At 35.3% G+C, this 144,179-nt stretch overlaps 2 protein-coding genes across 2 annotated transcripts; one reads left to right on the top strand and one right to left on the bottom strand.

The window, feature by feature from the left end:
• The first annotated feature begins 41,896 nt into the window (after positions 1 to 41,896).
• On the top strand, positions 41,897 to 42,806 carry LOC149568293 (uncharacterized). The gene is made up of 2 exons (XM_089816707.1): positions 41,897 to 42,172; positions 42,249 to 42,806. The coding sequence occupies exons 1-2, from the start codon at positions 41,897 to 41,899 to the stop codon at positions 42,804 to 42,806; spliced, it is 834 nt and encodes a 277-aa protein (XP_089672833.1).
• Positions 42,807 to 48,096: 5,290 nt separating this feature from the next.
• On the bottom strand, positions 48,097 to 115,792 carry LOC149568292 (uncharacterized). Its single transcript, XM_089821277.1, has 5 exons — positions 115,554 to 115,792; positions 75,862 to 76,169; positions 75,582 to 75,717; positions 48,528 to 48,613; positions 48,097 to 48,345 (listed from the first exon to the last, which is right to left on the bottom strand). The coding sequence occupies exons 2-5, from the start codon at positions 76,123 to 76,125 to the stop codon at positions 48,223 to 48,225; spliced, it is 609 nt and encodes a 202-aa protein (XP_089677403.1). The 5' UTR covers positions 76,126 to 76,169; positions 115,554 to 115,792; the 3' UTR covers positions 48,097 to 48,222.
• Between the last annotated feature and the right edge of the window lie 28,387 nt (positions 115,793 to 144,179).

Below are 144,179 nucleotides of genomic sequence, written 5' to 3'. Positions count from 1 at the left end.
GAAGTGACTCACTTCCTGGTAAATATTCGGGTATTCCCTTTTTCATTGAAAATGTTTTAAAGAGGATGGAGAGTTGGAAGGGGAAATTGCTAACATCAGCTAGCGAGATTTCAATTCTCAAATATGTCAGATCAGCTATCCTAATTTTTTCAATGATGTCTTTAAAAATTCCTAAAAAAATTCTTAAGCTTATATATAGGTCAAAAAATGAAAAGGTTTTTTTGTAATGCACCAAATGATGATGAAAAAATTCTACTTATAATATGGAAAACCATATGTCATTCCGCATATTTTTGTGGGATGGTCATAAGGGATTGGAATTTAATGAATGATGCTTGTGGAGAAAAATTAGCTTGGTGTGTCTACAAACATGGGTTAGAAATTTGAAAATAAAATATTTGGACTCTGCAGAAAAGGAAAGAATCTTTACAATTTGTAATCCCCTAAGGGGTTCAGCAATATGGAACTTCATTGTGTTGTGTAGACCTAAAATAGTTGATCACACAACATCCAAGGTGTGTAATGGAGAGAAGGCAAAGTTCTAGGAGGATTCATGGAATCGATACTCGATATTAATGGAAAATTGTGTTGTGGGGGAAATGAGTGATATTCTAAATGAAAGGTGGTGGAAAAGGGTGGTGGACTATGTTTAGTGAAAGAGGGTTGAGATAGGAGGACATGGGAGTGGAGAGATTGAAATATTGACTTCTTATCACCTCAACAAAGAGAAGTCTTAAAGAACATATTTAAAAGAAGGGAGGTTTGTTCACTAGAGGAGGATATTAAGGTGATTTGGTGTTTTTCCTCGTCAAGGAAATATTCAATTAGGGTATAGAATGGTGGAGAGAGTTGATAAAGATAGATTTGATCAGAGGATCTATATTGGCATGAGGATTTCCTTACAAAGGAAGGGGCATTTGCATGGTTAGTAGTAACGGGAAGGATTATTATTAGGAAGAGGAGGAAGCATTTGGGGTGTTTTGGTCCAACCAAATGTGTCATGTGCAAGAATGCAAAAAAAATTGCAAATCACCTTTAGTAAACTGCCAAATTGCTACAGACTGTTGGAATGATCTAATAGGGAAGTTCACTCTAAGCAAAAAAACCTTTCATCAATCCATAATTGACATCCCTAAGTATAATTGATCAAAATGATATATGATTAGAATAACTAATTCATTATTAGGAAAAATATTACTAATAGATAAATAAATCAATCAATATATATACCTAATTACCAAAATATAGTTAATAAACATTTATTAATAAACAAGATTAAGAACAATATAAGAATGAATATTTGACTCCTAAACAAATGAGCTAATCCCATAAGACATTTTTTTTGAGCTCTCCATTTATACCTAAAATATACTAAAAAAATATTTCTAAATAAACTATAACCAAAAATCAATGACCAATCACATCATTTATCAAAGAACGTGATTGATCTGACGGTCTCACATACTATAAATACAAGGCAATGCCAGGACAAAATATCATCGTATCAAAACAAAGGAAATATAATGCAGTTGTAATAAGAATGAATGCAATTTAACTTTCCCCTTGGTAGAAACTTGGAAAGTAAAGAATATAAAAAACAATAATTAAAAAGAAAAGTAGGCGGCCTTATTGGCTCAACCTAACCAAGACTCTCACATGGATTACACTATGTCCACGATGTGAATAGATATTCACTTTTCAAGTCCTTCACCAAAATAACATGGAAGTATGTTTATATAGAGGAGAGGATCCAGTACTTAATGTGTTCCAATAGTTGTGATAGGAGTTGTTGACTTGATACCTACACTTATTGACTTAATGCCCAATTTTTTTGACAACATTGTACTGATACTTATGACTTTAAAGTTGTTAGTACAATGTTGACTACCCAAAATTGAATAAAATGTATCCTTAGTTATAAAAATTAACCAATGATGCGATGCCACATTAGTTGTTCAACTATGGGTACCCTTTATGCACAACTATTGGTCTCACTTTTTATGTGGTTTGTTTTGGACAACTTGGAAAAAAGCATGTTGATGTGGCATCATAATGGATGATGTGGACTTGAAACCTTAGTTATAAGTAGGTGACTCACCAAGTAAGCATTTGTCAAAAAATGGGAGCAATTTGAAATTTTTATGTAGGATTTTGTTAAGCACAAAGTTAGGGTGTTCAAGTACTTGATCCTCTCCCCTAATGACGTGGACCTCTAAGGGTTTGAAGGGAGTTATGGATATATGTATATTTAAGAATATAATAAATATAACCAATTAATATTTTAAGTATTGATCTAAATAATCAATGACAAGTAATTTCTAATATTATTGTCCATATCTCATCTTAAAATAGAACTACTTTGTATATATTTCTAATAAAATATTATTACTTATCGACTTGATCTTTTAACATTATTAAAGTATTTCTATTATCATCATTATTTGATTTCTAACTAGAAGCATACAATTTTCCCAAGTAGGGGCTTGTGTAAATCCAATCTAATGGATCTTATCCCAATAGAGGGTGGGGTTCAATATCTTGTTCGTGAAATGGGCTTGGACCTATAAACTTTGAGGGAGTCCATAGATGGTGTCTAGGAAACTTGGATAACATCATCATTCTTCATTCTTAAATCCAAAAAATAACATCATTTGAGAACTGAAATGATTCTTATGAATATCACAATTCATTTGGAGATATAAATCATGATCGACCCAAAAAGGGTACTTTACAAGAAGTTAGGGTGGTGAGGTACTTGGGAGAATTTGATTAAAGATTTATTTGAAGGATGGCCAAGCATGATTAATAAATATACTTTACCAAGTGTGTGGAGGATTAGTCCATCCATTGTGGTGTGGGAGAATTGGAAAGGGAGGAATAGGAGGACCTTCATGGATAAACCTAAGTCTTTGAACTCCTTTTTTGGGTCATTCAATTGAGGAGGTGCTAAGTGATGTGGTTTCTAGAAATAGTTTGTGGGAATCAAAAGCAGTGAAAAGAGAAAGAGAGGTGGATTGCCCAAAAAAGGATTGGGTAAAGATAAATTTAATGGTGCAAAAAGAGGGAATCGGGGACCATCAAACGTGGGAGTAATTGTGAGAGATTATAATGGGGAGGTAATTGTAGTGAAGTTCAAAAAGCTTACTAAGGGAACAAACAAAATTGCAAAGGAAAAAGCGGCATTATTAGCAATCAACATGGCAAAAAAAATTGGGATAAAGAAGCTCTACTTGGAAGATGACTTCTTTATAATTATGGATGCCATAAAAAGGGAAAATAATTTAACTATTTGGCATTTGGGGAACTTCATTGTGCAGATTAGGAAGGAATTGGAAGGTATGGAAAATTTCATGGTAGCTCACATAAGGAGGTAAGGAAATATGGAAGCATATGTGTTGTCAAAATGGGTGTTAGGATTTGAAAATGAAGGTGAGGTAAGGATGAAGGTTTTTAATGATAGATTTATATCATTATTTTTTGTTGTTGTGTAGCCAATGGGTGGGTTTCGCTACTTCTTTGGCTACTTTTATGTTAGGAACATAAAAGATAAATGTGTTTAAAAAGGATATGCATTTTAAATTTTTGCTTTGTAATTTTTAATGGAGGTAGTTGTTAATAGTGCGTGGAGTCCCCAATTATTATGAAGAGTGATGAAGTTTAGGAGTATTAAATATTAATTCAAAAAAAAATGTTGTGACGAACAAATTAAATGTACTTAAGAGAATGTCAAATTCGATAGGGAGTAGCGATTGGAAGTTTTAAGTGGAAATGATGATTTAAGTGCGAGAAATGGCAACTTAAATATTTTTTAACTGCATTTGCGAGATGAAACTATGGATGTCCAGAAGTCTCTGTGGGGAGTCTATTTACATGGATCAAGGCTTTCCTTTAAAGCTCATCAAAGAAAAGTGTGAGTAGAGAAGTGTGGTGTAACAAGACTAAATTTTTGAAGAAAGGTTTAACAAATGCCTTCTTCACCTTTGAGACCGAGACATAGCAAAAAGCCCTATTTGACCTAGTGGAAAACAAGTGTCCAAATCTCCTTTTAAAATTCCCAACACAAGAGGCTATAAGGGCACATCAAAATACTTTGGAGCCTCTTTTTAAGGAAGCCAAACACAGATGCAAATTAATGTTGACATTGTTGCAATGTTTATGCCTTGGGGCCTGAGATAATGGAAAGCTCTCAAGAAGTCTACTTGGTAATGAAATCTTTGTTCCCAGTAGACTTGTTACTAAGGATGGAGTCTCAACTTGAATGAGCTTTCCCAAGGTTTGGGTTTTGACTGTAAAAAAGTTTATGAAGATGATGCTAAGGGTGTTGACCACAATGTCTATTTTAAAAAGGTGGCAACTAGTGTTGGCAAAATATTTTAACATCAAGGTGGAAAAAACAAAGATTTTATAATTATCGACATATGCATTGAATGTCGGAATAAGGAAAAATTTAATAAAGTCAGTTTCTTGTGTTTTGGCAGCACTTTTGTAACATGGCAAGTATAATGTGGCACTCATTGTCACTAATGGTACGTGGGCATTTAAGGAAACCTACATGACATGAAAGGCTTTCGCTAGATGTCCATTTTTTCTATGGTGGATTTCAAATAGAGGTTAAAATCACTTAAGGTTGTGGGTGTTGTTCTAAACTATGCAAACTAATTTTTGCTCCATTGTTCTCTGCCAGCTATAATCTTTTTCTCTGTGAAAATTTCATGTGGTGTGTATGGAATTTTTCGGTTGAGGAGGCGATTCACTTCTTTTTTTAAAAGATGGATTTATTTCAAATTTGGGAAAAGTTTCTCTTGAAGAGGAATAGGTATCTTCAAAAGAATGATGTTTTCAGAGGCAAACGAACAAGGGTTTGTAGGTAAATGTTGTGTTGATAGATTTTAGGTATGGCACAATAAAAATATAGTATTTTATAGGAAATAAGAAATGAATAACAAGATAGGTATTCCTATTTTCAATTTTTTCTTTTAGAAAATCTTGAGATTCAAAACGCAAGTAAGTTTGATCAAAGTCTATCTATTAAAAAGATTTTTCTTAAAAAGAACTGGGCCATAAAATCTTTGTGTTTGGCAAAAAGGATATTGAAATAAATAGAGGGATTCTTCTCTAAATCACAGTAAGTAGATTTGACTCCAAAAATACTTTCAAGGAAAATAGTCAAGCATTTTTGTTAAGAAATGATAAGGGTTTCAAAAGTTTTAAATGGAAGTTTTTCTTTCTTTCGTCAACAGATAATCTTTTTTTTCAAAATTCTAAACCGAAGCATAGTCATAAAATTATGAAGGCCTTCTAAAGGAATTTTTCTCATAAAAAGGTAGAGAGCAAAGAAGTTTTTTTGTCAGGTCACTGCTAAGATTTAAACAAAAATCAGTTAGTACATTTCTTAAAACCCTAAATGATTTTCATAATAAAAGGGGGACTGTAGATTGAAAAGAAAAAAAATGAAATGACAAATAAAGCAAAAATGAAAACCTTCTTCATCATAGCAGGTTCTAAAATAATTTTTAAGGGAAATATGCATGAACAATTTCTCATGAAGGTTGAATAATTTTTTTGTGGGTATTAAACCCAAAATATTATATGCACTACTATTGTTCAAAACAAAAGAAAAACTGGCAGGCAGTTTTAGTTATATAACATTGGATTGTAAAATGGCTTTCTTGAAGATCTCTATCATAAGAAACCCTTGCTCAGTTTGGAAGGTTTATGAGACAGGAACAAATCTGAAACTATAACTGTTTTGAAGTTAGTTTCTCAAACAGCATTTTTAAAAGGAAGTTTTTGATTAATCCTAACTAGTTCAATTAGGTTCATGTAACTTATCAGCTTCGAATTTTATCTCTATAAATATAGAGATCATTTGTAATTTAAAAGGCATGAGTTGAAAAGAGAAGAAAGAAGACTTATATTTCAGAATAGTTTGTAAAGACTAAAAGTCTTATTATAAACTTCTATGCATGTATAAATGTCATACATACACATTTATATGTGTGTATAAGGTTGTAATTACAGCACTGATAAAAGAGTTAAATACCCTGAGCAGTAGAAGCTACTTATTGTAAAAGAGTTGGAACTCAATAAAGAATACAAGTTCATGGAGTGGTTTTTCTCCCTATGACGAAACCGTGAGGATTTTTTAGGGTTTTCCACTTGGCATAAAATTGGTGTCTCTTCTTTCTGTGAGTTGATATTATTCAGTATGTTTACATTTCAATACAGTTTGATTTCTCCACTACTGTAAATTGTGAATTAAAATTTTTGAAATCAGATTTTGGGATAATTTAATAGTGTTCCGATTCACCTCCCCCCCCCCCCCCCCCTTTCAGAACTGTGATACTTCCAACAAAGGGAAGAGAGTTTGTTCACTGTCCTTGTGTCTGGTGGCCAAAATAGGTGAATAGAGTGGTTTACAAGAACCAACTAGCAAAGGATTGGGCAAAGCTCAAAATGGAAATTTGAAGTTTTTAGAAAAATAAAGGGAAGAAAAGGCAATTGGACTTCCTCTGGCATTTCTTGGATGACAAGGAGAAGGTAAACTATGGTGAGTGTAGTTTATCCAAATAATGTAGAAAAATTTAGCAATGTAAGGAAATTTTTTGGGAAGAAGGGACTTACACAATGTTGGGGCACAGCAGAGACGACTCCTAAATTTTGATGGCAACAAACGAGATACTTGAAGCATGTGGATCGAGTGTTTAATGATTCTGTGTGTCACAGAAATCTAAAAATATTACACCTTTTAACTTTGCATAATTAGTTTTTTCATGTCAGGATGGGCTTTAGGTGGCCGAATTATATTTATCTCATGTGTGTAAAGCCAAAGGGAAGGTTTGGGTTTTTCTTGGGAAGAATTGTGTAGTGATTTAACATAAGTGAATTTTATGTAATTAATGAACATTTTTATTAATAAAAAAATTATTTACTAATAAAAAAAAAAGGTTTGTTCATTTTGTTGATTTGTTATCGAGTTTTAGCCGAGTCACGATTTGCGTCAGCCTTGTTGAGTCATGAGTTGCTTTGGCCTTGCTGAGTCAAGTTTGGGAACTCTAGTTTGGTGCCTAGCCCATGATTGAATGTGTTGTGTACATTTTGTAATATGGTCAAGAAGTGAATGAGTGAGTTGGTTATCCAGTCATTTAAAATGAAAGTACCAATCAAACAAAAAGAATGTAATATCATGGTCTTCTTGAATAGGTGAAAATAACAACATAGATTTACATATTTATGCAAAATATGGGAAGGGTGAAACACTTTGTTAGAATTCTTTAGAATAACTGAGAGGGGGGGTGAATCAGTTATCCAAGGTCTAAATGCCCTAATAATAATTTTTCACAAATTCTAGTGATTCCATTAAACTATTTATTCACCCAAGCTTAAAACACCCATCTTAGCAAGTTACAGTAAATCAACATGCAGGAATAAAACATGCAAGATTAACACATGACACAATGATTTACGTGGAAACCCAATTTGGGAAAAACCACCAGTAACATGCTACTCAATTCTCACTCTTCTAAAGTGATGCCCTATTAAAGGCTTACAACACACTGTTAAATGTGACCTTGTTAGAGGATTTCACCATACTGTTAGGAATGGGCCTGGTCAAAGGACTTTGGAACATTCACTTGGAATGTCACCCAGTTAAAGGATTTATAGCATGGCTATTAAACCAACCTAAGTTCATAGGATTTATACTAACTATTACAATTGCTAGAGAGTAACAATAATGACTTTTGATCTGATACAACTCACAACATATCTTGCAGATTTCATATCACACTTCAGTTCAATCCTTTGCTTGGCTTTAATCACTACAGCTCTAATAGCTTGTCTTCCTCTCAAGCTTCATCTCCTTTAGTCTTCTTACTCATCATACCAATGCAATCATCCTTGTGGTCATCTATCAAAATAGATTTTATGTGCTTTCTTCCCCCTTAGCACCTTCTTCAGCACTTCATGTTTTCATGCTTGACCAACTACTTGTTTCGTGACCTTATGACTCAATCTGGAATACCTTTCCTGCTCAATTCTCCCTCTCCAACTTTAGGGTTTCAATAGATTAGATAGGATACAATGTATCTATCCCATGTCTCATCTTCATCTAGAAAACATTTTACATAGAGTTATGTGCCACCAGCTCATCATTCTTATCTTCTATCTGGTTCACAAAATTCTAGGTAACAACCTTTTCAGCTCAGATCTAGCGAATCTTCGACTTTCAAAATAATGTAGCAACTCGGTACTATTGATTTACTAATGTCCAGCTTCCTCTGTGTTACTCAGCTCCTGTATTCTGCTCGGCATCTGATCTTCACTCAGCACCTGATCTTTGCTCGACACCTTATCTTCACTCGGCACTTGATCTTTACTCAGCACTTGAAGATCACTGGGCACACTTTAAAGGTGAACTTGCTTGGCTTCAATTGATAATTTGTTGGGCACTAACTAGCTTGGTCAGAACTCTCTTATGAACTTAGTTAGGCTTTACAAATGACTTAGCTAAACCTTACATCTTTGATGTGTTTTAGTGTGTTCATTCTCTGTGTCTTAGAGTATGTCAGCAATACACTATTTCATCAATGGCTTAGCTGATTCTTGTACTTCATTACAACATCATAACTTCAACCTTTCTCTAGGTGTTCTAGTTACATCTTATTGATTACCACCTCCTTGTCAATCAACCAATTGATAGTATTTGGATTACTAAAGCAATTTTCATTCTCGCAAGTAGCAAGTTTGACATCAATGACAAAACAATGATTGAAAACATTCTTTACCAGTTCCATTACTTCATTCATGATCTTATTCAATCATTTCCAACACACTTTGCTTCTGAAATTTAATGAACAAAGAGGAAAATAATTAGTTTTGTTTAAGTAACAAGATAACTTTGTCCGAATTCAAAAAACAAAAAAATACAATTGCCAAGGGAAACAACCTGCTTCTATCATCAAATACATGCTCCCCGAAATAGTTGATACAAAACTAGGCCATGTGCATATTATTGATTTTTGGAAGATGATGAACAAAGAAGAAAAGACACATTTGGCTTAGAAAATATTGGATAGTAGTTTAACTTATGTCCCAAGGCACCCATTAGCATTTTAGTGTCCCAAATTGGTTCTTGAATGCACAAAAGCATATAATCCAGACACTAGGGAGATCAAAACACCTAAAGGTAATGTTATAGAAAAGCTTGATCCCATATCTATTGCCATCTCTTTGAAGTTACTAATCAAAGAGGAGTTTATGGATATTTCTAAAGATTGTTGAGGATTATTTTGATCAAAACTAGAAAAGTGTCTCAATACTATAGCTATGGGTTGATAGGATCCACCAAGGAAAGGTCAATCATGACTACCGAAGACACTTCACAAATCTCTCTTCATGGAAGAAATTTTAGACATAATTATTCTCATTAACCAATTGATTAGGAATGAAAATATTTAGAATTTCTAAAAGTGGATGTTTTTATGTTTCAACACAATAATTGCAAGTAGATAGTTCATAGATTGGGGAGGGATTGTCAACAATGTTATTCATAATCAACTAACACAATTTGAGATCAATCAGACGTTTCATATGCCTTCTTACCTTGTGTACGCTATTGCAAGCATGGAGACTTGGCTTGGTCTTAACCCCTCAGAATAGTACAATGAGACGACTCAAATTTATAATTATTACACCCATTTGCAGTTGAAGCAAAACAATATGCATTTTCGCAAGGTAAATGATGATTTTATAATGTTAACCATTAAGGAATTCCAAGGAAGCATTGGTCTTTCAATATTTCCTGAAGCAACTAACCTAGTCTGAGAGTATGGGAGTTACTTCATAAAATTCCCCTACTTTACTTATATATGCATTGGATGTTTCCAGAATGCTCAGTCATGCTACCCTTTCATAGATGATAAACTTGTGCTAACAGAGGTTTACAAGCATATTTGTCAAGTTAATAAGAAATGTCAGAATAAGCGAGTGGATCCCATCCTTTTCCCAATTTTTAGAGGAAATTATAGATATAGTTCTTCATCCAATGCAAAAAATAGAGAGATATCTATTGTCGAAACCATTCTCTACCACTAGGATGCAAGGTTCCCACTTGATAGTAAAGGATATGCCAATGCTAGATTAGAACTTGACTCGAGATACCTTTTCTTTCCAACAATGTCCAAGATTAAGAGGAAGATTGTGAAGATGATTTTGAGGTTAGGAAAAGAGATTGGATGAGGTTTACTATTCAAAAAATCATTGCTTTCAAGCTAGGATGGGATTTGACAGGTACACATGAAGATGGATCAGAATAAATTGATCCATTTTCCTTTGAAAAGATCCAATTATTGCAGTTGCCTTACATGAATTGGACCCTTCCACAAATTAGGACTTTAAGAGAAAGAACCCTCTATGTTATAGAAGGAACAAATAGGTTGCTTGGAGAGAAAGTCAAAGAAACCATGACTATAAAACTACCAAGAGTAACTCTTCCTGGGCTAATAATGCACAAAAAGGTACATCTAAGTTAGCAGTACCTCATATTGTATCTACGACTACTAAATTTCAGCCATGTGAACAAGGAAAAGGGGATGATAAAGATCCTAGCAGGAGAGTAGACCTTGCTTCACTATGGGGAACCACTTCTAAGGTCAAAAAAAAAGGTCCAAAACCAAAGGAATGACTTTAAATTTGATATTAGACATGGTAGAAAAGGCTCAAAGATGACTTCTTTTCCATCGTCATTTACGAATAAAATGATCCAATTTTAGATAATGAAGTTGTTCAAGTTATCTCATTTGTTGATTTAAATATTTCTACAACAATTCAACCATCTTTTCTCCCACTGGTTAGGCAAGTTGGTTTGAGGTTGTGGGTAGATCCCCATGGTCTCGGGTTCGATTCCTTGCCCATCATTACCCCACCATGAAAACTTGGGGGAGGTGTTGGTTATCCAGTGGCCGAAGGGATTTTTCTCACCCCAAGCTCATCCCGTAAAGGGAACTCGTTGGGCTTGGGTTGCAAGGATACCCTCCAAGAAAAAAGCAAAAACAAAAACAAAACAAAAAACAATTCAACCATCTTTTTCAGCACTCTCAACTGCATGGCTCAAGCAAAAAGGTTAGAGAGGAAAACAAAGAGAGTTATCCAATTGGAAACACTCAACATGGATGTAGATGCTAATTTGGTACATAAGGAGGCAAAGGTAAGAAAACTAAAGTGGATTCCAAACTAGTAGTAAATCAATCTATAGGAAGCCTATTAGTTGAAAGTGCACAACCTATTATAAAAAAAGATGCAAACAAAGCAGAAGAATCTGATTTTAACATATCACAAGTGAATTTGGATCGTGTTATCTGAGAGGGTGTTGTTGATAACTTTCAAATCTCTCACAATATTTTAGTGGAACAAAAAAATAAGGATAGAAAAACTAAAGATCAACTCAAGTATCAAGTTTGAGCTCTCTATTCATGTCTTCAATCTATTGTTGGTGATTTGTCTCTAAACCTTAAATCTAGCTTTGTTGAGGTAATTGTTGATTCGAAGAAGGTATTTGATAAAAAAAACATTATAGGAAACATATGGAAATGTCATACATATGGTAATATGGTGGATGATTGGATAACCCACATGAATGCACAAGCTTCAAATTTATTCAACTACATAAAAGTTATGTGTGAAAACAAATCAAATAGAACAAAAAATTTCTAAGGAGCTAGGGAACCACAAAGAGAAAAAAGTGTTCTTGAAGGAGATCAGAGGCAATCTAAAAGAGATAAAAGAGATGGACAACAATACAATGATAAAATTATTTCCAAATGGTGAGCATCACTAAACCAATGTGTGGCTGGAAAATATAGAGTGGAAATATGTAAGTGTGGATCCATAAACAGGTGAACAAGAAAATTTCTTGAATACCGAAGCATTGGGAACTTTACCAGCTATCATTGGAATAATCAATGCATGAAATTAAGATCCAAAAGTGCTAGCTATACTAAGAAGTTTGGAAGCCAAGATTAGTTCAAAATTTGATGATAAACAAAGTTCAGGAGCTAGTGTCACAATGGGTTTATGCACTATTTCAACGGTTCAAGATACATGTGTTTATTACCTCCCTGATTATAGCAAAGAGTTCAATGAGCTTCAATGAAATCATGACAGCTACAAGTTAAAAGTACAAAATGTAATTATTCTCTAAAACAAATCATCAACTCAAGCTATCAAGGTATTTAGAGGCTACAAGGAAAATTCTCCACTACAACAACCTCTACCTACAAGTCATAGAGCTATGATAAGGGATATTAATGTGCGCACTTAAAGATATTTTAATGTGCCTTCACTCTCATGAAAATTGAACAAAGTTGTTGTTTTAGCTTTTTACATATATTTTGTAAATGTTGTAACTTTTAGTCAAATTTTGGTTTTAGTCTGAAGTTTGTCTTTTCTTTGGCAAACGTTAGGATTTAAGCTTGTATTTTTTATAGTTGCAAAAATGTGTTTATAATTTCTCATCTCTAACTTTGTCAGTTTCTAACCCAAGTGTAGTTATCATTGTCTTTGAGGAGCATATAAATATTAACCCAAGTGTAGTCATCATTGTCATTGAGGGGCATATAAATACAATGAAGAGGTCATGTAAGAGGATTTTTTAGCACTTTGTGAATCTTAGAGAAGAAATATTGATGAAGTAATATAACAGCATGGATGAATATGAAGTAATTTTAAAAGTATCATAAACTTTGCAATATGTTCATGCTTTTCTTCCTATGTTCTTAGTATGAGAAGACAATGTTCTTTTTGTGAATTTTTCCTCGGTTCATGAAGACAAATTATCAAAATTTCTAATTTGTCATCACAATATATATTTATTTCGTATCTTAGGAATCTATCGGCGATATGAAATCATATTTTCATCATTTATTATCTTTGTGTGTAGTCTTTAGTTCTCGGTGGTAGAAGTAAACATGTTATGCAAATAAGTTCTTGAAAATCATTTGTATGTTCATTTTTGTCAAAAATTCTAGAGTAATATAATCTTTTATTAGCAAGTTATATTTCAAAAATTGAAAATATCAAACCAAGCAAGGGAGTTCGCCCTCTACACACAAAGGAACGTCATATTTCCAAAGTGATCTATCCAATTGTTGTCATGGATAGTGTGCACTATTTTCCATTGGGCTTTACTTCATAAATTATAAAGTGACAAATCTGTTTACCAACAAACCCTAATAGTAATATATTAAAATAGGAGTTTGAAGTTGTGTTTGCAAAGAAATCACAATAGTTTTAAATTGGTTTTTCACCTTTTTTGTTGTGTTTAAAAGGAAAGAAAGAAGTTGTAGTTTCACAACTCACATGAAAGGACTTGCACTTGTATAGAAGTAAGAAATTTCTCAGTATGCTTTCACTTTCATGATTCAATTGTCATTCTTAGAGGTAAGAAAATTAAAATATCCATCAATCAATAATTCAATGGTCTTGTTAACCAGTGATCACCAATTTGTTAGTGATAATAAATGGTTAACAAAACCATTGAACCACTAATCAATGGTTTTAAGATCATAGTTTACCGTTTTAAGCAATGTTAGTTTAAATCATATCTATGAATGTATGAAATTGAAATTTGAAGTATATCTATGAACATATGAAATTGAAATTTAAACTCTCATTTCATTCATTTCATGTCATCATATATTCCTATTCTATGATTATTTGATTTGATGCCATGGTTTCTAATGATTTGATGAAAGATAGTGATAATTAAGTTGCTACGATGAATGTAACAATCCTATGTAGTTATCCCGGCCCAATGGCTCTTGCCTGTGCATTTCAAACTTCTACTCCTACCCGTGCATTTCAAACTTTGGCTCTGGACTGCCTTGGTGTGGAGGATGCTCGTGGTGTGGTGGTTGCCTCTACTACAACTTGGCTCTCTGTTGCATTTGCTCATGCAGCTTCCTCCAGCCAAGTGAATCCTATGCCCCCTCCTGCTGGGGCTAAGACTGTTACCATAGGATTTGCTACTGTGGCTCTAGTTGTGGATGCCTTTCATGATGTATCTTGGGTTGCTATGGGTCGATTTCTTATCTCTTATGTAGATGTGGCTACTTTTGAAGTAGGTATTAATGCTCTGATTCTAAGGAAGGGTTCTCGTTCGACTATGGTTAGTCATGTGGTTGTGCATGTTCCTATAAGTAATCCATTGATGCTTACTCTTGAATCTAACATTTTTGATGAGAATAATGCACATGTGGATGATTTTTGTGCTACTGTTGCTATTTTTTACTTTTGGGTTTTTTGGCCCTCTCTCAGTTTTGCATGCTTGGATCTCCAAATTTTGGGAACCAATCATTTTGGATTTAGTTCAGATCTACCTTTTGGCAAGAGGTTTTTTATTGTGAAATTTGCTAATATTGATGACACGAATTCCATCTTGTGTCTTGGTTTCTCTTGGAAAGAAAGGTTTCTCCTGATGGAAAAACCTTGGTATTTGGCATTTAATCCGACTACTGAGTCCTTTGATAAGATTCCTCTCTGGGTTAGGTTGTCAAATCTCCCCCTTCACTTGTGGCAGGACTCAATCTTGGAGGTTGTGGGGGATACCCTTGGGGATTTCTTATTGGTTGATTTGGTTTCCTCCAATGTCTATAGGACAACATATGCTCGTATCCTTGTGGAGATGGATATCTCTAAGAGACTCCTTGTTATGTTGAAGCTGGCTTCTTCAAGTGGTTCTTGGATTCAACTTCTTGATTATGAAAGTATTCCCTTCAAATGTAGGGAATGTCATAAAACTGGCCATCCTGTTGCTTAATGCTCCTCTGATAAGGTTAGATCGAAGAAATCACCTTCTTGGTGGTTGGGGGTTTTAGGTGATCACTATACAGTCCAGAAAGTTGCTTTAGATGTGGATAGATTAGATAGCTCCTCTCATATTGATCTCACTTTGGATGAGGATTTTGTTGATGTCTCTGATGATTTGCATGTTGTCCTTATGACGGTTTTGACACAAAAGGTTGTTGCTGATCTATTTCCTGTTGTTGACTCTGATATCCGTTTGACAGCTTTCATTCAGAATTTTGTTGTTGTCCCTTTTGCTACTGACTTTTTCTAGAACACTGTGAGGGGATCAAATGAGCGGGAGCATCCAATGAGAAATGGTAAGGAGGGAGATGATCAATATCGATCCCAATCAAGCTAAGTAAGGCAATGGCTTGGGCATACTAGCCATGAGCTTTGGGTCTCAAATTAGAGCTGGCGATATCAATAGAGGAGCAGTAGGCAAGGTAGGAGTATCTATGGCAGTCGTCCATGAAGTCAGCAAAGCCCCTAAGGTGGTGGAGAAACCAGATCAAGTCAAAAATAGCACTAAGCCTGAAGGGATGGGCCCTCAATTTAGCCAAGATAATACTGTGTGAGGTGTACTGGTGACATATAATGATCCAACAAAGGAGAAGGGTCTAGACCGAATCAACTAATGCCCAGTCATAGTCTAGAAGCAAAGGTCCCCAAATCATTGAGCTGTAAAAAATTTTTGGTCTGACCAAAGAGTCCAAAAGCGATAACTTGGACTCGATGTCTTGAAAGTGATGTCGGAAGCACCGTCTCTCCAATAGGGTGAGTGATCCCATCCCTTTGGAAACCCTAGGCAAGAAAGTTGGCCTCATGCTGAACTAGGGGCCAAAGAACTTAACCCCAAGGTAAGTTTAATGATGAGACAATCTCAATCTCCTGATCCTAAAAGGTAAAGTGAAGATGAGAGGTCTTGAAGCAATTGAAGACCATGACTTGAGTCTTGCCCAGGTTTACAATGAGCTAGCAACAGACACAGAAAGAGACTAATCCATCAATGAGTCTCTGGAGCCTCTTAAGAGAAGAGGCAAGGAGAACCACATCATCAGAAAAGAGAAGAATGGAGATAAGAACCTGGTGTAAGTAGCAACCGTCTCTAGGGAGCAAGGTCTCCCTGGGAAAGGTCTCAAGCTCATCAATGTATATACCAAATAAAGTGGTGGATAGAGGGCATCTTTGTTTCATCCCAATGGAACTATGAATTGGATTAGAGAAACCCTTAAAAGTCTAAAATCTACCCGCCATTATCTCATATAATCTCATGATCATTGTCAAAAGAATGTCTGAAATACCAATGTCTCTGAACCTTTGGAAAAGGGATCCATGGGGAACAGAGTTGAAAGCCTTACCAAAGTCTACGAAACAGCAATATACTTTCATAGTACAATGTCAAACCTCCTCAATGACAACCTACAACGTCAAGATGTGATCCATAGTCTGATAATCGGTATGAAAGATGACTTGTCATCTAGCATGAGATTGCCTCCTGCCAAGGTATCCGGACAAGATAGTGTTCAAACCTATGGCATAGAGCTTGGTAAAGGTATGCCCAATCATGATGGGCATGTAGTTGCCAGGGTCTAAAACCAACTTGGACTTATAGATGGGATAAATCATGTGTATCGACCAGGAGTCAGGAAACCCAGTGCAAACCACTCTGTTGAAGAGTGTCAGAAGAAAAGAATAAAGGATCGAAGCACTGAGCTTGAAGAGCTCTACATGAAAACCTTCCTTATCACAATCATGCTCCATCTAATGATTCTAATAGCCTCACTAGCAATGGAGGAAGTGAAAAGATGGCAGTGTAGGGGATAGGAGGGTGAGTGGGTAGCTAGCCAGGGATATCATAAAGGGTGGAGGTATGGCATACTAATGAGTGCCAACCGAGGGTAGAAGGTGGGGGAGGGTGGTGGGGGAACAAGGTACACCATCAGGTTTTTGGGTCACGAGCGAGAGTGTCACAAAGAGATCTACACTACTAGGCCACAAAAACCCACTTCTTGAAGTGAAGAAGGCAATGGTAAGAGCATAACTGAGTGTAAGAGGGGAGTGTGTTGCAAAGGAAGCACATAGGGAGTAGTAGAAATATTTGCAATCCTCATCGAACCACTAATTCGTGGGGAAAGATTTCCAGCTAGTGAGTCTGCAGTGGGAGGAAGTGCGATGGGGGATGGAAAGGAAGGCGGACTCCCACAAAGACAAGGAAATGAGGTCGAAAAGAGGAGCACGAGAAATAACTGACAAGTGGTTGAAGGGGAGAAGTCATATAAGGTGGAGGGTGAAGAGGTAGTAGTCGCAATCCAAGAAATGAAAAGTGGTACTAGGGCCTAAGGATAAGGATTGGAGGTGAAGTGGGGGGTGGTTTTAGGGGGTGAAGCATACCAGAAGACTAAGGACAGAGCGGTTGGCCAAAGTGAGGTGAGTGACAGTGAAGTTATTCATCAAGGGGACCAGGGAAGTTGGTGTGAGAGCATAGTCAACCACACTCCCCCCCCCCCCCACACAATGAGGTCAATAGGTGAAGAGCTCAAAGTTTGAGAAGCATATTCAAGATTAGCAAATTGGTCGATTCACAAATCTAGAGGAGATGGCAACCACAACATGAGAGAGGCCCAAGCAAGTCCTAATAGTCCCTCTGAAGACCAATGGTGGTTGGATTAGTTTCTTGAGTACAAGACAAGTCCGAGGAACGGTCATGGAGAGGGGTCTGAAGATCTATAGTTCATGCATTGAAGTCTCCCGAGATGATGATGCAACCAAAGCCCAAAAACTTGGTAATATACTCATGCAAATCAGAGAAGGGGTCTCCATTAATTGGGTTGTATATGGCGTAAGGAGAGGTGGTATGAGGGAAATAGAAAATTGCAATAAACATGTCTCTAAGATGGTGACCAATATGACCAGTATGGATGATCTGGATCCACATAAACCTAGTTGTAGTGTTAGAATGGACCACTGTCGTGACATTGGCAAGGTCATCTCTAATATGACAAGCAACACCCTCGGAGCCCTAAACACCACATGACATCTGAACCTCCTCTCTACAAGTAGATAGCCACTAATAGCCCAAGAACCTGGGGAGAGGGTGGACCGAACTCTCATGAGTCTCCGTAACCACCAAAATATATCTTGAACCAACCACATCTAAGAGCAAGTCAGGTAATGACCAAAGAGTGCCACTACCATTCCAGCAGTTGACATGGAGAGAAGCGGGGGAAGGTTCTCTCCCATGTGATTGTTGGCGTGACCATCATTTGGATAGAGTAGCCTGTCTCTATTCCCATCCGCTGGGGGGGAGGGGGGGAATCTTGAATGATAGCCCTAAGTTTTTACATCACTACCCACTTCCCATCTCCTCTAGCCTCTACAACTAACCCCCTAGAATGTTTCAACTGTACCTTCTACACTCTAGTAAGATCCTCATCTAAAAAGATCTTCAAAGGGAAAGGAAAATGCTTCCTTCTCAATCAAAGAGCCTGTAATCTATCTGAGAGTGAGAGGATCTATAGACGAAGAGATCCATCTGGTCCCACCCAACAATTATTCAAGGTGATATCTACAATGCTTAACTACTCCAAGAGAAAATATTGCCTAATTGTCAATGGATTAGTGGTAAAACTAGGGAGATGGTGAACCCTAAGGTTAACTTTGCTGGACTACCTCCAACGCTCTTCGATGAGTTGCCCCCTAAAAATATTTTCCAGCCCCGCAAGAGGGCTAGAATTGGGGGTGGTGCACACTAATGCCCATGACTTGACCTTTTGCTCGGTCTCAAACAGAAGAGAAGTGTGTTTAGCCACTAGTTCCCTCTATTGTTCCCTGAAAGTGTCTAGGTCCCCAAGTTCTTCTATGACCATGTCGAACTGAGTCTTAATAATAGAAGTGTTTAAAATGAGAGTGGTCGAGAATGAGTCAACCTAGGTTTTCAATGCAGCAACGGTCTCAATGAGTATGAGCATTGTTTCATGGATTCAAGATTAAACACCCGATCGATTAATTTTTGAGAGAGATTGGATAGAGAGACAATTGTATCTTTTAGTGTTGTATTATCCTTCTCCACTTTTGTTAAATGGTCAAAAATCTACTAAAGTACGACTTGATCAAGTGGGGGATTCATTCCGTCAAACAGTTGATGAGAAAACCCCAACTACCCCTATGTAGATCTCGTACCTTGTATTTTCTCAAGATGGACGAAAACCCCTTTGCACAAAGCACCTACAATTATTATGACTCGAGAGCACTGCTGCAATCCTTTTGTTCACTATGGCTCCATTGCAGTGTGGGTCACAAAATTTCTTCGCCTCGTAGAGAAAACCTAATATTCCTGTTGGAAATTGTCTAATCTTGGAAGTGACGTGGCAATTGTTGTGGACTGTTGCACCGAGCCACCTCAACCCACAACACTCCTCATTAGTCTAATATTCATTTTTTACATGATATAGTATCATATAATGAATAAAAGCTTTTTTTTAACTAAGTAAACCCAACCAAAAAATCTTTTAAAACATCTAAGGCTCCCATACCAAGTGATTCTATGCTGCAAAGAATCTTCATTCCTAGTTACCATTGTTAAGCACAGCATGATAAAAACAAATGATACACATTGTCACTCTAGATATTCAAAGATAATAATTCCTAATAAATAACATCAAAATAAGCTTGATTGAAAACATGATCTTAGTATCTAGTTACCATTTTCAAGCACGATAAAGAAAAAGATTCACATCATCACTCTAGATATTCAAAAGTAGCAATTCCTAATAAATACCATCAAAATACGTTCAATGAAAGACATGGTCTTTGTATTTACACAATTTTTAGAGAGAAATTATTTAGAGATCTACATATATTCATGAAGGATTTTTACTTTGTTCATATAAAAAGTATAGCCTAAAATAACATTATCTTTTATTTGTATCTATCATAACTAAACACACAAAAAAAATTAAAAATCTAAATCAACTATATATCAATATATTAACATAAAATCTATATTTATATTTATTATTTACTCTCATACTACCTCAATGTATCACAAATCTAAATTCAAGAGATATGTACAATTCTAAGAGGTATTCATTTCATATTTATTCTCTTATCAATTTTTACTCTTCATATGATATATTTTAAGACATTTATGAAGTATGTAGCTCATAAATGACCTAAACAATATGTATGGTTTCACAGAACCTTAGGTTTATCATTCGTAAGTATCTATTGATTTATGTAGTATCACAAGGTCTAATATATTGTATAATTTCTAACAACCTTCTTATATATCTATATTTAATGTTTCTCTCTTGTCTGATATTACACAACCCTTTGAAACAAAGGATAATAATACATATATATACATATATATATGTATACATATATATACATATATATATGTATACATATATATATGTATACATATATATACATATATATATGTATACATATATATACATATATATATGTATACATATATATATGTATACATATATGTATATATATAAATATATGTATATATATATATATATGTATGTATGTATATATATATATATATATATATATATATATATATATATATATATGGTAGTATAATTCTACTTTTTGTCCTACTAGTATTTAGTAAACACCCCTCTATTATGTTCTAAAATTTCATGGCCTTGGAAATTTCTCAACAATGTGGCTCATACACATTTGCCACAAGGTAGTCCTTCTCTGTTGGAAGCATATGATTCCCTAAATTGGGAATAGTATAATAATTGCATTCTATGATACTAGCCTTCTAATGGGATAGAGTTCATAACTAAACTTGATTAGAAAAGATTATGGCCCTGTCTACAATCTTGCATCTTATTCTTTTTTAAAGTGCCTAGAGCACATCATTTAGTTTACATGAAACACATAAGATCCACATCAAACTAATAATACATGCACACCACTCAAAAGGTATAATTTTTTCTTCATGTAAATATAACTATACCTTAAATGATGATTTTGAGAGAAGAATTGTCTTCCAAACTTGATACATTCTCATAATTGAAGTCCTCATAATATAAGAAACACTTTATTTTAGAATTCATGTGAAGAAATCAATCAACCATGCAACCTCATGCGTAAATAATATAGAGTACAACAATAATGTCACTACCATCATAATTAGAGGCTCCTAATTCTTAATCAATGTCAAATCTTTTTTATCATTAAACTTTAGTTATAATACTTAACATCTTCCCTTACTCTTAGTACACTTTCCCTTCATCTTTCCAAATGCCTTATTCTTGAAACAACCTCTAACCATTGAATCGTACTAGATAGGTTCTAAAGTTTCTCATATCAACTCATTTGGGTGTAATGCATCTATCACCTCATCAAGAATAATTTATAAGGGAATGTTATTTATCACATTAATCATTTTTCTAAAAAACATTAGGCAAATAAAATAAGATGGTTATTCATTGGTCCTCTTCTTCCATGTACAAATTCATAAATTTTAGTCGTCTTAACTCAAAATCACCTAATCTTTTCATATAGAATATACAAGAATAACCTAAGCTCATCTTATAGGATACATAAGAAAAGACCAAGAGTGTTTCTTTTGTGTAATTTTGACACTAAGAAGATACAGTGCCTAAAGTATGCGTACTATATAGATTTTACTTCTTTGGCATTAAAACTAGAACATCTTAATTTTCATTTTCTAGTTTCTTATATAATTGATTATAATCTAGAGTATATACTATTTTGTCTATATGATCAAGATCTTTTCTTTCTCCAAAATTTTTCAAAATCTATACATATAGATATACTTCTAATAAAGGTGCTAACACTTTCCCATTACACTGAGACAAATGCAAAAACTAATATTTAAACAACAACATAAATTATAGAGAAAATTTTCACAAATCACAAATTTGTCATTAAAAAACACCAATGATATCTTTATATGCACCAAATCAAAGATCAATTTTAAGTATATAGAAAGACAAACTTAATAAATTCTAATCTTGAACAGAGAAATTCAACAAATATGAAGATCATTGATGAAGATTTTTCTACTTCAAAAAATAAGTCACACAAACTATATAAATTCAAAGATCTACACAAGAAATGTCAGAATTCAATGCACATAGGCAATGAATATTTCAGAATTTCCACAAAGTAATCTAATTGATCATCCAAATTTGATTGGGTCTCACTTCTATGCCAAAGCATAAGGGGGACATAAATGCCAACCTTTCCCCATTCAGTAAATTACATACTCATAGAGTTCAATTGGGTGTGTGCAAGAAGTTGAACCCGCTTATAGAAGCACTTTTACACTTAGTTGTCCTTTTTACCCCCTAAAAATCAGCTCTACAAAATAGGGTCACGAAAAATAGAACACATTCACGTTTAGGTTTGGACTCCCAAGCCATAAAATTAGATCAAGGTCTCGTTCTACAAAAATGAAATGTGACCCCATTCTTAAAAATGTAAAAAACATGAAAACATGAATGTTACCCCGCTCTACAAAATGTGGCCCTCGTTTATTAAATTTAAATTATTGCCCTAGGAATAGCTTCAAATTTTGATTTGATAAAAGACTTTGTTAACTAAACCATATCTGTGAATATAGTTTAACATGCACCATGGAGGTCATTTTAATGTTTAAACAAAATACAAATTTTGGACAAATATCTTAATACATTTTCTACATAATTTTGACGAAAAACACCCATTACAAATGAGACCATGTGGATTCAATATATGCAACTCGTTTTTAAATTTGAATGTATTCTATTTTTCAATTACTTCTACTAAAATAAGTGTAGAAACTTCAAATAACAGACTTTCTTATTTTAATAACATTTTTGTTTTGACAATTTTTGCAAAAAAATACTATGCAACTACAAACAATTTTATAGACATTTTAAAACCAAAAAAAATGGTAAGTTTAGGTCAAATTATACTTGTCATACATGAGGAGTTTTAAAAACAACAATTATGACCAGTTAAAAGTCAATAAAAAAATATTTGGAGATAAGTTACAAAAAATATATAGTCATCAATCTTGACTAAGTTACATACCATTTCCCAAAAGGATTCAGAGAAATAATTTCTTTTAGGCCAAATGGATCTCCTATTTGATGAGGTGGACCCTATTTAGTTTTATAATAGCTTAGAGCTTTGGCAATGATCAATATCTCCTATATCTACGCATGATGCTCATACTCCTTAACGTCAACCCCCACAAACCTCTATTAAGTCTAATGGAATCAATTTTTGCAACAACAAAAAATATGTGGAATGAATTGCACGCCATGTCAATGAGGAGTCAATTGGCTTCTTGATTTAAATTCTTAGGTTCAAATATAGTGTTAATAAGAATCTCAAACTCTCCTATTAGCTCCTCCATGGTAGCATTCTCCAATGATGTCACTTCTCTTAAAATGGCAACCAATATAAAAAAATTCTTGTACAAGGTATCCTACTATCTTGTTAACCTCTTATATAATTTATCAAGTTCCTTAACGTATTGTTGCAAGACATTGTGCCTCCATATGAGGCTTTCAATCCATATGACATATTTGTTGTCTTGGGCTTCTAAGAATATCTTTTTAGTCATGCTTGCAATCTCTTGGAGCTTACTGATGGTTCACTCATGAGTAATATCTTCTTTCTATATAGCTTCACTCTTAGACCTTGCACCATTTCAAGCCAAGATGAGCCCATAATATGCTTTGTGTGTACTATCAATTAAAGTACCTTTATCCTTGATCTTATGAATCCAACCCTTGGTCACCTAACAAAAGTGACTATCTTCTTGCATTTTCAAAATTGTTTCCATGTTGGCATCCCCTCTAGGATCAAGAATTGTGTTTGAGAAACTAGGTGCATGTGTTGTTAGTTTTTAGAGGTATGTTAAGCAATCAAATAGTACCTCAACCATCATTTTCAATTTAGCTTACATATTTATTCCTCACTATCATCTTCATCAATTTAGTGGCTATTACATTGAAATTATACAAATCTGCATATTTGTTGGTGGACCCATGTAATTACGAACCAAATTGAAGTACATTGCAATGGCTTGGCTTGGCTTGGACAGCAAGGGTGGTAACTTCTAAACAAGAGATTAGAATTTTCATCATCCATTATCCTAGTGGTAGTTTTAAGTTTTTTTATCTTTGATCTTTGGTACACCAATAGATTGCAGAAGTTGTTGAACAGCATTATCTAGAAGCACTTTGAAAAATTCTAACTACTACTTTTTAGATAGAGAATTTTCTAGCCTTGATGGTAAAGACAAGGTTTGCATTGCATTCTTTGCAAATTCAAATGCAAGAAATTGTTTGATTTTAATGACAAGACTTCCTCTGGCCTTATGTGAATTGACTTACAACTCTTGACTCTTTTATCTAGACTAGGGCTCAGTAATGCATGTGATCCTCTAGTCTCACTCACTATAGCCTTTTCTTTATCTTTATTCTCCTCCTTTTGGGGCTCATATTCTCCTCCTCTTGGCACAATTATTTGGATTGGGGCTCACTACTACACCTAATTCTATAGTCTTGCCAAATATAAAATTTCGTTTATTCTTCTCCCTTTAGGATCTCAATCAACTCTTCTCTCTGTTGTATTGTTGTTGGTGAATTTGAAGGTTATGAATGTTTTTTCCAACATAACAATGTTACATATGCTAAGGTTTGTCATATATGTCAGTATAGTCTATAAAAGGTGAAATATGTACCATTAAGATTGTTTATACTAGCAATCTTCCCGATCTCGCAGCAAAGACCCATATAGATTGCATTTGGGATCTCAAATCCATTAAACAATTCAAAGGGGACTCGTATTCTTCTCATTTACTTGTCTTTTCTCCTTTAGTGTTAGGTTTGGAGAATTCCCCATGTGTCTTCTTGAGATGCCCAATTTTGTCATGTGGTTTTATCGTCTAGTTTTTATTTGTTGAACTATAGTAGTAGTAGAAGCAATGACATGATGGAGTCCTATGGGACTAGGATTAATTTTGATCCCCTTTATTTTATTTTTGTTGAGTATGTGTTGTATTCTCTCCCCTTCTTTTTGGAAACTCAAATCTAGGTTATCTTCAATACTTTAACAACTTTGGTAGAAGAGTCATCATCTTCAAGCAAACTCCAATCAATGGAGGCTAAAGGTTGTATTTTAACGAGAGTTGCATACACAAGGTCAACCAAGTCAAGTCCATCATCAACAATCCATACTACATCACATCCCAACTTGAAATCAATTATCTATTTGAGGCTCAACATCATCCAGAGTCTTTGTGAACTGTGTAGTCATCTAAGAAAATGATTCCATACATAGTTATCAAAATGCAACCTAAGTTAATCATATGTGGAAAATCAATATGTGATCATGTCTTTAACAATGTTTAGCACTCCAGACTAACCTTTGCATTTATAAAACTCTAGTACTAGGAACTAGATGCAAAATTTCCTCTTCTTTGAATAGAACTTATAAACATTACTAGTTATCTGCACACTTCAATCCAAATGAATTTATCCTTCACATACTTGGGCATCTTCTCAAGGAAAACATTATAGTCTCCTATCCTAAAATAGGTGATTTTCGGGATAAGGAATGAAATAACTATCATATATATCTACCAACACTTATTTTTGGAGATAATCTTCCCCATAAATCCCCTAGTAACTATTGGGCTAGTTGCATGGTGAATGCATCAGTCACTCTTCTGCAGTTGGCATTTCTTTTTTGCAATCAAAGTTTTGGATAAAAATAAAATATCTAGACATCATTGTCAAAATCCTTCATGTAATGAAGTCCAGGCAAGTACCTTGTCTAGGCCAAGGCATATAACAAATATGAAGACAGGTATAAAGGGTTGTGGAAATATAAATGGGAGATCACCTTATGCAATCGGTTGCTAATCAATCCAACCCAGTCTAACTATTGCTCCTCAGAGAAAATGATTTGCATGAAGAAAAACATCCATTCATCCAAATTTAACGCATCGAATTCCCCATATAACATGTGGGCAATACAATAACATCTATAATCTCTACCTTCAATTGTGACTTGTGTGTAGTCTTGGGAAGTTAGGATTAGCTTCTTCTTGACACAGCTAACCATTCTTTTGATATGATATCCCTACATAATTCTTTGCTCATACTAAATTCACACTATGATAAAGTGGGTTGCCAATGTGAGGAACCCTCTCAATTAGGCAGACAAATGCAAGCATGGATCATTATACTTATGCATTCATTACATGATGTGCTTCATGTACTAAATTGCCACTAGAAAAGTATTCACTTCCAATAGTCCACTTTCTACTAGCTTTAATGCAATAGGGTGTTGATTAGGGTTTTTTATGCTTCTCCAAAATTCATCCAAACTTATATACCTTAGGCTTGGGTCACCTACTTCTATAATGTACTGTCTAGAATATTTAAATGTTTGCAACCCAAATATTTGAACTTAACTTTGTTGAAAGTTAATAACGAATTCATCTCCAACTAATCTTCAAGCGAAACAACCCTAACTCTCTTAAAGGTAACACATCAGAAATCAATGTTACTTACTCTGCAATGTAGTGATGGTAGTGATTGTCACTCAGAAATTTGAAGTAATTATTTTGTCTAGTGCTTTGCTTCAAACCACGCCTCATTCTTCTCAAGAAATCTTTCCATTGTGAACAATTAGGGAAATAAGTACCCTAATAATGCCTACATTTAGTTCTCATGCTTTTGCTCTTTCATAAAATGTGTTGTACCCAAGAGTCACGTCACTACTCTTCTTTGAATGAGTTTGAATTGGTTCATCAAAATCCACCTTTGATTTCAAAACCATATTACATTTGGGTTTGTCTCCACAAGCAACACTTCTTACTTTTCATCAAACTTTTGCATTTTTACACTAGTTCTTGAAAGGTAGTCAAACTCCAAAAAGGTTGAGTACTCTTTCATAATCCAAAAGCATCACAATAATTTTCCATCTTACACACTTGTTACAATACAAACATTTTGAAAGTCTATTGGAGTTTAGGTGTGTTGTGACAACCACTTCAAACTTTGGCACTACTTTGTACACTATAGAATGAAAGACCATTTGGAAGAGAATTAGGCATCATATAAAAAGTTCAAAAGTCTGTGTGTGGGGTTCCAAATGAAGACTAAGTACTAACTTGAAGATTTCACTTGGACAAAAAATAAAGTTTTGAAAGGGTTGTCCAAGTCTGACGAGACTTTTAAAGAAAAAGATAGACACCGACAATCTTTCAAAACTCGAGAAATGAATACCATAAGTTAGATGGGTGGTATGAATAGACGCATTGGAACCCAAAATAGTTTCCTAACTTAGGCTAAAATCCAACGACCTGAAGATAATTACCTAAGGGCCCATTTGGAAACGGGAATACCCTTGGAATAGGCATTTGTGTATCCCTATTCTTTGTTTGGGTGCAACAACTTTGAAATGGGAATAGGAATATGACCGGAATAAGTATTCCAATTTTACCCAAAAAATGGGCTTATACAAATCCACCAAAATAGATGGAATAAGAACTTATTCCTATTCCATATATTACTTTGTTAGGAAATATATAATTTTGGGTCTGTGCCCTCAACTTCCCCTTTCACTTATGTTTGTCGCTCATTCTTTAGCTCACATCAATTGTAGTTGATCCTCCATTTTTATCAGGTATGGAACACGGTTTCATTTTTCTTTTTTGTGCTTTGGTTTTGGGTAATGTTTTTGCTATGTTGAATATGGCATGTTCAAATGGTTGTGTTTAGGGTTTGGTCTCACGACATTGGCGCTAAGAAGCCTTTCAGAGGTAGTTTGGTCTCACGGCATTGGCGGCAAGAAGCTTCCACAAACTTTTCACAGCATTGTGTTTCACAAGCATGTAAACAATGAAGTTGTTTTATCCGTCATAACAGCTGAGTCTGGTGATTTTATCTTTTTTATACATGGGGTTTCCCCGCGAGAGCTTGATTCTCTCAGGCAATGATGATCAAATTTTAGAGTTTTTTGACACTTTTGTTAAACATCTGGGCTATCAATTGTAATTTTTCTACAAAATATTTTAATACAACATTGATCTATGTTTCAAATTTAATTTGATGATTTAGTTTTTTTAGATCACTTTCATTCTTATTAATGATTGAACTAGATAAAGTATAGGGGATAATTGTGTGCTACAACCCTTTTTCCCTCTCTGAATGTGTGTTGCAACCTTTCTTTGAAGTCTTCTCATAGGGGATAATTGTGTTGCCTCCCATTTCCACATTCCATACACCTTCCATGTCTCTATATCAACTTAAATATTATCTAAATTTCTTCTACTTGCACCACACATTAACTACTTCTTCACAGGATCATTTCTTCAGAATAAGGGCCATGAGAGTATTAATCATATACCTCTATTTATTGAAAAATAAATAGAAAACTACTTACCTCCAACTGTTTTGTCCAACTGATAATCAAGGCATGATCCTTGGTTCGATCGATGAAGCCCTCTAGTAAATCCACGGGTTCTCCTTCTGCCATGTCAGATCTCAGAACCCACAAGAAGGGGCAACCAAAAGCTTCCAGTCTAAGAGCCAATTCATGCAATTGCTTTTCAGATTTTATGGCAAAGGCAACATCTAATAGTTGAGTGACCTATTTACTCTACCAAAATCATGCTCAGACATTCCTTTGATGAACTCAATTCTTGAGACTCCCAATTCAGTTTCCTCTACATCATATTCAGTCTTGTAACTTATTTTAGGTAATAATCGTAAGGATAAATAGGTTACATATGGGAAAAATGTGTTTTTATGTTTATGTGCTTTTATGTTTTTATGTTTTTATGTTTATGTCAAACAATAACTCCTTTAAGTGATTATAGGTCATTCAATGGATCCTGCTAATGATTTAGAAGTTCAAGGAAGCATTGTTAGGAAGATCACACTCTTGTGTGTACTTGTTGTTTTGCTTGCCACCCAAGCAGTATTCATAGTAGCATCTTATGAAGATGCTAGAATACATAAGTGTAAGCGAAGAAGAGCTACTTTTCCTTTCTATAAACGTATTATATATTCCAATGACATGAATTGTCATGACCAAATATGAATGAGTAGAGGAGCTTTCTTCAAACTTTCCAATATTCTAAGGGAGAAAGGGAGCATTCAAGATATGATAAACATGAAATTGGAAGAACAATTGGTCATGTTCCTCCATACCCTTGGCCACAATCTAAAGAATTGTAAGATTGGCCATAACTTTGGTTACTCAGGAGAGACTATAAGTCACTACTTCCATTAGTCTTGAAGGCTATCATATCACTCCATAGCATTTAATTTTTGCCCCCTTCTCAAGCTACTCCTCTAGAAATTGTTGGGAAAGAGTGTTTTGATCCATACTTCAAGGTACATCTCCTACTAACATGTATTTTTTTGCTTGAGTCTTAAGTATATTCATATATATTTGACAATAATATTTCATACACTAGGATTATATTGGAGCAATCGATGGAACCCATATACCAATTACCATTTATGTGGACAAGCAGAAAAAATATCATGATAGAAAAGGAAACTTGTCATAGAATGTACTAGGTGTCTGTATGTTTGACTACAAGTTTAATTATGTTCTTGCTGGTTGGAAAGGGTCAGCTGCAGATACTCATGTTCTTGCTTCAGCTCTGTCAAGAGCAAATCCACTACTAGTTCCCCCAGGTATCTTAAATCCTATAATTAAGGATTATATTATCATTATTGTAATACATAGTTTTTATGTGATTTCTAATCTATAACTTTTCTATCCCTTTGTATAGGAAAATTCTCTTTAGTTGATGCTAGCTATCCAAATGTTCTAGGATTTCTCGCCCCTTATTGATGTATGTGGTATCACCTAAAAGAGTTTTCCAGGGAAAACCCAATCAACAATGCACATGAGTTGTTTAACCACCAACACTCCTCTCTTAGGAATTTGATTGAGTGCACATTTGGTATTTTGAAGCAACAATTCCCTATCCTAAGGCATGCAACGTCCTATAATATTGTGACTCAAAAAAAGATCATGTTAGAATGTTGCATACTACATAATTTTATTACGATAGAGGATGGGGTTCCACCCGATGTGGAAATTGAAGATGAAGATGATCGTGATGGGATAAATGTGCCAATCCTTGACACTTATGGGATGACTCCGTGAGATAGAGATGACTAGGGAAAGTTTTGACATGAAATAGCACGAAGGATGTGGGAGGACTATAGATCTCGACATTAGTTTTCTTTTTCTCATATTGACACTTTTAACTTCAATTTTGAAGAACTACAACACTTGCATCGACACTTTATATAGATTATTGATTCATTAACACTGATATATGATTAAATTATTTTGGATTGAGTGACATGAAATTGTCTCACCATTGATTCATCATGTACATTGCATGCTTTCTCACTCCTTACAAACTCTATTTTATGCACATTTTGCAATCATTTCATAGTGTTCCTTGACATAGAATTTCTTCTATTCATTCATAGGTATTGTTTTATATAATGTTATGATGTCTTATAATATTTTATACCTTTTACAGTGCATGACACTTTCTTTAGTAAGAGTTTCTGTTATGATGAGAAGTTGCTTCTTTAGTAAAAGTGTATTGAACATAGACAAACTTACAGTCTTCTTGCCTTTGCTTTACACATAAAACCATTTGTAGTCTTATGTAGGGGAGTTGTCATCCTAGTATATTTTAATTGGTCCCATATGTGATAAGTATTTCAACCATGACTCAGGGGAGCTGCCATCTCAGTATGATGAAATATTTCTAAAATTTCTTTAGCTTTAAAAGATTGCAGTATAAATGTGCATTTATTTTAATCTAATGGCAAATGTGTTTAAAGGTATGGAATCAATTTAAATATTTCTCATACGTACCTATGAATTTGGTGAATTGAGTGCTAGTTAGTTGAAGAGAATTGAATATTTCAAGGATGAAATGACTCTGATATGCATTATTGTCTTACTTTGTTTTATTTATGAACAATTGCAAAATCATCTTTCCAGTACATTGTTGGCATCTTCCTTTGCTAATAATGTTGTTGTAAATTTTCCTGAAAACAAAAGTGAGCATAGGCTTGTTTTGTGCCTTTTGTCAAAGAATAATGTATTTTAGACCATTCCACAGGTGAATAAGTGTAATATGATGGAATAGTGAAATATGTGCATCAGAATATGTGGAATAAGTGTCAAAGAATATGATGGAATAATGGAATATGTGCATCAAACCATCAAATTTGTCTTTCCTTGGTCCATAAAATTCATTCCAACCAACAATCTATGTATAAGTGTAAAACTGGACACACACGCAAGACAGTATTAGACCATTCACTATGTAAAACTGGACACACACACAAGACAATATAAGATAGTAGTGTAAAACTAGACCATTCACTCTGTCAACTGTAATCTTCCAAGACAAAAATATCAATTTAATTTGTGGGTCTCTCCATATATTTCATATGTTTTTTTAGGACTTTAGTCCTTGAATCTTAAAACATTTAATCTCTTATAATGTGGAAAGGAGACCATGGTTACCTCAAAGCTATTTCGATCATTTATAAACTCTTGCCCACACATCCTTACCTCAAATAATAAGCTTAGCTTTATCATGCCTCTTCAAAATTTTGTGAACAATATTAGCTGAACGAAATACAATTCGAGCATATAGTGGTTGAGCGCCAAATGTAAGTCTTGGCATTATAACTCTCTCCACTACCTCTCCTTTAAATTGGCTACACACATTAATATTGAATTTCAATTTGAGCTAATCCCACGACATTTTGTAATCCATATATATATATATATATATATGAGACAATATAAAGTTTACCTACACAAAAATGCTATAACAACTTCTAGAAACACATCTCACAATCAAAACAATGTTTATCATTAGCATCACAATGTGGAGAACTCTCTCCAATAAATGAAGTCATGAAATAATGCAAATGAAACAAATGTAAAAGGATGCCATCAGAATGCAGAGTAAAGACAATACCGATTGAAATAGTCTATGAGCTCTTTCTCCATTAGAGGAGATCCTTTTGAGAATGTTAAGAACATTGTTCTTTCATTGCCTGGAATGGTGGCCAACTTCAATAGGGTTTTATCATCTATGTCCATGTCACTATGACCCTGCAACGTATAATTACTAGTATTATAATTTAGGAGTTGAGTTTCATGCAACATTTGAGAAGAAATCAATTTTTTTGAGGCATCAAAATAATTGGTGATCCCAACACTTTTGGTTTGAGAAGGAATTAAATGTGGACTATTTGTACAACATGATTTATGCATTGATCTTGCTAATGGTGATATTCTTATACTTTTCTCCTGCTCAATAGTTGAACTATAAGTTTTAGGTTTTCTTGTGTTGTCATGTAAAATAGTAGAATCCTTAGTGATGCAGTGGCAAATATTGACAAGAATTCTCTTTATGTGAAACCATGCAAAAGTCGCATAGTCTGCAATACTGATAGGCTACTTTATTATACCATGAAATATTTAGAAAGTCTATAAGTATAAATATTAAGGAGCACAAAGGTTTCACTGGATTCTTCTAGAAAATGTTGTAGGAATGAAAATTTGATAAGGCCATGTGGACCACTGAGATATTTTTGTAGTTATTTTCCCAATTTTCATAAGATTCAGACCAAGTCCTACTTGTCCAGGAATTCGAAGTCAGTGGAGGAGAGTATAAATGGAGACATGTGGGTGGTAAAGAGAGAGGGAAACCAATATTTCTTTGAAAGGAGGGTGTCTTTTCCAAGATTGTGTGATATTAGCAGTAGGACCCCATTTCATACCCTCATCTTCTAATTTGTTTGAATTGATTAGTTGTGAAATATGGGTAGAGCACCATGTTGTGACAAAGCCACTGAAAAGAAAGGGCCATGGTCTGTTAAAGAAGATTATAAACTCAAGGCATATATATAAACAAATGAAACCCAACACTTGTTCCAATAGAAACCATGTTTTCAATCGAATTGATAAACTTATTATAGCTGATTCACATTTACTAGAACCAAGTAATAACCATATACATTATAAAATGCTTAATGTGTGTAAACTGACAGCTAGTTACGAGGAAACAAAGAATGAACAGAGCATCTGGATTAGTAGTTGTTGGCTAGAGTAAAGGCTGAGTAGGCATTGACATTTTACTTTTTAGTAATCTATAGGGAAGGTTTGACTATGGCTTGAATGGCTTCAAGTTCAAATTATTTGACCTAGCATTAGAAATATATGCATTCATTTTTGAAAGCTTCAATATGAGTGAATAATGTGTCAAATGAGTATGCCTCAGTCCATTTAAAGGATTTGAAGTTGCTTTCCTATGAAATTTTGATGGCTTTATCATCCATGTGAATGATCTGCTACTGTGCACTCTCTCTTTTGGCTTACAATTGTTATAATTCTTTAGAATAACTGAGAGGGGGGGGTGAATCAGTTATCCAAGGTCCAATGCCACTTCCTCCCAAATCCTTAATAGCACATAACTGAAACTATCATGCATGCAATTTGAACATTTAAGCAACTATGAAAAGTAAACATGCATCACACTATAACACTAAGAATTTGATAACCCAGAAACCCTCTAGGAATAAGAAGGTAAAACTGGAGTGGGGATGATACCCACAAAATAACTGCACAATTGATTTCAACCACTTCTGATGGTCTGCCCTGTTAAAGGCTACAACACATTGTTAAATGTGACCTTGTTAGAGGATTTCACCATACTGTTAGGAATGGGCCTGGTTAAAGGACTTTGGAACATTCACTTGGAATGTCACTCTGTTAAAGGATTTACAACATGGCTATTAAACCAACCTAATTCCATAAGATTTATCTTAACTGTTACAATTGCTAGAGAGTAACAACAATGGCTTTTGATCTGATACAACTTACAACATATCTTGCAGATTATAGATCACACTTTGGTTCAATCCTTTGCTTGGCTTTAATCACTGCAGCTCTGAAAGCTTGTCATCTCAAGCTTCGTCATCTTGAGTCTTCTTACTCATTATGCCAATGCACTCATATCTATGGTCACCTATCGAAGCAAAGTATCTGTGCTCTCTTCCACCTTTGCACCTTCTTTAGCACTTCATAATTTCATGTTTTACCTCTACATTTTGCTTCATGACCTTATGACTCCTTAAATAGAAATCTTGAATACCTTTCCCGCTTAATTCTCCCTCTCCAACTTTAGGGTTTCAATAGGTTAGGTAAGATACAATGTATCTATCCCACATCTTGCTTTTATCTAGAAACTTCGTCTACAATCCAATTGTATTTGTCAAAGACGGTTTACATAGTGTTCTGTGCCACCAGGTCATCATTCTTATCTTCTATCTGATTCACAGAATTCTAGATAACTACCATGTCGGCTCAGATCTTGTGAATCTTTGATTTTCAAAATAATGTAGCAACTCGGCATTATTGATTTACTGATGCTTGGCACCAGAAGAAATTTTGTGAAACTCGGCACTTCAATATCACTTGGCACTTCAATATCACTCGGCACTTATATCTTGCTTGGCACTTGAAGACTTACTCGGCACCTATTCTTTTCTACTACTCGGCACCTGATCTTTACTCGGCACCTAAAGACTGTTCGGCACCTAAAGATCACTTGGCACACACTAAGTTGAACTTACTCGGCTTCAACTGAGAATCTGTTTAGCACTAACTAGCTTGCTCGGCTCTTTCTAATGAACTTAGTTAGGCTTTACAAATGACTTAGCTAAACCTTACATCTTTGATATGTCTTGGTGTGTCCATCCTTTTTGTCTTAGAGAATGTCATCAATACACTATTTCATCAATGGCTTAGTTGATCCTTATACATCATTACAACATCATAACTTCAACCTTTGTCTAGGTACTCTAGTTACATCTTATTGATTGCCACCTCCTTGTCAATCAACCAACTTATAGTATTTAGATCACTAAAGAAATTGTCATTCCTGCAAGTAGCAAGTTTGACATCAATGAAAAAACAATGATTGAGAACATTCTTTACCAGTTCCATTACCCTACATTCATGAGCTTTTCAATCATTTCCAACAATCTCCCTCTTTGGCATTGATGGAAAAACAAACTGATCACTTGATCAACATAGTTACCACCAAAATTTTCTACTACATTTTGCTTCCTTCTTGACTGCTACATCCTGTATTACTGATCTCATATATCACCATATCTTTACCTTTCATCTCCCTCATATATATATATATATATATATATATATATATATATATATATATATATATATATATATATATATATATATATATATCTCCCTCTTACCTTATATAGATTATCAGTTTTCTACATATATCTACCTCTTTGACATAAATGCCAAAGATGTTACATCTTTAACATGCGAAATATAAGGTTTGCATCTCATATTGTCTCCCTTTGTCACCATGCTTGTGACTGATTTGGAGTTTATGCTCCTGTTGTCATCCTCTACATCATTTTTTTGATATTTCATTAATTTGGTCCTGTTGATGCAGGGCATCTTCTTTGTTGTTTTTAAACTGCTTGAGTTAGGGGCATTAACCCCCAACTTGCCTCTAAGATATTCATAAGCATCCTTGGGCAATGGTTTGGTGAAGATATCTGCAGTTTGTTCTTTTGTGTGAATGTACTCCATCTTCACTTGTTTGTCTTCTACCAATTCTCTGACATAGTGATACTTGATTGCAATATGCTTGATTTTTGCATGCATTACTGGATTCTTGGATATGTTTATAGTACTTGTATTATCACAATACAATATCACAGGTTTGGTTACCTCTTCTTTCATTCCTTTCAATAAATGTGTGAGCCACACAATATTTGTGCAATTGACTACTGCTGCCACATATTCTGATTCTGCAGTGGACTCAGATGTGCATGTTTGCTTCTTGCTAGTCCAAGTAACTAGTCTTTTACCTAAAAATAATGCTCCTCCACTTGTGTTATTTCTGTCATCAATGTTGCCTCCCTAATCTGCATCTGTGTATGCATTGAGTTCAAACTTTTCATTCTTTTTATAATATAGGCCAAAATCATCAGTTCCTTTGAGATACCTCATTATTCTTTTTACTGCTATGAGATGATTCTCTTTAGGATTTGCAGAGAATCTAGCCACTATTCCAACTGCTAATGCTATGTATGGTCTGCTATGTACAACATATTGTAGTTTTCCAATCATGGATCTATACATTTTTTGATTAACTTCAGCTGATACATCATTTTTGGATAGCTTATGTCCTGTTTCCATTGGTGTGCTGACTGATTTGGAGTCTTCTAATCCAAACGTTTTAAGTATCTCTTTGATGTACTTTGATTGTGTCATAAATATACCCTGTTTTAGTTGAAGTATTTGCAAACCAACAAAAAATTTGATTTCTCCAAACATAGACATCTCAAACTCATGTTTCATTTTGTCAACAAAACTTTTGCAAAGCACTTCCTTTCCTCCAAACACTACTTTAGATACAATGATAACCTTTCCTTTTTCTGATTTGATGTACATGTTATTTTTATCATCAATTCTTTCAAATCCTATTTGCACTAGATACTTGTGAAGTCTCTAATACCATGCTCTAGGTGCTTGTTTCAGACCATAGAATGCTTTATGTAGTTTACAAACCATATCCCTGTTGTTCTCATCAACAAATCCCTCTGGTTGTTCAATATAGACTTCCTCTTCCAATATACCATTCAGAAAAGCAGACTTTACATCCATCTGATAGACTTTAAAATCTTTATATTCAACATATGCAAGTAAAGTTCTTACTCCTTCCATTCTCGCAACAGGGGCAAATGTTTCCCCATAGTCCAATCCTTCTTCTTGAGCATAACCCTAACATACTAGTCTAGCCTTGTTTCTAGTTATCTCACCATTCTCATCTAGCTTGTTTCTGCATACCCACTTGGTACCAATCACATTCTTGTCAATTGGTCTGGGAACCAAACTCCAGGTTTTGTTCTTCTTTATTTGATCAATCTCTTCTTCCATAGCTTTATACCAGTCACCATCTTGTAATGCATCATACACTGTCTTAGGTTCAAATTTTCTTAACAGACATGATTCATTTCTCAGTCTATTTCTTTTCATTGGTCTTGCATCTTTGTCACCAATTATCTGTTCAGCAGGGTGATGCCTTTTCACATATTTGGACAATCTTGGTTCTGTCCTTGTTTCCATATTTGATCTTTTAGATTCAGGATCACTATGCACTTCGTTGTCAGGTAGTTCTATATTTCTGTCATGTGTACTGACTTCAGAGTCATAATGAGTATTTCCTTCATTCTGCAACTCGGCTTCTGAATGCAGCTCGGCATTCACTGGTTGTGATTCTGCTAAGACTAAAACTTGCTGTTGAATTCCAATTTGATTGATAGTACCTTCGTCAATAGGCATTCCTTCATAAGAATACACAAAGGTTCTATAGTCATCCATTTTCTTTGATTTCTCAACTTGAACATCTGCATGCTCATCAAAGTTTACATTTTCACTTTCCACAATTTTGTCAGTGTTAGTATTTAAACACTTATACGCTTTACTTCTAGTGGAGTAACCAAGAAATATGCCTTCATCACTTTTTGCATCAAATTTTTCATTTCTAGCATCTCTAAGGATAAAGCATTTGCAACCAAATACTTTGAAATGCTTTACATTGGGTGAGTGACCATACCATAATTCAAAAGGTGTTGCATTAGTACCTTTCTTGACTTGTAATTGGTTTAGTGTATGAATAGCCACACTTACAGCTTCTCTCCAATATTTTAGAGCAACAGTCTTTTCCATCATTAATGTTCTAGCACAGTCAATCACAGATCTATTTCTTCTCTCAGCAATTCCATTTTGTGGGAGAGTTCTAGGAGCTGATGTTTGTCTCTTGATTCCTTTGTTATTGCAGAATATCTCAAATTCATTTGATGTGAATTCACCACCTCTGTCTGATCTCAGGCATTTCAAACTCTTTCATGTTTCTTTTTCAACTCTAGCCACATACCACTTAAACATTTGAAAAGCATCAGATTTTTTCTTTAAGAACATAACAGTCATCATCTTGGAATAATCATCAACAAACAGCATTATATATTTATCTCCTTTGTAGCTCTATACTTCTATTGGACCACATAAGTCAGTATGAACTAACTCAAATACTTCTTTAGATGTATAGTTTTTGCTCTTGAAACTTGACTTGGTCATCTTTCCTAGCTGACATTATTTGCACATGATATTGTCATATTTCTTCAGTTTAGGTAAACCTATGACTTTCTTCATTTTACTAATATTGATCAGATTATCAAAGTTGACATGACATAGCCTTTTATGCCATAACCACCCATCATCAAATTTTGCAACAAGACAAGAAGTATTTTCTAGATCAAGATACAACAGATTACTTCTTGTTTGATCTCCTTTTCCTATCAATCTATCATCAGTATCATAGATTTTTGCAGTTTTATTTCCAAATTCTACTTTGCACCCTACATTGCCTAACTGTGAGACACTTAGCAAATTGTAGTTTAGTCCTTCAACATAGTATGCATTATCACATGAAATTTGCTCTGTAAGCTTAATGGAACCTTTTCCTTTGATTTGACATGGAGCATCACTACCAAATCTAACACTATTTCCATCATACTAAATAAAGTTGACAAACTTACTTTTGTCTCCTGTCATGTGATGTGAGCATCCGCTGTCTATGATCCATCTGTCATTCTTGTTCATACATGTTACCAGTTTTGTGGGCTCTTCTTCATCAGATTGGTCCTTCATGGCCACGTAGACAACTTAATCATCATTATCATCAGAATCTTCTTCAACAATATAGCACTTCTTGCCTTTGTCTTTGTAATCTCTCTTATCATCTTCTCTTCTATTTTTGTATTTGTTGCCTTCCTTGTATTCCTTTTTCTATGTACACCTTGCAGCAATATGTCCTACTTCATTGCAATTGAAACAAATGATAGGCAGCTTACCTTTGAATTTTCCTTTGCCTCTGTGAAATCTTCTAGCTAGTAAAGCTTCTAATTGATCCACATCTTCCTCATCAGTGCTACTGTCACTGGATACATATTTCATCTTTCTTCCCTTCTTTGATTTCACCCGATCAGCATCTTTCAGTGATAGCTTGGCCTTGAAAGCAGATTCAACATTCTCAGGTCTGTAGTTGTCAAAGTTAGATAACTCAAATGTAGTGAGTCTACCCACTATACTTTCAAAACTTAGATTGTTTCTTGGCACACATCTTAGCTCTTGTATAGCTGATACTCTAATAGCATAGATAGGGAGCAAGGTTCTTAAAAACTTACTATTAACAGTATCATCATCTAATTGACCATTCAAACATCTTATTGCACTTACCACTTCCTTTATTCTAGAGGCATACTAAACAGCATTCTCACTTTCTTCCATTTTCATATCATCAAACTTTCCTCTGAGGCTTTCTCTTTTTGCTCTTTGGATATTCTAATCTCCTCTATAAATGTCTAATAGGGCTTTCCACATCTTGAATGCAGTGTCACATCCTTTGATATCATCGAATTTAGCATAGTTGAGTGCAGAAGCAATTTCCAGCATTGTCTGATTGTGTTCCTGTTTGTTTTTCAAATCTTCTGCAATAAGAGTACCAGTTGGATCAACATGTTCAGTAACAATTGAATTTTGGGCATAATCTCCTATGGATCCAAGATGTAGTTTCATCAAGCTTTTTCATGCAACAAAGTTATCTTTGTTGAACTTGGGAACTTCTCTCTTAGGCATTTTGATCTTTTCTGCTTCTAGTCCCTTTAAACTAAGTCAACAACAATGCTCTGATACCAATTGCTATAATTCTTTAAAATAACTAAGAGAGGGGGGTGAATCAGTATCCAAGGTCCAATGCCACTTCCTCCCAAATCCTTAATAGCACATAACTGAAACTATCATGCATGCAATTTGAACATTTAAGCAACTATGAAAAGTAAACATGCATCACACCATAACACTAAAATTTGATAACCCAGAAACCCTCCAGGAATAAGAAGGTAAAACTGGAGTGGGGATGATACCCACAAAATAACTGTGCATTTGGTTTCAACCACTTCTGATGGTCTGGCCTGTTAAAGGCTACAACACATTGTTAAATGTGACCTTGTTAGAGGATTTCACCATACTGTTAGAAATGGGCCTGGTTAAAGGACTTTGGAACATTCACTTGGAATGTCACCCTGTTAAAGGATTTACAACATGGCTATTAAACCAACCTAAGTCCATAGGATTTATCTTAACTGTTACAATTGCTAGAGAGTAACAACAATGGCTTTTGATCTGATACAACTTACAACATATCTTGTAGATTACATATCACACTTTGGTTCAATCCTTTGCTTGGCTTTAATCACTGCAGCTCTAAAAGCTTGTCATCTCAAGCTTCGTCATCTTGAGTCTTCTTACTCATTATGCCAATGCAATCATATCTATGGTCACCTATCGAAGCAGAGTATATGTGCTCTCTTCCACCTTTGCACCTTCTTCAGCACTTCATAATTTCATGCTTTACCTCTACATTTTGCTTCATGACCTTATGACTCCTTAAATAGAAATCTGGAATACCTTTCTCGCTCGATTCTCCCTCTCCAACTTTAGGGTTTCAATAGGTTAGGTAAGATACAATGTATCTATCTCACATCTTGCTTTTATCTAGAAACTTCGTCTACAATCCAATTGTATTTGTCAAAGACAGTTTCCATAGTGTTCTGTGCCACCAGCTCATCATTCTTATCTTCTATCTGATTCACAGAATACTAGATAACTACCATGTTGGTTCAGATCTTGTGAATCTTTGATTTTCAAAATAATGCAGCAACTCCGCATTATTGATTTACTGATGCTCGGCACCAGAAGAAATTTTGTGAAACTCGGCATTTCAATATCACTCGGCACTTATATCTTGCTTGGCACTTGAAGACTTACTCGGCACCTACTTCTTTTCTGCTACTCGGCACCTGATCTTTACTCGGCACCTGAAGACTGTTCGGCACCTAAAGATCACTCAGCACACACTAAGTTGAACTTTCTTGGCTTCAACTGAGAATCTGTTCGGCACTAACTAGCTTGCTCGGCTCTTTCTAATGAACTTAGTTAGGCTTTACAAATGACTTAGCTAAACCTTACATTTTTTATGTCTTGATGTGTCCATCCTCTGTGTCTTAGAGTATGTCATCAATACACTATTTCATCAATGGCTTAGTTGATCCTTATACTTCATTACAACATCATAACTTCAACCTTTCTCTAGGTACTCTGGTTACATCTTATCGATTGCCACCTCCTTGTCAATCAACCAACTTATAGTATTTGGATCACTAAAGCAATTGTCATTCCTGCAAGTAGCAAGTTTGACATCAATGACAAAACAATGATTGAGAACATTCTTTACCAGTTCCATTACTCTTCATTCATGAGCTTTTCAATCATTTCCAACAACAATATGGCATGATTTTTAAATATCCTTTATGCTTTATGCTCGTGATCAGGTAAAATTTTGAAATCTACATGCTTTGTTGTATAATGGAAATTTGCATAATGTTGCTTATTGAAAGTATACATATTTGAATCTCAATCTAAAATCTACATGCTTTCCTGTATAATGAAAATTTGTATAATGTTGCTTACAGGCAAAATGGAATCTGTATAGTGTTGCTTACTAAAACCTTATGCTTGTGATCAGGCAAAATTTTGAAATCTACATGCTTTCCTACATTGTTATAAATAGGTGATGACAACGGGAATGATGACTTATGTGCCAATCCTTGCACTAATGGACTTGTTTATATTTGTTTTGTTGTAGCAATATAACGATTGCTTATCTTTGAGGAAAAAAATGTCTTTCACTAATCTATTGACAAGCATACATGAGGAGGTTCGTATGCCCCCCATTGCCACCCCCATTTCTACCCTCGTAGGTACCTCTGTTGTTAGTTCATCTAGAAGTTCAAAAGTGGTATGGAGTAGAGAGATGGAGAGAAAACTATTAGATTTGCTCCTTGAGCAAGTTACTCTAGGAAGGAAAGCTGAAGGCAATTTTCGTAAAGAAGCATGGACTGCCATAGAAAGGAGATTCAATGAAGAGCTGAAGTTGAATCTTGGAAGAGATAACTTCAAAAATAAGTTGAAAACGTGGAAGTCGGTCTATAGAATAATGAAAGAGTTGTGGAATACAAGTGGGTTTTCTTGGAATGAAACAACTCAATGCATGGATGTCAAGGATAGTTTATGGGATGACCTTTCGAAGGTGATGTTCTCTTCAAAGTGTTTTTCAATTCTAATATCAAACATTTATCTAATTATTTAATTTTTCCAATGTGTAGAGAAATGAATTTAGGATTGCAAAAGTTTATAGAAGGCAGCCACTCACCTATTTTAATGATCTAGCAGTCATTATCGGGAATAACATTGCAGAAGGAAATGAAGCGGCAACAGCACAAAATACTGAAGATGGTAACCTTTTTGACGAGGTTGTTGATCTGGATGATGATGAGGGTTTTAATACACCTGTGAACATTGTTACTGATTTAGATGAAGATTTCCTTCAGTCAAATCAATCCACTGCATCCACTAGAAACAATCATTCCACATCTACCACTAGAGGACCAAAGAGGAGGAACGCAAGCATGGCCGCTTCTTTGAATGTAATTTCTGAAATTATCCATATGATACAAGAGAGAATGAAAATGCCTCTCAATATAAGAGTTGATAAAGAGGATATTAAGACAAATGCTTCCAATTTGTTTGCTGCCTTGAAAGCAATCCCTGGACTTAGTCGAGAGACTATGACTAGGGCATCTGACAGTTTTATGCATGAACCAACAATAGCTATTTGGTTCTTAAAGATGGATGCAAAGGCAAGAAGATTATATCAAATATAAGTTTGGAGGATTATAAAAATTTTACTGAAACCAACATTTATGCTAATGTCACTCTTTAACATTTATGCTAATATTTGATGGATCTCCATACAAACAACATTGTGGAATATTTGCTGACTCATTTGGGATTGGGTGTTTACTTCGTCTTTCTTTGAATTCCCCTGTATACATTGGCAAAAATCTCTGATAATATTAATTTTCTCGGTTGTCCAAAATGGATGGCACCATCTTCAGATGCTTTGCAGATATCTAAATTGATAAAATTAAATTTATACTTGCAAAGTTATATATGGTTCTGATTGGTTGGCCCATCGAGGATGAGTGTCATTTGTTGTTGTTATTATGTTTGCATATTCAATCCAATCGATGCTTCCCATGAGTTGTCATCTTTACATTTTGTAGTATGGTACGATGATCCTCAATGCACACAATATAATCTTTACTATATCTCATTAATGTGGGTTGAAAACCGCCAAAATTTCATCATTGTCATATGTCTAGAAAATATTTTACCGATCACCGGAAATGTTTTGCATTAGCAACATTTCTTAATAGTGGTGTGCATTAGCAGCATTAGCAACATTTCAATATAATTTAGAAAACAATGAATGGATAAGTTTTTTTTTTAAACCTCGAGGATTAAATTCAACTTAATGATTTTTGATTTAATAATTTGTAAGTGTTATTGGATTTTGTGTTACATCAATACTTGTGACTGGTTTCAGCTAAAGATGAAAGGATTAAAAAAGTGTCACTCTGTAGCACCTATGAGTGCACAAATTACTTGTTGAATGGTGCCTTAAAGCTGAATGGTGTCGTAGTTCTTAATTTTCCTATTTCCTGCTATAGCGGGAATGATGACTTATGTGCCAATCCTTACACTTCTTATCATTCATTTGCCAAATATGCTTGCATATAGTCATGGTTACAACCCAGATTTGTGGTTTTGTTTAAGCATGATTTTTTAAGATGTAGATATTCATTTAATGAGACAATTTTCTATTTTTTTAGGTGCTGATTACTTGAGGTATTATGAAAGATTCTAATGAAATATGAATAGTTGTTAACACATTGCAATTTTATGAGTGAATTTTTCTCATCTGGTCATCTAAAAATTTCTTATTTTTTCATAATCTTGTCTAGCATCTATAAACATTGTAGATGGTTTTAGTGGTTTGAAATATGGAGTAACATTGATGTCTATTAGTTTTGGTGTTTTAATATGTGTGTAAAATTATATCATCTTCCTAATTGAATATAATTTTTAATGTTTTATATGTTCATTATTTATACAAGGTTGATGGATTTGAATTTACTAATGTGTGAGTGTGGCATTGGACCTGTAGTACTGAAGATTTCGCACACAATGAATAATCCAAAACGTGAATTCTTGTGTTGTCCAAATGCCAGAAAGGTTGTTACTAATTTTTTTCTAGGTTTATATTTTATGTAACAACTAATTATTGTGGCAACCACTAATTTAAATTTGGTATTGTAGGGGGAAAGTGGATGTAATTACTCTCAATGGGTTAATGATGTCTCACCTGCATCAACCGTAGCGAAATCTATAACACATGAAAGTAATGATTGCAAGTTGTACAAATTACGAGAGTGAAAACATGTTTCTTCGAGACATGTTGTGTATTATAATTGTTTCAATCTTACTAGCATATTGGGACCATGTGCATAAATGAAGTTAAAAGTCAAAGCGACTATGTAGACTAACTTATTTTATGATTTTCTGTAGAAATTATGGACATATTTAACAACGGTTTGTTTTTTTTTTTTTTTTTAGAACTTATTTATGATCATGGTAACTAATTTATGATTGTGGTTTGTAGAAATAATGAATATATTCTATAACCATGAATTTTTGTCATGATTGTGTCTAATTTTTTTAATAAATAAATTCCAAAAAAATTAGCTTCACTCCATAAAATAAAAAAATTGAAAAAAATTAAAATTTAAAAAAAAAACTAAATAAAATGTAAGGGAAAGAATATTTTATTTTTTTTTTAATTTAAAAAAAAACCTTATTCCAATTCCTGTTGTGCACAACCAAACATAGAATAAACATATTCCCAATCAAATTCCAGATGAACCAAACATAGAATAGGAATATGTATTCCCATTTTCTATTCTTGGAATAACAAATCTAGAATACGTATTCCTATTCTCGTATTCCTATTCCCGCCACCAAATGGGCCCTAAGTGTTGCAATTATGAGGCATTCAGAACTTTCATAGAGGGGTAATTTTGGGAAGGAAATTCTCTAGCAATGGATTCTTTTTAAAAACTTAGACAATTATGAGGCATTCAGAACTTTCATAGAGGGGTAATTTTGGGAAGGAAATTCTCTAGCAATCGATTCTCTAAAAAAAAACAATTACCTTTGATGTTCTATTTACACCTTGACTTATATTATTTTTGCATCTTTAGCATTTTATCAAATATCCATCATTTCCCACTTCCTCTTTCTCTCAAAAGTATTCATATATTACAGGATTGTTAAATGAATTTGATATAAAATGCATCATGTTATAAATAAATGATACTTTGTTACAATTCAAATATACTATGTTATTTTTAAGCATTTATAAATATTTTTTATACCGCTTATTTTAAACTATTCAAATGTTACAGAATTTGTATTAAATTATGTATATAGAGATCTTACATGGATAAACACTATGCTGAGTTTAGACGTTTCTTGGTGGGAAGTAAGTTTGCTAGCAAATATAATCATAACAGTTTGAAATATTTTCGAATCAAAAAGATCTTAATAAGAGGCAGGAAAAGTAGGGGATAAGCTACAAGCTTACATTTTTTACATTGAATACTACTGATTGGAAAGATCAAATTATTGTTGAATATGTAAAAGACTCCACCACTTTACAAATAAGTATGAAGTGGTGAATCGGCCAATCTAGTATATGGGAGAACTTTCATGATGCTCCCTTAACTGGTCACCAAGGATATTTAAGACAGGAAATTTTGAGAAAGGTTCTCATGGAAAGGGCTTAAGGGTGATGTCCTTAAGCCTGTTACAGAATGGGACGTATGTCAACAAAACAAGAATAAGCATACTTTTCCTATAGGTCTGCCGAAAGGAGCTGTGAAGAAAAATGGGTTACCATTTTTCATATGTTTTTAATCTACGGAGATTTGAGAGATATTATTTCTCACAGGATATAAACTTTTCAGAAATACCAATTTCGAGTATGAAAATGCTCCTAGCTGTATTCGATGATTTAATCTTGAAGTTACAGTTGTGTCAGCAAATGAAGATTTTCCATATCACTACTTAAGATACATTTTGTTACATATTATGACACGCTTTAACATATTTTGGCATTGTTTGAATTTTAAGCAAGCATTACAGTACTACCAAAGCTAGTCATACACCTGAAACTGTAAACTACATTAATTTGATGGGGTCAAATCTCATGTTTTTCCTTCACTGTATTATACCATTTACTGACTATAAATCTTTTGGGAGTCTGTGAAGAGGTTGTATGCTTTGGAAGTTGGTCACATGTCCACATAGGGGCGAGTGAACCCATCAAAGAGATCAAAGCAGTATGACTTGGTGGCATTTACCATTTTAGGATCATTAAACATTCCAAAATCATTTAGGCATGGAACATTTGTGCATTTAGTGTTGCAAGGAGGTCATACATTGCTGTACTATGCCTTGGCAGTTCTGATTTTAAGCTGTTACTGCTATTGGGTGTTGCTCCACGTCTTAAACTGTCTTTAAAATATGCTCTTCAGTGGATTTCAGTTTTGGGGGGGGGGGGGGGGGTTGGTGGGTTGGGATTTGGGCGGAAGGGGATTGTATCAGCATTTTGGGGTATTTGTGATTGTAGCAGACCTTATCAGACCAACTCATCAGCTATGAAGAGTGATATCAGTCTGTTATCAGCTGCATACTATTTCCCTTTTGAATTTTGTGCACGTGTGTATGGTAAACCACAGATTGTAATACCACCAAAAGCTTCCATTTGAATGCATTTTTATATTATATGTTGGACGGTTTACCACCAAAAGTTATAGAATTTTCCCATTCAGCCCATTTTGCATGAACAGGCAGGCATTTAACAACAAGTTTGGTCTAAGTCAAGCTTACAAATTCTATCAATGGCCCGCATTACATACACAGTCCGCAAAAGAGGTGTTGATATCCTGGCCTTTCCACTTATGTGGCATTCTACATAATCTGCTGAAAAGGTGTCAATCAGGTTGGCTCTTTCACCTATGTATTCCAGACTGATTGCTGCCATATCTTTGTAATTGCAATCATTTAGGTTGAATTGTGTGGTTAGAGGCACCGTACTCATCTCTGATAATACACAAATAAATGAATAAAAGTAGAGTGGGTTGGTACGTGAGATTCCCAGAAGTGAGGTGAGCAGGATCCAGGAGACCAGAAGTATTCAAATTAAATACATGCACAAATATTGGATCTGCTGCCACAGAGATCAATTCTCTTAGTCCAGATATTATCCCAACAGTTGCAAATCGAAATGTTAAATCTGATATTAGCCATCTGGTAGGGTGTGAGCATTAGTCACAACATCAAATTCAAAAATAGCATCCATCACAGAATATTCAACTCTAAACCAGTGTTACCCCAAGTTTCCAGAATGGGTATGGCAGGGGATGGGGGGGGCGAGCTTCCTGGACAAGACTATACCAATTTTACAGACGGAAAAGGGGACCGCAAAAGGGACGGCTATATAACAATAGGGAAAATTAAAATATATAAAGAAATTACAAATATTCATATGAAAACATGGATAAAGCATGTGCTTATACATAATAGAACCTTAAAAATATAAGAATTAACAGAATTTATATGCCAAATTTGTGTTACTTTGAGAATCAAAGTCAAATTTCCTCTAGAAATCAAAGTCAAAGTCCTGTAGGCATCCTTTTTCCAGTCCCTGGGTAACAGTGTTCTAAATCTATGTGCTCTAATCCTCTTCTTTAATTTTTAGAGCTTAATTTTTGATTTGTTCAAGTAAGATTTATAAGTGGACCAGAATTTTTTAGTGGACTTCAAATTTGAACCTCAATAATTTCAATTCTATATAAGCCAACATGATAGTGACTTCCCAAAGTCCTATTTTAATTGACAAATCCCAATCAACACGCCCATAGCACTTTCAAGTGAGATTGCTTGTGAATGTTCCACTTGTCATTCCAAAAACATGCTAAATATAATTCATGATAGAAATCAATCTCCAAATAAAGCCATACGAAAGTCTTAGTTTTGTGCCAGAACCAATGGATAAAGACAAACAGAAATTGATATTACATCATGCAAAAATACAATAAATGAAATCCAATATAGACCAGATTTTCACAAATGATACCTTTGATTACAATTAATTAATGTTGAAACCAGTCAATCTTACATATTTTTGGGCCGTGCACCAGAAGCTGATGACATCTCATAATTACTACTTCTGACAATAAAAAGAATGGTCTCAAGCAACATGCCAGACACCAATCCCAAAATACCTCCTGCAGCATTCTGAATGAATCCAGGTAAACAATACTCAGCATTCATTCACATTTCAGAATTTTTATTAAAAATATATTCTCGTTGGTAATACTTATTGTCAATCCTCATTTCAACCAGCAATATAGGCACAGGGAAAATACCAGTTAAGCAAGTTGAAAACAAAAAATATGGCAGGAAATCAAAATGTTTACCATTACTGGTTTGTTCCCAAATAAAGCTCGGAATGCCATATGTCCAACCAAATAACCAGTGAACATTATTGCAATAACATGTAAACCTGCAACCAACTAATGGGTTAATATTAAACAACCACAACATTTAATATTGAAAAGATCATTCAGAATTTATAGAAAAAGACATCGCATAGATTATGTACACTCAATAAGAACTTAGAAACGGTCCTGAGATAACTTCTAGACATAATAAAAAATACTGAGATTCCAAAATACATATACAAATGGAAAACTTAGAAACAAATGCAACACAACTCTCAATAACACAACTAATGACTATATATTGAACTATACTGAAAACTGGAACCATGTCATATCCCAATTTACTGCATGCAAATATCACATTAATATTATAATATTTGTATTAAATCTTAGCTTCCAGGTGCAAGGCTAACCAAGGAGCATACTTAATATGCTCCCTATGACTTAGGTTCCCCACTGGTAGGAGTTTCTTTAAGACTGTGGAAATGTGCTGTGAAGCGAGAAACAGTTATTAATAATTTAATAGGATACAGAGGAAATGCCGCCAAGCCATAGTCAACAAAGCAGAATCACATTTCATAGTTTGCTTATGGAACTGATTGTTCACACCACTCGTTCAGCATGAACTCCTATCGACCTTGTTTCAAGCAAGGTTCGCTATGATTTAAAAGATGTGTTCACATCTTCAAACAGCTTCTCCACTTGCCTTAATCTTCACATTCCCCAATAAGGGAAAAAGGAAATTATCAAAGTCACTTTCTCAATGTTGGAAATGGTGATCAGATTGCACAGGTTACACCATTATGGTACAACAATATTAATTCATATAAAATAATGTATTAATTTTGGACTTGATATTTTTTAATGATTTACAATTCAATACATTTGGCTTTATTAAGCCATTATTCTCCTGTACCATCCAAACTCCTTACGAGAAAGTAATTACCAAAAACTAGTTATTACATTATTTACTAACTATAAACTAACCTAGAATTTATTTATTAAATAACTATTATCTAGTATTTATTATTTATAAACTAATCTAGCCTATATACTATTGATGTGATATAAATGCACATTCCTCCCCTTGTTATGATAATCCAAACAAATGATGGAACACTACAGGGATTGAACACAGCAGCCCTTCTAGAAACTTTGATGAAGCATCTCCGCCAGTTCTCCTTGCTTGCCCATAAAACACCAAAATGAACCATCAATGGATCTCCTAACTATCACACCTATAAAATAGCTGTAAATCAAGACAGAATTATTCCAAAGTACACTACTACTCTTATGAATCAAGACAAATTCCATTATCCACAAGATAAACACCAACCAATTTTACATCAATACACATTCAACTATCTCAATTATCTATAGTGACACAACCACCAATCAACTATGAGCGAGACTAACCCAAATATCCACATTAACACTCTTCCCTTTGTGGATTGAGACTCAACTCAATGATCCACAAGTAAACACTTGCAAAACTACAGAAATAGTCTCAGCTGTGATTTTCCTTGTTGATTACGAGTTCTTATTCATGTGAAATTAATAATAGTTGAAAGGACCTCTTTGAAAACTCTTTCACCTATGAGGGAAATCATAGTGAACATCATGTAGAGAGAGTCCATGATGTCATCACATTGAATGATTCCGCGATGGGAGTTGGATGTCGTGTTGAGAATGTCCATGATGTCATCATGTTGGGAGACTCTGTGATGCAGAGCCTTGCAAGCTCATCATGTTGAGAGATTCCAAGACAGCATCATGTTGAGAGAGTCTCTAATGTAAGAGCCTTCTAGGATTGTCATGTTGAGAGATTCCAAGTCCCTGATGAAAGTTGGTTGTGATCCTTGCAAGTCCTTCATGTTAAGTGATTCCATGATTTATATTATGCTGACATAACATGTTTTTTCTTTGAGAATCTATGTGATTAGAATTTATCATTGACATTTTTTTGGTTGCAGCTATGTGTGACTGATATACGAAAGATCTCTCTTGCTAAGTGGGAGTGTTAAGATTGTAGCTGCGATAGAGATCTTTATCTCTGTTTTTTAGAAAAATGATTGTTTGTGATAATAATTGAGATAACATTAAATGTAGAGACATGTATTACAACATGCGTTGAGGCATGCATATGGAAATATGAAAATTAGTGTATATGGAATTTTGAAGAGACCTTCAATTAGGTAATAAAGTGTCTCTTTATTCCTTATATATTGTACCAAGCGAAAACTAATGTACACTAGAACATTTTATCATCAATAAAAGTAAAATTTTTGGTTGTCTGGCTGGGTTTTTCCTTTCATCTGGAAGGGTTTCCCAGGATAATATTGTGTCTCTTGTATCTATCTTGCATCTGTTTTTGTTCTTCCTTATTGTTGTTTATCTTTATTTCTAGACAAATCCCAACAGAAGGAATAGGTATTGTCCTAATGCAAAATAAATATATGATTCCTATGAAAGTAGGAAGTTGAGGAACCAAAAAAAGTTATTTCGTGTATGAGAACGAGATGTTGGCGATAAAACATGCACTCGCCCATTTGAGGTAGTATCTTGTGGGGTGTAAGTTTGCGATTAAGAATGATACTAATGGTCTTAAATATTTTCTAAATCAACAAGATTTGAGTAAAAGACAATAAAAGTGGGTGAGTAAATTGCAAGCCTATGATTTTGACATAATTTATGTTGAAGGAAAAAAGAATGTGGGGGTTGATGCTTAATCTAGGAGACCACATTCATGTTCATTGGTGGAGATTATAGCGGATTGAAAGGACATAATAGCTGAATATGCAAAAGACAAATGGGATTCTATCTTATGCAAAAGACAAATGGGATTCTATCTTATAGAAGAGTGCTACCCATGATGGCTGGTGCGTGGTTCAAAATGAGCTCATATTTTATAAAGATAGAATTCTCTTGGCGCCTAACTCTAAATTTAAAGGAGTGATTATAAAATGTTTTCACGGTTTCCCTATGGCTGGTCATCCTGGTTTGTTAAGACAAATAAGCAAGTTAGAGAGAGGTTTAGTTCGAGAGGACTTAAAATAAAGTTCAGAAATTTGTTCTAGACTATCCAATTTGCCAACAAAATAAAAACAAAAACACAAACTGTTGGTCTATTGCAGCCCCTATCCATTCCCAATCAAAAATGGGAAAAGTATTTCTATGGATTTTATCACAAGGTTACTTGTTGTCCAAGAAGGAACTGTATCTTCACAGGTTCACCAAATTCGCTCACTTTTTAGCAATTTCAGCAACATTTATAGTAGTACAGATGGCAAACTTGTCTTTTGAAGAAATTTTCGGACTTCATGGTTTATCTTAAAATATAGTGAGTGACAGGGATATGAAGTTTATGAGTTTGTTTTGGCAGGAGTTGTTTACATTAAGTGCTCAATTACCCAGTTCTCCTCTTGGCCGCGAATTTCGAACGGGTTCTTGGTCCTAGTTCCCTTTTGGGTTCCACTTGGGTTTGAATCCAAGCAGGTTCATTCCTCCAGGTCAAGCCTAAGTCAAACCAGGGAAGACCCAGGTAGACCGAGTGCAAACCAAGTACAATACCATCGAGAACACTCTAGAATTTAGTGCAAAAAACAATTATTACAAAATTTGAATAAAGATTGTTAACATTACAATCAAAATTTTCTGAAGTTCAAATATTCCATCAAATTAAACTAGCCCTCAAGATTTCTTCCAGTGAAATTTTTATATCCAATTTTTGATAATGGCCCCTGTCCGAATAATTGGAAGCTCTGTGTGGTGATAAATCACATTTGAAACATTAAACAACATGTTCAATAGGTGAAGGGAGTTGCAAGCTACTTCTATACAATGAAAATGTAACAAGCGTTGGACAACTTGGAAAGCAAGAATGTCATTAGTAAAGTTGATCCCAGTAACATTGACAATGTTCCAACTAATGCCTTCAATGAAGAAGAATGTCATGCCCAAACTTTTAGGGCAAAACACAACTAATTTTTTTTTTTGAAAGGTAATCCTAGGTGGTCAACACCTTGACAATTAGGATGTTAGGTATTTGACACATTCAGTAACAAAATCCAAAACACAATACTCCTTTGGCAATTTTCTTATTACAAGGTTAATCATAACCTAGTCCTAGTCAAGGCCATAGTTACCAAGGGCACGAACTTCACAGGTATTTAATTTTCAAATTTTACGACAACAAAATTTATTTACAAGTTATTGAATAGTACAATTGTAAAACACGACAAGGTTCTTAATTCAAGTATAAAGATGACCTTTGTATACTTATATAAATGTGCACAATTAATAGGCATCCAATTAGTGGGTAGCAGCATAAAACCATAAATATTATGTTATGATTGCAATCATACTTAGTTACTAAACAACCCCATTTTGTAATCTAACTATCCCTTACATTAAACATCTAATTGATTATATATCTAGTGGACAATATCCTAACATGAATCATGTGAGTTCTACGAACTACTTACCTATGTCACTCGTCCATAACGAACCACCACACGAGCTGAGTCATTAATATATTACTAACAATTAAATATAGATACATACATACATATTCCATTACATGTTGCAACTATATAAAAATTGTCCAAGATCAAGGCAGATTTATCTTTCATAAGATTTCACAATGTCTACCTTTGTTAAAATTTTAGCTAATCATAAGAACCAGATGATGTTATCATTATGATTCCACATCCTAACTTTGTAAGCGGACGTTGTGAAAATAAATGTGAAGCACCAATTCTCTTATCATTATGGTTTCAAGAACTAAATGAGATTACAAATTTGTTCCAAATATTCTGATTACAAATCATCTTACAATATATATTTCTTAACATCTAGAGAGTACCCTTAATTCATTTCATTACCATTCTAATTCTATTTTATTTTAATTTATTCTTATTTAGATATACATTGTAACAAACTTTTACACTATATCATATAAATTAAACTCTTAACCATATTAATAATCTCACTCACTATGTACTATATGCGAGGTTATTGGAATCATTTACCAATTATTTTAATTCTAACTACTAATACACTTTTAGTAGTATCCACTAACAATTTAATATCAATTAATAATTAAATTTAATAAACTTAATTACCAAGCTTATCTTCTACTAACCATCACTAATCACTATCTACTAGTATATATGCAACACCACTTAACACCTAATTTTTAAACTACTAATCCCATTCTTCATTACAACCCTTATCGATTTATCAATTACAACTCCTTTCTAACAACCACTACTATAAAAAACTTACCCCCTTTTACTAACATCAACTTAACTAATTTCCACCATAAACTTGCTAACCAAACAAATTCCAAACCACGTGTTTTCACTAACGTCCACCTATCTATTCCTAACAAACCTCTCTTTACTTAATTTCATGTGCCCTTACCCACACTCCCTTATTTCTTCTCCCAAAGTCCACATGGTTGGACTAGTCGATTCCCCATAGCTTCCTCCCCATTCTTGGAATCACGCCCCACACATCCCAATATCCACACCCTACCTTCCAACTCAATGCAGGTAGGAACCCATGAGTGTGTACGAAGTGGGGGTCACGCTGCTGATTGAGAAGACGTGGAGAAGTGACGCATGGAAACAGGATTGACAATGGCTTGTGCCAAATACGCATGGAAGGCACTCAAGACTCGAGGTCTAACCCATGTCAGGGTTGGCAGCGCATTTATGGCGCTTGGGAAGTGGGGACATGGGTTTCGGTGGGGAACCCTTCAGCAAGCACAGTTTGCCTAAGGAATTCGAAAAAGGTGGGGTGTGGAGGGGACCACCGACCCAAAGGGGTCCCTTCCTCATTGACTATGATATAAATTTTTTTTTTTTTTTACTTCCTTTTTCACTTAAGAGGGTCGATTTCCTTGGAAGAAGAGATTGTAAGGAAATTGATTTCATTTTATTTGTTTTGGATGAAGAGACTTACCCTCCTCTAAGCACGTGAATCATTAAGTACAATTCACTTGGATTATTATCTTGAGTGCTAGCTATGTCTTAGTCTCCTAGGCATTTGTTCAGTATTTTTTAGTCTTATTTCTTAGTTGGCCTTGTTATTTTATTAATATCCTATATACTAGATTCTAAGGCATATTCACTCTGAATATTTTATTAGTCTGTAATAGGCTGTTGATTTTCACTGCTCCTCATAAAAAATCCAAAGAATTTGTGTCCACTTATAGGCTTGTTTGCTTAAGCATTTCCTTCGGTGCTATATTTCTATTTAGTTGACTACCTATATTCATAGGTAATGACATAAATCTCGTTTTTGCAATAGTCTGATATTGTTCTAACATTCTAATGTATTTATTCAGATCAATAATCTATCAAATTCATTCTAACAATAGGTTTGATACATGTAATGCTTTTGGACACAATATCATGTATGAATTAATAGATCAATCTGAATCTTATTTGAAATCTACTAATTCCAACATTATCTTCTACAATGTAAATTTAAGTGGTAATTCTCATTGGACTAGTTACATTATGCAAATTTCTTTTAGGAGACCACAAACATGAAATGCCAATGATTTGACTCAACTTCCATACCAATTTTTTTTTTATTTGCAAGTTGATATCACTATAACATTTATCTCGTGTAAGGACTATTGGAATTGTGGAATACAAATGAATTAATGCTCATGCATATAAAATGAGCTATCAAAACATAATACTTCTCTCCCATCTTATTGAATACATAACATGTAAACTTACAATGCAATTATCTAGGTTTGATTTAAATCAACTATAACAAAAGAAACATAACCATTATGAAATATTCCCAATATTATCCACATTAAGACTTCAACTTACAACCTCACTACATTCAAGTGCATACCAATGAAACTTAATGGAACAATTACAGATGATGCTTCAAAATTCCATCATTACTACCATGCAATCAGGTATCAAAACAGCATGAACAAGATGGAGAATCCTCCTTTACAAGTGTATTACACAATGACAAGTTTTCCCTTTCAAGCAACAATCAACAAGATCATTCCAAGCCTTTTTCTATTGCTCCCTTGAACACGAATCTGCAAATGCAATCACAACAAAACAACAAGGACCATGGGTGCTCTCCACCCAACCATAGGCTTCCAAGGAGGCCACCCCCGCGCTAAGGGAACAAGGCTCAAACTGGGATTCACATACACACTTGCAATAACATATACAATACATCTCAAAGCTTGAACAAACCCAACCCAAGGATAAATCACAATGGTTCACCAATGAAACCATAAACATAGGGTGAAGGTGTGCTTTTCAAATGGAGATTTGCCATATCAAACAATACCTGCAACAAATAAATTTTCATGCCCTTTTGGGGCTTCCACCATATAACGATTTCATGCCCTTTCAGGGCTTTTACAACATCCTCCATACATACTTCCATCAGCTGTAGCTCTCTTGGAGCCCATACTCCACCAAATCTTCCTTTATACATCATACTTCCCTTATCACCCCCAGCAAGATATGAATGATTATGGCATACAATGGAGCCCATACTCCAAGGTTCTCAATACATTTTCAAGTCCAACTAACTGCTTCACCCTGGACTTCTCTTCCCTTCCCAAAAGGTGAGTGAAGACTATTGTGAGGTTTTCACACCATCGCCCCAAAACAATTTGGGGACCCCCTTTTTTGATCGCCTTGGCAATAGTTTTTTGAAGTTGTCCAAAAGTTTTTTTGAGTTTTGAAAATTTTGAGCCTTGGACACCTTCAGGCCAGTGGGGAGGAAGGTTAGATTTATTTTCACCCAATTTTTTTTAACTTGATTTTCCAAAGCCACCAATTCTATCCTTAGGCCAAACAAATTTCAAAATTAATTCCAACTTGGCAGGATAAAATTGTAAATTTTGTACTTAGACGTTTTCTTTTGAAAATTTGGATATAATTGTGTAAATTTAGATAATTTTCAAAAAATAAAATTTTGTTAGATTTGAGTTTTGGAAAATCTTAAATTTTTCTTTGGTGAAAATTTTAATTTTGTAGAAATGAGGCTAAATTGCAAAAATCGATTTTTGGCTCTAGAAGCAATTTTATTTTATTTTTGTCAAAAAATTCTAAATAGCATAGCAAAATCGATTTGGAGAAAAATTGCGAAAAATTGGTTTTAATAGATTAAAATTGCCTTGAAAACTTTTTGCCTTTAATGAAATTGGTAATTTAATATTGAAAAATGGCTTTTGGTTAGCCAAAATCCAATTTTAATGACGTATTAATTACTAAATCCTCATTAAATGAAAATATTTAACATCTCCAAGGCACCATTTAATTTCCTTTTGCAATTTGGAGCTAATTGGCAATTTAAAAGAGCAATTTTCATTTTGGCAAAATTAAATTTTGGCTAAGTATTTAATTGTGGGCCTTAATTTTGATTTAATTTTTGTTTCTTCTCTCCTCCAGGACCAAGTCAGCCAGCTTAGAGGGAGTAAGAAGTTGAGTATAAGAGGAGGCCTCTCTCCCATTTCTTCCTCACTTTTCATTTTTTCCTCTCCATGCTTTGGCGAATTTCATTAAGGAGCAGATTTTGGTGTTTGGCAAATTTGTTTCAAGGCAGATTTCCTCCATTCCTTGGTGATTTTCCTCTTGGAGCAGTATTCTCATTGTTAGAAGACTTTGCAAAAGGGAAGATTTCCTCCATTGTTTGGCGATTTCTGCTAGGGCAGATCTGATTTATGTGCCATGGGCGATTTGTGTGAAGGTCTGATTTTCTCCATTTAGGACTGCAATTTTTATATCAGACTTAGGCGATTTTTGTTGGGAGAGAGGATACATGAGAAAGTCTGATTTTCTTTGTGGACAAGTGGTGGATAGTTTTAGATGTTTAAATTTCTGATTTGCAAGTGGATTTAAAGTTCTTGAGGTCTAGTCCTAATTCCGAAAACTCGTCGTACGATTATTAGTTAAGGTGAATTGTAATCATTTAGAGTTGAAAGGGGTCCTTAAGCTGACATCCTTCTTTCGTTCTAGTCTAAGGATTGCTTCCCTTGGTTCTACTTGCCTTCTGGTCCACCACTCTACCATCCTGTAATAGGGCGACAAGTATGGAGGATGTTAGTGCAAGTAAGAATCCCAAGTGAACAAACACTAAGAAAGACAAAGGGGATATGATGCCCAAAACACCTTTCTCAAAAATGAAGCAAATAACCAACAACAATATCGGTACAATAGACATGATACGGATGAAGGACAAACTAAAGGAAGGACAATTCCCCTTAGCAAAGAAGATACAAAAGGCATTTGCACATCACAACCCAAGTGTCGACACTTCCGTTTTGATGAGCGGCGTTGGGATGGCACTTGATTTTGAGGATATTAGAGAAGAGGATATCAACGAGACAGATTTTGGATCGAGGTTGGATGAGTTAGGAAAGGTTGCTATCAAGAAAAAGCATTTGGGCACCCTTTCCTCTCTCAATGCTTTATTGGAGTTGCGAAAGAATATGAGAAGGATCATGAAAGGATACTATAAGCAGCAAGCAGCGTGGTGAAGTCAACGGAACTCAAGGCAAAGCACACACCTTGTCCTCCTATGGAAGAAGTTAACGAAAGGCTAGCTAAGTTCAATGTCTTAGCCAAGAAAATGAAAGAAAAGGGAAGAGTTATATTACAAGATCATTTGATGTAACCCCAAGTGGCAATTTCTCTTCCTTCTAGAATAGGACAAGTGTTTATTTATGATTGGCCACCAATTTGGTGCCTTCTCATTGGTTGCCACTTTTTGCCTTTTTTTCATTAGTCTATTGATGAGGTGGCATCTTCTCATTGGCTGATGGGGTGGCAACCCTAATTAGGGTTTTTAGGATCCAATCTAGATCGTTGATCTTGTTTTGATCTCCACCGTCCATTGTATTTTTGGCCCCTATATAAGGCCATTTTCTCTCATTTGTAAAGTGTTGGAGAAATTGTTGCTAAGATAATACCAAAATCGCTCTCTTTTTCATTGTTGTGGCTTGCATGGTGATTAAGAACATTAGGTGTTATTGCATGTTTTCTACTTCCACATAGTTAGATTTCCTTTCAAGTTGTTAAAGTTGGTTGCATTTGAAGTTGTTTAAGTGAGGTTAAAGTAGATGGATAGTTGTATGGTAGCATTGGTAGATGTTTGATAGGGATCAATATTAGACCACTAGCATCCTAGCGGCTAGTTGGGAAGCTTTGAGTGGCAAAATAGTTTATTATTCCTTTGAATCATTGCACCTGTGGAAGTGAGGTCGTTGGTCAACTCTCATTAGGTTCAATCCCTGTCCGTTTGCTAACCTTCCATTCATAGGAGTAGGAGTAGAATAGTGAGTAGCTTGGTAGTCGAAGCTTAGAGAAGGAAATTAGAGAAGTAAGTCAAGTATCAAAACACACCCATTCACCCTCCACTGCCACTGCTTTCCCATCAACATCATCATTGGCAGACACATCCTCCATCATCACCCTCATCAACATTATCTGCCCCTGCATATTTCACAAACCAAACCACCATCACCTTCATCCTACCAAAATCCAAATCATCCTCGAATGAATAGCGTAAGGCCGCCTATGTGAATACCAGCAAATCACATCGATAAAACTGAGCGAGTATCCACAAGAGTAAGGAACACTGAAGTTATTCTCATATCCCATTAGCAATAGCTTTTCAAGAGAGGAATTGTATGTTTGATACTCCGTATCAGATATCCAATTACTAATATGTTATGTAAGTGATACAAAACTCGCATCAACATTATCTGGCGCTAGGAGGGTTGAATGATTTTCATTCTTGGATCAACTTGGAAATTCAAAGCAGAGATTGAGAAGGAATGAGCTTTCACAGTTAGATTTGAGATAAGAGATCTCTTTTAAAGTGAAAATCAAAAAATCAAAAAATTCAAAAAATTCAAAAAAAGAAGAAAGGTTTCTCAATGGATAGATGAGAGGACATTCATCCCATTTGGTCTAATTTGAACAAAAGGTTACCTCCATTGAATTTGTCTCCACTTGCAGCATCAAGGAAATGTAGGATACATGGTACTACGGATCATGGGGATATGGATTGTTTGGTGTTTCTCTTAAGAGTGGACTTGGCATTAAGAGGAAAATTTTCTTTTTCACAAATACATGAGCCTGTAGTCTTTGTCAATTCGGAGGAAGATTTTCTTGTTTTCAAAGAAGATGTCAATAGGGAACCAAAAAACATGTGGAAAACGTTATCGGTGCCTTGCACATAGTCTTATATATTCAAAGTCTACTTGCCCATCTTGCCAAGACACCATTGACTTGGTCAAGTTTCAATTGAGTTGGTATGAGGAAATATCAGTAGGGGGTGGTAAGAATTTCTTTCAGCTTTCAAGTTGGACACCAAAGAATGAACAAGATAAGATGTATCAAGATGATATGGTTGGTTCTGATGTTCAAGATAACCGAGTGGCTAAACCTTCACACATTATATCACGAGGTGGACAGGTTGAAAAGAAAATCTAGGAAACAATTGAATCTATCCAAGGGAGAGAAAGGATGGTAGGCAAAGATCAACAGGTAAGGGCACACGAAGAACTACAAATGGAAAATCGAAAGGTGGATGAAAAGGAAATCTTTGGTGAGCCTTCATGCATAATTCAAGGGGTGACTCTTGAGGATGGGCTGCAAGAAGTTTCAAATATCCTTAAAAAGGAAGATAATCAGGTGGGAAAGTTGAACAAGGAATTACAAGATAAAACAAGAGAGTTCAAATATGAGGAAAATATCAATAAACCAATACAAGGCGCTATCTCCACCACATTCTTTGGGGGGACGCTTGAAGATCCTACGGAAGAAATACAAAAGGAGTCATTACCCAAGGCCTTTCAAGGGGACCAAGTTGTTGCAGGTGGCATGATTCACCATCAACTTCGACCTCCAGAAATTTTGCCTCTTGAAATCGAATTTGATGGGCCACTCACAAAGACATATGATGGTTCTCCTATCGGTCTTGATGGTACTATGTTTAGTGAAAGTCTATATAAAGAATGGCAAGATGTTCCTGAAGAGAGTTCAAAGGAAAATTACATGCTAGATGATGAAGCTCCTATTGACAAGGATATGCAAGGATTGTTGAGTGATGATCAAGTTGCTCCCATGGAAAAGGAAAATAAAGAATAGTTTGGGTTGATGCTACAGTTGGATATTGTGTTCGAGCAACTTGGAGAGGTGTTTGATGGGGAGAATATCAAAAAATCCTTGATTTTTGAGGATGCACTTGAGGAGATTCACAAGGATTCATGGTTCACTATTCACAGGAACAAGCCCCCAAAGACAATATTTCATGAGCTTGATTCCAAGATTGATCCTGCATGGGCTACCAATGAGCCCAATGTAGGTGTTAGCGGGATGGTGCACCACCAACTTTGACTTCCTGAAGCCGTGGAGAATTTTCAAGTTCCATGTGAATTTGAGTCATGCCAGGTTGTTTCTTTCCCTGCTCTTAAAGATGAAAGGTTTGAAAGTTTTTATATTGATTATGGAAATTCTAGAGAAACAACTTGTATTTGGATTAATCATGGACCCTATGAGTTGCCTCAACTGTTGGTCTTGCATGTTAATTTTCTTGAGGTTGAGTTTAGGGTGACCAAATTTTTTTGAGAGCTATCACCCAAACCTTGTTACTTTTGAACATCCTAAGAAACCATGTTAGATCCAGTGTATATATTAGATTGGTTAGTGTTGTCCCTTTAGAATCTTGTACATAGTTAGGGTAGGTTTGTCTTGGACCATTTGGTTCAGGAGAGTAGTTTAGTTTCCTTTCAGTTGGATAGATTAAAGTTTCCCTTTCAGTTGGTTAGAGTAGTTTTCTTTTAGTTGTTTAGTTTTGGTTAGGGTAGTTTTCTTTCAGTTGTTTAGGTTAGGTGTTGTGAGGAAGCTTGAGCTTGATTTGCATCAAGTCATTTGACTTGAAATCTTTTAGCTTCCCTCAGTTGGAGAGTAGATTTTGGTTTTGGTCTTTGCAAGAGCAAAGGGGGGTCCATGTTATCACTCATGGGTGAGGTGTGTAGATTTTACATTTTTGGTGACAAAAAGGAGTTTGTCTTGTTCATTTCTTGAATACATTCAACAAGGCTCAGAGATTAAAGGATGTGTTTAGTCGTTGGTCTATGATAGGACTTCTACTAAATTTGGGTTAAACTCGATAGAGGTTCTTGAGTTACTTTTGACATGGTTACAACATTCTACTCACACTTAATTGCTTTGAGTTCTTGGTATTTTGAAGTGAAGTTGGACTTGGCAAAAATCATACACCTGCTTCAGCGCCACTATGGTCTTCCAAACCCTCCACAAGCTTCATTGCCTGCAAATCGAACAAGATTGAAGAAAAGAAAGAAAGAAAAGAGAAAATATCATAAGAAAAGCGAAAAAGTAGTATCAAAGTGAAAATAAAGATGAGATTTGGTTCAAGGGTGTGCAATCATCTCTACCGGTGCTATAAATATAATCACTAAAGGTAGAACTGTGATTGTGGTGCCACAGCAATAACTCTGTCGAGGCTATAGACGCCTGACTGGCAGCGGGGCTCTATCCAAGTTGCTTTTGAAGTAAGGATATTATAATAGCTAAGTTTGATGAATCTGAGAAATTATCAAGTTCTTGTCGAGCAGGGAATAAATCATTTGCACACACGTGAGTAACTTATGCTCAGGATGCTTAGCATCAACTTGAGAGTTCTTTCCTTTGTTGAGTGCTTGTCCTTAAGTAGATTTGCGGATAGGCCATCCTGAGATTTTTGTTCTAAGTTACTTATTTCTTGAAATGTTTACGAACATTTCTTTGGATTGATGCTAGATGTTGTGAGGTTTTCACACCATCGCCCCAAAAAATTTTGGGGACCCCCATTTTTTATCGCCTCGGCAATAGTTTTTTGAAGTTGTCCAAAAGTTTTTTTGAGTTATAAAAATTTTGAGCCTTGGACACCTTTAGGCCAGTGGGGAGGAAGGTTAGATTTATTTTCACCCAATTTTTTTTAACTTGATTTTCCAGAGCCACCAATTCTATCCTTAGGCCAAACAAATTTCAAAGTTAATTCCAACTTGGTAGGATAAAATTGTAAATTTTGTACTTAGACGTTTTCTTTTGAAAATTCGGATATAATTGTGTAAATTTAGATAATTTTCAAAAAATAAAATTTTGTTAAATTTGAGTTTTGGAAAATCTTAAATTTTTCTTTGGTGAAAATTTTAATTTTGTAGAAATGAGGCTAAATTGCAAAAATCGATTCTTGGCTCTAGAAGCAATTTTATTTTATTTTTGTCAAAAAAATTCTAAATAGCATAGCAAAATCGATTTGGAGGAAAATTGCAAAAAATTGGTTTTAATAGATTAAAATTGCCTTGAAAACTTTTTGCCTTTAATGAAATTGGTAATTTAATATTGAAAATGGCTTTTGGTTAACCAAAATCCAATTTTAATGATGTATTAATTACTAAATCCTCATTAAATGAAAATATTTAACATCTCCAAGGCACTATTTAATTTCCTTTTGCAATTTGGAGCTAATTGGCAATTTAAAAGAGCAATTTTCATTTTGGCTAAGTATTTAATTGTGGGCCTTAATTTTGATTTAATTTTTGTTTCTTCTCTCCTCCAGGACCAAGTCGGCCAGCTTAGAGGGAGTAAGAAGTTGGGTATAAGAGGAGGCCTCTCTCCCATTTCTTCCTCACTTTTCATTTTTTCCTCTCCGTGCTTTGGCGAATTTCATTGAGGAGCAGATTTTGGTGTTTGGCAAATTTGTTTCAAGGCAGATTTCCTCCATTCCTTGGTGATTTTTCTCTTGGAGCAGTATTCTCATTGTTAGAAGACTTTGCAAAAGGGCAGATTTCCTCCATTGTTTGGTGATTTCTGCTAGGGCAGATCTGATTTATGTGCCATGGGCGATTTGTGTGAAGGTCTGATTTTCTCCATTTAGGACTGCACTTTTTATATCAGACTTAGGCGATTTTTGTTGGGAGAGAGGATACATGAGAAAGTCTGATTTTCTTTGTGGACAAGTGGTGGATAGTTTTAGATGTTTAAATTTCTGATTTGCAAGTGGATTTGAAGTTCTTGAGGTCTAGTCCTGATTCTGAAAAGTCGCTATACAATTATTGGTTAAGGTGAATTTTAATCATTTAGAGTTGAAAGGGGTCCTTAAGATGACATCCTTCTTTCGTTCTAGTCTAAGGATTGCTTCCCTTGGTTCAACTTGCCTTTTGGTCCACCACTCTACCATCCCGTAATAGGGCGACGAGTATGGAGGATGTTAGTGCAAGTAAGAATCCCAAGTGAACAAACACTAAGAAAGACAAAGGAGATATGATGCCCAAAACACCCTTCTTCTCAAAAACGAAGCGAATAACCGACACAAATATCGATACAGTAGACATGATATGGATGAAGGACAAACTAAAGGAAGGACAATTCCCCTTGGCAAAGAAGATACAAAAGGCGGTTGCACACCACAACCCAAGTGTCGACACTTCCATTTCGACCATGATGAGCGACATTGGGATGACACTTGATTTTGAGGATATCAGAGAAGAGGATATCAACGAGACAGATTTTGGATCGAGGTTGGATGAGTTAGGAAAGGTTGCTATCAAGAAAAAGCATTTGGGCACCCTTTCCTCTCTCAATGCTTTATTGGATTCGCGAAAGAATATGAGAAGGATCATGAAAGGATACTACAAGCAGCAAGCAGCATGGTGAAGTCAGCGGAACTCAAGGCAAAGCACACACCTTGTCCTCCTATGGAAGAAGTTAACGAAAGGCTAGCTAAGTTCAATGTCTTAGCTAAGAAAATGAAAGAAAAGGGAAGAGTTATATTAGAAGATCATTTGATGTAAGCCCAAGTGGCAATTTCTCTTTCTTCTAGAATAGGACAAGTGTATATTTCTAATTGGCCACCATTTTGGTGTCTTCTCATTGGTTGGCACTTTTTGCATTTTTTTCATTGGTCCATTGATGAAGTGGCATCTTCTCATTGGCCGATGGGGTGGCAACCCTAATTAGGATTTTTAGAATCCAATCTAGATCATTGATCTTGTTTTGATCTCCACCGTCCGTTGTATTTTTGGCCCCTATATAAGGCCATTTGCTCTCATTTGTAAAGTGTTGGAGAAATTGTTGCTAAGATAATACCAAAATCGCTCTCTTTTTCATTGTTGTGACTTACATGGTGATTAAGAACATTGGGTGTTATTGCATGTTTTCTACTTCCACATAGTTAGATTTCCTTTCAAGTTGTTAAAGTTGGTTGCATTTGAGGTTGTTTAAGTGAGGTTAAAGTAGATGGATAGTTGTATGGTAGCATTGGTAGATGTTTGATAGGGATCAATACTAGACCACTAGCATCCTAGCGGCTAGTTGGGAAGCTTTGTGTGGCAAATTAATTTATTGTTCCTTTGAATCATTGCACCTGTGGAAGTGAGGCCGCTAGTCAGCTCTCATTAGGTTCGATCCCCGTCTGTTTGCTAACCTTCCATTCATAGGAGTAGGAGTAGAATAGTGAGTAGCTGGGTAGTCGAAGCTTAGACAAGGAAGTTAGAGAAGTAAGTTAAGTATCAAAACACATCCATTCACCCTCCACTACCACCGCTTTCCCATCAACATCATCATTGGCAGATACATCCTCCATCATCACCACCATCAACATTATCTGCCCCCGCATATTTCACAAACCAAACCACCATCACCTTCATCCTACCAAAGTCCAAGTCATCCTCGAATGAATAGCGTAAGGCCGCCTATGTGATTACCAACAAATCACATTGATAAAACTGAGCAAGTATCCACAAGAGTAAGGAACATTGGAGTTATTCTCATATCCCATGAGCAATAGCTTTTCAGGAGAGGAATTGTATGTTTGATACTCCGTATCAGATATCCAATCACTAATATGTTATGTAAGTGATACAAAACTCGCATCAACAAAGCCCTCACACCCATAACAACACTTATGCACAAAGTCATGAATGATTGAAAACAAGAAAACAAGGGAAATCCAAACTTCATACTCAACACCACACAACACAATACAACAAGATACAAAATGGTATTACACACATCTCCCTTACAAAGTCATTCTCACTACCTACATTCTCATGAATGCAATACCAAAATTCAACTTCAAATTGGAAGCAAACTATACATGGCCAGAACACCAACCTTGAATCCCTTTGCAAAATGGAAATGAAAGGTTGTAGAAGAGCTCCCTCCAAGCTTCCAAACCCTAAGTGTCTCTAAAGTTAGAGAGTGGGTAGACAACCCACTAATTTCATCCCCACTCCTCTAAAAAGGATCCCAAAATCCCCACTATCTAAAAATGGTCATAACATGAGCTGCCTTTTCTTACACCCTTGTCTCCTCTAAAAATGTAGCCTTGACCAACTAATAGAGTGGAAGAAATCATATGACACTCCAATTTTCGAATTGCTTTGAAAGTGACTTGTTTGGAGGGTTCCCAAGGTCACCTAGGCCTACTTAAGGTTAGATTTAGACCGCCAACCCACACTACTATCATGTGGGCACTTATTTTTCACCATGGTAATCTCCTAGGACCACTTTTTGACCCCCCAAAAGTTAATGGAAAGCTGGAACTCGAATTTCAATGGATAGGGACTTATCCTAACTCTTTTAAATGTGGGGTTAACTTGGATACTATGTTGGGGTTATGTTTAGGTTAGGTTACTTTCCCAAAACCCTAAATGCGAAGTCATTTCCACGTGGACAAAACAAATGTCATGTGACACAAACACAACATATTACATTTAAAATGACCTTTCTCCATGCATTCCACTATCACCCACATACCATTCACATTAAAAAATAAAACACATTACAAAGAGATCTGAATCCTTCCACAGATCCAACCTCGGCCATGTCATGTTTTCGCTTGGGTTTGAGTCTTGGTCCCCCGTTAAATCCCATGGTCAAATTCCTACACACTAAACTCGAGCATCAGCAGTCCAAGAAAAATCATATAAGCAATATATATATAAGTACAATAAATCACTTTCACATTCAACATTAGGCTTACATATTTCATCATTTCCAATTAACTTTCCTGTTTCTAATCATCTTCTTATAAAACATTCAAAACATTAAAATACTAATCCCTGCATATCAACATTGATTCTTATGTAACGTAGTCAGATTAACATTCTGAACAACCTCATAATCTATTTTCTACCATAGTGATGAAATATTGAATTCATGACTATTAAATTACAAGGCATGTGAGTTGGGTCCGTTTGCATATCTAAATCTATCCTTTGGCACTAATTTCCAATTGAACATTGCAAATTGTCATTTCAAGTATTTCTACAATTCAATTTCCATTAAAGCAATTAAAATACTTTAGAACATGAAATGAAATCATTAAATATATCAATTAGGTCCTAATATGCAAACATAACTGCGGATAATCAAAATGCAGATATTAGAATGACATAACCCTATAGTCTCAAAGTGTATCAAAACATAGAATTAGAAGTGTCATAATGCAAATGTGTCATTTATACCATGACGGTCCGAGTGAGGCCTCACAAAGAAGAAGAAGAAGATGAAGATGAAGATGAAGATGTGCTAAGATTACAAGTTTATTGTGTTTTTGTTGTTTTTATGATACTAGGTAGCATTATAATCTTAATTCATTTTTCTACACTGTATATATATAACTTCTACATGTTTTGTACTAACGAACCCAAACCCCATTTTAAGATTTTGAAGTACCAATGAAACGAAGATCCAATTGGGTTCGTTGCAACAGAAGATCCAATTTACAACAAAGGAATGTCAAACATATTGAGCTGTAAGGCCTTCCCAGCTACAGCCAATACCAAGAATCCGGATTACAAACTAACTTCGATCACAGGCCTCAATCTAGCCTTCTTTTTCTTCCTAGCTACTTCTTCCTCACTGCTCCCTCCACAAGACACATCTTACATTACATATATAGTCATCAAGACACGCAGGTCAGCTTTAAGATCACAATTTCCTAATATCGGAAATATGTTACACAATATAGGACTGCCCCCCTAAGATTAAATGACTAAATACATATTAAAGCATAAGAACACCAGCGACTTTAGATATAGGTCCGCACATGATCCAAAAATCCACATGTAAAGCCACAAAACCTTGCAATCAGCAATGAGCTTCACATAAGCAAAATACCACACATCGCCTAATAAGCCAATGAAGAATACACCACCCAAGAATAATGAATTAGATCTCCACGCATACAAAACATAAAGACATGCAACCTTAGGAAGATGATCCATAATAGGTTCTCATTAAGAAACCAATGTGATCTAATGATTGCCACCTCAAACACTTAGACTAGAACTGAAAAATATAAAATAAACAAACTATTTTTGGATAATGCAAGATTGCCAACAGCCCAAGGATCCTCCTACATCAACTGAGCAAAGCGAGTTTGTCTTTTACATCTTCATGGCTAGAAGACCCACAAACCATGTGAAATCTTTTGCCTAGTATATTGATTCAGGTGCCTCATGCCACTTCACTCATTGTTGGGATTGGTGCACAAACTTCTAGCCATTCATAGATTCTCTTATTTTTGAAGGGGAAGAGCACCGCTCTCCAAAAGGGTAATATATAGATTTAGTCTAATGGGAGGAAATTATGTTTCCTGAATGTGTATTGTGTTTTGGGAATGGAACTCGACATTCTCTCAGTAAGTCAAATTCTAAGACATTCTCCTAGGCTAGACATGACCTTTTGCTCATATCAATGCGACATCATTGATCAGGTGACTCAATCTATTGTTACCATGGGTCTTGAGGCTCATGGTCTATTCAAACTTGTTAACTCTGGTGATTCTTAGGAGCTAGCCATGGAAGCTAAGTGCTCCTCTGTTAGTACACTTTGGCAGTAGAGAAATATGCACTATATTTCTCCCTTTGTTCAAGAATATCTTGAGACCCAGACCCAAAACCTCAAATTTTGCAGAGCATGCTAAGCTAGGAAGAAAAATCGAACTTTATTTTCAGATGGTGAATCCTAGAGAGCTTTAAGGTACTACAATTGGTCCAGGCTGATATTTGTGCAACTATAGATACTCCTATTACTGGGCCTCATTATTTCTTACTTTTTGTTGATGATTTCAGTCATAACGTATGGGTGTATTTCCTTCATAAAAAATCAGAGGTGTTAGTTTTGTTTCAAAAGTTCGAAGCATCTATACAAAATGAATCCGGTCAACATATTGTTACTCTTAGAACTGAAAATAGGGGAGAATTTTGCTCTTCTGCCTTCTTTCATTTTTGTGAACAGCATGGCATAAAGCACCAATTGACACCTTACACCCATCAGCAAAATGGTGTTGTCGAGCAAAGAAACCTCACAATCATCAAAATGGCTCGGTCTATTGATTACAAGAGTGTTGCAAAGAAATTTTGGGCTGAAGCAATCAACAATGTTGTCTATCTACTCAACTGCTCTCCTATAGTAGTTGTCAAGAAAAAGGCTCTAGAAGAGGCCTAGTCAAGTCATAAGCCCACAATTAGTCATCTCAAAGTTTTTTGCTCCACTGCTTTTGTCTAGATCCTTGATGCTAAGCGCACCAAGTTAGATGGCAAGAGTCAAAAACTTCTGCTAACTAGCTACAATGATAAACATAAGGCCTACCATTTTATTGATACTAAGACCAATATTGTCATTTTCAATCAAAATGTGGTTTTTTATGGAGAATGAGGACCATTTCAGTTCTCTCGTCCAATTATGGACTCAAAGCATCAACCTCTCAAGACTCAAGACTCAAGACTTACATGTCTATCTTCCATTAGATCCACCTAATGGGAGAGCTTCAATTGTCCCTGTTCCTGCACCTCCACTTGTTCCTTCTCCTACAGAACACCTAGACAAGTAGTTGCACCACCTAATTTTCCTCAAGATTAATCCAATCATCTGTTTGATGAACTTGATCCTATTACAATTCTTGCTTCTAATGTTCACAATTCTACTCTTCGGCCAAATTCATGGGCTAAGATGAATGGAAATCTTCACGATGATGAGCTCGTCGAGGGTAGAACAGCTCGGATGATGAGCAAACAATTTGATTCTACAATATTTTTTCTCCCATAACCAACATTCATAGTGTCTATGAGCCTCAAGCACACACAAAAGTGAAAGGGATACTTGGTTGTGAACAAGCTATGGCAACTGAGCAACACACCTTGTTGAAAAATAACACTTGGGTTCTATCAGATCTTTCTCTAGGGAAGAACCCATTGGATGCAAATGGGTATATAAGGTTAAATATAAGGTTGACGGTGTTGGTTCCCAAAACCACAGCTTGGAAATCTAAGAGCCTACCACTTCTCCGGTAGGATCTCTCAATCAAATTTTGGCCAATGAACAGAAATCGCTTAGATTCCCTTGCACTTCGGGCTCCGCAACACCCAAGTGGGTAGACCTTCAACTTGAACACTGACTACTCAATTCAAAGGTTTTTCTATAGTGAATTTAAACTTTGCGAGTTCCTTGGCTAGCAAGGTCCTTGAACTCGATCAGAATGAAACTGGATGCTAAGTATTTGGATAAAAATTTAATAATAATGAATTTGATTTGTTGTAAGAAGGATATTTTAAATTTTCTGACTTTAATAACAAAAGACCAGTGCTTTGTTGATCCGGGCGATAGAGTCAACTTCAGTGAACTTTCACGTACAACTTCATAATGTTCAATGCACTTATACTGCCAACAATTTTAATAATACAAATGCGACAGACCAATTATAATGCAATCTTAAATTAGTCCAGATTGAATTTTAACTCTGCTGAGAAGGAGACAAACTGGACAGAGGTACGGAAACAATTTAATATTCCACAACACCTATGATGATCAAATCTAAAATGCTAATTGACCATGTCCACTTATCTGATATCAAAATCATATACAGAATTCTAAAATATAATTACAAAGAACGATTCTCCTGTAGTTTAAATCTCCATGCCATTAACGATAAACAAAGAACATTTTTATTTTATTATAAAAAAAAAATAATGGAATTTATATTACAAAATCATAATATACTTCTTATCCCTCCATACAAGTAATAAAAATACTTCTTCAAAGTGTATATAAAATGTTCGGATATATCTTCTCTTTCTTACAAATATCCCCTTATTTATATTTAAATAATATAAAAGACGTGACTTTTTAAACTTTTTAAAAAATCACATCTCTTCAATAATTCATACCCTTTTAAAATAAAACAAATGACTCCCGATAACCAATCCTTTTTTAATATTTTATTATTATAAGCATTTTAATATATCTCTCGGACCCTTTTGATTATTGATGGTATCTCCATAGTTATAACTTTGGAAAACAGGCGTTGATTTTTGCCATAGATTGGATTGCTTGTGGAAATCAATATTTTATATATTTATTTCTCTTGCCGTGAATGGATGACTTCGATCAGGACGTCAAACTTCCTTCCTGCCATTAATCTCCATCGCTATTTCCATGATGACAAAGACTTCTTCCGTTCGCCTTTCGAATAAACAATTGGAAAATTTTGTTTGCTTGACCCACGTCAAACGTGCTTCATAGAATAATGCTACCTTTATGCTATTGCCGGTGATTAGGTCTTCATGCTTCTCATGCAATATTTTCTCCAGTCTTTGGTTTTTGTATTACCTGTCATTGTTTATTTGTATTATTCACAGTTTGACAGGTCTTCTTAGCCGGTGATACTTGTTTGTTCAGATTGAAGGTGTACGTCTGGTTTCAAGGCAAGTAATATATTTTTGTGCGGCTTTGAACATTTTTTGCAGTGGCAAATACGGAGAGCACATCGTGTTTAAGAGATTCCACAATTAATGGTCCCAAGGCTGTAAGATATGCAGCAATCACGGGGACATCCACCCTGGTGACACACTTGAGACCTTCTAATGCTCTTATCAGCATGTCTATGTTTATACTCCAGAACTTGAGACTGCTGGAAATTCTAGCTTTTGACCTCCATTCATCACTTTTAATACTGAAATGTATGCTCGATACTTTCATATTGAATGCCGCCGGAGCACTGAATCATGTATGACGGATACCTTCAAACTCGTTGCCATTTGAGTCGGTAAAACTTTGTCAATGTCTCTACAATCACTGAATTCATGACAGCTCAGATTCTATAGACACAATGTATAAATCACATATCACTGCTACTGCTTTTACAGACTAAGGAGGGTCCATAAAATAAGGAACATCAAGTATATCCCGAGAAGACTGGTTTGTGCTTGCGTGTAATTCAACGCCATTTATGTATGACATTCAGGCCACTCCATTTTTTCCGGTTTCCATAGCATAGACTACACTCGCTATATAAATTTATGATATTGATAACTTCCTTTCAAGTCTTTGCTCCTCTTAATGTACTGGCTCATTTGATTCGTGTCCATACGTTGGCAATAACGGCAATGAATCATGACATATTAGAATACCATTCAGATATTAAGTGTTGGGGTCTTTTGATACACAGATTCAGATGTATCCAAACTGTCTGCATCGTGTTGTTAAAATTAGATCATTGTCTTCTATTATAGTCCAGAAAGGCTCAACATATCCATGAATTTTATTATTCCACTGAATCTGGAGTGACTGTTAATTCTATCTTCACTACTGGAGAAATAAAGACTTGATAAGGAGCCTCATCTTTTTCTTCTAGTTTCATTTCAAAAGTTGATGGCATTCTTACTTCCCAATCCATTGACTTTCAGGGAAATATCATACCTTTCTTTCCATGAACTACTCATACTTCTCTTCATTGCAATGCTCTCGCAAAGCCCATCCAATTATTTAGATATCACTATGATGTTTGGGACTCTAAAATTTGCCAAAATTTTAGAGTTCCATCAGATGGTTCTTTGGATAAGTACAAGGCTCGTCTCATTGCCAAAGGCTTCTCTCAACATGAAGGAGTTGATTACGAGGGGAGCTTTGCTCCGACAACAAAGATGAGCACCATCAGATTAGTCCTAGCATGGCAACTTAGTATAGCTAGCAAGTCCATCAAATGGACGTCAAGAGTGACTTCCCTAAATGGTGAGTTACAGGAAGGGGCCTCCATGACACAGCCTCCTACACTCAAGGTTGGCAGTATACAACATCAGGTACTCAAACTGGTGAAAGAACTTTGGCCTAAAACAGGTTCCTCGAGCATGGTACATGAAAATTGATAAGAACCTCATAGATCGGGGTTTCCAAAGGAGTCCTTCTTACTCGAATCCATAACTCAAGACGACTAGCAGTGGCATCATCCTTCTAGTTAAATATGTTGACGATTTGATGATCACTGACATTTTGGCATCTTCAATTCAAGGTATCAAATAGAATTTATGCTAGTCTTTTGACATGACCAACCTTGGTCGTCTCCACTATTGCCTACATGTTGAGGTTTGGCAGCAGTCTCATGACATCTTCATCTCTCAGTCTAAGCATGCACAAGCTCTACTAAACAAATTCATAATGTAGATCTGCAAACCTGCATCTACACCTACACCTATGGAGTTTGGCCTACAGTTGTTAGCCAAATCTGGTTCTCCAATAGAGAATGAATTCGCATTTAGGCAACTAATGGTCAATTTAATCTATCTCAATGCCACTAAACTTGATCTTAACTTTTCTATAGGTTACATATCCCACATTATGATAGCTCCTACTTCAGATCGTCGGGCTACAGGGAAGTGCATCCTGGACTATGTCAAGGGCACTTCAGACTTTGGTATTCTCTATGCATGAACCAAATATCCCATACTCGTTAGTTACACAAAATTCAGATTAGGAAGGATCTTTTGATTACAGAGAGTCCACTTCCAGGTATGTCTTCAGTTTGAGCACAGGTTCTATCACTTGGACTAGTAAGAAGCAACAGATTGTCTCTCTTTCCTCGATGGAAGAATTGGGCAACAGTCAAAGCAGATTGTGAGGTAGTTTGTCTTCAAAGGATGCTTTCAAACATCCACGTCTCAAGCAGGCCCTTACCCCTCTTTTGCAACAACCAAGGGGAACTCAAGCTTGCCAAAAATTCAGTCTTCCATGAGAAAACGAAGCATATTGACCTTCACTATCAATTCATCCGCAGGCTTGTTGAAGTTGGATCTGTGGATTTGTAGTATGTTCCCACAAAGGACCAGACTACAAATATTCTCATCAGATTCCTACTTCTAGATAAGTTTGTTAAGTTCAGGGGGCTCCTTGGTGCAGTAGACAAATTGACCATTAAGGGAGGGTATTTAAAAAAATCTCCATAGATATTTCCTATTTTTATTTAATGGTCAATACTGTAAATCTTGCACATACTACAATGTTTATAATTCTTACGATTTCATTGTAAACTATAAATGTACATTTGTTAGTTAATTAGTTCATTCGAATATTTTACCTGTTACCTGTGTAATAGGTCAAAGGATCAAGAAATGGAATAAGAATTCTGAGTCTGAGTTTAATTTAGAAAGAGGCGCGGATTTGTTTAGGGAAAAACATCTCATTTATGAGATATGATCATCCTAGTAAGAGCCGTGACTATTCATATTCTTTGACGGCTATAAAGGAAGAACTTCATTTAGTGCAATACGATTGGAAAGAATGGTTCAGATATACAAATCCAAAATCAGTAATCAGCAGACTGGTAATCAATCAGTTTTGGAATAAATATTATGACTGTTTCCTGTTGAACTACACTAAACCCTCCAAGGTAAATTAAGAGTTCTATGGATGAAACCCCTTAAATTCTATTCGTAACTTAAGTAAAAAACCCTTTATTGTCCATTCCTGAGTTAGGGATGACAACCCCTGATTCAGGCAGATCTGAAAGTACTTTCAGAGTAGACATGCATGAGGATTTGTCATAGTTTGAAGGAGAATTATAGCAGATAATCAAGATGTTGTTTACTTTCAGAATTATGTCATAAATTATGAATCTGAAAATTATAATAAAATTTATAATTTTAGAAAAGCCATGAGAAAGGATTGTTGCTTTAGGGCAATAATTAGAAATGTTTTTAAAAGGGGCATTATAAAAGGGATGTGACCTATTTAACTCACCTTTTTACCAGCATAATATGTTGAAACACAAAGGTTGGCATATAGATTATAACTTGTATAATGTATATGGTGTATACAATAGGAAACATAATCCAAGTATGCAAAGGAATATAGATCACTCTTGCCACCTTGGAATAAAACTGCAGTTATGGAATAAGCATTGCTATATAAAGCTGTATCTTGCAGTCTTTTTCAACCATGAGCGACAACAGAACCTCTGTTCATCCACTAGAATAAAGTTATAAACTCTTACAGATAGAATGAAATATATGCAAAAATTAAAAGTTTAAAGGAAGCAAAATCTTAAGTTACCAGTTTGAATTCGGATGTGGATGCGGGTATGAGAACCTGGTATATGGGTACATGAGATTTTTTAGGGGGTTTTGGGTGTGTTTGGGTACATAATGCAAGAAATATACAGAATTTACATTTGATATTACAATACTTCATCATTGAATATTGATCAATGCCAAATGCCTAAGATAAATATTAAATGTCAATTGATAGTTCACAAATATTCAAATAGGCCATTTCATATATGTCTATGTTCATGATTCCAATGGAAATCAGAAAAGTCACATTTAAAAGCTGTCATAAAAAAATTGTGTTGGGCGTCCGGGTGCATCTGGATGCTCACAGATAGCACTTTTTCTGCCTGTGGATGCGTCCGGATCCACAACCAGATGTACCCACAGAGAAAAAGCTATCCCAGGGCGCATCCAAACGCACCCAGACCATGATCCGAATTCATAGACACCAGCACCCAGATTCATGTGCACGGTACACACACTCGGTAACTAAGAGCAAAATAGTTAGAAAATGGAATTAAGATGCTCTAAATTTGTGCAGATTACATGATTCAGATTTATATACATTTTTTTAAATGCAATAGCCAAAGCATCTACTAAAAGCAAAGAAAACTCCTCAAGAGGACATTTACCAAACCCAAGTTGATCCTTGTACGAAGAGAAATATTCTCTGTCTTCCTTTAGTGTAATGTCTTTAACTAGGGCATCATATGCCTTCCTATCTGTCATTTCTTGAAGCCTTTCAAGGCGCTCTATCAGCTCTTTACTCTGTAAAATTATATATTTATGAAACTTGTCAGTAGGTATACTGCATACATGGATCAAAAACATGAAATAGCATTGGAAGAGCCAAACTATAAATGCATGTAACAATAATTAAATTATATATAGTTTTGAGTTTTGAGTTTTAACCTTCTCCCTAGGCTTTGGCCTTGGAAGAACAAAAGCGATGCCAGCAAGCAGATTAGAAAATTTTGGTCTTTGAGACGGTTCCATTTGAGACCATATGTCTCTGAGAACTATATATGGAATTTCGTCAGAACAGATATGTTTTTTTGCAGATAAGAGTATCGCAGAAGACTTTGCATTTGAAGATGATGCTGCCTCTTCCAAGAACTTCTGAATAGCAGAATTACTTTTCAGAACAAGACCATAAGGCTGGAATACCTCACCCATACCTTCCAAGTAATAGTATCCCCTTCATGCGATCATAAATGGCCCTACAAATAAATATAAGCATTAAGTTTGTTAGAATCCATTCTCATAGTCAGCTGCACCAAGAAATTCATATACAAAGAAATTGTGAACATGGAAACCCCTGAAGATTATATCTTATAAGTACGATTGTATTCTTTGCATGTCTGCATAAATATAAGGAATACAAACAATGGTCAAAACAATCATGGCAAAAAAAATGTGGAAGTAGATGATAGTACAGAGGCAATAGGAGCTGTAAAGTTTAAATGTAAAATATTTATCGAAGTTGTGGAGTATACACAAATTCAGATTTTGATGACTTAAAAAATTTTAAGCAACCAGAGCTAACATGCCCCCTTCTCATAGACTTCAAAATGATGCAAACCAGCTTTAAATGAAAACCTTATGGTCCATTTGGATCGCAGCTTTGAGCGGGAATTGGAGTTCGGAATCCTCAAAAATTCCTAATCCACTGTTTGGGTCTGCAAAATAGGAATTGGAATTCGGGGAAATGTGGATTCAGTATCCCCATTTGACCCCCAAAACAAGAATTTTGTCTCCCCTCAAAATACTTGTTATTTGGAATTCCTATTTTAATTCCCATTTTAAATCTCATTTTTTCAAAATGAGGATTTCAACTGAAGTGAAATTTAATTGGGTTTGACATCTGGATGCCCATTTGGGAGCACCTATTTTTGCACATATTTTTGAAATTTAAGTGAGTTGTAACCAAGAGAGTGAGGCGTTTCAATAAATAATACCCTTTGCATCTACTTCGGACACCCTTTGAACGTCATTTTGTAAAAATTAGTAGGTGCCGCTTGAAGAAATTAGAAAGATTATTGCAGAAATTGGTACAAATACAACCTTTTTTTTTAATCGGGGGAAAAATTTCAGCTATTGTTGCACCTACTCATATGTTTGGATTAAATTAAATAACTAGTATCGCACATATCTAATTTCTTTCGTCTTTCTTTTAACCTTTTCTTGAATTTTTATTTTGCAATGAACATTGACATTTTTGGCATGTGTGGAGTTGAAAGCACCATAAACAGAACCTTGAACAAATTGGAGATATGAATCGTCTTTCTCACTGTCACTTTTATATTCATTTTTTGAACTTTATATTCATATTTTGAACCAAATAGGCTTGGAATAACAAATTTCAAATATCAAATATTTTTGGGTTTGAACCAAACAGTGCCTAATAAATTCTAGAAACCGTAATATGGATTTCAAGTTCCAGAATCCCAAATCAAGGATTTTAGATTCCAATTCTTAATCATATTCTAGCAACCAAATGAGCCCTAAGATACTTGTACGTCTGGGAAATTGACAGGTGCGAGTGCTGATGCTTTTGGGTGTTGCACCAGTTAGCCTAGGAAGCTTGTCTAGCCACTGTGGGTGTGCCCGTGATGCCTCCAAGCGCATCCAAAGAGCACCCAGGCACACCTAGAAAGAACCCATACCAATATGACCTTTTTTAACACCCATAGTCACTTAAGTGACTTAATTTGCATGTGTCTAATTTTTTATTTTTTGTTCCTCTTTGCTCCTAAACCCTAAAATGGCCCTAAAAAAGGCCATTCATTGTTCATGCTTCTCATTTTGTTTGCTATTGGGCTCTCTTCTCAATTGGTCTCCATGTTGGCATTTTGAAAGCAAGGTCATTATGTTTGAAGACGATTATCTGTAGGGTGTCAATTAACTTCTATAAAGGACTTCTAAGAATCTTTGATCTCATTCATGAGATCTTTTACTTATCTTTTTTGAGATGATGATGAATTTTTCAAGTTTTGGAAGAATTTGTACAAGTTTTTTTCCACTTTTTTTAAAGAAATGAAGGAACAAGTTTAGCTATCTTTTTTAATATTTTCACACTTGTATGTTTGATGTTCATAGTTTATTTAATTATTTCTAATTTAATTTTTTAAATTTTCTTATTAGATTCATAGTTTGTATTGTGCAAGAATGGCCACTACTGGTAGTCAAAGTACAATAGTAGGGCAAGATGAACAAAGTAATAACTTCAATATTGATGAAGCATCTCCATTATGGAGATGCATAAGATTATCACAGGTTTCAAGAGGCGGGTCATACATTTGGAAATGCAATGTATATCATAGTAAACCATTCAACAACTCATATTATTGGGTCAAAGCTCATTTTATGGGCTCTACAGGTAAAGGAATAGCAATGTGCAAAGGAAGCAAAGATGGAAAAAGGATAAGCGATGCACAATTAGCAAGATTTATAAAAGAACAAGTTGTTGATCATTTAGTTCACAAATCAAAAACAAGTTTTTATCAACCTTCATCTGGAAAGAGCAAAGTGAAATAGCCCAATGATCATGTTGTATCCTCCAACATCCATTCTTGCAAGTACCTATATAGGGAGAGGAAGAGGAAGAAGTAGAAGTTATTACCCACGAAAGAGGTCCATTGGATCAAGCATTTAAAATGAAGGCAGGAGAGCTTGTTGATGAAGCAATTGCATGTTGCCTTTATGCCACTGGTCTTTCTTTCAACTTCGTAAGATCGCCATATTGGAAGGAAATAGTTGCAACCATCCTTAAAGTGTCGGCTAATTACACTAGTCCTAGGTTTAAAAAGGTGAATGCTATTCTTTTGCAAAAAAGAAAAGATTTCTATAAACAAAGCTCTTCAACCAATTAGAAGTTCTTGGAAAACTTTCGGTATAACTATTGTGTTTGATGGATGGAAAGATACAAGAAACCAGCCATTGATTAATGTGATTGCAATGTCCCCCAAAGGGGCAATGTTTTTTAGGGCGGTAGATTGTGAAGAAGTTAAGGATATACAATTCATTTGCAAAACTCTTATTGAGGCAATAAAGATGGTGGGTAGTGAAAATGTAGTCCAGGTGGTCACAGATAATGCCAAAAATTGTAGGGGTGCAGGTGCTTTGATTGAGACTCGGTACGACCATATTTTTTGGACACCATGCACCGTAGACTCTCTCAACTTGGTCATGCAACAAATTGAAACCCAAATAGATTGGGTGAAGCAAATATACCAAGAGGGAGAGGAGATACAAATGTTTGTGACAAACCAACACATGTCACAATGCATGTTCAACTCATTCTCCAGGTTGGAGTTGTTGAAGGTAAATTTAAAATTGTAATTAGTTAGTTTCATTTATTTATTTAATCTTAATAAGTTTTATATTCATGTTCAATTATCAAATTGTTACTTGTATATAACTTTGCTTAATATTTATTGTCATATTGTATACTTGCTTAGTTTCTGAGACCCAATTCGATCTCATATTGTTGTGTTATGAGACAACTCTTCAAGGTGCAAGGGGTATTTAGTCAAATGGTTATTTCTAGCCAATGGGATATATGGAAGGCTTCAAATTCAAAGCGAGGCCAAAAGGTCAAGGCTTTGGTCTTGGATGATAATTAGTGGGCTCGTGTGCAATTTGTATTGGATTTCACTGAGCCTATCATGACTATGCTACCCTTTGCTGATACAAATTTACCTTGCTAGGGGGATGTGTACAATGCCATGGACACCATGGTAGAAAAGGTGAAGAAGCTACTACTAGGTGTTGAAATCCATTTGCAAGACTCTTTCCAAATGATGAAATGCACAAAAAGGTGAGGCTAGAAGTTGGCTTATTTGCTTCAGGATCAAAACTTACTCCATATGCAATAGAGGACCAAAATGACATGGGAGCTATCACATGGTGGTACATGTTTAGTCAACCATTCAAGCATCTACAACCCCTTGCAATCAAGACCCTCTCACAAGTAATTTTTTTTAATTTTCGTTTAACAATTGTATTCTACAATTTAGTGTTTAACATTCTTTAATTTGTGTTTCCTTTGTAAGTTTTATTTTATGAACACTATCTAGGTCGCAAGTTCTTCTACTGCTGAACGGAATTGGAGTACATACTCCTATATCCATTCAGTGAAGTGCATTCTATTTGGTTCAAAGAAAGCTGAGGACTTGGTTTATATACGTACCAACTTGTGTCTTTTGTGACGTAAGAAGGATGGATACAAGGAACGGTCAACTAAGCTTTGGAATGTAGCCCCTGAATGTGAAAACTTGGATGCAACATTACAGGATCTTAATATGATCACAGATGATGATGTTGATAGCATCATGGCATGTGCATCTAGCACAAGTGGAACCATGTTTGGCTCAAATGAACTTGTAAGTCTTGCAGCAAAAGGAGATGATGAGAATGTGGATTTTTTTGAGAATCCTTATGATTCTGAATGACTAAATTTGATAAGCGAATCTTGAGTCTTGACTCTTAATTTATCAAAATTGAATCATGAACTAAGTTTTGATTTTGTAATTCAAAATGCATCAAAATCTTGAACTTGAGTAATTTACTAATTAGTTATTTCAATTTGTATATTTGTCACTTTGTGTTTGTGAAGATTTAACTATCAATGGTGAAGTATCATGCTATGGAATGGTTTAATTTTGTATATTTCCTGCATTTCTTTACATATATAAATTATAGTGTGTGTGTGTGTGTGTGTGTATTGTTGGTTAACAGTTTGTCCCTCTTGCTAACTTGGCTTTACCTTGACTCTAGATGCCCACAATGTGAGGAAACAAAAGGATGTCACCAACAAATGGGTCAGTGTATGTGTTATATAACTGCCCTCTGAATTATAAGGTACAACTCCCTTGTATGCAAAATATGCAATGAATTGTGTTTTTAATAGATCATTGGTAAGGGGGCATGCTCTTAACCTAAGAGCAGAAGAGGATAAACCAAGATGCTCATAGCTACAAGCACCTCAGGCAAAAATAGATTTGGGCAACCTATAACACCCAGTGGAATTGATATCATAAATTACCTTAAAGACCTTCTAATACCACTCCTACTCTAATCTAAATGTCGATTAGTCTTATTGAAATGCAATCTAGGGAACGAGCAGAGATGCACATGAAAGATGAAATGGAATCCACCATGACTGATAACCCTCCACTAAAATGGAATCTAGTAAGATATCATCAGCGTCAAATACATATGTTCTACAATCCCATAGAGATTACTCTGAAATGCATGGTTGGCTCAGCCAAAGGAGACAATGAAAGACCTACGCATGCTAGTCCTAAATGGAATCAGAACATCACATTACCTAACTACAAACATCATACAAATCCTTCATTCCATCTAACTCTTTGATTCTCACTCAACATCTGGAAATGCAAGGGGAAAAGTTGGACAGAATTGTCGATCCTTTCTATTAACTTAGAAAATTACATATATAGGCCCCCTCTTAGGGTTCTTCACTAGTTACAGATTCATCAATTACATCAACAAAGCACTTGAAACACTAGAAATCCAACAAACATTGATTACAATTCGATACATCAGGAAAATACAGCAAAAATGATTAGAATTCCTAAAAATGGTTTATATTCTTCTCTGATCTGTAGCAGTCACATTGGTGCCAAATTCATATAATTCATATTCCAACGGTCACTACAGGTTTAAATCTCTACCATCGATCTGATATTCAACAATCATGATTAAAACATAACAAACCGTCTCATCTTTACCTTGTCATTCTTTAGATATCTTTATTCGATGCGACGATGCTATCAAAGGCTTTCGCAGTTTCACCGTGTTAACTCAAGATTACCTCTAATCACCCACGACTTTGCGAACAAAGGCTTTCACAGCTTTGCCAAGTTAACTCTATGTTATCTTTAATCACTTGCAAATCTGCAATAAGCATTGATCTCTTAAGATCTGACGGCTGAGACTTGAAGATCTTAACTCTTTGTTCTGCTCTACAATGTAGATCCCTATGTGTATTCGTGTCAGATTCTTGTATTCCCATATCAGTTATCCTTCATACATCTCTAAAAAATGGGTAAGCGAGCATCGTCAATCTTTTGCAATTAGACAACCGAATGTATCTCTTCTATTCATGTCGCATCTTTGCAATTGTCATTCATACGATGTCTTCTTCCGATACGATGATGTGATAGCTACTTCATTCACAAGTTCGCAACTTAAAATGTCTTGAACATCTTCTAACAAGCGATCATGCGATCAATGACTTTTCACTGCTTCGCAACTATCATTCATTCAATATCTTCATTCAATGCGATGATGCGATGACTGGCTTTTGCAGCTTCACAACTTGGAAACCTTTAACTACCTGTTTACATGTGTTGATGCGATCACTTCTTTTATGCTTTGTCACTCCTTCACAACTTCTCAGACTAACCTGGCACTTAATGCTGTGACAATGCGGCAACTACTTCCAAGTTGCCCCTGACTTTGTTTTCACGGCCTTGCAACTTTAATAGTAACTATCATTTTAGACCTACGATGTTGCGATGACTATCTGAATTAACTGTCAATGCTTCTCGCATCTTCGCAAGATGAAATTGAACGTTTGGCTAACTGTGTGCGATGTTGCGCTCTTTTTAAACTTAATTGTTCAGATTACCTTTCGCGGTTTTGCACCCTTAGCTTATGATTAACCCTAACCGCATACGACTATGCAAAAGCTTAAATCTTAAATGTTGGGCCCATCATCGCATCCTTGCAACTTGAAGGGATTTAACTGTTATATCACTTGCGATGGTGTGAGAACCAGTTTGATTTAACTATAGGTAGCATTCCACACATTCGCAACTTAGAATCCCTAACTCGTCTTTAACCCTGCGATGATGCAATTAACATGCTTCGCATCTTTGTGACCTTGACTCTGAGTTAACATTAACCCCCTGCGACCTTGCGAACATTGATTTTTCGCAGCTTCGCCATGTCAACTCTGGGTTACCTTAAATCACTTGCTAACGTGTGGCGAGCATTGATTTTTATGATCTAACGGCTGAGATTAGAGGACCTTAACTATTTGTTCTGCTTTGCAATGTGGGTCCATCTGCTCCACGTGTCGAATGCTCATATTCCCGCATTGGTTATCCTTCATGCATCTTCGAAAAGCGAGAAAGCAACAATCGGTGATCTGCTAAGATCTTACGGCTGGGAATATGCATCACTAAGGGCCATTATAATTCCATCTTAAAATATCATCCGTCAATTTGGTCTTCAACTGACAATCCGAACTTAATCTCTAAGCCATTTGACTTGTCAACTTTGCAACGTAGACACGCGGATTAAATATTTATCATCAATTGGATTTCAAAGAGTCATACCACCTTTGACTGGGTTATTTCACCATTTTTGAGATTTTATCTACTTCTCCTGCATTCAATTTGTCTTCTCTGATTTCTATGATGTTCCTGTGATCTTTCCCTTCAGATGTATCAAGCCTTCAATGAAGTACTTAATCATAGAGTTAGGGTTTCTAAACAACTTTCTTCTCATCGGGGAAATGCATAAACTTACCCTCCCTTCCCTAATCACCTAATATGAACGAATGCATTAGATTGCTTTTGAATGCCCACATAAGTCCCTTAAAGGCAATCTAGACACAGACATGACATCACATTGACTCAATCCTATCTTAGAAGCTTGAAAAATATAGGGGACTGAAATCATGGCAACATATATATATAGACATCCAAACGCACCCAAAATCAAAACAAAAAAAATGTGCATCCACACATCAGAATTCCGCACCCGCATCAACATCCGAACCAGCATCAATAACTTAGGTGAAAACTTACCTCTTAGTTCAGACAGCGTATACCATGATGACACAAACATAGAAAATTATAGTGATTCAATGGTTCATAAAAAATTTAGACTGAATAGGTACTGATTCAATGGTTCATATTGTCAGCTTTTTCACTTATTTTTACACAATGCTATAGTGTAACTTCAAGCATAAGCAGCAATGCCCAAAAGAGAACTAGGATTGCATGCATAATTTATATGTGAACAAACGGCAAGCTTATCATAAAAAGTGAAAGTAATAACTAGATAATATAAGCTATTACCAATGCCTTTTTTGCCTTGGAAAAACAATAGAAGAACAAATTCCTGCCCATTGGTCAACTTGAAAAATATATTGCAAATAACATTGAATTTCTGGTTTAAAATGTGTAATTCGTAACATCAATGTTCTAGATCAAAATAAGAGCGTTTTGAGGGTTTAAACTTGAGTTGTTTCTAAGGGTTTTGATAGTTTTGAAGATTGGGAAGTTAGGTGAGGGGCCCCTACAGAATCCTCCATCCATTGACAAAGACACTGGAAAAAGGCAAAACTCAGATTCAGCGGGCCAGGTCTACTGATTCATATCCTGTTTTCCTCTCCATACAATATTGATTCTTTCCTTTCAAAGAAAAATTCTGCTTCAAATGTTGATAAGCTGCTACGTGGCAGATGAAATCGAAGGGATATAGAGGAGTTAAATATCCTACAAACCTCATGAATGGTTGATGCTCTCATGGTGGAGGTCCCTGATGACCTAATGAGAGATGCAATAGCTAAACTGTGTGTTGCATCCCAATTTTAAATGCTCCTTTATAGTGTTTGTTAAAATTTCAAAAATTCATCGAGGACAATGAATCACAAGGGGGAGGGTATGTTACATCCCAATTTTGGCTCCATTTGAGGTTTCATGTGAAGTCAGTTGACAGGTAAAATTAGTTACGATCATGTGAAATGGTAAGATGGTTAATCATTATAATTTCATATGAAGTTGGCATGCTAGTTAACCGTTATGAAGATATTTTAATGTTATCTTGGAAAGTTTGTTACTCATCATGAACTCATGGGAAGTGAAATGGCAATAAGTCGTTGTGATAGTTTATGATTAATAACTTGTTATGGTAATTGTTATTATATTGAGGAATATGATATAATTGTGGAGAAAGTCCTTGCAGAAGCATGTCAAGGGGTGGAAGCATTGTCAAAAAAGAATTGCGCACAGGGGCACCACCATCACTAGCCAAATAGGTACAAGTCTTGAACCACCATGGCTAACAGTAAAGGACTAGGCAAGCAAGAGTGTACATTGGACAATACCGTGAGCTACGTGGTCAATTTTTATAACAAGAGAAATATTAAACATTTGATATCATGAAAAGAACTATTACGTCTCTCTTATTTTGAGACCAAGGAAGTGATTAACATTATAAATTCACACATATATATATATAGCTATATGATGTCACCATGATATTCTGATGATATCTATGAATTATACTTGTGTGTGTGTGTGTGTGCGTGCATATATGGAGAGAACATAATGTTAGAAATAAATTATATGTACTCTCTAAATCCCACACATATATAGATATATGTACATACGTAGGTACAATTATAGATATATCACAATAGCATGATGACTTTATATATATATATATATATATATATATATATATATATATATATATATATATATATATATATATATATATATATATATATATATATATATATATATATATGCCTTTTTGTTTTTACCATGGATATATAATCTTTATAACTCCACATAGATGAGCGATGGCCACCGCCATAACAGCACCATCTTTTTTAAAAAAGAAAAACTTTCAAATTTGCAAAGCCATCTTGTAACCGCACACAGGAGACCATATAATATCCCACAGCTGTTGAAGGAGGGGCATTCAGATCAAACACAATCGCCCTGATATAAGCGCATTTCCTGAACTACAAACTTAAAAAGTTTCTTCCTCTTTCTATTGACATCTTGGTCTGTCTATTTTGTTACATGGGTGGAGACTTACTGCGTAATCGATAGCCACCAAACAACCGCAAGCTTGGAAAGTTTCTTCCTCTTTCTATCGGCTTCTTGGTCTGTCTATTTTGTCACACGGGTGGAGACTTACTGCGAAATCAATAGCCACCAAACTGACTGGTATTATTATAGGTTATGGATTGTTCACGATCTATTCTTCTTTCCATTCCATGTTCTTATCAATGCAATTAAGTATCTGTTCTATCGAGTATGAAGATGGTCATGTTGAAGTTGCAGATACAAATGAAATACAATCATATTTCAGTATAGAAATAACTCAAATATGTTTCCAGCTCTATTACTCTGTTTATGTCTAAATCTAAGCTCTCTATATGCTGATCGCATAACCATAGGGACGACTTATAAGTCCTGTTAAAACATATTCTTGGCTATATTATGCATGAGTATTCTTGTATAGAATCTGAATCCAAAGTTATGACATTCTGACTTACTCACTGGTATTTGTTGTATGCTAGCTATAGTAAGAATTAGAAAGGTATTCAAGGAAACCATATGTTAAAGATCTCATTATTAATAACAGTCTCCTAGGATGCACCCAAGGCTAGTGAAGCTGTGTGAATAGGTGAAGAGGAGAGGAATCCTGCAAGGGAAAAACAAACTATGATCAGATTCTCTACTGCATGAACATCTTGAAAAGAAATTGTTAAAATCCAAGTCAGCTCATGATTGTCAAAATATACTCAGTTGTCAAGTCGAGTGGCAGAATTAACTACCAGGATGCTCAGTGGCTGGACAAGGTGTGCCATGTCTATTCCAAGTAGGGAGGGCCTTTCTCGGATGAGATTGTATGGGGATAATTAAGGGTCTGTGGTTGGGAGGTTAAGCCCCTGACAATGTTTTCCTTCTTCACCAAATGCCAAGACATGCACAAGACAGAGATAAGTTAAGCATTCAACATCTGTTGGTAACAAGTATCTTACTTTTATGATATTTGAAATTGCAAGTTGAAAATATGATAGATTGATCTATATTGTTGAATCAGTTAATCCCTTCAATGAAATCAAGTTTCTCGTCAATATAAATGGTAAGCAATAAAATCAATTGATTTTCCAGTTGAACATGAAATATATTTGTATGCATGAGATAGATTTATCTAGCGGTTGTCATTTTTGGCTTTCATTTTTGTGAATAATGAATATGAACGTATCTTCCAACTATATGTTATTGTCATAGTTAGCGATAGAAAGAAAAGGGATGATACAATAGTATTTGATGCCCTAAATGTTATTTGTCTTTACGATATAGTGGTATAACTATTCATGCCCTAAGAGGTATATGTGGATTAACCTGGGGTTTTGCAGATGTTGCCCTAAGTGGATTCTAGTTTCGGAATTTAGGGTATGTAAAACTTAAATTCTTCACTTAGATTTATTGATGATGCTATCAATTGTTAGTTAAAAGAATTCATTTAAATTGATTGTAACCATTAATCTCATTCACATGTACATAGCTATTATAACTACCTTCTCGTGGATATGAAGTAATAACTGTATTTTTATGATATGGTAGTTGTCAATTAAGACCCGAAAAAAAGGGATGTTACACCGTGGCTAACATTGATGGGTAAGTTTCTTTACTTTAAGGCCTAATATTGATCAAAGTATGAGTTTGGCTGACTTGGAGTGGAAGTTGAAAGGGTGGCATTAAAATTAGCAAAATGGCCAATTGCCTATTTCTTATTAGTTTTGTTACTGAAAAGAGTATAGTGGAGGTGTTTATGGGAGGTTCTTAGACTATTGGTAGTAATTTTAGGAATTTCTTACCTAAGCATGGATTGACCCATCTACGGATTTGGGTTCAGCTGCTTTGACCTAGAACTGCCTCCCTGGCCTGCCATTGGAATTTTGGCACCTTAGCATTTTTAAGATGATTGCTAATTATTTTGGTCATCTTTCAACGGTCAATAAAGTGACTTCGTAGAAGTCCCGTTTGACTTTTGCAAGATTATGTGTTAATGTTGTTGTTAATTTGATTCTCCCTATAAGTGTAACTCTAAAATCAAACTATGGATCCTAGAATCAATCCATTGAATATGAGAATGATGTTGCATTCCGTCAAACATACGGAAGGTTTGGGCATCTCAGTAGTTATTTTATGAAGCACCCTATAAGAAAAATCAAACAATGAAGGAAATCAATCCATGGTGATCCTTTGTTGGGCACTGGATAGATGGTGTACGAACATCACATTGAACCAAAGACCTACATGAAGGTCAATAAATGAAAACTTATTATCTTTATACTAATAAGGTCTACAAGCACCACACTTGATGTAATAAGGCCATCAAGAGCCAATTAAGTCCAATTATGGAATCATTAGTCCCATGGGTTCTGAAAGTTGCCACAAGCATATGAGTTGTCACAATATGTCAAATGATCAATGTTGAAAATGCAAAGGTGGAAATGGGCATCTTGCGTCATATTTGATGTTGAAACATGCAATGAATCCTTTTAGAGTCCTTAGATTGACAAAATAATCAAAAAAATGGAAAAGATGCAAAACTGCATAAAAAGATGTCAAGCAACTTTTCAAAGTTGCTTGACAACTTTGTGCATCAATCCATTTTTGGGTAGTTAGAGGGGAGTTGGTCGGTTGGGAATTGTCTAATAGCTACAACTATGGTGCAAATGCTTCAAATTGTAATGAAACGGTCGATGTTCAAGAATTTGGGCAATACAGATCAAAGGTTCTCTGGAATTACCCACGGTTTTCCTGTTCAACAGTCTGATCACAGTCCATCCTCAGGGTATAGAATTATTGCTATGATCTCATAGTTGTTTCACATTAAGAAGGCATTAATACATCTGAGTGAGCTTTGAAGACGATTCACTGCATTGTTCATCCCAGCTTTTATGTGCGTCTCCGGTAGGTGAAGATCACAATACATTCCCTATTGTGATCTCAGCCACTGACTGTAAAAAAAAAAATTGAATGGCCTGGTTGTGCATGTCGTGACTGGTGGAATAAGAAACTTGCATGCTATCTACATCTACAGCAGGAGATATTGGTAAACATCTTTCTACAAGGGGAATATTGCTGGAATTGTTTCAGTTCAAATAAAGAGCACAATTGGTTGTGAATTAGCTCTGCAGTGTAGATATCTTCTCACTCATTGTCGTTTTGAAAAAATAAGTAATAACAGACATTTACTTATTTCATGTGTAGGAAGTTTGGCGCCTAAGACATTGAAAGTAAGGTAATTGATGCCAATGAATGAAGGATAAAACAATAATTTCCTTAAGAAAAGGTCGTCATGGCAGAAGCCAACTCAATCTGGGCAGTTAAGAATCTACGTTGAAACTGGAGCCTTTTTTCTGTTCGATAAAACCATCTATATGTCGTTTGAAGAGGGATTTTGTTGAAACGGTTTGCTATTGGCATATACTGGAAGAGCCTTAACAGCCGGCAATACTGGTGCATTTGTGAATGTTGGGTGAGGTAGAGTATTTGGTGTTACCAAGAGCATCTGTTGGAGTCTGTAAATATATAATAATATTTTCAGGCTGTTTCCAGGATACAGAACGTCTTCTTGGTCAAAGCTACTCTTGTGGTGATCTTCAAATATACTGTTTAGCCTGCCTGAAACATATAAAGTAATATATTTTGGTGGGGCAGACATTTCACTGGATTTATAACTGCCAACTCTGAAGGAGACTAATATTTCATTGAACCTTTGAATTATATGTGTAACGCCAGATTATCAGGAATTCAAGAGTAATGATAATGATAATAATACTGGAATTAATAAAGTGCCTGATATTTAATTATCGGTGGATTTCTTGAGAGATGGAATTAGCATTACCATGAAGAGATTGGTGACAACATTGACAGAGATATTTTGGTATTTCTTTAGAGGTGGAATTAGCATTACCGTGAAGAGATTGGTGACAACATTGACAGAGATAATTTTGGTTTCATAACTGTTTTCATTTATCTACATAATATAGTTCTATGTTTGAAGGAAGTTTGTCATCATACATTTTAACTTGGTGGGGACTAAGCCTAGAGCCAGTGCAACACCAGTTTACAGTCACTCTACTAGGATCTTTATCTGTCCCACCAACAGAGCACACATGAGCAGATATGTTCAAGGAATTTTCAGCTAAAATAGGCAAAAATTATCGAGCAAATATTGCAATAGTCTGCTAAAAGCCTTACATCAAGAAAGTTGCCCTCTTGTCCTTATTGTCGTGGGAGATGAAGTTTCAGGATTTAGTTCAGTATCTGGAGCAAATTGTGGTTGGGCATTTACTTCTTCATTGACTTCATCAGCATATTCAACTATAGAAATTTGAATGGTAACAAAGGACATATCAAAATTGGCCAAAGTACTCTATGAGACCGGTAGTAAGCTGGGTTTGGAATTGCAAATGAACAAGAATTGGAGGGATGCTTAAGCATGGTCAAGCAATCGCCCTCTGAGTTATTGTAGATCACTCTTGCTCCTATAGTGAGTGCTTTGAGTCCACACAAATGGCTGAAGCATTCAAACAAAAACGTAGGTTTGTTGGTTACTTCTTGCTTGATGGAGATTACAAGGATTTTAGCACCTCAAGAACCTTACAAAGAAAATGTAATGAAAAAGGTACTTAATGATTGATAGCTTTCAAAATCTTGGCGACACCGGCAGTTGTCATTTCTCAAGAAGGATTGCCATACTAAAAGCATTTGCGGAAATCAGACTATGCAACCTTATGCTTGAAATGGGATTTTATGCAAGCATAAGATTGTATGATTTAATACATACCATGTTTCAAAATCTATTAGGCACAATCAAGGAAGAACACAATGCAGATGTTATTGTAGCCATAGATGACATTATGGTCATAACAATTAATGAGAGTGCTGCCCATTTCCAGCCACTTCTACAAATGCTGTTAACCCTTTCCAATGGAGAACAAAAGGCATCACTAAGTGCTTATAAGCCGGTCCACAAGGTGCTCAAACATTGTGATCAAAAAAATGAGAAGTACAAACAACAACAGGCTAAACAAGAACCCAAGGCAAGGGAATTACCAATTGTAGAATCTCAAAAGATGAGCAAGAACCAAATGAGGAAAGAGCATATTTGCTTCACTCGCAAACATTTTTGGTCACTTGGTCACATTTGTGGGGCTAACAAGCAGGAAGAGTCAGCTCAAGAAGTGCAGGTAAGTGTTCAAGAGGTTGAGGACTTGTTAGTTCAACTTCAACCTAATGAAGGCCATGAGAGGGAACCCACCATGGTTAACGGTAAGGATTATTCTAGCATCCTATATGGTGAGTTGGAGGTTATTGTTAACAAAGATTATGGTGTTCCTAAGGCTGAAAATGAGACTCTCAATGAGAATGAATTATTTGAAAGCAATGACATGATAGTTGATGAGACAATAATCTAGAGAGGAAGGAAGATTACAAAAATGGTTCAATTGAAAGTGAAAATGAATCTAGTATTCAAGAACAAGCGCCAGATGATGTTACCTTAGGGGCTGATTTGAAGGACCAATCAGACAATTCATTTCTAGATGATGATTTTGGAGCATATTATTTAAAGAATAAGCTGAAAGTATCAAATGATATAATCATTGCAGCCTTATATTGAGGAAATTATGTGAGAAGTAAAAAGTATTTAAAAGAAGGGAATAATGAAGAGAATCAATAGTGCAAGTCATCACATTCTTGAGAGGGCATTGCAAAGAATGAAATCAGATTGCTTAAAGTTGCTCAAAGATAGAGATATGTCTGTCAAACATGCTGAAGATAACGAGAGGGACATAGACGAGTTATATCTCCAGCTAAGTATGACACAATACTCATTACGTCAGACTAAAAATCAGAATTATTTAATAGCTACTCGCATAGATGATGTGCACAATTATAGAGCCAAGGATATCATACACATTGTAGAAGGGATCAATACCCTTGGTGAGAATTAAGATGAACTTAGTTTCCCCACTTCACCAAATCTAGATGAGACTCATAATGATGAAGGAAGCTTCAACGACCAGCAAGAAGTCAAACACATGAGTTCTGATTTTTACAAAAACAGTTATATGATCTCACCTTATCATGAGGTAGAGGATGAAACAAGTAATTTTACTTCGAAAACTATGTGTGAAGACAATCATTGATGAAGATGTTGATTTTAGTGATGATACTTATGGTAAAGCAGAGAGTTCAAAGTTGTCCTTGGTGTGTCCTTGGTGTGCCCTGGGGGTTTTTTTACAGCTTACCTAGAGACTTACCATCAAGTTCTTATGATATGGTAGCTGCCTACTTATTGATTAGTGATTTTATCTTCCTATATACCCTAGTTATCAGTGGCTGCCTTGCTTGGAGAATTACTATATTTTCATATTTGGCTTAGCCTACAAGGAATGGTGAGTTGCAAGCATATGAATGGGAACCTCACATGTTGCTAGATTTCTTATGAGATGTTTTCCTTCCAGTTCAGCAGCTTATTGGTGATAGTAGACATTCTTGATGCTGATTCAAATTATGGCAGTGACATCCTGAGGCATGATTAGTTGGTTCCCCTTACACATGGGCACTGTGTTTGGTTGGTTGATTCAAGAGGTCGGTGACTCGCCGATCATCTAATTCTACACCCAGGATCGTGTTCACAGATTGACATGGGATCCATGGATCTAGTTGATGGATGAGATGCATTTGGACACCTTGTTTCGCAGTGGCAGGATGTGTTTTCAGAGCCACCTGTAGATTGATATGGGATCCTAGTGTCGGTTTATGTCTTTATGATTGCTTGAGGGAAAGCAATCTCAAGGAGGGAGAACTGTAGTGTCCCCTTTTTGGGACATTAGGAATTCCAAAGTTAAATTCATAAAATATTAAATTTGGCTTATGAGAGTTTAATATTATAAAGGAGGTTAAAAGGTGACAAAAGAAGAAGAGGACGAAAGACAAAGAAGTGAAAACTGAAGAGTTACAACTTGATGCATTAAAAGAAGGGAGACTCATTTTCGCATGCTTGGTTTATGATTTCAAATTTCAGTTTCTCTCTTGGAGAGCTAATTGAAAAGCTTCAACTTTCATCCAGCCTGAGGATGGAAACCCTCATGTTGGTAGACAGTGGATGCAATGCCACTGTCTTGGGGATGTCACATTAGGTGTCTCATGTGTGCTTACAGGTTCTTTCTCAATTTCTACTGTGACTGTAAATCTGTGATTAAGATTGGACCTTTTGATAGCTGGTATGTGTAATGAAATAACGTATCAGAAGAGTTTATATGAGTTTGCTGGTCATGCTATTATAATTGTTGAATGTTAGAAGACAATAGAAATTACTGAGGTTTTCCACATGCATGTGTTGTTTAATTGCTGGTCAAATTTGAAAGTTTATTGCATAAGTGATTTGGTTGTATTCTCAATTGTATTTTGAGATAAGTTTGGGAAAATATCCATCTGGGATATTCCAGAAGTAGAAAATAAAAATGAAAATCTGGTTAAAATTGTCTCTCATGCTGTTATTACTAAGGCTCAAAAACAACTAAGTTTGCTGCTGGTGAGTCTCATCCAAAGGAAATGATTTCTCCAAGTCATAAACAAAATTTATTGATTCAAAATTCTCCTACTAATGTAGTTGTTGCAAAGGTTTTTGAAGAGAAGAAAATTAGAGATGAGAGCCCCTAAGTTAAAGGCTGGACTCAAAAATCTTAAAGAGAACCTTGTGTTGCTTTGTTTTTCCTCTTCTCCTCCTCAAGCCAAATAGAAAAATGCCAATGAGGCTAAGGTGCTTCAGGAGGAATGGACTCAAGTTGGTGGGAAACCAAAAAAGGAAGAAGGTGGATGTTAGAGGAGAGAGTAAACCAGATTGCACTTCTCAAAGAGAAACAAGAATTAGGGATGCAACAAAAGAAGTGGCTAGGAATTTTGGATGGTCTCTGTGAATCAAAAAAGAAAAAGACATAAAACAAAGGATAAGCCTCCTCTATCAGCACTTAAAAGTTGTGCTCAACAGTAAAGATAACTGTCTACTCTTGTTAATATGAAGATTCTTTCATGGAATATTCGAGGGCTGAATAGCCTTGCTAAACAGCATATTCTGAGATGTATGCTTGTGGAACAAAAAGTGGATATTTTATTACTACAATAAACTAACATGAAAGAAGGGACTTATGAAAATACTGTTTAAAAAAACTGGCCTAATGCTGATTTTTTTTGTTAGTGGCAAGGAAGGTGCCTCTAGAGGTTTAGCTACTCTATGGAATTCTGTCAGACTCTCTCATGCCGAAGCACCTATTTCTAAAAACAGCCTTATTAATATGTGTGATTTGGTAACTAGTCAGAAGTGGAAGTTGCTGAACAACTACACCCCTAATTCTAGGACTTCTAGAGTTGCCTTAGATAATCTGGTCTCTTTGATTCTAAATTGTCACAACGACTGCTAGATGTTGGGGGAAGATACTAGTTCTCCATTGTTTCCTTCAAAGAAATAGGGTTTTGTTAATGATTTCTCTGATAGTATGCTGGATCTTGTTGATTTAATTTTTGTTGTTGGGTTAGTTGATATTAATCTTCAAGGAACTTTCTTTACTTGGTCTAGTAGGTGAAAAGTTATCTAGGTCAACTTGGACTACTTTCTCTTATCTAAAAATTGGGACATTTTGGCTAATCTTTCCTTGTTTGCTCTCCCAAGGACTGGATCTGAACACAACCCTCTCCTTTTGAACTTCGATTTCAAAGACTTGATTGAAAATTGGAGTACCCCTTGTGATGGAACTTCGATGTTTAGAGTAGTCCACAAACTTAAGAACATAATGGACACAAGGTGAAAGGATGAAATAAAATGTCCATTAACAATATCTTTCAAAGAAAACAGATTTTTTGCTACTAAAATTAAGGAAAATCACAATAAAGTGGAAGGAGGCCAAAATGATGAGGAAATTTGTATTGAAGCCAACTTTTTGATAGAATCGTAATTATGAAGGGTGTGAATTTTCAAATGGATTGTAATTATGAAGGGTTGTAACTTTTCAAATGGATTATGATTGTAAAGGAGAATATAAATATAATTGGCTTTCTTCAAAAGGAGGAGGAACTAAATTATCTTATATGATTGTCAGATATATTATATCCAAATGGTATAAATATTTATATATATAAAATATTGATCATAGATCGATAACTATAACTATTGGAGTATTAATATCATTTACAATAATGAGATTGTAATATCAAGTGTAATAGAAAAATCAGAAATATATATCCACACTTCAATCCTACTACTATTTGGCTAAGAAGGGAACATTGAAGTGTTGTCAAGGAGGGGCTTGTGTAAATTCCAAGCAATGGATCTTTGTCCCAAAATAAGGTAGGGATCAGTGTTCTACAGGCCTTCGTGATATGGACTTGGACCTGTAAACTTTGAGGGAATCCATTGATAGTGGTATCTAGGCAACTTGGTTAACACCCGCTACTTTTGTCATGAGTTGGAATAACTAATAAGGTTGGACATAAGTGTTAAAGATAAACTTCAGGAGTATGGTGTTACCACGGAGGAGCTTGTATAAATCGAAGCTAATGAATCATATCCCAATAGAGGGTAGGGGTCAGTGATACATAAACTTTTAAGATGCGGACTTGGACTTGTAAACTTTGAGGGAATCGTAGCTGGTTTCTAGGCAACTTGTAACATATATACCATCCATCCATAAGCTAAATAATAATATGATTGGGTAATTGGAATTATTATTATGGACATATTTTTAAGACTTATATACATTATGATTGACTAAATAAGTATCAATCGTGACTGACCCCAAAAAGGGGACATTACAATGGTATCACAGTGTGGTCTTGCCATCATGTAGGGTAAAAGAGGATATAGGAAAATAATTCATATGAAAGAGTAATGTGGAGTGCCAATGGAAGAGGTTCAATCATAGCCATGACAACAATTGAACAATTTGGACTAAAACACATACATCTTTCAAATTAGTAGAAAAAATTATCTAATTCCTTGAGGACAAGCAATTTGAGGTTGGGCAAACAGTCATGACCCAATTTAAGATAGAATTTTAATAATAATTAGATAATACAATTTTATTAAATAAATAATGATAATGAAATCATATATTAAAATTGATATTAAAACATAAAAACAAGAAATTATAATAAAATTATAATAGAAATAACAAGATACATAATCTATCATCAATTAAATAATATCTAAAGTAAGATTTAAAATGAATAAATATAAATAAAAATAACTTCAAGAGAGAATATTGTAAAAAGTATGTTAGCTTTCTAAAAAGGATTTAATAATATATAATAATAAACATAAAATAAATAAGTAAACAAATAATATAATATAGAATAATATATTTTTAGCTAAATCTAATGAAAAGTCAAGATATATGTAACAAAGAAATGTGTCTCTTTCAAATTAATATGTAAAAGAGTGGAGAGTTCATTTGAAATGGGAAAAGATGAGAAAAAGAGAGAAGTTGAAGAAGAATTAATAGAAGAGGAAAGGAATGTGAAGGAAATAAGGAAGTGAATTTTCGAAAAGACAATAATGATGAAAAGATGTGACTTTTTGATAGGGTTGTAAGTATGAAGGGTTGTGAATTTTCGCATGGATTGTAATTATGAAGGGTTGTAACTTTTCGAATGGATTATGATTATAAAGAATAACGTAAATACAATGAACTTTCTTCAAAAGGAGAAGGAAATAAAGAATCTTATATGATTCTCAAATATATTATATCTATATGATATACATATTTATATATATATGAAAATTGGTCATATATCAATAAGTATAACTATTGTATTATTAATATCACTTACAATAATGAGATTGCAATATCAATTATAATAGCAAAATCAGAAATATATATCCACATTTCAATCCTACTACTATTTGGCAAAGAAGGCAAAACTAAAGTGTTGCCAAGGAGGGGCGTGTGTCAATTCCAAGCAATGGATCTTTGGCCCAAGATAAGGTAGATGTCAGCATTCTGTAGGACTTTGTGATATGGACATAGACCTGTAAACTTTGAGGGAATCCATTGATAGTGGTATCTAGGCAACTTGGTTAACACCCACTACTTCTATCATGAGATGGAATAACTAATAAGGTTGGACATAAGAGTTAAAGATAATTTTAGGAGTATGGTGTTACCAAGGAGGTACTTGTACAAATCCAAGCTAATGGATCATATCCCAATAGAGGGTAGGGGTCAACGATTCATAAACCTTTGAGATGCAGACTTTACCTTGTAAACTTAAAGAGAGTCCATAACTGGTGTCTAGGCAACTTGGATAACATCTATACCATCCATCCATAAACCAAATAATAATATGATTGGGTAATTGAAATTATTGTTCTGAACATATTCTTACGGCTTATATACATTATGATTGACTAAATAAGTATCAATCATAACCAACCCCAAAAAGGGGACATGACAGTGGTATCAAGGAATGATCCTACCATTTTGTATTGTAAAAGAGGATATAGGAAAATAATTCATATGAAAGACTAATGTGGAATGATAATGCGAGAGGTCCAATCATAGCCATGACAACAACCAAACAATTTGGACTACAAGACATGCATCTTACAAATTAGAAGATGAAATTATCTAATTGCTTAAGGACAAGCACATTGAGGAAGGTAGACTGCCATGTCCCAATTTAAGATAGAATTTTAACAATAATTAGATAATAAAATATTATTAAATAAATAATGATAATGAAGTCATATATTAAAATATAAAAACAAGAAATAAAAATGTAATCATAATATAAATAATAACATACATAATCTATCATCAATTAAATAATATCTAAAATAAGATTTAAATAAACTACATAATAATAAATTTACAATCAATGAATAAATAAATAAAATTAACTTCAAGAGAGAATATTGTAGAAAGTACGTTAGCTTTCTAAAAAGTATTTAATAATAAATGATATTAAACATAAAATAAATAATATAATAAGAATAACATTTTTTTACTAAATTTAATGAAAAGTCACGAGATATGTCTCTTTCAAATAAATATATAAAAGAGAGGAAAGTTCATTTGAAATAGGGAAAGAGGAGGAAAAGAGAGGAGTTAAAGAAAGATTAATATAAGAGGAAAAGAATGTGAAGAGAATAAGGAAGTGAATTTTTCCAAAGATAATAATGATGAAAGGATGTGACTTTTTGATAGGTCATAATCTAAGTCACAAGGTTCGAATTTGAATTCAAGTTTGTCAAGCATAAAATTCGGATTTAATTCGGCAAGGTTGAAAATTCGGAAAAAAAAATTACATTAGATTTCAATTATATAAATTTATTTATTTTTAAAAATTAGCAATATATCCACAAAGTTGTCAAAATAGTTTGACATTGCTAAATAATTAAACTAAATAACTCAATTTTCCTTTAAAATAAAACAATATTATTGTAAATAACAGTATTATCTAATACTATGTGACTCTGGATGGTAGATTTTCAAGGATGTTCTCACACCACTTTGTTCTTTTTAATCATTTTAGGCACGGTATTAAGGTTTCCATTTCAATTTATCTCTTATCCTCTAAGATTGCTAGTATTAATGGGGTTAGGGAGAAAATTCTGGCTAACCCTCCTCTCCATGAGGGCTTAATGTAATAAGGCCCATAGAATTGTAGGGATTGAGAAAGAGATTATTGTGCGTGCTAATTGCCCTATTCTTTTTGAATTGGAAGGATACATCCAAGGATGAATTGATCGATCAGAAAGCAGCCCGCCTAGTGTCGTGCCAATGCAGATCATTGAATTGAGTTTGCTCCCCAGCCGAATAGTAGGCACTTATGAGCACATTAAAGCCCATTCCATTGGCAAATTCCCTGAGGTGAGAGAGACGGAGGATGTGGATGAGAGTGAGTCGGAGGAGTCTCAAGGCCTTTCTAACCCTGAAGACAGTGAAGGCTTGCACTCGGAGGAGGAGATGGTTCCAAAAGCTAATAGGAAGGGTAAGGGTTTTGTCCACAAAACCCCTATGAAATCTTCGAAGACGAATGTATTTACTTGGAAAAAGCAGAAAAAGAAAATGGAGTTGGATGAGGATTTGTATGAAGAGGAGTATATGGAAACTAATGAGGACGTTGGTTATAGCAAGAAAGAGCAAGGTAAGGGGGTGGATAAGAAGAGGAAGGCTATATAGACGGATCGGACCCTTGTGCCCAAGAAACAAGCTAAGATTGTCATTTCATCGGATGAGTGTAAGGAAGACAAGGATGAAATGGACACGGATGTTCAGGAAGATGGTACTAGCTAGAGGGTCAAGTTGACCATGAAGAAACAAAATATTGGTAAAGGTGAGATGAAAGATGGGTGAAGTTCAATTTCCCCACTGGATTTCATTAAAGATCGATATGGGGATGATTCCACTCCAAAGGAGTAAGACATTGTTTTGATGCCCACCCAGACTACAAATACCAAGTCGGCTGATGAGAACCCTGCACCTTCGAGAGGTGGGAAAATGGCATGGAAAACTATGAATATGGATACGGTGAGGTTAGGGATTGCGAAGGAGAAGATAGACTTGAAGGTTGGAGAGGCTGAACCAAGTAAAGTGGAGATCCAAGCACTCATTGATCCTTCTTTGATCATTCTCAGTGACAACAACAAGGAGGATATAGATTTACTAAACAATGTCAAGAACAGTCTGTTGGATAACTTCAGGTCCATCAAGTGGTTGTTTCCTCAAGCCATTGACTTGAAGGATAGGATGGGGAACATGGAAGGAGAATTGATGGTGAAAAGATTCAGGGTGTTGATGAGCAGGAGAAACCTCCTACACATTCTCTAATTGACATAGCTACTTTCTACAGGTTGGAGGCCTGGGTGCTAGAGCTGGACAATAAAGTGAATGGTATTGAGAGCACCCTCAGGAATATAGTGGATCAAAGCTATAAAATCCTCAAAACCTCCAACGAGCATGTCAAAATCCTCGTTAGTAAATTGGAAGATAGTCTGAGGGAAAAAGCCATTGACACTGTTGTTGAAGACCAAGGAGTTGATGTTCATAACAAGGAAGGGACAAGGAGGAGTTCCAAGGCCAACAATAGGAAAATGCATATTGGAGCCTCTTGAGATATTAACCAGATTAAAGAAGCAGTTGAGAAGATGGACCAGTTGGAGGAGCAGGTAGCTGAGCTGATCAAGAAAATGGGTTAAGTCCCATTTCTTGTCCCTCTTCCTTTTCCTTTGGTGTCTTTTTGTTTCTGCGTTTTGTTATTTTGTTGTCCTTCTATAGCTGGCTTTGTTTAGGTGTTGGCTCTGTTTCTTTTTGATATAATGTATATCTGGACTTAATGTTATATCTTTAGTATCTTTTGTACAAGGTTTCAAGGCCCCTTCACAACCTGTTTTCCTAATCAAAAACAATGTTATATTAAATATCATAAAATTTGGATGAAGTTCGTAAAGGGTAAAAATTACTGAAATTCAAACTTCATGGATGAAATTCGGCATATCATGTGACTTAGTGTTGAGAACGTAACCTGGATAATGCTATAGGTCTGTTAGTACGGGTTGTACATCCTTCTATGGATAATATATATCCAATGATTGACAATTAACACATTTATACCAGCCAGCGATTTCCAAAAGGTGTTCTTGTTTTGCATTTAACTTAACTAATGCTTAGTTTTCTTAATTATATTCAGACTCCTTGAAATCGGCAATTTAGGGATAATCTTGTGTTATTGTCAAAACTAATAGTCATGTCCCTTGAGGGACATACCCTCTAGATGGGATATATGTAGGGTTCAGAATGTAGTTTGGAGAACACACATTACAAAGTAGTCTGATCTACAAGCATTCTCCATCCCACGGATACCTAGCAAAGATTTTTTCAATCAAACAAGTTCGAGCATAGAGGACTGGACCTGCAGTAAGCACAAAATATCTGCCTCACAAATCTGAATATACATTTGCAGAAGATCCATGTAATTAACATGGTATCAGAGCTATGGTATCAGCCATGGTCAGTTCAAATGATTTGGTGCTCTATTTGAAGGGTCATGGTTCGATCTTCACTCATTGAAAGCAGATCTATCTTGCTGCCAAATCAGGGTTACACCCGTTCACTGTTCTGAACTTATCGAATTGCCTTTAGAGACTCGAACTTGACTAAAATGTTAAGGAATGAATTTCTTCATTATATTGCACATGGACTTGGAATTTGGAGTTGAAATAGCCATAATGTTCACCAGACTTTTGTAGGCGGTTCACAAAGAATATTTTGGGAATATACCATCATGCGTGAAGACACCTAGCAGCCAGATCTCAACACCACCTGTGATCTTAATCCTCCCACATCAAGTCAAGTAAGCAGGATGAAAGGAAAAACCGACCTGGACAAGATTGTCAAAGATTAGATTTGAATCCTGGTGGAACTTGTTTGATATCATCAATTTTGTGCATATACAAATGAGGAATAACAAATGGCAATTTCAGGAGAGAATGCATGTTTAGTTTGCCTCCACTAAATTAGAGGACCACAGGTTTATTCAGGAAGGACTTGGAGCTTGGTTCCTTCTTGTTGATATGGGAAAGTGGCGATATGCATGGCATGAGAGCTCATGAGTTGTGTCATGTTACAAAAAGAAAAAAGAGTAAAGAAACTCTATAACTCCCGACGCGCTCACTCTCTAGTAGTTGTTAAATTTGTTAAAATTTCATGGTAGCCAAATCGTTAAACTTCATCTCCATGAAATTAGTCTCATTGAACTTCCGAAGGCAGTTGAAAATGAAAACTACAAATGCAAAAGAGTTATCTCTCTGTTTTGGTGTTTTTGCCTTGTAACCAAAATCGAAATCAAATAGCAATTATCTGAAAGGAAGTGGCAGATATGATTTAGATACGTCAATCAGGAATAGTGAATCAAACAATGGGGCTCACAAGTTGTTTGCAAGAAGAGGGCTATTGACAAATAATATAGAGAGATTTGTAGCAGATTGACTTAGTTTCAGCAGTCACAAGGCTCACAATTCAGATCACAGACTCTCATTGAGACCCGAAGGTAGATAGCAAGCCTGCAACCTAGGTTTGGTGTGCAACTTCAGACACCTATCTGGGTCGCGCATGATTTGGAGATGACTAGACAACTAGGCAGCTATATTTGAGAAATCATTAGTCAAGCCAAATATTGCTTGTGGTTGATAAGGAACAATTTCTGGTTTCCCTATCCTGATCCAATCTGGATTCAAATTAACCTCAAAGTTGAATTCATTTGATGGAAGGATTCCTTTGGCTTATGAAATATTAGAGACTCTTGAAGCAGCTAACGTAAAACCCTTTGACCCATATGTTTTCATTGTTACTTTTGTAAATTCACAAACAATCTCAGAATAGCAGCAGTTTGCAAGTTTTGAGTGTCGACAGGCAGCAGGGGTCAAAAATGAGGGGTACCTTCGATATTCTTGGAAGTCTCAGTACTCTGACTAGCAACACTTTACATTTTAATGGAAACATAATGAACTGAGATGGGTCTACACTTGAAATTACTTCAAGATCAATACGAGTAAAGGATTTCAGAATATACTATGGACTAGAGCTTGTGATCTTGTCTGACTTCTATGTTGCTGAATGCTTATATCTGTTGACTGCGGACAGACCAAGAAGTAAAAAGAGATAAGTATTCTTTATGGTTGAATAATGCTCTTCAATCCTTCATGTTGTTATTAATTCATGCTATATTATTTGTATAATGAATCATGAATGATTCAAGCATTGATATTTCTCTTGGATTGTTATTAATCTCTGTGAAAAGCTGTCGGCATGGCACCAAGGTTAAAGTACCAGATGTATCTAAGTATTCTTCTACCAAGGAGCAATTACTTTTCATAAGAGGAATGCAATGGGAAGATGAGAGATATATAGACTGCTTCATTGATACATTTAATTGTATCTCCCACCCTCTGTGGGCAATGCTAGGTAGATCCATCCTTTGCGAGCATGCAAGATGGTATCATAGAAAGTCCATAATGTTCAATATCACCCTCTGAGAATGCCATAGTGATTATGTGAATATTTTGAATGTTTTGAATCCTCCCTAGCTAAGAGGGAGTATTGAAATTAGCTAAATTGGACTCTAGCATATTTAATTCTATTGTACTGGCCAGAAATGAAGGTTGTGATCTCTAGATGGGAGATACATTTGATAAGGCTTTGTCAGGTCAGAAATATTAAATGAGGATACATTAGGCTGCTGGAAACTATTGTCAAGCACAAAATTCATTGTAATATTTGGTGACTATCTACCATTCTGGAAGGTCATTACTCAAAGAGTATTTGGTGAATATCATTGATATTCTAGGAGGCCAATACTCATGATATCATATGCAATATCAAAACATTTTACTCAAGGCATTTCTGATCTTTCCTCAAGTCCAAGAGGGAGTGTTAATGATTGTGGACTTAGAAAAGATGCATTCTATATAACCTTATGACTATTCAGATTATTAGTATTGGTTCTCTTAGAAAGAAGGGAATAAAGTGACATCATGTTGTGACACTAAGATCATTAGCATGGTATGCCTTCTTGACAAAAGGAGAAGCTAAATGATCTGCAATGACGAATCTTGACTCAAAGGGAGTAGACCATGCTTTATTTATTCCCAAGTAATAAAGAATTTGTAGCAAAAATCATAAGTATCATCTTATAAGAAGGTTATATGTCAAAGAAAGTACTTAGAAGATTGAGTTGACTCCCCAGGATCTAGGTTATACAAACTCAAACTAAGTGTACCATGTCAAGATGGTGTATACTCATAAAGTACAAAAGCTTTCATCAAGGTTATGATGGAAAGATAAGTATCTATTGTACTTGAGCTCGTCTTTTACCTTATGTCTATAATATCTTTCATTTGTATTTCTTATAAGAAGAGTATATGCCTTGATTTTGTTTTCTGAAGAATGTTCTTGTAGGAAAGAAGTTTGGATTCAAAGGGAGTCTGACATCTCATCAAGGCAACCTTGAATAAGGAGCAATCATCTGATAGGCCTACTTTTACAAACATCATGGTGTCGAAGCATTTTTCAGCAAACAGTCTTGCAACATCAGTTTGCAGTAATAGAAAAGAATCTTCCAACACGAATTTGATGTGATAGCAAATGATCTTATGGTGTTTTTAAATCAGTAGAGGACTACTGGCAAATCTTGAATAGATTCAAGATTGTGTTGTGAAAGAGACATTTCGATGTCTATGAATCACAACTTGGATAAAGAGAGAATTTAATTATTCTCTAGACTTCATCCTTAATTAGAAAGCAAATATTCTTATCAAACCTCTTTGAGAGTGATCATCTCAGGAAAGATCCAAGTATGATTGAATTATTTTGTATTCTTATGATAATTTTATTGTTGTCAGGCTATTGACTGTTATGGGCTCCAACATGTGTAATCATTATTTAAGAGATGATGATCTCTGAAATAATGAATAATTGTGTAAAAGGCATTATGAGAGATGACGATCTCTTAGATAATGTACTAAACAGTAGATTTTACTGTAAGATCTAGATGAGTTTTAGATCGTCTTGTGACATTGACATTGCTATGTTCATGGGTCACAAATTGGATAAAGGAAGAATTTTATAACTTCTCCGGGTTTATCCTATATTCTGGTAGATCTTAAACTCAGGATCTCGTTGTGATATAGAAATATCAATTTCTATGAGTCACAACATGTATCTTATCACTAGTAGTAGTGATTTGTCGTATCACAGGTTTAGTAATATGACTTTGTATCATGTGTTCTATGATACTACATACTAAGAAGAGACAGACAGATATAGAGTATTAATTCTTGCTTAACATCTGTATTGATGTTGCTAGATATGATATCTCTCTGTAGGATTATCAAGTTAAGAGGGAGTGTTGAGAACGTAATCTGGATAATGCTACAGGTCTATTACTGCGGGCTGTACATTCTTCTATGGATAATATATATCCAATGATTGACAATTAACACATTTATACCTTCCCTAGAGAAGCCAGCGATTTCCAAAAGGTGTTCTTGTTTTGCATTTAACTTAACTAATGCTTAGTTTTGTTAATTATATTCAGACTCCTTCAAATCGGCAATTTAGGGATAATCTTGTGTTATTGTCAAAACTAATAGTCATGTCCCTTAAGGGACATACCCTCTAGATGGGATATATATAGGGTTGAGAATGTAGTTTGGAGAACACACATTATAAAGCAGTCTGATCTACAAGCATTCTCCTTCCCACGGATACCTAGCAAAGGTTTTTTCAATCACAAAAGTTCGAGCATAGAGGATTGGACCTGCAGTAAGCACAAAAGGCATCTGCCTCACAAATCTGAATATACATTTGCAGAAGATCCATGTAATTAACACTTAGGTCATAATTATAAAGGGTTATGAATTTTCAAATGGATTGTAATTATGAAGGGTTGTAACTTTTCGAATGGATTATGATTATAAAGGACAACATAAATACAATGGGCTTTCTTCAAAAGGAGGAGGAAATAAAGAATCTTATATGTTTCTCAGATATATTATATCTATATGATATACGTATTGATGGGGAGCTTCTTCGCTTAGAGCCTTTTTTGCTCTACCAAGGCTACTTCTTAGCCTTCTTAGGGTCCCTTCTCTAACCCTAACCTAGAGGACACTCTCCTAATCCCCTCTCACCAAGAAACTCTCCAATCAATTCAAGTTTCACTCCTTTAACTCCAAACACCCTAACTGTGCACCTTTTGGCTTAACTAACCAAAACTCCACCAAATGCCACCAGTAGGTCAAAATCAAGTTTGGACCTTCCTCTTGAGGTTCTTGACACATTTCATAACAATCTGCATCATCTTGCTAAGTTTCACACACTCACAATCCAATATTGCTTTGTTTGTCCTTGTAGCCCTAAGAGCCCTTATTAGCCCTCCTAGAAACAAGGAACCTACAATAACTCACAAAATCCCTTAACAGGGCCCATTGGAGCCTTCTAGATTTGGTTTCCTATTGACCTAGGCTTGAAGATTTTCTAGGTCTTAAGTCTCCATGGTGTCCGTACAGTACGATTCCAGAAAACCCCTATTTTGAAGGTTTCAAGGGCAATGATGGCAAATCAACTTACCAAATGGTTTAAACCTTGCACCAAGCCTTCTCCTTTGGTTTGTGGACATCTAACACTTTCCTCCACCACTGCCCATTCAAGATTGGCATTTGCCAATCCACTGTTCATGCTAGAACCCACTTGCAAGCATCACTGCACCTTGCCAAGCTTCTACTAGCTTGCCTAGGCCTTGCTTGCAAAACTAGAAAACAACATTTCCCAACCTCCAAAGCTGATATTTACATAATATACAATGGCCATTACTTGATTCCTAAAGGCCATGGACTTTCAACCATGGGAAGTAGAGCTTTAGCCATGTTTGTGTTGATTGCTCAAAACTAGGCATCAGGAATGTAAAAACTAAATAATTTTGTAAACCCAATAAAATGACAACTACTGATCAAAACAAACTTGCATAGGATCAATACATGAACTCAAGCAACTATTCCATCAAGAACGGTAGGCACACCAATCAAGCAAAACAAGAAATCCTTGCAAAACCCGTTTTTCTGTCTACAAATCCTTATTGTTTCATTAATTGTCCGTACATGTGATTCAACCAACCCCTTCAAATGAGTTAAATCATGCTTATATAGCCTTCAACTAACTACTCAAACCCTTGGGTCGAGTTACAAACACCCATCTTGCCTTTTCCTAAAAAAGTGCAAAAATTGCCATTGCAACTTTGCAAAAATGTCAATGAGCAATTTGACAATTTTTTGCAATATGGCTTCTTGGCCTTCCAAACTTATCAATCCAATTTGACTTCAAACCACCTAAAATGTTCTAAGAACACCTAAAGACCTTTCAAAATCATTTCTTGCCCCATTTTAAGGTATTTTTCCATATTGTGCTCTTTAGCACAATTGAGCATTTTTAGGCTTAATAGGACCTAAATTGCTAAAAACACGACTCAACCCTAACTCCTTTCTTAATCACACCTCCTAAACCTACCTTGGGACTTTACACTTAGTCCTATTTCCTAAATGGTTGGCTAGACCATTTACAAGCCAAAATTATCTTAGTGTTTTGTCTTACCCCAAGGTGCTCCTGCACCACATATATATATGAATAGTGATCATAGATCGATAAGTACAACTATTGCATTATTAATATTATTTACAATAATGAGATTGTAATATCAATTATAATAGCAAAATCAGAAATATATCCACATTTCAATCCTAGTACTATTTGGCTAAGAAGGGAAGACTTAAGTGTTGCCACGGAGGGACTTGCGTAAATTCCAAGCAATGGATCTTTGTCCCAAGACAAGGCAAGGGTTAGCGTTCTATAGGCCTTCATGATATCGAGTTGGACCTATAAACTTCGAGGGAATCCATTGATAGTGGTATATAGGCAACTTAGTTAATGCCCACTACTTCTATAATTAGCTGGAATAACTAATAAGGTTGGACATAAATGATAAAGTAACTTTAGTAGCATGATGTTACCAAGGAAGGGCTTGTATAAATCCGAAGTAATGGATCATATTCCATTAGAGGATAAGGGCCAACGATCCGTAAGCCTTTGAGATGCAAACTCAGACCTTTGAACTTTGAAGGAGTTCATAATTGGTGTCTAGGCAACTTGGATGATATCTATACTATGCATCCATAAGCCAAATAATAATATGATTGGGTAATTGGAACTATTGATATGGACATATTCTTAATTTACATACATTACGATTGACTAAATAAGTATCAATCATGAACGACCCCAAAAGAGGACATTACAATTACCTAGACAAAGATGAGCTTAAAAGGAATAACATATGCTTCAAATGTCAAGAGCCATGGGAAAAAGGGCACAACCGTCGTAAGAGAGGGTTAGACATAAAGATATCATGCTATAGATGCAAGGAAAGATGGGAACCTGGCCATAAATGTAAAAGCCAAGCCCACCAATTAGAAGCAACTTCTAAGGAAGAGAGTAAAGAAAATCCTAGCAAGAAGGCCAAGTATGATGATATCGAAGAACAAGTAACTTTGGCCACTATCACTCAAACTGCTAAACGCCATCCCTTCCGCATAAAAGGCACCCTTAAGGGACCAAAAGTCATCACCTTGGTAGACAAAAACGATATTGGAGACTAAAGATTTCAAAGGCTTTACAGCAGCAATTGTGATAGAAGCCATGGTCAAATGCACAAAGATAGCTCCCCCAATTAGAAGTGTGTTTGGGGAAGCACCCCATTAAGGAAGACTTTTATGTGGTACCATTAGATGTTGACAAGATATTAGGCACTCCTTGGATATATTCTTTAGAATGCTTTATGCTCGATCTACCACACTTAACAATCTATTTACAGCATGAAGGGCAAGAAGTGACATTAAAAGGGACCCAAAAGATTCCCAAAGGTAGTTGCTTGCAAGAGGATGGAAAGAAGTTTTAGGAAATGTCAAGGGGAGTGGGCAGCTTAGTGCATGATCCTTAAGAAGTTTGCCCCACAAGGAAGACCATTCACATTGATAAAAGACCTATTCTAAAAAGGCGTAACAAGTCTTTGATGACATCCCCACAAGGTTACCCCACAAAAGGGGATTTGAACACATCATACAATTGGGAAAAGGAGCACAACTTGTAATTACAACTCCATATAGGCAACTGCAAAACTTTGAAGACGAGATAGGAAAAATTATAAATGAATTACTGAAGTTGGGTCACATTCAACAGAGTTCCAACCCTTTTGTATCATGGATTGTACTAGTTAAAAAGAAGGGTGGGACAATGAGAACGTGTATAGAGTATAGAGCCTTAAAAAAAAAGATTATCAAGAATCAATATCTTATCCCTAGGACGGACAAACTCATTGATGAGCTCCATGGAGCCAAGTATTTCTCAACAATCAACTTAAGGTCACAGTATCACCAAATAAGAATGAGGGAGGAAGATATCCAAAAAACAACATTCAAATGCCACTATGGACATTCAAGTTTCTAGTCTTATCCTTCTGTTTAACAAATGACCCCACCACATTTTAGTCCTGTATGAATCACAGCTTCAGGAAGCAACTCACAAAATTTTTGTTAATATTCTTTGATAACTGTTGACACAAAAGTTTGCACCCTTGCTTGAGGTATGACCCTCAAGCGACCTTGTGTAACATGGAAACAACCTCCAAATATGGGACTTACGCTCTGAGGCTAAATCTCTAGAGAAGGTCGGCTTCCTCACTATCAGGGTGCACCTAAACTACTACTTGAGAGAAAAAGGGAGAAGGAGAACAAAAATTAAAATGCTGAAAGGGAAAGATGATGCACCAAGATAGAACGTGGTTACGACTCTGACTGCATGAAACATCAATGAAACACTCCACTATACACAACTCCCCAACCCTAATTACCCCTCACAACTCATATACAGATCAAGAACTAGGTAAAATGCTACAAGGAAGAAGCTTCACAGGATAGCATTATCAATAAGCAAAGTAGATACAACATATAACTTGAAGAAATAAGAAGCAACACTAACATAAGGCAAGAAGGCATGCACAACATTAATGGTGGAAGAAGGTAAGAAATAGAGCTATTTCATTAATAGAAGGCAAAAGTTGCAGAGCATAACGCTACTGCAAAATACAAACAGAGAAGAACCCCTAAAAAATATTTACAATTGCCTTTTAAAGAGTTCAGGCATAACTCTAATTTAACTATGGAGATCAAAGCCCAACCAAGGTGGAGTTGAGTTGTAGAGGAGAGCAATAACTGAATATCAGAAGAAAATTTGACCATGGAATGCAACTCAATGTTGGAAGTGACAGGCAGGGCAAAAACAATGCATCCAACCGTAAAAGGGATCAAATCACCAAAGATTTGATCATTACATGCATTAAAGAGGCATGGAGGGCATTGGCATCGTGAAAACCAGGCCGAAGAAGTCGTTGGGCATTGAAGAACAAGCCCTGTTAACGTGTCATGGCCGCAAGATGCTAGTCTGCCAACAAAATGCAAGGTTGACCACAGGGGGGGAATTTGATTTCCCCGAAATTGAATGGTGGTCATCGATGAAGGTCCTCTCATTGAAACGGACAGCCCAGATGCCGTAGGAAATCTCCCAACGAAAGATTAAGTCGCCATCGTTGATGCAGATCTTCCCCCCAAGATGGACAGCCAAGATGCGAGAGAATCTCCCTTAACGAGAGATTAAAACATAGTCGTCGATCAAGATGATCTTTATTTCCAATGGATGGCTGAGATGCAATGAGGAGACTCCAAAATGAGCTAGATACAATGGTTGTCACACAATTCCGGACTTCAGAGCCTTATGGAGACTCTGTAGCATGAAGAAACACCGGAATGGCAACGCGTGGTAGCGCGACGCAATTCTAGGCTTCAGAGCGTTGAAGGAACAAGGCAGCATTAGGAAACGTCGGAATGGCGACACGTGGCAGCATCTCTTGCCTTGCCATTTGACAGAACAGACGGCGATCTTATAATCCTCCGTTGAATCTCCATCGTCGATCTATGCAATGCATGTTGTGTTAAAAACAAGCGCCGGAGATGGGACCCTCTACCAAGAATAAACTGAGTTCACTCGGTCAATGAAGAAACTGAGCTAACACAAAATATTAGCCGCCAACCTTAGTGGGTTAACCCAAAACAAGAATCCAGCACATTGAAAGATCTCTTTGATCGGATATCTGTGATGGGCTGAATGGAGGCAAAAAAAGCCAACAATAACAGCCTCATATACAGTAAAACATGATCATCTCAAGCATATTGAGGAAGTATTGGAAATTCTTGAGCAAGGATCACTTTACGGCGAAGCTTTAAAGTGTGAATTTGGAACTATTTAGGCCACAAGATCAGTGAACAAGCTGTGAGTGTTGATGAAAAGAAAATCAAGGCTATTAAGGAATGGCCTAAATCCAAAACCTTTAACTCAGTCAAGAGGATTTGTAGGACTATGCAATTATTACAAAAGGTTTGTGAAGGGGCTCTAAAAAATGACAGCCCCTTTACAAACTTAACCAAAAAGAGAGTTATTGGATGGAATGAACAAGCTCAACGAGCCTTTGAGAACATCAAAAAGGCCATCTGTCCATGTCCTATTCTGGCCATCCCTGACTTCTCTTTTCCATTTGAACTGCAATGTGATGCATCTGGAGAAGGCATTGATGCAGATCTCATGCAGAACAAGGACCCAATTGCTTTTGAAAGTAGAAAACACAATACCAAGGAAAGGTCTTACTCTATCTATGATAAAGAAATGTTGGCAATTATGCATGCCTTGGCAAAATTTAGGCAATACTTGTTAAGACAGATCACAATAGTTTGCAGTTCTTTTTAAAACAAAGGGATCTTGATGATTGTCAATAAAACTGGGTGAGCAAATTGCAGGCTTTTAACTTTGAGATAGAATATGTAAAAGGAAAGAATAATATAGTAGTTTATGTATTGTCCAAAAGGTCCCACTTGTGTGCATAACCAATATTACAGCAGACTGTCACTAATGAAGAAAATAGTCGTTTATAAACAAGAACATAAATATCGATCCTCAATAAAGATACTCACTGACCTGGAAGCCTGCGATTCAAAATACTTGTCAAATGGATCAACAAGAGTATCAACCATAATTAATAAATAAAATTAATGTTAAAGCAATGTCTTGGTAGGACAGCAATTATAATCCATATCCATTAGATCATGAAGAGGCACATTAGAAAACAATTTCAATTAGTATACAATGGTCGATGTCACATGACAATTAAGTTATCAGGAAGCATGATAGTATTGCTCTGATTATGCAGCAGCTAGTATTGATAATGAAATTATACAATTTAAGAAGACACTTGGGTCATGTCTTTTGCACATGGCTCCTCATCCCAAGCATAGGTTATAAGAAGACACTCCATCATCAATTCGGACATTGGAAGAATTGGGTAAACAGATTATAAACTACATCTAGCTATCATTAAAGGACTGAAGATTATTAAATAATAATGATTTAAGGATATATTCAGTTCAGACAGATAGTCTGAGATGTGGTGTCAGCAAGGATTAGCGCATTAAAACTATCAACTGTTACAGTAACCTGGTATGTTCAGTATTCTAATATTTAAGAAGTATAGTTATGAATAAATAAGGTATATAAGGTTTATCAAGAAACGATAAATGGTTGAAATATATAAATATGTATATCCTTGATTGAATCCTACTACTACTCAATACCTGAAGAGGAAGGGACTGAAGTGTTTCCAAGGAGGGGCAGTCTAAACCCAGCCAATATATTGATTCCCAAGAGAGGGTAGGGATCAATGTCCCTTAAACCTTGAGGGTATAGTCCTAGGATAGGATAAGGGCTTGGATCGGTAAACTTTGAGGGAGCCTATTGTGCCTCATCTCTAAGCACTTTAGTTACATCCATATCTTCTTCCTTATCAAACTTAAGTAGCAGTAAGATCAGCATTGACATTTAAGAATTAAAATTAGTAAAAGAAGCCAAATTACTTAATATGTTTGATAAATGAACAATTTTTCCTCACCTTGAATCATGGAATAACATAGATCCGAATCATTATATCTTTGTCAATTCAGCTTAGGATAATTCTGGTTAAGACAGGCCTGAACCTTGCAGAGGGCATTACAGACATAGAATGCATGATAAAGGGTGGAAGTAGATAATAACAGCATGGAGAATGGGACAGTTCCAACTGAGGAATGGTGTGCAAGGTATTAATATGGAGAACGAACAGTCTAATGAAACATCACAAGGTGTTTGCTGTGGCATGTAATAAAGATATAATGAAGACAACAAGGAAAGCATAAGCATTCCTTTTGACAAATGATGATGACAAGAGGCCACAAAGATATTTGTTGAAGATTGTGAAGACATGCAGGACAGAAGTATGGTTATATGCAGTGGGCAACAAAATGCATGAGCACCATTTCAAAGTTTCAAACTATGAAATGGGCAGCATGTTATGAATTAAGAATGCTATGACATTGATTTACAATGACAGAAGTATAGATTTGAGACAACAGTAATGAAAACCTACAGAGATAGAAGAAGAGTGATAGTGAGCATGGAACAGTCATACTGGTATAACCATCTTGTGAAAGAGGCAGTCAGAGAATGCTAAGGAAATGACAACATATGGGGGTAGTTTCAAGCTTTAAAGGCTTTGACAAGACTCCACATATGATGCAAGTGCTGTGAGAAATAGGACAGAAAGAACAAAGAGGAGAGTCGAATGCCATGAAAAGGGGGTAAAGGCAGTCCATGCATGAAATAGTCACAGTTTAGCAATAATTGGTGACAAGTCTAAAAGGGCAGATTATCATGGAGTAAAATGGCAGAGAAGCCAAGAAGGGAAGTTTTGGAATAGGTTATGAACATTCATCAAAGCATAATGAAATGGAATTTCGTCAGATATTGTAGTTATAAAATATAAATACCTTGATAAACATGATACATGGTGATACTATGAAAAGTAGAAAGAAATGAGAGAGGTTAGGTACAAGGAAATGGCAATTGTTTTTTTTAAAGAAAACATAAGGATAAAGAAAAAGATGAATCACAATGACACAGTATACCTAATGACAATGAGTTAAATGATGAATGGATAATGGAATATGACTATAACAAACTCTTAGTAATGGTGGCATGTGCCATTTTCTTATCCTTAAAAATATCCCACGTCCCTAGAAGGTAATTGTCATTTCAATGTTGTTTTTCACATGTTCTAAAAGCGTGGAACTGCAGCTCAAAGCAGGTTGAAAGATTTGAAAGACAATTATGAGGCAGTTGTAGCAATTTGAACAACAAATAATGACATATGGGACACCTGGGAGGCATATGCCAGGCATCTAGGGGATTCCAAAGAGAGTATGCAAGTTGAGACCAAGTCAACACTTCCCTCATCTAACACCACCCAAGAAGATTTCAAGAAATCAAAACAAAGGAAGCTTCTTTCTGGAACAAAGATGGAATGCAACCAGGTCAATTGAAGTCATTAATGACCCTAACCATGCCCTATTATCGCTCATATTTGTTGAGGTTGAAGATATAGTACAGCTAGGGAGGCTTTTTTGGGAGTTCTTGCTGGTTTTTGGTCAAGACTGTAACCTGAAATAAGGTTCTTTTGATCTGATTATGCCAAGAGACTCAATTTTTCAGATTATGCACTGCTGCAAACCTTATGGCTGCTTCAATGAGTGCATTATATTGATTGATGAGTGTTTCTGTGAAGTCCTTTGTATTTTAAAAATTAAATTCCTTTAATATTTGTCTCTTTGGCACCTTTAGGTAGTAAAATATACTTTTTCAGATTGTAAGTTGTGATGACTTTGTTATGGTGTAAGTTGTGAAACTATAAGTTTCCTTCTAAAGATTAAAAACTGTTTTGAACTCAAACCTTCCTGCAAATCCCTGATGCATTGGTAAGTGAACACATTGAAGTAGTGTAAAACAACTTTTTCTAAAGAAGTAGCAGTATGGGTATGAATTCATTTTGGTGCATTGAACCATGGTGTATTTTTTGTTTTCAAAGTTATTTCTCTTCCCTTTTCCCAGAAAGCAAAAGTTCCAATGAGGTACTGAAGGGAACAGGCCCTCTCTGAAGGTTGACCTCTACTATCAAAGCCCACACTTTGCGAGTTAATCCAATGTTTCATTGCATGGTTGAACCAGGTTCAACAAGGGTGCATGTTATAGTGACAACAGTGAGATAATAGGTCAAAAATTAGGAAAACATAAATTTCTACGATGATCCCTGAGTCCTCCCTCATCCCCCAGCTAAGATAGCAGACTTAGCATGATTCTCCAACTTAACAGGTCATTGGCAACATTGTACAACCCAGGTCATTTCCCACATTAAACAGATCAATGGAAACAGCATGCATAACTACTTTAACAAGGTTCCTGACAGGGTACCAGATAGAATGTGAAAAATTCTGCCGTTACCGAATATGCCTCAACTCATTCCCGGAAAAATGAAGTAAACGGAGTTCTGTCTTCTACCACATTTCCCATTTTAATGATAAAGATAATGTTTTATGTGGATTACTAAAATAGGAGTATAATGTCATCTTTGGATATAAATAGCTCAATTGACACATGGGGCAGGTACATAAGCCAAAAGCAAATGCAAATCTTGCGGTTGGCTGCCCATCCAAATATATTTTACCGAAAGGATAACCGGGAGCTCTCAATGTTTACCCTATGGTATACACTGTATGGTATACATGTACACTGTGAAATCTCTAAATATTTGATGCCCCCTATATGAAAAATTATCTGTGCAGACCATCCTACCAGAAAAAAGAATTGCTTGAAGAAACAGTAAAATTCTCACCAACCAGCCTGCAAGCAGACAACTAATAATAAGCAAGGTATATCCTTTATGAAAGCATAGCTGCTACCATAAATACAAAAATGGAAAGGCGTATTTGGAGGAAACCAAGTATGATAATTACCTTTTGTTTTCATTTAAACTGAAACAAGCCCAATTTTGGATTATGTTATTTTCAGATAAATTAGACACAGAAATTAAAATGATTTTTAAAAAAATATCGAACCATCGGCATCAACAAGCCTTTCAGGGTATGAAGATAAAGAGAAAGCTTGAATAGGCACAGGTTTTACAGGCTAACAACTGAATTCTTCTGAAGTAACGGAAAAATTGTACCTTCCAAAACCCGGGAGATTGCTGCGAGCGAAGCGCGGATCCGCAACTCAAAACGAATGTTGAACAATCGTCGTACAGATTGCGACGGTAACGAGACTGAAACGAAACGGATTTCCACTCTCCAAAGGTTTTCCCCTGTCGTTCACTTCTATTTCTATTTCAAAACTTCGTCATATACCAAAAACATGGCTTCCTCGTCATATACCAAAAACATGGCTTCCTTTGGGGCCCGTTTGGTTGCTGGCATTGGCATTGGCATAGGCATAAGAATTGAAAATTAGAATAGAAAAATGGAATGCGACTGGGAATGGAGAATGGGAATTGAAAAGGGCAATTCCAATCTCGTTTGGTTCACTTGGAATTTGATTGAGAATATGTTAATTTATTGTTTGATTGTACAAAAATGGAATAGGAATAATGTTTTGTATTTTAAAAAATATTTCTCTTAAATTTTTTTGTTTTTAATTTGTGTTTTTTGGTTTATTTTTTAGTAATGGTAAAAAAGCTAATTTATTTTCATTCTTTATTTTATTTATTTCATTTTTTAAACAAATAGATATAATTTTTTTTTAAATTATTAAACGAAATGTTGAAAAAAAAATTATCATTAAATTCTTTTTTTAAAAAAACAAATTGGGAATAGGAATGGCCTATCTCAATTATAACTATTTTTTGGCATAGACATATGCTCATTTTAGGGGCAAAATTAGAATATGTCTTTATATTCTCAATTCTGATTGAGCATACCAAACAACAAATATAAAACATATTCTAAATTTATCTTCCTATTCTAGCCCTATTCCAGCAACCAAACGGACCCTTGGGGAGGTCATTAGTTCAAACCTCGCATTGTCAATAAATAAATAAAATAGTAAATTTATATTTTAAAAATATGAAAAGTTTTTTTTAAAATATTAAATCAGTAAAATTACAATTGTCTTGTTAAAAATATGAAAATGTAAACACGTTGGACATGTTAAATGTATTACTAACACTTGCATCATAGAAGGTGCAAGAGAATAACTAACAAACAATTTTGTACATGTTTTAACTTAACTACCTATATGTCTAACTATGTAAAATTAAACAAATTATTCAAGTATTCCTATTACTTGCATCATTTGTCTCAATCAAAGAGATTTCTTAGCTCTTGTAGTCATGGCATGAAGAATAGAGTTGCCCAATAGATAGGTTACTCAAACACAAATTCTTGTCATAGAAGATGAACCCAATAACTTAAGAAATAAGAAAATGAAAGGTATCTCAACCTGCTCGACTGGTAAAAATTATAGGGAAAACCATCGTGCATTGTCTTGCTTCTCAAATTTGTAGGGAGCATCAAGTCCATTCACCTTCATTGTCATATGAAGGATGTCTCTAAGACAAAGTCTTCTTATCTCCATTGTCATTTGTCATTGTTGTATTGAGGCAAGAGTGATTTTCGTTTTAAAGTTTCAATGCTCTTTACTTTGTTTATAAGAAGTCTAATGATTGAAAAGTGACAAACTGTCGAGTTAAAAAATTTGATTTAGAGCATAACTTCAAGCGTCCTTTGATGTTTTTTGGTTGCCTACTTGATGGTTTAATATTTTGAGAACTATCAAATGAACCCTTCCCACATGTTGATATCCAATCTTGAACATGGAACTCCCCTTCATCCCAAAGGAGGTATGAAAAATATTTTGATGATCGACTACCAAAATCTCTCCACATAATTGCAAACCTGCAAATGTAATAAGAAGGAAAAATTAGAGTGACTCTATTTAAAGGCTCTCATTTGCAAGAAAAATTATTATTATTGAAGTTAGTTCAAATAAACGAAGTGTCTAGATCACAATATACTTTTGATAGTAATCATAGAGATGCTAATGAAACATTTTGTATACCAAGCCATTAAATCCTAATCAAAATATTTGAAAAGGAAAGAAAGTAAAGGTTAGTACACAAAAAAAAAAAAAATCATTCATGTAATAATCACTTACTAAAACTGAATTCGAAACAATTGCAAAATTCTTCAAAGAACTAATTTGAACCTAAAATCATACCACACAATAAATCAAAAAAATATTACAATCTAAAACATGTGTAGATATTATCAAGCGACAAGTTGTATCTAACAAAATATCTTGTGTCTATTCAAAGGGCCTTGAAACACAAACTCACAAATCCTTAATATCAGTGCTTGCAGGAGTTGTTGAATTTTAGCAATAATTAATATATTGAATAGACAATTAATACTTAATACTATACAAAATAGACAACTACCATAATATTGACAATTAAAAATACAATTTAAATTCCATTCACACAAATGTCAAATACCTTTCAACATGTGAGTCTTCCCAAATTTGTGGTTATTTGAAAAATCTGACCCTATATTTATAAGCATAAATTCAACACATGATAAAATTTATGCATAGTTTTTAGAAAAAAGTTAAAATAATATAACAAAATAGATGATTTTATGTTTTATTTATTATTTTAGAGATTTAAAAGTCTTATGTTATTTATTCTAATTTTTGCATTTTTATTTACTAAATAGATAATTTACATTCATTACTTTAATTATTGAAAAAATATTTTAAAAATTAGTTGTATTGCCAAAATTAGAATTTAAAATATACGTTTTCAATTAATACAAATATGTGTTATTTCATACGAATCTATTTTTTTTAATTAGTAATAAGTTTTTGTATTAATTTAAAAAGCATTACATCAAGTGCAAATCCAAATAACATCTACTCCTGCCTTTCTACCTCCCCACAATCCTTTCTCACCCATACTTGCTTATCCTCCTTATAAGCTAATCCCCTATGCTACCTATTAACTATTAAAGTTGTAAAGTCTATACATTTTACAATGATGCATAATTGAAAAACCTTATGAGCTTTTATATTTTCACAAAGTCAAGCTTAGTCACTTTTTTGTTTGTGGCTTCTTCCTTTCTCCATGCTTTCACTAAACAGTGTCAAAAAATCAAAATCTTCCACCTCGCATCTCCTCCATTCCAAAGCCCCAAAAAAATTATTTTCATCTGTCACCTAGCCATCATGCTCAATCACCACCTGAGCCAAACCAAGACCCAACATTACTTCTTTAATGATGAGGGACATTTCTACAGGGTCTTAAGCCAACTACATTTTTCGCCCATTCCACTCTCCCCAATTCTCTTGCAACCCTCAACCACGCCTCCTTAACATTATGAAATAGTAATGGTTTATCCATGTGTGCTTTCCAACGCAGGAAGGGCACAAATCCATAATGGCAAGCATCATCTTCATCCTCAAAGCACTCGCTTATGTCTTGCCATATTCTAGGGATTGACCACTCCATGATTGATCCTAGCCCATCTAACATATCGTCCACAAATAGGGCATGTGTCACAAATTCCACCCTACACGATGAATATTGAAATCAAATCCAAATTTGTCCTCCTCTTAATGGCGTTTTCCTAGAATTGATCTCCAATCACCTCTAACACTCCCGAAATCATCTCATCAGTCTTTATTTTTAACAACCCTTTCACCCTTTCCCACCTGGGTGGTCCTTTAAATGCCTTCATTTGTCTCTTTGAGTCTACAAAGAAAGTGGCTTCCATCTTTTACTGTTTCTTTGCATGTTTCTCCCTACACTTAGTCAATTTATAAAAGCATTCAAAGTGACTTGCACTTCACTCTACCCTTCGCACGATTCAACCATCACTCTTCATGAATTCCTCTTCAGGTTATTCTACCACCAAAAACCTCTTTGTGTACTTTTCATCTTCCACATTTAATGAATCATATCATTGCATTATGTTGGCACATCTCCCACCTTCTTATGAGTGTCGTTAACATTCAATCATCCCTTATTGGGTTGATCATTGAATATATCCATCATTATATCACCAATATTAGGTAGTGATATTTCATAGTTTGCTAATTTATCAACTTCTAGGTTCGCCTCTCTATAAGTGTGACTTATTTTGAAGTTGATAAACGTGTCCATCAATACAATTATTTCTTCTATTTTGCTCTGTAAAAACCAATTATGTGATTGTCTTTTTTTCAACATATTTACTATTATTTCGAAGTCCCCTTCCAAATGAATATTATTCACCTTCAAGTTTGCTCCTAATTGCACAGCTAGAAGAGCTGCCTGTGCTTCTGCTATGTTGTTGGTTCCATCTGGTAGTCTTATTTTTGTTATAGCTACAATTTCTCCATTAGCCATTTGAGTAATTGCCCCTGCACCAGACACTCCTGGGTTCCCTTTTGAAGCACCATCAAAATTAATTTTCATCCAATCTTTTTCTAGTGGTTTCCATAAGGCGCTCTCTCTTCTTAATTTTTTTTCCACTCTCCTAATTCCATCTTTGCACCAATTGATTATGATCACTAGCTAATATTTGTGAATCAAGTAATCCCAAGAAGAAAAAATCCCATTCACTTGTCCCCTAGAAGTGATAACTTGTAGAGCTTCACCTATTGATTTATGAATTTGATTCCAAACTCTTTCCACTAATTCTATTTTATCTTGAAAAATGTGCTTGTTTCTCTCCTTCCACACCTCTCATATAACTATTGATGGGCTTATTATCCAAACCTTTGAAAAAGTAGATTTTTTAAAGTCTTTTGGCCATCCTTGGAACAGAGGCCATAACTTATTTGGTAGCAGGCTAGACCAATTTAGATGTTGTCTTAATTTTTGCCAACAATTCTCTGCAAATTCACATTAGACTAATAAAGGATATGTATCTTCCTGCTCCTTCTAAAATAAGATACATTGAGTTGGTCCAATTAACCCATATTTATTTCTTCTTTCACAAGCTAAAATCCTTCCTTGAATTTCTAACCAAGCGAAGGCCCCTTCCTTCTACAAATAGTCTTTATCCCAGTCTAATTTTGATGGCCATTCATCTATACATTCCACTCTACTGAGAATTTGATATCCAATTTTTGCTGAGTAAGCCCCACTTTTTGTTGCGCACTAAATGATCCTATTATCTTTCTCTCTATGAATCACACATCTATCACTGAAGATCCTCTACATCAGTCTATTATGATTTGTTGTAAGTTCCAAGGGAGTCCAGTCTTTCCAGCCCCAGTAAGAGCCTCCAAAACCTCATCTAACTTTGCGAGAACCAGTGCTCCATTCTAGGAGTCATCCCAAAAGGAGGCCATTTTACCATCCCCTATTTGCAAGGATAAGTGATCTGTAATAACCTATTTGCAATCTAGAATGAAATTTTAGACAACAGAGCCTTTTGGTGGATTTTTAACCATCAAAATTCTTGATGCCTCCCTAGAATCAAGATACTTAGTTTGTAAAATTTGCACCCACAATTGAGAAGGGTTAGTATACATCTCCCACACCAATTTATCTCCAAGTGCTTTGTTTTAGGCATGCCCCCCCTTGCTTCTTTGGGTTACAAATCCTATCCCAAGTTATAAATGGAATCTTCTCCTCCTCTTGAGCCCCATTCTAAATGAATATCCTCATCCTTTGTTCAATATACCTCAATACTTTAAGAGGGGGTCTTTAAGCAACACATTACAAAGAATGGGATTGTCAAGATAACTGATTGTAGCAGTAATATTCTACAAGCATATGTTAACCATTTTCCTTTCTATTTATCCAATCTTTTAATATAGGCATCTATCATATCTTTCCATAGGTTAGCTCTATTACACTACAACATTTGGGGTCAAATTGCGACATCGATGGAAATTGTGGTCATTTTCATATTTTTTTTGCCAATTGCCCCCAATGTTGTTGTAATACTGATGTCAGTGTTGTAATCATGACGCACTCACAAGCATAAGACAAAAAACACGACAATCATTTTCTATTTGTTTTGATTTTGGAGAGTTGTGCATGAAAGAGGTGGAGAGCTTTGAATAAGGGTGGAGAGTTGTGAACATTGTCATGGCCCTTGTGGTCGATGCATTTGGTTGTTATGCCCTCATGATCTCTATATTTTGTTTATGTGCCCTTGCTCTGTGATTTTATTGTCATGTCGTGCCCTTGCTTTGAGATTTCATTGTCATGTTGTGCCCTTGCTTTGCGATTTCATTTTTGTGTTGTGCCCTTGTAATCTACATGCCCTAGCTCTGTGATTTTCTTCAAGGGCGAGAAGAGGTACGTATGTAAATGTTTTTTTTTCCTTTTCCTTGTAAACATGTATGTCTTTATATTTGCTTCTAAACATGTATCTCTTTATATATTCAAAGAGAACTTTTTCAAGGTGTTTATTATATATATGATCCACTGCATACATATTCTAGAATCCAAATAATAAAACAATAAAACTCACTCAACCCATGCTAAGTGACTCACCTCAAGATCCTGCACAAAAATAATGTAGACCACAAAAAATGGGTCGAGTACACAAGATATTTTACAAAAAACATATCATAGCAGATATTTTTAGAAAGAAACAAGCCATAACACTACAATATTTGGGGTCAAATTGCGATGATGGTGTAATTTGTGGTCATTTTCATGTTTTTTTTGCAATTGTCCCTGAGGTTGTCGCAATATTGATGTCGGCATCATAATTGTGATGCACTCATGAGCATAAAACAAAAAACATGACAATCATTTTCTATTTGTTTTGATTTTGAAGAGTTGTGCACAAAAGAGGTGGTGAGCTCCGAACAAGGGTGGAGAGTTGTGAATGTTTTCATGGCCCTTGTGATCGGTGCATTTAGTTGTTATGCCCTCATGATATCTATATTTTGTTTTTGTGCCCTTGCTCTGCGATTTCATTGTCATGTTGTGCCCTTGCTCTGAGATTTCATTGTCATGTCGTGCCCTTGCTCTGCGATTTCATTTTCATGTTGTGCCCTTGTGATCTACATGCCCTAGCTCTGTGATTTTCTTCAAGGGTGAGAAGAGGTACATATGTAATTGTTTTTTTTCTTTTCCTTGTAAACATGTATGTCTTTATATTTCCTTCTAAACATGTATCTCTTTATATATTCAAAGTGATCTTTTTCAAGGTGTTTATTACATATATGATCCAGCTGCATACACATTCTAGAATCCAAATAATAAAACAATAAAACTCACTCAACGGTGCTAAGTAACTTACCTCAAGATCCTGCACAAAAATAATGCAGACCACAAAAAATGGGTCGAGTTCACAAGAAATTTTATAAAAACATATCATAGCAGATATTTTTAGAAAAAAACAAGCCATAACCAATTAAATGGGTCTAGTTGTTGTTTAGTTGAGTTGATATATACATATATTTAACTAGTTTATGGTTTATGCAAGGGAATAAGCCTCATGATTATACATATGTGCTTGGTGCATTTCATTCCTATGATATATCTATACATTTCATTGTCGTGCCCTTGCTTTGTGATTTAGTTGCCATGCCCCTGTGATCTTTGTCTTTCGTTGTCGTACCCTTGCTCTGCGATTTTATTGCCACGTTGAGCCCTTGCTCTATGATTTCGTAGTCATGTTGTGTCCTTGCTTTGCGATTTTGTTTCCATGCCCTTGCTCTGCGATTTTCAAGGGTATGTAAATGTTAGTTTCTTTTCCTTCTAAATGGGTATCTTTTTATATCTCCTTTTGAACATGTATATTTAGAGATCTTTTTTACGGTGCTTATTACGTCTTAGTTACACAATAGAAAAATTGATCTACCTGCATACATATTCTAGAATCTAAATAAAAATCAATAAGACTCACTCAACTTGTGCTAAGTGACTTACCTCAAGATCCTCCACAAAAATAATGTAGATCAGGAAAAATGGGAAAAGTTCACAAGAAATTTTACTAAAACATATCATTGCAAATATTTTTAGAAAGAAACCAGCCATAACTAGTTAAATGGATCTAGTTGTTGATTAGTTTAGTTGATCATAAATTCCTTTAGAGTTGTCATCAGATTAGGCACAATAAAATGAATAATCAGTTGTTCCCATCTAGCAAGATCAAATACAATTTTCTAAGGTGATAAAATTGCATATGCAAAGAATTGAAGAATAACTTCAGTGAAGAGTTGAGTGTAAGGAGTTGAAGACGAAAGTTTTGCTTCTGTGTAAATGCCATAATCACGAGGCTCATTCCCTTGTAGAAGCCTCTGCCACAATGACATTACCTCTAAACCATGCAAAGGATGTTGAAGTGGTTCCCAACCTTGAAACACTCTTATAAGCATTTGATACTTAGGATCATCATAGGGAGACTGTGCCAATACTTGAAACACTCTTATAAGCATTTGATATTTTGACTGTAAATTATCAATGACACTTGTAAGTGATTCCAATGGCATATTACCTACTGCAACACTTTCTTGGATTCTATCCAATGGCTTCCATAATATCCTCTATGTTGTCTAGTTGTTGTTTCTATCGTGTAGTCTCTTTCTAAAGCTGCTCCTTCTCGTTCTCTTTGTAAAGTCACTCCTTCTCCTTTGCTCTCATGCCTTAAATTTTGATTATCAAACTTCTGAATATCTACCTCTACCTTATCTAAAATCAACTTCACATTGTGTTGTAACTCTAGCACAGGTGTTTGATCATCGATAGCTTTCATTTCAGCATTCAAGTTTTCAAGATTGGTCAACACCCTCACTTGCAGACCTTTCATGTCAAGCACTTTCTATACTATTTCAACACCATGTTCTTTCTTCTAAGCTAACAGTTCTTCAAATGCATTTTCTTGTAAAACATTAATTTTGTCAAACAATTCTAAACTCTTAGAAAGTGCATTGTTATTTTCATGTATGTATGTGTATATGTATGTATGTATATATATGTATGTATGTATGTATGTATATATGTATGTATATGTATGTGTGTATGTATGTATGTATGTATGTATACAAAGAGATCTTGTGGATTGTGGATTATGGATTATAAACAAAACAAAAAAGAAACCACAATATTAATCATTCCCCATTTAATTTTGATTGATTGTGGAGACCTATGCGCGAAAGATGGTGGAAAGCTCTAAATGAGGGTGGAGAGCTCTAAGCATTGGTGTAGATCAGTGGAGATCTAGGATTTTGTTGGCATTCCCTTGTGATCTCTATGCCCTTTTTCTATGATTTTCTTCAAGGGGAGAAGAAGTACCTATGTAAATGTTCTTTTCTTTTCTTTCTAAACATGCATCTCTTGTTCATATATAATACCTTTGGTCATATCCAAGGATAACTGATTATGATGATTGTATGTATATGTGCATGTATGTATGTAAATCAGTTCACCATGTGAACTACTTTACATGCATACATATACATTTGCATAGTGATTGTGCTAAATTAAATTAATCATTCATGTATTTAATTCACACAAGCAATTATCCTTACATTCAATTGAATTTATTCATACCAAACTAAGTGTGCAGGAATATGTACTTATAGATTATATTATCTCTTCGTGAATGAGTAAAGATATCACGCATGATATCATCTAGGTAATGATTAGATGCATTCACATTAAGTTATAATAGGATCGAGCAGATGATCCATTTATGTTACTTCATACTTGTTTTATTGAACATTTTGTTTAACATAATCAGTAATACTAGAATTATACAACTACAACTAGTACTCTGGTTTATTTTATTTAATCATATACATTTAAGACTATTATATTTCTTAAAATTAGACTATATATTTTTTATCTCTAAAACACAAATATAGATCTCTGATAGTTATCTTTTTTTAATTTCAAGATCTTCATATTTAACGTGAAGAGTTTCCACTAGTGGACAATGGAATAACCACAATGTGGAGCCACATAGGTCATGGCTTTTTCCACCAAATTATATTTTTATTATATTTTTCTCCTTCAAAAATATTATAGGTGAATGTTCTTCTAATTTTCCATATATTTAATAATTTTTCAATTGTCATTTGAGGTAATTTTCTATTATGAGATAGAGACATCTATCAAAAGGATGGACAAGCCAATTTTGATCATCCTCCTTTCAAAGTTGATTCCCTTATCTAATAAATGAAACTACCTACAACTGACACCCTAATTTTCTACAACTTGCTCGATCAACCATTCACACAAATGAATCATCCTATATCCATAAACAATATCTAATTTTTTGTAAGTCTCTCTCCTCTAAAGTCCTAATACATGGAGCCATTATCATCATGAGTAGACCCACTCTCAGATTTTCAATTGAAACTATTCATACCAAACTAAGTATGCAAAAATTTGTACTTACAAATTATATTATCTCTTGGTGATTGAGTAAAGGTCAAATATAGTTTTCTAAGGTGATAAAATTACATATGCAGATGTATGTCTGTATCTCTATATCTTGTTGTCATGCCCTTGTGATCTCTGTATATGTATGTTTGTATGTATATGTATATATATTTGTATATATGCATGCATACACACACATGTGTGTGTATGTATGTATATATAAACATACATATACATAAAGAGAAGCTTCTCTAATCACCTATTGGGGGAAATATAAAAAGATACATGTTTAGAAGGAAAAGAAAAGAACATTTACAGAGGTACCTCTTCTCCCCTTGAAGAAAATTGTAGAGTAAGCACTACTACATTTGGGTCTGAACACCACAAATTACACCACCGTCGCAAGTTGACCCCAAATGTTGTAGTGTTGCAAAGGGAACAGAGACCACAAGGGCATGCCAATGAAATATAGAGATCACAAGGGCACATTAACAAAATCCTAGATCTCCACTAATCTCCACCTAGGGCATGATAACAAAATGCAGAGATCATAAGGGCACAACAATGAAATATAGCAATCACAAGGGAACAACAATAAAATCTCCACCAACATTTGGAGCTCTCCACCCTCTTTCACACACAACTCTCCACAATCAAAATAAACAGGGAATGATTTATGTCATGTTTTCTATTTTTTGTTTATATCTAAAATCAAATTCACATTGTGTTGTAACTCATCCATAGGTGTTTGATCCTTGATAGCTTTCATTTCAATATTTCAACATTCAAGTTTTCAAGTTTCTTCTTCATTATATTGTCCTTTTGACATAGTGCAAGGCAGGAGAATTCCAAAAGGAGATGTCTTAGCCCCCAAAAAATAACCACACAACGGAAACACAACACAAGATACATGATTTGATACCAAATGCAAGTCTTTATTATAAAATAACTATTTACATGCAATATGCCCAACATAAGGCCTTCTAAGTTATGACCAAATACAACAACAATTATAAAAATAATTTTGTAAGATCCCTCAAGAGCCAACTCAACCTCTAGCTAGCCCAAATTTGAAACATAATAGCAATCTGGTAGAAATCTCCAAGATCTCAACTTGTGCATGCAAGTCGCCAAGCAAGCTCCTTGTTTCTAAACTGCAGCCACTAGCCCTTCTCACAAACTCACAACTCCACCACAATCTTGTTGTAAACTGCCTCACGTTCGGTGCTCTATCCATAGACTCAGAAAAACTTACCCTTCAACTACTTCACATTGAACTCAGGATCCACTCCCTTTGAATGAAAGAATGCCTAAAGACTCTACAAAACCCCCTATTTATACCCAACTAAGCCACAAGTTGGCCTAGCAATTGCAAATTAAATAAACCCCTTGCATTAAATGCATATTTAAGACACAAGTCGACTCACAATAAACATTAAATACAAAACATTAACCCACACTTAACATGCGATAGCCACATGAAAATACTTAGGACAAGCCCCAAGTTTACAACCATGATTAAATGCACATAAGAGAGATAACCAAAACCATAACTAGGTCCACACAAACTCCCAAATCGATCCATGTCACGATCACATGCTACATGTATTAAATGAACCAAGAAATCCAGTTGGCACCAACATATTATTGAGTGTTGGAAAAATCCAAATCATCGCCAAGCTCCCACAAGCATGGCCAAGTTCCAACACTTTTTGAGCAACCAATACATGTCAAGAAGCCAACACATGCCAAGCAACTAATAAATGTCGAGCACAATAGTATCTATCAAGCTCCTTTAGTGACTGAGCCCCCTTTAATGACCGAGCACCTTGACCATCACTAAACTCAATAGTGACTGAGTACCACTCCAAAGAAACTACCGAGCCTCCTCCCACGAACTCTAAAGTAGCCACCGAGCAAACCCAAGATGCTTCTGTATCAGACTCCCCATGCAAATATAAAAGTGTGTCCCACACTTTGATGCCCAAAGAAAGATCAACAACCAAATTTATGTTGACCAAAGGCTTCCACTCCAACAGGAGCAAGAAAACCAACATGCAAATCATCCACATCCACATCATTTTGTCAAACACCAGAATCCTAACCATCCAATCAACATGCTCACTCCTAGGAATAAACTAAACATAATGCTTCATCAAAAAATCCTCATCCACATCAACAACTAGTGAATCCATACTAATAGCAACAAAATCCTTGTCAGCAACCATATGTAACCCCTTAGTAACATATGCCAAACTGACACAGGAGCATCCTACGTTGCATTGTTATCCTGCATGTTTTCAATTTTTACCTTGCTGCTGGAACTAGGTTTTTTCTGGTTTCTGGGTGCCTATTGCAAACCATGTAACTACTTTTGTACAATGAATGATAATATGCACATTTCATGGATTGAAGAGGGCCAAGATTACTCCCTTGTATCAAAGGCACAAGTTCTAATTCCTCATGAGTTGGGAGATATGGCAATTCCCCCGGAGTATCAATTTTTAGCAGTTCTTTGCAATAGTTCTATGTGCTTGACTTTCAGGATGGATGTGCACTTATCCTTGGTGAATCAACCTTTGTGCCTTTAAGATATTGTAGAGGACCTAAAGTACTACCCTTAGTTCAAAGCGCGAGTTCTAATTCAATTAGAATTATGAGATATCACAATTTTTCTCAGATATCGATTTCTAGACATTTAATTTTTGTTGCAGGCCGACTTGTGGCTCTTCAAGTATTCAATTTTAGTTTTTAGCATTCTGGGCTGACTTGTGGCTTAGATTAGTATAAGTAGGGGTCTTGGGTAGAGTCTTAGTCATAACTAAATGTAGATAATTGATGGAAACTTGAATTTGAAGCTGGATCTTGGATTTGAATGTATTTGTATCTGACCATAACCAAGAAGGCCTTACAGTTGCGCATGTATGATGATATTTTCATGAATCAATAAAGAATATTGCTCTCTCTCTCTCTCTCTCTCTCTCTCTCTCTCTCTCTCTCTCTCTCTCTCTCTCTCTCTCTCTCTCTCTCTCTCTGGTGTTATTCTCTTTTGTGTTTGCTTCAGTTGTGTTAACTCTCGCATGGTGGTTTGGGTAGCTGAGTGCGCTAATTGGCTTTAGTTACTCCTAGCCTCCTTGCATCAGGTGGTATCAAAGCTTGAGGTTCATCCTTGTGGTGATTGGATCATGTAGAACCCTATTTCAGATTTGGTTGTAGGGTTGCAGATCTATGGATTTGACCTATAACTTGTGGAGGGTTACGATCTTGCAAGAACTTAATTTGTAAAGATGGTTCGTGGTAGCAGAAATGCTGCTAATGCTATATTGGATCAATTGAGACAAATTGCAGCTAGATTAGATGTTGTGGAGATAGCCCAGAGGAGAGGAGTACATCTTGATGATGTAAGTGATGATGAATTAGTAGCACTAAACCATAATCCAAGACCTGAAGAAGATCAAGATGAGGAAAGATTGTTGAGAGAATTATCTAGGGCACATTTGAAGCCTGTTATAGAAGTTGTTCCTTATGATGGAAAATTGGATACCAATGTTGTGTTAGATTGGATCTTAGATATGGAGAAGTTCTTTGGGTATGAAAACACTCCTAATAATAAGAAGGTGAAGATTGTAGTTACTAGGTTGAAAGGTCATGCTTCACTATGGTGGGAGCATTTGTAAACTGATAGACAAAGGAGAGGAAAGAAGAAGATCAGAACTTGGCCAAAGATGATGAATGAGGTAAAGAACAAATTCCTTCCTGCTGATTACCAAGTTAGCTTGTTGAGAAAGATGCAAATTTTGAAACAAAAGAACATTACTGTGAGAGAGTACCAAGGAATTCTATAGATTGGACATCAGATTTGGACATGTTGACGATGATGTTGAGAAAATTGCAAGGTACATAAATGGATTGAGATTTTGAATTCAAGATGAAATAAGTTTTGTGAAGTTGGAAAGTGGGGAAGAAGCATATCAATATGCCTTGAAAGTTGAGGAGATCTTGACAAAGAAGCATGAACAAATACAAAGAGGTGTAGGTGGTAGATTCCAGAGAGGCAGAGGTGGATCTTATGGAGAAGGTGGCAAATCTGAAAATTTTGTGCATGATAAAGGAAAATCTGAATGGAAGAATGATGACAAAGACAAGACTGAGTGGAAAGGTGGTAGTTCTTACCAAGGAGGTACTGGATCTTACTGAGGAAGAGGTAATTCTTATCCTAGAGGTGGTTTATGTGGTAATTGTTTTAGATGTAGTAAAGAAGGACATAGATCTTTTGAATGTAGATCATCTAAAAATGGGCAGAATAATAGGAATATTGTGATTCAAGGAGACATTGAGAGTTCACCAAGTGGAACTAAGGGTGGAGAAAATTTTATGGTGAGAAGAACCTTATGTAATAAGGGAAGTCATGAGGAACCTGTCCTTAGAAGAATTCTTTTCAAGACTAGATGTAAGATGGATGGAAAATGCTACAAGGTAATCATTGATAATAGAAGTTCTACAAATTTGGCATCATAAGAGTTGGTTACAAAGTTGCAATTACAGAGGTTGAAACATCCCAAATCTTATCATGTTTCATGGATCAAAGATGAGCATAAGATATTGGTAAGTGAGCAATTTATTGTGAAGTTCAAAATTGGACAGTACTTTGATGAAGTGTTGTGTGGTATTATGCTTATGGATCGTTATCATATTTTGTTGGGTAGACCTTGGAAATATGATAGATATGTTGTGCATGATGGAAGATTGAATCAATATGCTCTTTGGGTAAATGGGAAGAAACAAATATTGTTGCCTTTGATTGAAAGTCCAGATGAGGTTAGTTGTACTATAATAAAAGTTTGCATTGTTAATGGAAAGCAATTTGAAAAGGAAGTAAATAAGAATCAAGTTTGTTTTACTATAGTTCCTAGAGGATCGAGTGTTGGTGGTAATGATCGAGCAACAAAAGTTGGTAATGATAAGAGTGATAGTAGATAATGGTAGCCAAGTACTAGAAGAAACTATAGAGTTGTTGAATGAGTATAAAGATATTATTGTTGAGGATATTCTTGATGGTTTACCTCTAGTAAGAAGTATAAGTTATTGTATGGATCTAATTCTGAGAGCTAGTTTGCCAAACAAAGCACCATATGGATTGACACCTACAAAGAATGAAGAACTTAATAGAAAAGTACACAAGTTGTTGCAGAAAGGTTTGATCAGAGAAATTTTAAGTCCATGTGCTATACCTACTATATTAGCACCTAAAAATAATGGAGAATGTGTACTAATTATAGAGCTATTAACAAAATCAAATTGAAATATAGGTTTCTTATGCCGAGGATGGATGATATAATGGATTGTTTGAGTGGACCAAAGTATTTTACCAAGATTGATTTAAAGAGTGGCTATCATCATATTAGAATTAGAAAAGGTGATGAATGGAAGACTGCTTTCAAGAAAAAAAGATGGTTTGTATGGATGGTTGGTTATGCCTTTTGGTTTGACTAATGCACCTAGTACTCTCAGGAGGTTGATGAATGAAGTTTTAAAAAGATTCTTGGGTAAGTTTGTAATTGATTATTTGGATGATATTATGATATTCAGTAAGACCAAGGAAGAACATCTTGAGCATATTAGACAAGTATTGCAAAGGTTAAAAGAGGAAAAATTATTGACTAATCTAAAAAAGTTTTCTTTTATGCAAGAGGAGATTGTGTATTTGAGATTTGTGATTTTAGCTGATGGATTGAAGATGGATCTTGAGAAGGTTAAAGCAATTTTGGAGTGGCCTACACTTGAGAATGTGGGTGAGGTAAGATCATTTCATGGTTTGGCCAATTTTTACATAAAGTTTATAAAGATTTTCAGTTTTGTTTGTAATGCTATGACTGAAACAATGAGGGGAGATAAAAAAGAATTCAACTAGACACATGGGGTTAATCAGAGTTTTGAGACTTTGAAACAAAAGGTTGCTAAATTACCTATATTGGCTTTGCCTGATTTCAATAAAGTATTTCAAGTTGAATGTGATGCAAGTGGTAATGCAATAGGAGTTGTATTAAGTCAAGAAGGTAAAGTTGTTGCTTTCTTTAGTGAGAAGTTGAATAATGATAAAAGGAAGTATTATGTGTATGATCAAGAATTTTATGCTATTTTTCAAGCATTGAAAAAGTGGAGACATTATTTGATTCCTAAGGAGTTTGTGTTGTATACTGATCATAAAGCTTTACAATACTTGGGAAGTCAACATAAATTGAATTAGAGACATATGAAGTGGGTTGAGTACTTATAGAGTTTCACATTTGTCACTAAGCACAAGAGTGGAGTTACTAACAGAGTTGTTGATGCATTGAGTAGAAGATGTTCTTTGTTGACTCAAATGAAGGTTGAAGTTCTTGGTTTTGATGAAATGAAAGAGTTGTATGATGTTGAACCTGATTTTTTTGAGGCGTGGAGAGAGTGCAAAGCACCAAATTTGATAGATCACATACGTAAGTATGATGAGTATTTCATTCAAGAAGGTATGTTGTTTAAAGGTATTTAGTTGTGTATTCTTAGAAGTTCTATGAGGTTGAATCTGATTGAGGAAAAGCATAGTGGTTGATTGGCTGGACATTTTGAAATTGATAAGACATTGAGTTTGCTGAAAGAGAAGTATTATTGGCCACAAATGCATAAGGATGTTCAAAAATTTGTAAAGAGTCATAGAGACTGTCAAGTTGCAAAAGGAGTAAATCAAAATACTAGTTTATATACACCTATTACTATTCCCGAGAAACCATGGAGTGGCATCCGTATGGATTTTGTTCTTGGATTGCCTAAGACAATGAAGGGGTATGATTTCATATTTTTTGTAGTCGATAGATTTTCTAAGATTGCTCATTTCATACCATGTAAGAAGACATCAAATGTTGAGCATGTTGCTTAATTTTTTTTTAAAGAGATTGCGAGATTGTATGGACTACCAAGAAGTATTATTTCTGACATAGACAATAAGTTTGTTTGTTAGTTTTGGAAGACTTTATGGAAGAAGATGGGTACTGAATTGAAGTTTAGTTCTACATTCCATCCACAAATAGATGGATAGATAGAGGTTGTGAATAGAAGCTTGGGTAATTTGCTGAGATGTTTAGTTGGGAATAAGCCAAGTAATTGGGAGATGGTATTGGCACAAGCTGAATTTGCATATAATAATTCTATGAATAGGAGTATAGGGAAGACACCTTTTGAGATTGTTACTAGAATGCAGCTTAGAAGTATATCAGATTTGAGAGATATTGTTGGTGAAGAAAAGAGAAGAGAAGTGTTGCAGGAGAAGAATTTGCTGATTTTATGAAATTTTTACATAAGGAAGTGAAGTGGAGGATAGAACAAAGTAATAAGAAGTATAAGGAGAATGCTGATCAGTCTAGAAGACATCATGATTTTCAAGTTGGTGATGAGGTGATGGTTCATCTAAAGAAAGGAAGATTTCCTATTGGAACATATAGTAAGCTGAAGATGAAGAAGTTTGGAACTTGTAAGATTTTGAAGAAGTTTGACAGTGGAAACGCCTATGAAACTGAGTTACCTAATAACATGGATATATCTCCTATATTCAATGTTGTTAACTTATACAAGTATCATGAGTTAGATGGTGAATTTATTGTATCAGAGGACTATCCTAAGAAGTAGATTGAAGAAGTTGAATAGACATTGGCTCAGAGAATTCGTAAGAGCACAAGGGGAAAATATTATTATGAATATCTGGTGAAGTGGAAGATCAGACCTATGGAATATGCTTCATGGATTTATCAATTTGAGTTGGATTTAGCTTAGGTTGTGACATCTTAATGATTCAAGACAATCATTTCTTCCAACCTTGGTTGTCTGATATAGGAGCATCTTGGGTTGCATTGTTATCCTGCATGTTTTTAGTTTTTACCTTGCTGCTGGAATTGGGTTTTTTCTAGTTTTTGGGTGTCTATTACAGACCGTGTAACTAATTTTTCATAATGAATGAGAGGATTCAAATTTTAGGGGTTGAAGAGGGCCTAGATTAATCCCTTGTGTCAAAGGTGCAAGTTCTAATTCCTCATAAGTTGGGAGCTATGGAAATTCTCTTGGAGTATCAATTTCTAGTTGTTCTACGTGATAGTTTTCTGTGCTTGACTTTCAGGATGGATGCACACTTATCCTTGGTGAATCAACCTTTTTTCCTTTAAGGGGTTGTAGAGGACCTAAATTACTACTGTTAGTTCAAATTATGGGTTCTAATTCAATCAAAGCTATGAGATATCACAATTGTGCTTGGATATCGATTTCTAGACATTTAATTGTTGTTGTAGGCCTACTTGTGGCTCTTCAAGTATTTAATTTTAGTTTTTAGCATTCTGGGCTGACTTTTGGACTAGATTAGTATAAGTAGGGGTCTTTGGTAGAGTCTTAATCATAATTGATGGTAGATAATTGATGGAAATCCAAACTTGAAGTTGGATCTTGGATTTGAATGTATTTGTATCTGGTCGTAACCCAAAAGGCCTTACAACTGGGCATGTATGATGATATTTTCATGAATCAATAAAGAATATTTCTCTCTCTCTTTATGGTGATGTTCTCTTTTGTGTTTTCTTCCATTGTGTTAACTCTCACATGATGGTTTGAGTAGCTGAGTGCGCCAATCGGCCTTAGTTACTCCAAGCCTCCCTGTGTCACAAACTCACAACACCAAAAATCACATTGCTCTCAATAAGATGCCCTGCAACATACAACTCACCACCAACAACAACTAGATCATCCATGAGCAAGTGCTCTGCAATCTCCATGTCAAACCCAACTGACTAAACATAAAAACCAACCTCCATCCCAACATCAACAAGGTTAGGAATATCCTCAACAACAACCTCAAGTTGCTCTGTAGGTTCCACATCAAAATCCACAAACTGGTCAACAAAACCAACCTCTTCCACCTCAACCTTGCCATGCCCTCTTCTCTCTTGAACAAGTCTTCTAACTAACCAGACAACTCTCTTTCAGATTGGTAGACTCCAACTTCACAAACATATATAGAATGTCTTCCTCATCCCATCTTAACTTGATCAACCAAACTAGCTTCAAACTGAGCAGACAACTCCTTAGTTTGATCAACCAAACTAGCTTCAAACCAAGCTGGCATCTTAGAAAACCTCCTCTCCACCACATCATGAAGATTTGCAATCATCCCAAAGTCTAATCCTCTTGGAGCCATCTTCCAAGATCTTTGTAAACCCTCTGTAACAAATCCTTCCCATGCTCCTTGTGAAAACCCAAATTGTTTGCAAGTCAGATTGCAACCTGCCACCTTGTACAAATATCTAGGAACCAAATCACAAGTCCAAGAACATAGATTTGCAATACACAAACTCTCTGCAATCATGCCTCAACAAGATCAACCTTCCATCTTTGCATCCATTAATCCATCTACAAGTCCTTTGCAATTACAAGTCAGGACCATGATCTTCCACCTCACAACCAAGAGATCTAAGACTTCAGAAAGAATAATCCACCACCAGATCAAGATCTTCTCAGATCAACTACTCTCAACCCAAGTTGTGGTGCAAACTACCTCAGCTTCGACGATCTATCTACACGCTTAGGAACAACCTTCACTTTGATACCACCTAATGCAGTGAAAGGAAGGAGAACCCCCAAAGGAGATGTCCTAGCCCCCAACAAATAACCACACAATAGAAACACAATACAAGATGCATGATCTGATATCAAATTCAACTCTTTATTCATAAAATAATTGTTTGCATGTAATATGTTTGGCTATAAGGCCTTCTAGGTTACGACCAAATACAACAACAATTACAAAAATAGTTTTGCAAGATCCCTTAATATCCAAATCAACCCCTAGCTAGCCCAAATCTGAAACATAACAACAATCTAGTAGAAACCTCCTAGATCTCAACTTGTGTTTGCAAGCCACCAAGCAACCCCCTTGTTTCTAAATTGTAGCCACTAGCCCTTATTACAAACTCACAACTCCACCACAATCCTATTGTAAACTACCTCACATTTGACGCTCTATCCATAGACTTAGAAATTTTTTTCCTTCAGCTACTCCATGCTGAACCTAGGATCCACTCCATCTCAATGAATAAATGCCTAAAGACTCTACAAGACCCCCTACTTATACCCAACTAAGCCACTAGTTGCCCTAGCAATTATAAATTAAACAAACCCCTTGCATTAAATGAATATTTTAGCCAAAAGTCGGCTCACAACAAACATTAAATACAAAATGTCAACCCTTGCATTAACTCGCAATTAACACACGATAACCACACAAAAATGCTTAGGAAAAGCCCCAATTTTAGAACCATGATTAAATGCACATAGGAGAGATAAAAAAGACCACAAATAGGTCCACATAAACTCCCAAATTGATGCACATTATAATCACATGCTACATGCATTAAATGCACCAAGAAATCTAGTCAACACCAACATACTATCGAGTCTCAACAAACTCCCAAGCATCGCTGAGCTCCCACAAGAATTATCGAGTTCCAACACATGCCAAGCAACCAATACATGTCAACCAACCAACATGTATCAAGCAACCAATACATGTTGAGCACAACAATATTTGTTGAGCCCCTTTAACGACTGAGCCCCCTTTAATGATGGAGCACCTTGACCATCACTAAACTCAATAGCAACTAAGCACCACTCTGAAGAAAATATTGCCTCCTCCCATGAACTCCAAAGTAGCTAGCAAGCAAACCAAAGATGCTTCTGCATCACCTTTCCACCCTAAAAACCACTTTGTTACTTCATTAAAATCAAGACTTCAACAAAGCTAATGATAGAATAAATACCACATTCTAGTTGTTGATTAGTTGAGTCAATTAAAAATTCCTATATAACTGTCATCAGATTAGGTACAATAAAATGAACAATCAGTTGTTCCCAGCTAGTAGGATCAAATACAATTTTCTAAGGTGATAAAATTGCATAGGAAGATGTATGTATGTATGTATATACATAGTGATCTTGTGGATTTTGGAGATCTAGGATTTTGTTGATGTGCCCTTGTGATCATTGCATTTCATTGTCGTGCCCTTGTGATCTCTGTATCTCGTTGTCATGCCCTTGTGGTCTTTATATATGTATGTATATGTATATATATACATTTTGTGTGTGTGTGTGTGTGTGTGTGTGTGTGTGTGTGTGTGTGTGTGTGTGTGTGTGTGTGTGTGTGTGTGTGTGTGTGTGTGTGTGTGTGTGTGTGTGTGTGTGTGTGTGTGCACGCGTGTGCGTGCGTGCATGCATGCATACATGTATGTATATAAATAAAGAGATCTTGACACAACAAAAAAAACAATAAAACTCACTCAATAGGTAGCATGGACACAGGTATTGTCACAAGTTTTTAAAAATAACTATATAAGGAGTGAGTTGGGATGTATATAGGTTAACCTTACATTAACTGTAAACTACAACACAAAGGTTGCACCAGGGTATTGCAATATTTTAATTATAGAAAACCACCTTATTTGCCCGAGTGGGTGTACAATGGTGAAGAGTTGTATTAGGTGAGTAAAAATCACTAGTGGTTATAGGAATACAACTACATCAAAACAATTAGAAACCATAACTACATATTCGTTAGAATGAGTAGTTCAAGGGTCTTGATCTTATGGATACGGGTATGTAGGCAACCTGATAGGTGGTGTAGACACCTAAATCTGATTACATCATTAGGTAATTATATTTAGTCATCTCCTAAGACATTACTGATTAAATATTTATTATTTAATTAATTAATCATCATCCCCTAGTTAATTAATTAAATTAATTAACTATAGTCCAATTGATAAAATTGAATGATAGCCCAAAATCAATTTATCAATTAAAATCCTATTCCTCTATTAAATTAAATAAATCTTCAAATCTATTTAATTTGATCCCACATCCCCCATTCATTAAATAAATCATTTAATCAATTATCCAAACCCCTAAAACATCCCTAAACCCCACCTTTACCCCTAATCCAACCCATTCACCCATACTAACCTCACTTAGCCACCTAACTAACCCATCCCATCAAAGCTAAGCCACTTGCCCCCTGACCCCCTTCCAAAGCTAAGTCTAATCCCCCTCCTAAACATGTGCACAACTTTAAGCAAGGGTTAGGACTTGCTAACCCAAGCCAAAGTCAACAAGTTTCCCTTATCCTCTTCCATCCTTATCCAAGAGCATTAATGGCTCTTCCATGCCATTAATTCCTCTTACACCCCTCTTTATGTCTCTTACATCCCTCTTACACACTCATCTTCCCTCATTACTCCCTTTGACCAACCCTTATCCCATCCCCTCACACTCATCTTCCTTGTGACAAGTGTCACTCCCTTATTGGCTCCAAACAAGCACAATCCATGTGCTCCCCTTTCAAAGCATCCTAGCCCTCCCTCACTATTCTTCCATCCTTTCATCTTGACCATCCATCTCTCTACCCCTTGGCCTATAAATAAAGCTCTTCCCTCTCACAATCTATCAATCTACTTCTATGCAAACTTATAATGCTATTTTGAGAGCCTAAAAACTACCAAAATACCATCATAATGTTGAAATACATCCATACCTCCATTGTTGAAACCCTCACCCATATACACACTTGGTAAAGACATCTACCCATTGGAAGCTTGAGCACACCATGAGCATACATCCCTTATCCTTCAGGGACGTAACTTCGTCATCGTAGGTTATGCCCAAGGAGCTTACCATTCTTGGTTTGCCTTCCTTTTGGTGATAACCTCATCCTATCATAATTGTTAATTTATTTAGTTTTGTGAATGCTTTATTAGTTAGTATTCCTTTATTACACTACTAGAGTAGGTGATACAAGTAAAGTATGCCTCCAATGTACAAACGCCTTGAACATAGTTAGGTAGCACTTAACCGTGTATGTATGTATGTATGGATGTAACTATTCTCTACTTAACAATGTCATCCACATGGGGGGGCAGTTGAGCTTGCACCTTATGCAATACTTCATTTCTATTATTTGCACTCTCTGAATCAAAAGTATATAACTTTATCACTTGTAACTATAATTTTCAAATAGTACAAACCATAATAGTTTCTTATAATTCTATGGTTCTCTTTTTTAGTTTATAAAATTGAAGTTGGAGACCAAAAATAGATTTGCAGCCCTTTCAAAACAAAATTTGGATCAAAAATAAATTTGCAATACAGACCAAAATAAATTTGAATCTAGTGTTAGGCAACACACTAGGCAAAATTGGGAAATTTGCGATATTCAAACCCTCAAAAAAGAAGATGGGTGGCATTCAATGCATTGGAGAAGAAAGATATCCCAAATTAGGTAGGAACAAAATGAATTGGAAGAAAAAATTTAGAAGCAAAAATCCTTTTATTTTCAAACCAAATATGCGTTAGAACCTACAGATAATCATAAAGCCAAGCCAGGAAAAAATCACATCCAAAAGGAGCAGCCAGAAAGGCCACAATGGATCTTTGAAGTTAATGCCATCCCTCTAGGACAAGGCATGGAAAAGTTTTCTAAAAAAATGAAGGCCCCATCTAAGCACGCAGTGGATAGGAAATCGCGAATTAACAATCCCAATAAAGAAAATTCACTTTATATCCCGCCGCACTGGAAATCAAGTCAAACAGCACTCCAAGGAAGAACATTAGGAAGATCTTAGCAAAGTTTTCTAGATAAAAGAACAAAATGGGATGAAGTAATCATCAACAATTCGCACAGTGAAAGAAGATGGACAGATTGCAAGGATAAGGGCTTCTACATGTATTGGAATGGTCCGTCAAGGAAAAGTTCCAAGCTGGTATGTATGATATCTAAGATCTGGGGCAACAAGGTAAGTACTCTTAACTCATTTGCAAATAAATTTTGGTTCATTTTATGTCAAAATGCATAGGACAAAAAGAAAATTTTGGAAAATAATCTTCTATTTTATAAAGGGCACCATATTAAATTTCTAGATTGGAAACCAAACTTTAACAAAAACCACATTAAAAATATTGAAACTATCAAATGGATGGAGAGCATAGAAATCCCATCAGAATTAATAGAGGAGAATACTATTAAAAGAATCAATAATTCATTAGGTACTGTAATTGGATTTGAAGAAAATCAAAATAAAATCAATAAAATCAGGGTTTTGGTTAAAACGGATCAAAATACCTCAGTCAGCAAGAAGATCATCACAAACAGATCCATATACAATTTAACCTTCAATGAATACTTAGGAGAAATACTAAAAATTGTAGATGCAAAATTCACAAAATCTGGTATCAAAAATAATATCAAAGACCTAATTACCATCAAAAGGAGACCAGGAAAAAGAAAAGAAAGAAAGGATGAGGATATTAAAAATTCCCCAAAACTAAAAGAAGCTCAGAAAGAAGAAATAAAAGCAAAATCTCTTGAGAAAAGGGATACATATTTCAGATCAGATCTAGAAAATAATGAAAAGGAACTGGAAGGAACACAGGAAATAGAAGGGAAGGAGAATATAAGCTACCAGCATTCACTTAATAAATTCAAGAGATGTAAGGATTGCTAGTTGGAAAAAGAAGTCATTAAAGAAATGGACTTGAATATCTTCAAATTAAATAAGCTCCTACATGAAACACTCCTGATTCAAAATGACTTAATTGATCAAAGTGTATTAGCAGAAGAAATTCATAAGGAACATAAAGGGAAAAGGATTCTAAACATAGAAACAGGGGAGACATCAAGAATTTGTGGAAGTCAGAATAAGGAACAGAATCAGGTGGCTGACATAAATCACATCGGGAATAATAAACCAATACAAACAGAGCAAAGATCAGACAGAAGGATAGAACTAGAAGCAGGAAAACTTCTAGGAAAGGCTCCCCATGAAGAAGTAACAAAGTAGGCGGTCATCATCCCACCATCAGACTCTTCTTAGTGGGGAAATGTTACCATTAGGAAGAAAGGGAAAAAGAAGAGTTATAAGTTCTGGCAAACACCTAATGATGGGAAAGATATGTTTGCTATAAAAATAGAGAACATGAGAACAACCTAAAAGAATCAAAATTTTTAGCAAAATTAGATCAAAATTGGGAAAGCGGGTTATTGGAGAGTCCAAACAAACAAGATTGCTATAAAGAGGACGAGGTATTAGAGGACAAGGAACAACAAATCAAAAAAAAGCTAATTAAAGAAATCATAATGGAAGACAGTCAGAAGGATGAGGTTTCCAATATTGCAGAAAAGGTATTAGAAGAGAAAAATCTTGAAAAAATTGGTATAGCTATGAATCAGGAAGGAATGAAGACATCAATTTGTGGAAAACTAAAACAAAAATGTGGTAGAAAATCATTAAAAGAACTCAGAGAGGCTGCAAGGCAAGTAAAGGATTAGACAAAGATTCTTGATATTCTTCACAATGGGAAGGGGAAGTTCCTTCCTAAGGAGCAATGAAAATCACAACCTGGAATGCTAGGGGCCTTAATGCCCCTAGCAAAAAATGCTTATTAAAGCGTAATCTTACCTTATTTGATTCAAATATTACATTATTACAAGAGACTATATTAAATAAAGAAGAAGGAATAAAGCTGAGCCAGAAATTAGGAAAAAGGAAATCAGAATTTCAGCAGGTACAGGAGGCCTCGAGAGGATTGGGTATAATATGGAATCCCAGATTAATCAATATCGAAATATTCCTGTCACAAAAAAATTGGATGGGAGCTAGAGTTGTTAGTACAAAATATAACTTACAAATAGTTATAATCAATGTTTATGGACTGATACCTACAGAAGACAAACTTGCAGTCTGGAATGCAATCAACACCTTCATCAACTCTTTACCCCTAGAAATAGTCATAATAGGAGGAGACTTCAATGTAGTATCAAGTAAGGAGGAAAAACAGGGAGGTAGTAATAAAAAAAACAAAGCAATGGAAGATTTTAAAGAGTGGATCCAAAAAGACTCTCTTATGGATATAAAAACAAAGAATGGCATATATACTTGGAATAACAGAAGAAAAGGATACTGTTATATAGCAGAAAGACTGGACAAATTTTTTCTAAAAGGAGATCTTAGCACGAATAATTTGATCAATGCAGAAATTCTACCCATGGCTGGTTCAGATCATTTCCCAGTGCAAATGGAAATCAAAGAGCAGTTTAAACCTAACATAAACCCCTTTAAATGTGAAAAAATGTGGTTTATGGACAAAAACTTTATGGATTAGATTAGAGATTGGTGGCAAGAGGAACAATTTGAGGTTTCAAAAATGTTTTGCCTGGTCTCCAAACTTAAAAATATAAAACAATTTTTAAAAAAATGGAATAACCTACATTTCAAAAACGTCTTTAAAGAGAAACTTGAATTAGAGGAAAAAATGAGTAAATTAAATGAAGAGATTCTAATGAAAGGTATGAATAATGAATCATATCAATTAGAAAAAGAATACCTCATTAAACATGAAGAAATTCTAGCTAAAGAAGAAATATTCTGGAGGCAGAAATCTGGAGAAAAATGGCTCCTAGAAGGAGACCGGAATACAATTTTTTTTCATAATAGCACTATTAATAATAGAAACTATAAAACCATTTCCAAAATCAAGAATCCAGAGGGGAAGCAAACTGAGAATCCAGAGGAAATTGTTGAAATATTCACCAAGTATTTCTATGATATGCTTAACAATTTTGAATCGTCAGATAAATCTGCACAAGAAGAGTTGTTAAGACACATCCCCAAGATGATATCAGAAGAAGATAATAAATTTTTTAACAAGCCCTTTACCCTTCAAGAGGTGAAATTGACACTATTCAATATGAAACTAGATAAATCTCCTGGTCCAGATGGCTTCCAAGCCTTCTTTTTTCAACAGTGCTAGGATATTCTAGGAGAAGAATTGTGGAAAGCTTTAGAAGCTACACATAAGGGAGGAGCAATTTTAACATAAATTAATTATACATATCTAACTCTCATTCCTAAAGAGAATGAAAGTGGAGTGCCAGGGGATTTCAGACCTATTGTGTTATGTAACACTATATATAAAGTATTTTAAAAAATCCTAGCTATTCGTCTCAAAAGCTTTCTTCCTAAACTCATTTCGAAAGAACAAACTAGATTTGTCCCTGGTAGATCCATATTAGATGGCATATCAATTATACAGGAAACTATCCATTCAACGATTAAAAATAAGGAACCTTGCATGTTGCTTAAACTAGATATCCAAAAAGCATATGATAAGGTAGATTGGAGATTCCTCTATAAAACCTTAGAGGCTTTTGGCTTCTCCAAACAATGGATCGACATTATCTTTCAATGTATATCAACTCCTAAAATTTTGGTTCTCACTAATGGAACTCTGAAAGGTCTTTTTAATATCTCAAGGGGTATTAGACAAGGAGACCCAATATCCCCATTCCTGTTTATCATAATGGCAGAAGCATTTGGAAGGGAAATCAAGGCAACACAAGAGGAAAGTAAAATCAAAGGAGTGAAATTCACAAATGATGTCGACAACGCTACCCATCAACAATTTGCTGACAACACTATACTTACTGGAACTAGCACTTTACAAGAGACAGAATAAATTCAAATCATCTTGGAAACATACACCAAAGCATCAGGGCAAATGATCAATGCTGAGAAATCAAAATTTTTTTTCCTAACTACAAAGACAGAAGTTGAAAATCAAATATGTCAGAAAGTAGGATTCAAAAAAGGAAATTTACCATTAAAATATCTAGGGATCTACCTTGACAAGAGTACGCTTTCAAATCAGGGATGGGAACACACTCTTAGGAAAATTGATAACCATACTGAATCCTGGAAAGGAAGATGGTTAACTAAGGCAGGAAGGATAACAAAGATCAAATCAGTCTTAGTAGCTACTTCATCCTACCAACTTTCGTGTTCACATTTTCCCAAAAATATCAACACTAAATTGGAAAGTAAGCTACGAAACTTCTTCTGAAAAGGATTAGAGGACAAGCAAAAAGTGTCCTTAATTAGCTGGAATAAAATATGTAAACCAAAAGAATTTGGTGGATTAGGAATAAAAAATCTGGAATGGTAGAACAAAGCACTAGGAGCCAAACAAGTTTGGAGACTCTACCAAGAAAGGGATAGGAAATGGGCTAGAATTATATTTAACAAATGTCTTGATCCCTTAGATAAAACATCATTATTCATAATCAAAGAACCCCCCAAGGGTTCTGCAGGTTGGAATTTTCTTATACATAATCATAGTTTGATCTCCAAATACCTCACCTGGGATATAGGGAATGGAGACGAAGCATTGTTTTGGGAAGATTCATGGAATGGCAACCCCCCTCTGATAGGGGCATAATTCTCTCAAGAAGCAATATCTACCCTTAAAACTTTATGGGGAACAAAAGTGAAAGATTATTTAGAGGAAATTGACTCAGACATGGGTGAAAGATGGAAATGGAAATAGTTATCAAATTGCGATATTAACCAG

The sequence above is a fragment of the Cupressus sempervirens genome, chromosome 3 (assembly GCF_028749045.1).
Source record: "Cupressus sempervirens isolate cs-2001-9-10 chromosome 3, ASM2874904v1, whole genome shotgun sequence".
In the NCBI taxonomy this organism is placed as follows: Eukaryota; Viridiplantae; Streptophyta; class Pinopsida; order Cupressales; family Cupressaceae; genus Cupressus; species Cupressus sempervirens.
This window is presented reverse-complemented; position numbering and strand designations above follow the sequence as displayed.

Bases quoted from the DNA above. Each gene is read 5' to 3' on its own strand.
- LOC149568293 (XM_089816707.1), top strand. From the start codon at position 41,897: ATGGAGAGAAAACTATTAGATTTGCTCCTTGAGCAAGTTACTCTAGGA. The intron at 42,173-42,248 runs GTGATGTTCTCT...TCCAATGTGTAG, and splicing joins TATGGGATGACCTTTCGAAG to AGAAATGAATTTAGGATTGC.
- LOC149568292 (XM_089821277.1), bottom strand. From the start codon at position 76,125: ATGGGTGAGGTATTCCAGCCTTATGGTCTTGTTCTGAAAAGTAATTCT. The intron at 75,718-75,861 runs GTTAAAACTCAA...ATAATTTTACAG, and splicing joins GGCCAAAGCCTAGGGAGAAG to AGTAAAGAGCTGATAGAGCG. The intron at 48,614-75,581 runs GTAAATGTCCTC...AGTTGGTTGCAG, and splicing joins CAAGGATCAACTTGGGTTTG to GTTTACATGTTATTGCAATA.